This window comes from Oncorhynchus gorbuscha, linkage group LG01, assembly GCF_021184085.1.
Source record: "Oncorhynchus gorbuscha isolate QuinsamMale2020 ecotype Even-year linkage group LG01, OgorEven_v1.0, whole genome shotgun sequence".
Classification (NCBI taxonomy): Eukaryota; Metazoa; Chordata; class Actinopteri; order Salmoniformes; family Salmonidae; genus Oncorhynchus; species Oncorhynchus gorbuscha.
The window spans coordinates 78,085,799-78,197,047 of record NC_060173.1 but is presented as its reverse complement, the minus strand read 5'-3'; the positions used below and the strand labels follow the sequence as shown (position 1 = coordinate 78,197,047).

General features: G+C 44.1%; 4 protein-coding genes across 5 annotated transcripts; 1 reads left to right on the top strand and 3 right to left on the bottom strand.

The window, feature by feature from the left end:
- Positions 1-15,589: 15,589 nt before the first annotated feature.
- zgc:172182 (coiled-coil domain-containing protein 89) lies at positions 15,590-20,249 on the bottom strand. The gene is made up of 7 exons (XM_046333160.1): positions 19,939-20,249; positions 18,514-18,986; positions 18,259-18,389; positions 18,042-18,178; positions 17,871-17,947; positions 17,266-17,365; positions 15,590-16,695 (listed from the first exon to the last, which is right to left on the bottom strand). Exons 1-7 carry the CDS (start codon positions 19,996-19,998, stop codon positions 16,609-16,611), a joined length of 1,065 nt encoding a protein of 354 aa, XP_046189116.1. The 5' UTR covers positions 19,999-20,249; the 3' UTR covers positions 15,590-16,608.
- Positions 20,250-21,658: 1,409 nt separating this feature from the next.
- Positions 21,659-90,109, top strand: lrp2a (low density lipoprotein receptor-related protein 2a). The gene is given in 80 exon segments (XM_046361026.1): positions 21,659-21,801; positions 30,197-30,304; positions 30,546-30,668; positions 30,872-30,988; positions 31,756-31,866; positions 33,105-33,218; positions 33,513-33,629; positions 34,297-34,440; positions 34,542-34,661; positions 34,785-34,913; positions 35,437-35,606; positions 36,644-36,867; positions 39,433-39,639; positions 39,801-40,003; positions 40,094-40,234; positions 40,398-40,601; positions 41,263-41,455; positions 42,287-42,412; positions 42,876-43,006; positions 43,292-43,429; positions 43,531-43,815; positions 44,010-44,249; positions 44,389-44,508; positions 44,733-44,849; positions 45,397-45,777; positions 46,077-46,091; positions 46,387-46,635; positions 47,357-47,568; positions 47,681-47,865; positions 47,970-48,198; positions 52,430-52,607; positions 52,922-53,050; positions 53,787-53,953; positions 54,050-54,193; positions 54,364-54,473; positions 55,009-55,186; positions 55,452-55,665; positions 56,329-56,568; positions 56,783-56,971; positions 57,991-58,911; positions 59,051-59,216; positions 59,379-59,537; positions 59,631-59,920; positions 60,163-60,363; positions 60,886-61,128; positions 66,938-67,063; positions 67,226-67,345; positions 67,943-68,074; positions 68,637-68,838; positions 69,009-69,304; positions 69,464-70,130; positions 70,236-70,406; positions 70,496-70,719; positions 70,933-71,110; positions 71,222-71,418; positions 71,608-71,853; positions 72,064-72,192; positions 73,340-73,459; positions 75,667-75,783; positions 76,186-76,302; positions 76,575-76,712; positions 78,704-78,753; positions 78,756-78,828; positions 79,364-79,492; positions 79,651-79,782; positions 81,507-81,638; positions 81,847-81,990; positions 82,227-82,392; positions 82,484-82,612; positions 82,843-83,063; positions 83,288-83,467; positions 83,557-83,676; positions 83,833-83,923; positions 84,059-84,126; positions 84,928-85,045; positions 85,179-85,305; positions 88,207-88,320; positions 88,425-88,541; positions 88,628-88,699; positions 88,831-90,109. Coding segments are annotated over 80 exon segments (14,025 nt in total). The 5' UTR covers positions 21,659-21,692; the 3' UTR covers positions 89,002-90,109.
- Positions 90,110-101,731: 11,622 nt separating this feature from the next.
- On the bottom strand, positions 101,732-105,523 carry rdh1 (retinol dehydrogenase 1). Of its 2 annotated transcripts, none has more exons than XM_046360999.1 (6): positions 105,284-105,523; positions 104,079-104,126; positions 103,642-103,963; positions 102,622-102,880; positions 102,271-102,434; positions 101,732-102,161 (listed from the first exon to the last, which is right to left on the bottom strand). In XM_046360999.1, the coding sequence occupies exons 1-6, from the start codon at positions 105,311-105,313 to the stop codon at positions 101,905-101,907; spliced, it is 1,080 nt and encodes a 359-aa protein (XP_046216955.1). In that variant the 5' UTR covers positions 105,314-105,523; the 3' UTR covers positions 101,732-101,904. The 2 variants fall into 2 exon arrangements, with proteins under 2 accessions (XP_046216955.1, XP_046216961.1); XM_046361005.1 differs by lacking the exon at positions 105,284-105,523 and adding an exon at positions 104,206-104,470.
- A 409-nt stretch (positions 105,524-105,932) lies between these two features.
- dhrs9 (dehydrogenase/reductase (SDR family) member 9) lies at positions 105,933-110,930 on the bottom strand. Its single transcript, XM_046361017.1, has 5 exons — positions 110,782-110,930; positions 109,241-109,555; positions 106,962-107,220; positions 106,620-106,783; positions 105,933-106,385 (listed from the first exon to the last, which is right to left on the bottom strand). The coding sequence occupies exons 1-5, from the start codon at positions 110,864-110,866 to the stop codon at positions 106,162-106,164; spliced, it is 1,047 nt and encodes a 348-aa protein (XP_046216973.1). The 5' UTR covers positions 110,867-110,930; the 3' UTR covers positions 105,933-106,161.
- Positions 110,931-111,249: the final 319 nt, after the last annotated feature.

The window sequence follows — 111,249 nt, the reverse complement described above, 5'->3', positions numbered from 1 at the left end:
CGTTTGGCAGAACGGATGTACTCAAGGTTCTTTTGGTCAGTCCAAACGACAAAAGGAACGGTCGCCCCCTCCAACCACTGTCGCCATTTGCCTAGGGCTAAACGGATGGCGAGCAGTTCGCGGTTAGCCACATCATAGTTACGTTCCGACGGTGACAGGCGATGAGAAAAATACGCACAAGGGTGGACCCCATCGTCAGTATCGGAGCGCTGGGACAGAATGGCTCCCACGCCCACCCCGACGCGTCAACCTCAACAATAAACGGTTTAGTGACGTCAGGTGCAACAAGGATAGGAGCGGATGCAAAACGCTTCTTGAAGAGAACAGGACAACAATCATACGACCGGTGAGGAGGAAGGGAGTTGGTTCTGGACCGACTGAAGACCGTGCGCAGACCATGATACTCCTCCGGCACTCCTGTCAAATCACCAGGTTCCTCCTGAGAAGAGGGGACAGAACAAACAGGAGAAATAGCAGACATTAAACACTTCACATGACAAGAAACGTTCCAGGAAAGGATAGAATTACTAGACCAATCAAAAGAAGGATTATGACACACTAGCCAGGGATGACCCAAAACAACAGGTGTAAAAGGTGAACAAAAAATCAAAAAGAAATGGTCTCACTATGGTTACCAGATACAGTGAGGGTTAAAGGTAGTGTTTCATATAATATACTGGGGAGAGGACTACCATCCAAGGCAAACATGACCGTGGGCTCCCTAACTGTCTGAGAGGAATGTCATGTTCCCGCGCCCAGGCTTCGTCCATAAAACAGCCCTCTGCCCCAGAGTCTATTAATGCACTGCAGGAAGCTGCCGATCCGGTCCAGCGTAGATGGACCGGTAAGGTAGTACATGTACTTGACGGAGAGGACCGTCTAGTAGCGCTTATCAGTCGCCCTCCGCTTACTGATGAGCTCTGGCCTTTAACTGGACATGAAATGACAAAATGACCAGCGGAACCGCAATAGAGACAGAGGCGGTTGGTGATTCTCCGTTCCCTCTCCTTAGTCGAGATGCGAATACCCCCCAGCTGCATGGGTTCAACACCTGAGTCAGTGGGGAAAGACGGTAGTGTCGGAGAGAGGGGAGACACAGTTAACGCGAGCTCTCTTCTATGAGCTCGGTGACGAAGATCTACCCGTCGTTCAATGCGAATAGCGAGTTCAATCAAAGAATCCACGCTGGATGGAACCTCCCGAGAGAGAATCTCATCCTTAACCTTAGCGTGGAGTCCCTCCAGAAAACGAGCGAGCAACGCCTGCTCGTTCCAGTTACTGGAGGCAGCAAGAGTGCGAAACTCTATAGAATAATCCGTTATGGATCGATTACCTTGACATAGGGAAGACAGGGACCAGGAAGCTTCTTTCCCAAAAACTGAGCGATCAAAAACCCTTATCATCTCCTCTTTAAAGTTCAGATAATTGTTAGTACACTCAGCGCTTGCCTCCCAGATAGCTGTGCCCCACTGCCGAGCCCGACCAGTAAGGAGTGATATGACGTAGGCAATCCGAGCTCTCTCTCTTGAGTATGTGTTGGGTTGGAGAGAGAACACTATATCACACTGGGTGAGAAAGGAGCGGCACTCAGTGGGCTGCCCAGAATAACATGGTGGGTTATTAACCCTAGGTTCCGGAGGCTCGGAAGAACCGGAAGTAGCTGGTGACACGAGACGAAGACTCTGATACTGTCCTGAGAGGTCGGAGACCTGAGCGGCCAGGGTCTCAACGGCATGCCGAGCAGCAGACAATTCCTGCTCTTGTCTGTCGAGCATCGCTCCCTGGAACTCGAGAGTAGAGTAGAGAGAATCCATAGTCGCTGGGTCCATTCTTGGTCGGATCCTTCTGTTATGCAGGTGAATGAGGACCCAAAAGCGACTTGGCGAAAACAGAGTCTTTAATCCAATAAAGCAAATCTACAATCATAAGACATAATTCCACTCGTAATGACGAGAACAGACTGGAGACTCGATCAAGAACTGCAGGTTGCCTCGGGAAGGCACTTGAACGTAGCAGACTCAGACACCTGCTCACCACGCAGCATCTGAGGGAAACACGACACGACAGGGCGATACACAGACACAGCACGGTGAACAATAGACAAGGATCCGACCGGGCAGGAACGGAAAACAAGGAGAGAAATAGGGACTCTAATCAGGGAAAAGGATCGGGAACAGGTGTGGGAAGACTAAATGATTGATTAGGGGAATAGGAACAGCTGGGAGCAGGAACGGAACGATAGAGAGAAGAGAGAGAGGAAGGGAGAGAGAAAAAGGGGAACGAACCTAAAAAGACCAGCAGGGGGAAAATGAACAGAGGGAAAAGCAAAATGACAAGACAATCTAAGACAAAACATGACAATAAGCACCACTGAATAATGTTAAACTTTGAAACCACCCAAGTCCCGTCTTGGCCAGGCAGGCAGTGATTGGTCCCGCCGAACAATGACACGTATTGTCCCGCCACTGAGGGTATAATGTGCACTGCCCTGACCAAGAGTGTCACTCTTGCTTTATTCAGCCAACGCTGTTTATCGAAAGCCACCATTCTACTCATCATTAAATTAATCTTTACATATTTTTTGTCTAAATTGCTCAACTTCGGACAGTCTACGCCGTCGACCGAGCGGTGAACATTATATTTTAGATTTTATTTTAGATTTATTTGATGTCGGTCCGTTTAGTATCCTAAGTCAGCTAGCTTGCTAGCCACTCCTTGCTAACGGTTCTTCTAGCTAGCTAATAAACATGTCGCTCCTGCAGGAGACTCAGGATTCTGAAGTAATTATATTATAATTGCCTTCCCAATGACACTCAAACAGTTTTCTTAACCTTTGAGTGAGGGTACCAGAGGGATTCCTTCTGGGGTTTTTAGTTTTTAAAGATTTTTTTCTCCTCAGGTCGAGATTGACATCACCTGCCGGGATAAAACAGATGCGTCAAGTGTAAGGCGCACATGTCGGGGAGGGACGGACACAGAGAGTGCGTCCGATGCCTCGGGACCAGAGCACGCGGAGGTGGCTCTTACGGACTTCTTCTGAATGACCTGTCCTTTGCCTTTTCAGTTCCAAGACCCTCGATACAGCTGCATCATTTAACTGAGCCTGCATGAGACAGCTCCTCTTGCACTGATAGCCTTAGTGTGACCGTGGATATCCAAGTTACACAGTCATGCTGTTGTGCCTGAACATTACTGAGTGTTGCTTTTACTGTCTCGGGTGAGTGTTTCTCTGTGCGTTCATTCATGTAATGTTCAGCATGCAAAGGAGAACGTGACAGAAAGTCTGCATCAGTGTTTACCTTTCTAGGACGATAATTCCGTGTGAGATTGAAGTCAGACAGTCAGACAGCTCTGCCACTCACCGATAACATTCAGTCTTTCTGTAGATACTGTACATAAAGAGGCTTGCACAATTTTACCTATTTTGCTGCCTTACAACCTGGAATTAAAATGTTTTTTTTGGGGGGGTTGTATCATCTGATTTACACAACATGCCTACCACTTTGAAGATGCAAAACATTTTTTTTATTGTGAAACAAACAAGAAATAAGAAAAACTTGAGCGTGCATAACTATTCAAACCCCCCCCCCCCCCCCCAAGAGTCACCTTTTGCAGAAATTACAGATGCAAGTCTCTGGGGGTATGTCTCTATAAGCTTGGCAAATCTAGCCACTGGGATTTTTGCCCATTCTTCAAGGCAAAACTGCTCCAGCTCCAGCTCCTTCCGCCAAGAATTCCAGTTTCCCTGAGTGAAGGTGATAGTTTCTCTCTGCTTGTGTCAATTAATCATTGGAGCCATATCCAATGACTCTCGGACATGCAACAGGAAAGGAACAGCGTCAGAACCAGGTAACAAAATAACAAACAAACATTAATCCTGAAGCAGGGAATAAAGCTTGGGAACAGACAGATATAGGGAATGAAATGACACAGGTGATTGAGTCCAGGTGAGTCCAATAATTGCTGATATGCGTGACGGGGGGAAGGCAGAAGTGCGTAATGCTGGGGAGCCTGGCGGGAGGGGGAGTTGGGAGCAGGCCCCCCCCCCCCCCCAGGGGCGCCGGCATTCCATCTGGGTGAGCCTGACGTGCCAGCCGAGGCCTGGGGGGGGTGTAAGTGCCCGAAGAACCGGCAGAGGCATGGGAGCAAGGCCAACCGGCTGAGGCGTGGGAGCCTGCCGACCCGGTTGAGGCGTGACAGCCTGATGATCCCGCTGGAACATGGGAACCTGATGAGCTAGCTGAAGCTTAGACGCCTGGCGATCCGGCTGAGGCGCCTGCTGATGGGCGCCTGCCGAGCCAACCGGGAAAGGAAAACCGAACAGCATCAGAGCCAGGTAACAAAATGACAAACGAACATTAACCCTGAAGCAGGGAACAGAGCATGGGAACAGACAGATATAGGGGAGGAAATGACACAGGTGTGTAATACTGGCGAGCCTGGCGTCGTCGGGGGGAGCGGAAGCAGGAGTGACAGCCACTTTGTCAATTGGTATAATACACCTCCCAATTCCTCCTCGTAGGTGTCAACGTGTAAGATAAAAGAGTCCTGGAAATCTGGGTAAGCAAGCACAGATGGATTAGTCAATGAACTCACCAAGTGTTCTAATGCTCTCTGGTGAGCATCCTCACATCTCACTTTCAGGTGAGGTGTAGCTTGTCCCGACTGTATAGTAATCTTGGTCCTTCGCTTCTTGGATCCTGGCTTCTCCAACTTCACTGCTAGTAAGTCATAGAGACGTGTTGCATGTTGTGAAACGTTCTGTATATAACCACTGTAGTACCTTGTTGGTGGCCTGTTTACCAGTTCTTGCACTGCTGCAATTTCTTTAACATCCATTCAGTAACCCTCATCCCAAAACAAAATTCATAAATAACGGACCTCATTCTTGAAAAGGGTCACACTTATCAGACCTGAGTACCTGACGTACATCTTCCACATGTTGTTCAAATGACTGACTAAAAATAAGAACATCGTACAAATATGGGATACAGATTATCTTTCTTACGCCCTCTAAACTTTCCTCCATGCTTCATTGGAAGGCAGAGGGACTGTTTGATAGGCCAAAGGGAATTCTGTTCCATTCATATAAGGAGTGCTGAAGCCAATGCATTTCTGGAGTCCTCATGGCCATGGCGGTATGCCTTTCCTTGACCTAAAACTGAAAACCACGAGTTTCCTCCCAAACCATTGAGTATTTCCTGTATACAGGGTATGGGATGGATGTCCAGAACAGTCTTCTTGTTCAATCCCCTGTAATCAACACAAAGTCTTATACTCCCATCCTTTTCTGTACCTCATAGACCAGAGGTGATGCGTAAGCCCCTGGAGGTGACCTTTCTCTTCAGCATACAAGGGGCGTGGCACACCATTGTAATCTCTTTGCCACTGGTATGTTATCAGTCAATGTTATCTCCATTTGGAGATTTTCAATGTGCCCTATGTCCATGTTGTCTTTATAAAAAATGTCTGCTTCCTCTCTGAACATCGGTTTGACTAATGTGTGTTGTTCTTGGTTCAAGTGCTGTTCATCTACAGGTGGCTCCCACAACTCTGTGTAACCTGTTTCAGGGCCAGGCTCCGGTGGGGCTCTGTCATGAACCTGTGCTAAAATAACCTTTTCTCTACTGGGCACCGGAACAGAGTGACACTCTACCATTCTCTGTAATATCCTTAGCAGTGTTTGTCTTGGTAAGGCAATGTCATGTTTGGTAGTATTCACTACTGCAATGTCAACTTTTCAAGATGGGCATTTTCATGTTTCACTACCTGACTTTGTAGGTCCAGGCCCCAGAACTAGGACCATGAAATAATGTCCAGTCTGAGCGGTTGGCTTCTGAGCCCGCTATGTACTTAAGTGCTGATTCGTTTAGGTTCTGCCCACTATAGTGCTGTCCGGTTAGAACGTGATGTTGACGCCCATACTGAACACTTGGTCACCACCACATGCACACAGACACAGCACTTTGGTTAGCTAACAGCATGTGAAAGTCCGTCAGCATCAAAAAAACATATTTTCTCCAGAGGGCAAAGCACATCTAACATCAGGTGTGCATGTGGAGCCCTGGAGTGAGTCCAAGCACCCTGATTGGTTGGAATGAGTGTAAGCTTGAAGGGTGATTGACAGGGCTGCAGGCCAATCAGGTTGAAAGGGCCGGCCTTTATTTTTACAGCTCATCATTGAAGGGGGCCTCTCTTGGGAGACAGGGACGAATCCATTTTGTTTTCCTACCTGGAATTACAATGTCACATCTGCCTGCTGTAAGCAAGCATTCCTCAGTGTACTCTGAGTGCTGAAGCAGTTTGAGTAGTCTCTGCCTCATCCTGTCCTAGCTTAAGTGCATTTCTTAGCATCTTTTATGCCCAATCCATAAGATTGCTAAATACCTAACAAAATGGCTACACGGACTGAGTTGACCCTTGTATTTTGCTTTGATTCTTGCACTGTCTCTATGCACACTCACAAAGCCCTACACACTCGGGCACACTGACACTCCAACGCACACACAAACTATCACTCCATCATTTGCTCACACACGCATAATATTCACATACATTTATACTGACTCTACACACACACACACCCACTCACATACAATCATCATATACACGGCTCTGCTTTTCATATATCCCGATGCCTAGTCACCTTACCCTTATCTACCTCCATCACTCCAGTATCCCTGCACATTGTAAATATGCTACTGGAACTGACTGACCCTGTACAGTATATAGTATGCTTACTTACTTACTTTCTCATGCTCTTCTTATTTCTTATTTTTATTTCTTGTGTGTTTTTGTTCTACCTTATTCTATTTTTAGTATTACATTGTTATTGATTACCACATTGTTGGGTTTGGAGCTTGCAAGAAAGGCATTTCACTGTACTTGTGCATGTGCCATTAAAACGTGCTCTTTACTGTATACATCAGCTGTCAGGGCTCATTTTTACTTTTTGTTTGGACTATTTCTTCAATTACATTAAACCCAATGATTGGTTTATCCAGTCTTTCATGCGTGACTAATATAGAAACCCTCAATTATGTCCCTGTAATGAGATCAACTTGGGATCAAGCAAACTAAAACAAATGTCCACCCAACCCAGAAAAGGAATTTCAGTGCCATTGACTGCCCTCAGATCCAGTTTCTCCGTATTGCCCATGATTTCTGCCAGTGGTCTAATTTGTGAGCTGGCAAATGCAGTCTCCTCCATTCCTCACTTCTGATGGATGCCTGAGGCCCTGTATCATACAGTGCTTAAGTCTTTACACCCTCCATATAACACCACACTTGACATGTTGTCCCCCAATGAGCTGTGCTACATTACCATGTCCTGTTACCCATCAGGAAGCACTTGTGGCGAAATTTGAAGACTGTGACTTACAGAATGTGATGCAGCAAGTCGTGCGTGTGGTGAACATTAATCTTGCGAGGGCACTGAATCACTGGCAATTCCGCAAGTTGCTGGAGGAATACCAGACAGAATACTGCAACTTGATATTTCACAATGAGGTGCGATGGCTGACTCGTGGCAGAGTTTCAACACACTGTTCATACCCGTTTGTTCATTTCTCAAAACTCAAGAGCAGTCACCACATCCAACCCAGACATACTGCAACATTTTAGCTATAATGTATTTGTGCGTCTGTTGGAAGAGTTGAAGTTGGAGTTTGAGTCAAGATTCATGAAGTATCATGTACTTCATTGAGAACCCCTTTCATGTACCAGTATCATCTCTGACCCTTCATCATAGCCCTCTGTCCTGACCGTGCTGGAATAGAGAGTGAGATAGTGGAGCTGCAGGCAAATGACACATTGCAAGGTGAACTAAGATCAGGTGTTACCCATTTCTGGAGCCTTGTGTCAGACACAGAGTATCCACTTCTGAAACAGTGTATCTGTCAGCACTTATTTATTTGAAGCAACATTTTCAACAATGAAAATTGTGAAACAAAAACATAGAAACTGACTGATCACTGCACACCTGGATTTCCTTACAAGGATAGAAACAACAGACTATACATTTAGAATGAACTCAGTCAAGGAGCAGAAGGGACATTTTCGCTCATCCAACTACTGAGGTAACCCTTAATATGGGTCTTATACATGTGATGCAGCCTATTTGATGTGTGTATGTAAGTATTTGTGATGTGCTGTACATCAACTCAATTGCATTTGATAATATTGGAATAAAAAGTACAACAAATTAAGGATCTGTGCGGCCCTCTGAATGATTGTCTCAACCCAAAGTGGCCCCCTTACAACAAATAGTGAGTAACACTGCTTTAGGCCCTACATGCCCACACTATAATCCCTTCTACAAGTGCATAGCCGTAGGAGTAGGTTATTCTTTACAACGGCCTGTGTTACCTATTTATTATGAATTCTATCACATAGCCTGCAGGCTTTGTCTGTCTTATCCCGGTATCGATTATGTTATGTCAGGGGTATTCCAGTGGTGCCCGTCCTGGTGACAAGCAAGGTTGGTTATATACGATATAGCGTAGTGGGGTAGATCAAACTGTTGATGGTTTTTTAAGTTATACATTACCTTTCCCCCAGTTACCTGTCTGGTTATTTTCATTTCATTAGAAACTCTCGTAGCCATCACACCAGAGGCAGTCTTGCCAATATTAGACCGCTGCACTATAGAAGCATGGCTGGAAAAAGCTATTTCCTTAACACTGGTGCAGAGGAATAGAACGGTGTAACAAACCATTTAAGATCCATTCCTATGCTAGGGTATTTTAAGATAAACCTTAAGAAATGGTGTATGGGCAAAATACTTTAAAACTGCACAGACTTAAAGAAAGTATCATTGTTTTCAATGAGCATTACATGGTAATCTATTTCATTCCTTTTACGGTTTCCTCCTATTGATGAGATGTATTTGAGATGTTTTGTTTTCATGCTATAATTTTGTGTATATTTTGTTTTCATGCACTTTCATGAGGACCACAATGGAAATACGTTTTAAACTTTTTTGTGTCATCCTCAATGATTTGAATGGCATTGTATTGTTTCCATATGTGGTTGTACTATGTTTTAAAATGGTCAAATAAATCAAAACAACAAAAAACTTGAGTTCGATATGATGTAAAGAATGAGCTGTAGGGTACTAGGGGGTAACTGCCCCCCCCCATAATTCACATATAGACCACAAGAAATCACCAAATTATCAATTTCCCTGACTGCCACTGCTCTTGCTCAACAAAAAAATGTCCCCTGTGTCATCACAACTTTGAGATATGTCAACAAAACGATTTTGTGGTAAGTTGATCAAATTTTTTGAAATGTAGAAAAAGTTGTAGATATATTCCAATTACGTTAGATCTATAATCCTCTCGCTAAGAAAGAACAATGTAGATAATGTTTGAGTAAAGTAGTAATATGTTGGATGAGTGTGTTGGGTGCAACATTTCATGAAATAACAAACAAAAAAGTGTAAACCGTAGCCCTTTATTTCCCTTTACAGTTTATCCGGTTAAGCATGACCTTCATCCAAATAGCATTTTTTGCCGGCAGGGCAAAACGTATTATACTCTCGAGGGCAGTTTCAAAATTGAAAATGATTCAGTGGTGCTGTCTAGAGACAGTAAGTAAAACCTCATGACAAAACAAGCAAGTATAGTGTAGAACACGTGTCAAACTCATTCCACGGAGGGCCAAGTATCTGCGGGTTTTCTCTCCTACCTTGTACTTGATTGATGAATTAAGGTCACTAATTAGTGATGAACTCCCCTCACCTGGTTGTCTAGGTCTTAATTGAAAGGAAAAACCCAAAACCCGCAGACACCAGGCTCTCCAAGGAATGAGTTTGACACCCCTGGTGTAGATTAACATTGTATCATCTAAACTGCTCTGAAATATATTTTACATAACCAAAAATATTGTATTTTCAGCTGTTTGAAGCTGGTGTTCAAAACCGAAAGTAAAAGACAGAATGAAACTTCAAAACTGGAAGCATAGAAATAGTGCACATATAAACAGCTCTAAGACATGTTTTCAATGAGAATGACAGGTCAATAACTCACATTTCTGTGAATTTGGTCTGATCGCCCGAAAAGTTACATAATGCAGCTTTAAATTGTGTTTGCATAGCTGTGGGAAGTAGTTTGGGATGCTGTGATTTTTTTTGTGCCTGCACTGATGACATCTATATGGGGGCTCCTGATTGGTACAGTGGTCTAAGGCACTGTATCTCAATACTAGAGGCATCCCTACAGACCCTGGTTCGATTCCAGGCTGTATCACAACCAGCCATGATTGGGAGTCCCATAGGGCGGCGCACAATTGGCTCAGCGTCGTCCAGGTAAAGGTTTGGCCGGGGTAGGCCGTCACTGTAAATAAGAATGTTCTTAACTGACATGCCTAAAAATCTAACACAGTACTAGTAAAGGCCCAGTACACTACCTGTGTGATTTAAAAAAAATGTATGAGTGTTTACCAGCATTTGTAACTTGTATCTGATAAATATATATATACAAAACAGTTGATCTGATAATACTTGTGGAATATAAAAATACTTGTGGAATACAAAAATACTTGCTTGATTTAGTATCAGTCAAAAGTTTGGACACACCTACTTATTCAAGGGTTTTCCTTTATTTGGACTATTTTCTACATTGTAGCATAATAATGAAAACATCAGAACTATTAAATAACACATACGGAATAATGTAGAAACCAAAAAAGTGTTAAATCTAAATATATTTTATATTTGAGATTCTTCAAAGTAGCCACTCTTTGCCATTATGACAGCTTTGCACACGCTTGGCATTCTCTCAACCAGATTCATGAGGTAGTCACATGGAATGCATTTCAATGAACAGGTGTGCCTTGTTAAAAGTTAATTTGTTGAATTTCTTTCCTTCTTAATGCGTTTCAGACAAGTTGTATTGTGACAAGGTAGGGGTGCTATACAGAAGATAGCTCTATTTGGTAAAAGTCCATATTATGGCAAGAACAGCTCAGATCTTCATTGTAAAGGGGTTAAACACCGTTCCCATGCTTGTTCAATGAACCATAAACAATTAATGAACATACACCTGTGGAACCGTCATTAAGACACTAACAGCTTACAGATGGTAGGCAATTAAGGTCACAGTTATGAAAACTTAGGACAGTAAAGAGGCCTTTCTACTGACTCTGAAAAACACCAAAAGAAAGATGCCCAGGGTCCCTGCTCATCTGCGTGAAAGTGCCTTAGGCATGCTGCAAGGAGGCATGAGGACTGCAGATGTGGCCAGGGCAATAAATTGCAATGTCCGTACTGTGAGACACCCAAGACAGCGCTACAGGGAAACAGGATGGACAGCTGATTATCCTCGCAGTGGCAGATCACCTGTAACAATACCTGCACAGGATCGGTACATCCGAACATCACACCTGCAGGACAGGTACAGGATGGCAACAGCAACTGCCCGAGTTACACCAGGAACGCACAATCCCTCCATCAGTGCTCAGACTGTCCGCAATAGGCTGAGAGAGGCTGGGCGGAGGGCTTGTTGGCCTGTTGTAAGGTCCGTCATGGTCTGGGGCGTGTCACAGCATCATCGGACTGAGCTTGTTGTCATTGCAAGCAATCTCAATGCTGTGCGTTACAGGGAAGACATCCTGCTCCCTCATGTGGTACCCTTCTTGCAGGCTCATCCTGACATGACCCGCCAGCATGACAATACCACCAGCCATACTGCTCGTTCTGTGCTCGTTCTGTGCGTGATCTTCCTTGGTGGAAGAGTGGGGTAACATCTCACAGCAAGAACTGACAAATCTGGTGCAGTCCATGAGGATTTTTTTTGTGATTTTGACCCCCCCCCCTTTGTTCAGGGACATATTATTCCATTTCTGTTAGTCACATGTCTGCGGAACTTGTTCAGTTTATGTCTCAGTTGTTGAATCTTGTTATGTTCATTCAAATATTTACACTTGTTAAGTTTGCTGAAAATAAACACAGTTGACAGTGAGAGGACGTTTATTTTCTGGCTGAGTTTATATCCCGCTTAGGATGACCCTGGTATGAGTAAGTCAGATGGCTGTCATCTTGCATTTCACTTGTTAAAATGTCAAGAAAGGGGCCACTATCATTGATTGTTGACGATTGTAATGTCTTCATCTTCAATGTATGAAACAGATACAGCAGAACACAAGTGGTGTAAACAGATTTAACACTTGTTTTAGGTAACACAACATAAGATAATGCGGTGTTCTTTTTCGTCACGTTTCTTATGTCTGCACCTATTTTCACCTTTAACGAATCCTGCCCATAAAACAGCATAACCTGCAGGGATGTCTGCAAAGTTCCCTGAACCAAACACTCATAAATGAAGTTTAGGTAGAGTAAGGCTTAGTGGCACTGTTTTGCCAAGGGAACAGAGAAAGTTTACAGACACAGCTGCAGTAACTATTACTTGCAGTACAGGCCTAATTTATCAAAAGTAACGAGCACTGAGGTGTGATTTACAAATTATAAGTGTCAGGAACACAGTGTAATGTATGTCATATACTATCAGGCTTTTTAAACATTTATTTATTTATTAGGCATGTCAGTTAAGAACAAATTCTTATTTTCAATGACGGCCTAGGAACTGTGGGTTAACTGCCTTGTTCAGGGGGAGAAAGACAGATTTTTACCTTGTCAGCTCGGGGATTTGATCTTGCAACCTTTCGGTTACTAGTCCAACGCTCTAACCACTAGGCTACCTGCCGCCCTATAGAAAATATACTTAGAACTGCAAATCAGTTTAGCATATACTGAAAAGTAGGAGACGGCCAGAGGATATTCTTCTGGCGCAACATGACATTTGACATTCAGTTCTTACTGCTTATTGTAGGAGTTGTTTTGTCATCCCAACCTTTTTTAGGTTAATAGCTGTCAATAATTTATCATGCAAAGAATTAGGTACAGGTAACAACATAATCAAGCCTGATATAACAACGTTCCAATGGTCAAAAGCTCTCTCTCTCGTTCTGTGTGTGTTTTTCTAAGAAATGTGATGACAAAATAACTCCTATAATAAGCAGTTACTACAGTTGAAGTCAGAAGTTTATATACACTTTGGTTGGAGTCCTTAAAACTAGTTTTTCAACAACTCCAAAAATGTATTGTTAACAAACTATAGTTTTGGCAAGTCGGTTAGGATATCTACTTTGTGCATGACAAAAGTCATTTTTCCAACAATTGTTTACAGACAAATTGTTTCACTTACAATTCAATGCATCACAATTCCTGTGGTTCAGATGTTTACATAGTATACATGAAGTCGACTGTGCCTTTAAACAGCTTGGAAAATTCCAGAAAATGATGTCATGGCTTTAGGCTGACTGACATCATTTGAGTCAATTGGAGGTGTACCTGTGGATGTATTTTAAGGCCTACCTTCAAACTCAGTGCCAGTGTGCTTGACATCATGGGAAAATCAAAAGAAATCAGCAAAGACCACAGAAAAAAAATTATAGACCTCCACAAGTCTGGTTCATCCTTGAGAGCAATTTTCTAACTCCTGAAGGTACCACGTTCATCTGTACAAACAATAGTAGGCAAGTATAAACACCATGGGACCATGCAGCAGTAATACCGCTCAGGAAGGAGACGCGTTCTGTCTCCTAGAGATGAACGTACTTTGGTGCGAAAAGTGCAAATCAATCCCAGAACAACAGCAAAGGACCTTGTGAAGATGCTGGAGGAAACAGGTACAAAAGTATCTATATCCACAGTAAAACGAGTCCTACATTGACATAACCTGAAAGGCCACTCAGCAAGGAAGAAGCCAGGGTTACAAAACCGCCATAAAAAAGCCAGACTACGGTTTGCAACTGCACATGGGGAAAAATATCGTACTTTTTGGAGAAATGTCCTCTGGTCTGAGGAAACAAAATTATAACTGTTTGGCCATAATGACCATCGTTATGTTTGGAGGAAAAAGGGGGAGGCTTGCAAGCCGAAGAACACCATCCCAACTGTGAAGCACAGGGGTGGCAGCATCATGTTGTGGGGGTGCTTTGCTCCAGGAGGGATTGGTGCACTTCACAAAATAGATGGTATCATGAGGAAAGAAAATGTTGCTTCAATATGTCCACATAATCTCAAGACAACAGTCAGGAAGTTAAAGCTTGGTCGCAAATTGGTCTTCCAAATGGATAATGACCCCAAGCATGCTTACAAAGTTGTGGCAAAATGGCTTAAGAACAACAAAGTCAAGGTACTGGAGTGGCCATCACAAAGCCCTGACCTCAATCCCATAGATAATTTGTGGGCAGAACTGAAAAAGCGTGTGCGAACAAGGAGACCTACAAACCTGACTCCGTTACACCAGCTCTTTCAGGAGGAATGGGCCAAAATTCACCCAACTTATTGTAGGAAGCTTGTGGAAGGATACCCGAAACGTTTGACCCAAGCGAAACAATGTAAAGGCAACCAAATACTAATTGAGTGTACAGTCGTGGCCAAAAGTTTTGAGAATGACACAAATATACATTTTCACAAAGTCTGCTGCCTCAGTTTGTACGAAGGAAATTTGCATATACTCCAGAATGTTATGAAGGGTGATCAGATCATTACTTGGCACAAAAAGGGCTTCACAGGCAAGGATATTGCTGCCAGTAAGATTGCATCAAAATCAACCATTTATTGGATCATCAAGAACTTCAAGGAGAGTGGTTCAATTGTTGTGAAGAAGGCTTCAGGGACCCAAGAAAGTCCAGCAAGTCCCAGGACCGTCTCCTAAAGTTGATTTAATGGCGGGATCAGGGCACCACCAGTACAGAGCTTGCTCAGGAATGGCAGCAGGCAGGTGAGAGTGCATCTGCACGCGCAGTGAGGCGACGACTTTTGGAGGATGGCCTGATGTCAAGGGCAGCAAAGAAGCCACTTCTCTCCAGGAAAAACATCAGGGGCAGACTGATGTTACCAACACATCCTCAGAGAGCAATTCCTCTCAACCATCCAGGAACAGTTTGGTGACGAACAATGCCCTTATCAGCATTATGGAGCACCTTGCCATAAGGCAAAAGTGATAACTAAGTGGCTCGGGCAACAAAACATTGATATTTTGTGTCCATGGCCAGGAAATTCCCCAGACCTTAATCCCATTGAGAACGTGTGGTTAACCGTCAAGAGGCACTCGCCGGACAAACAAAAACCCACAAATTCTCACAAACTCCAAGCATTTGATTATTCAAGAATGGGCTGCCATCAGTCAGGATGTGGCCCAGAAGTTAATTGACAGCATGCCAGGGCGGATTGCAGAGGTCTTGAAAAAGAATGGTCAAAACTGCAAATATTGACTCTTTGCATCAACTTCATGTAATTGTCAATAAAAGCCTTTGACACTTAAGAAATGCTTGTAATTATATTTCAGTATTCCATAATAACATCTGACAAAAATATCTAAAGACACTGAAGCAGCAAACTTTGTGGAAATTAACATTTGGGTCATTCTCAAAACTTTTGGCCATGACTGTATATAAACTTCTGACCCACTGGGAATGTGATGAAAGAAATAACAGCTGAAATAAAATCTCTCTCTACTATTAATTCTGACATTTCACATTATTAAAATGAAGTGGTGATCCTAACTGACCTAAGACAGGGATTTTTTTTACTAGGATTAAATGTCAGGAATTGTGGGAAACTGAGTTTAAATACATTTGGCTAAGGTGTATGTAAACTTCAGACTTCAACTGCATATAGTTGTCAATAATTTATCATGAGAATAATTAGCCAGGTAACATCAACACGTTCAAGTCTGATAAATAACAACGTTCCAATGGTCAAAAGCACACACACACACACACACACACACACACACACACACACACACACACACACACACACACACACACACACACACACACACACACACACACACACACACACACACACACACACACACACACAGCCTGTACTGCCCTCTTGTGATAGAGATGTAAACTAAGCCAGAATTATCACATGGCTCCTCCTTATAAAAGTTACAGTGCACCATCTCTTTTAAACTTTCAGCCATATTCACCATGTTGGGTTCTGACGCTGCTGCACCGGGGCTCTGCAAGCTCTTAAGCCAGGGTTTAATACCCTAAAAGCATTCAGCAGAGCCCCAGACGCTCTCTCCACACTTGCCTGGGGACCAAACGGAAGAATTTCTAAATCCACCGTCTGGGACATTTCAGTGTTTGTGTTTGAAATGGTCCTCTCAGGACCGCTACAAGCCTGGATGTTGGATAAAATTAAATTTGAACTTTCTCTACCAGTTGTCTGCATGGTTAGTCATTATGTAGGAATGTATTCAAAACAATATATCTACTAGAAATTATAATTAATCAAAATTTTCAAAGCGCAGGTAGTATGTTCAGATTTCTATCACATGAAGCATGTGCACACAATGTAAATACACCGAACAAAAACATAAACTCAACATGCAACAATTTCAATGATTTTACTGGGTTACAGTTCATTTAAAGAAATCTGTCAATTGAAAGTAATTTATTAGGCCATAATCTATGGATTTCACATGACTGTGCATGGGCACAGCCATGGGTGGGCCTGGGAAAGAAGCAAATTCATACTCTTATCTTATTACATCAGTGAATGGGTGGATGGAATGGTAGGTAGTCTTAGCCAATCATATGGCGCAGGTTGGCATTTAACTCCTTTTCCTTTTCAAGTAGGTCGTTGCTGTGGTTTTTATAGGCTTCAAAATCCTATGAAATAATTGTATACAATTGAGCATGAAAGAACTTCTATAGCAGCTCTTTTGCAATATTGCAATGTCAGTTTATCCCAATGATTTATATATACACTAGATGACTAATTAGACGGTGGTGTGTTGAAGACACCGTGCCTCCATCTTGGCACTCCCCCAACATTGTACAAAAATATTTTGGAAGCTATAGAAATGCATTTATTAATGTCTACATTCGTTTTTATCACATGTATTTTATTACAAACACCTTCATGGATACTTTTAAATTATATTTTATGAGATAAACATAAAATAGAAACAAATTGAAAAACATTTTATTTAAAGTATACATTTAAGAGTTGACTAATTGTACTGTCCCCACTACAACAAAAAATACGTAAATATATTTAATTTTTGTCCTTCATACATTTAATTGAAATACTGTAGAATTCCATTGATTCCTTGCTATGGAGGACTGGGGAGTGCAATATGGCCGACCGGTGTCTTCAAAGCCTCTCAATCGCCAATACATAGCATTATCAATCCAGGTTTTATATACATCATTGTTTTTTCCCACATTTCAACTAACCTTCTTCAGCTTGTTGCAAGTGTTCACAGACTGATCAAGAGCATGCTGGAGTTCTCTGACTTTCAAATTAGTGTTCACCACAGCTGCCTCTCTTTCAAACCTAAAGCAGAGACATATTTAATATACAGACTGTACATTATATGTGCCACTATTGGACTGCATTTTAAAGGCCCAGTGCAGCCGTTTAAAAAAAATCTCAATATCAAATCATTTCTGGGTAAAAATTAAGTACCTTAATGTGATTGTTTTCAGTCAAAATCATCAAAAATAACCAGAAATAGCTTCTTAGCAAGAGCAATTTCACAAGCAAGAATTTGACTAGGACTGTCTGGGATTTTTATTTTTTATTTCACCTTTATTTAACCAGGTAGGCTAGTTGAGAACAAGTTCTCATTTGCAACTGCGACCTGGCCAAGATAAAGCATAGCAGTGTGAACAGACAACACATGGCATGAGAGAGGAGAGATTTGGAACACTCTTACTGTTCTATTCTTCTGAACTAATTTACCACAGTATTATAACTTCATAGTGTGGAAATATATATATATATCTATATATAAAAAATCACATTTTTGACTGCACTGGGCCTTTAAACCATTATATACCTTTCTTCTGCAGCAGCCCTGTTTTTTTCCACCTCTTGCCTTTTTGTCTCCAACTGCTGGATTTCCACCTGTTTATCCTTTCAAAAGGCAGAAATATTATGAATTAGATTAACTGCTTCCATTTGTAGTTAAAACTGCTATTCTGTTTTAAAAAACGATGTTATGCATTACCTGTATTAGTTTCCCCCTTTTCATCGAGAGATCCAAGAATTTGTCTTTTTCCTTGGCCAAGACCTCCATTTTTTTCTGCATCTCTGTCCCTTTCAATGAATCATTTTCTCTTGCTTTTTTAAGCTGTTGATCAAGTTCTGGTCAAGAGACATCAGAAAAGTGGTCAGAAAAGTGGTCATATTTGTTTTGGGAAACAGAATTATACAGCCAAACTCACCTGTGCACATCTCCACTGCATTGCTCAGCTGTCTTTGAGCATCATGCAATTCACCTTGTAAGGACGCCTCCTTAGTATGATGGAGATCCATGAGCCCTTTAAGTTTGGTCTTGAACCCAGTTGTTTTTCCCCTGTTGGGAAAAAATATATACCTATTGTTATAACACTCCTACATTGAACAATCGGATGAAGTCCGTCTACATTCACTAAATGCAGCCATCAATTTAAATAGAAAAACAAATGGTACATTCTTACTGATATTCATTATCAAGACTTCGATGTTGCTCAGCAAGGTCTCTCAGTTCTTGTGTTAGTTTCAAAACAACTGCTTCTTTGTCTTGTAAGTCTTTAGAGAAAAGTTTATCGTTCTCTTCCTGAAGTCGTTCGTTCTCCTGTTTTAGTTTGGCATTCTGTCTTTTGTACTCGTCCTTGAAATGTATCAGCTCCTGATGGTTGGCTGCCAGATCCATAAACCTTTGCTCTAACTGCATGGATCTCTTCTTTTCCTTGTCAAGTTCGGTCTGTACGTCTGCTCTCAGGTCTTCTAACTCAGAGTTGATCCTCTCCAGAGCCTGACAACGAAGAAGCATGTCGTCTGCTCTTTGTTTCAAAATGCAAATCAAACTCGATTGCTCGTCTATCCTTGACCGCAGCATCCCTGACTCCGTCCTCTCTTCCAGGGAAAGGCCACGCAGTTTCTCCAAAGACTTGTGGACATCGTCCATGTCCTGGAGGAGAAAAATAAGTCATGTGAAATGTACAGTGGGGCAAAAAAGTATTTAGTCAGCCACCAATTGTGCAAGTTCTCCCACTTAAAAAGATGAGAGAGGCCTGTAATTTTCATCATAGGTACACTTCAACTATGACAGACAAAATAAGAAAAAAAATCCAGAAAATCACATTGTAGGAATTTTAATTAATTTATTTGCAAATTATGGTGGAAAACGAAATGGTCTATATAGTAACAATCTGCGTTTTGATCTTCATTTAAGGTTAGGCATGAGGTTACCCGTGTGGTTCGGGTTAAGGCTACCTTTAAAATCCCATTTTAAGAAGAATATTGTTTTAATAGGCGTGGTAACTAGTGACGACCATGTCTACTCTACTCTCTGTGGCACATCCAGCCGATCATCCAAGAACCCCAACTAACATGTAGAGTTGCACAACATGCATTTTACACGAACCAAAATGTTATGTTATGTTATGTTGACCCCCCCCCTTCCAAACCAAAGTTTCCTTCCAACCTCGCGTCCCTGCTGTCACCAACATTGCAACATTTTACTTCCACTGAGACTCAAGTTCCACGAGAAAACAATTTGCTTCCAATCATTTGTAACATTGTAGCAAACATATACCGTCTGCAAGTGCAAGCAACCTGGAGCAAGTGAACAGCAGATAATCAGTCTCAGTCAATTAGCTAGCTATACATTATTCATTGCAATGCAATCTTGTTTTAATTCTAAGGAAATTAAACGTATATTCCCATAAGATTGGCCATGCGGACTTCAGATATCCACACACACAGGTGGCTAAATAATGCAAAACAAAGCGTGCTTTACTGCTAATGTTGACGAGTAAGTTAAATGGTTAACGTTAGCTAGCTAGCTACAGTAGCTTGTATCTGGCAGAGCCGGACGTCGACGTTTCTTGAAATGATAATAACCTGGTAACGTTTCTTACCTGTTTGGTCTCTCTTATCATCTTCCTTAAGTCTTTTGGACTTCTGTGGGGTGATGCCATGTCGACTGCCTTTAGAAAAAGGTATACGAGCTTCGAGATGCGTAAATCAGTATCGTTCACTTAACGCTACTACTTCAACGAGTCTTTTACAACCGGTCTTGTCCGAGAGCCGCAAAGTTTCAGCTGTTGCTACTGGCAACTGTCATTTCAGTTGCCTACCCGAAACCATTTTCTCCCCTCCCATCTTTACATTTCATCGCACCATTTCTTAGTGAGCGGTGGCACACACCAACATTAATCATGTTTGACCAGAATTGTTACATTTATAATAACGTAGTTGATTTTGTATGTATTTATTTGGCTAATTGGCTTGTGCCAAAAGACATGAGCCATGGAATTATACAGCTCGACACAAATGCACAAGGGAAATGGAAAAGGGAATCCATGTTGCATTGTTCGGAAGTGTTGCAGATGAAACATTAAACGGTGCGCCGCAGGTGGAATCTCCTCCTCTGCACCACATGATGGGGCTGCTGCGCCTCTCATAAGTGGGTTTGCATGCTACACATCGAAACGTGAGGCCCATCTAAAGTGGTTCGCAAACATGGTCCCAGACCCAATCCTTCGTTATTTCCGTAACACCAATATTTAAAAGCAATGTATACAAATAGATAGATATCGAGGAGTACAAAAACAATAGCATGTATTAGGCTATGCATGATACCCAGCACATCAAAACCTGATTGTTTTACGAAAAGGAGCGAAAGTGCAAGGCTTGAGGCACAGTTTATATTTCAAATCAAACCATTTTGGGACATTCAATTGACTTATTGGGTGAAACCTTTCTTGTAGACCTAAAGTATGTGCTTATTAGGCAGTCATTTACAGGATTAAATAGTGATCCACTTTGCAGGCCTATATTTATTGATTAGTCGATTTCATCTTTTTTTTGGCCATTTATCATGATCTGGGCCTTGAAATGATGATCCTGCCCCAGTGCCCCCTCATGTAATTGAGGCGAGCCTTGACCCCGGTGTATTCCCGTACCAACACACCAAGGTCACCCTGAAGCTGAATAACGTTGAGTCCTTTCAGTCAGAACAAAAAACAACATTCAACAATGCTCTGGCAACAACATAACCTATAATTGATTCGTTTATTTTTACTCTTATGACAAATAATTGTCTTATTCATTTTAGACATCATTCACTGGATGTGAAAGATCATGTGAGCATGGTAGAAGAAGAGCAACAGTTGTGTTTCTTATTTGCCTGCTGCTGAGTTAATCAAATAGGCTACTAAATAAATAGTAAATAGATAAACAGTAAATAAATACATGTTTAAGACCTAGGGCATAAATCTTTCAATTCAGCATTGTACAAAATAAAGGTTTGAGGGAATTATTTGCGAATGGGCTATTTTAGGCTAACCCATGTTGTTTTGATTTACATCGAGAGAAATTATTATAGATGTTTAGACAACAAAATGCTGCGTTATTATTTAACTAATGTTGCCACCATTAGGGCCTACCTAGCTGTCTGATGGACAAATCACGTGTAGATGAGACACCCCGGGCAATGGAATTATGCAGATTCCAGGGCGCGCGGTTTAAGGGTTTTATCAGCAGGGCCAGGGTTGGGGGAGCGACCGTCTCTGGCTTTGTGTACGCCCCTTTTCATCAACTAGCGGGACAAAAAAGAGAGAGGCAAGCAACAGCATCTCAGTCCCTAGAGCACCTCCATCTGCCCGGCTTCATGAGGAGCTGGACGGACCAGCCGGGACCCAGCATCAGAATGTGGAGAGCAGTACTTCCAAAACTTGTTGTTATATTGATTTTCTGTACTTTCCGCTGTCATTCACAAGGTAAGAGTATCCTAAACTCATCACCTCATTGTGAACCTGCTGATAGTTGTTTGTGTAGCCTATATCTGCCCTTGATTAGAAAATGTCAACCACTTGTACATAGACACCAATAACCCCTATCTGGTAGAGTGGCCTGATTTGTAGTTATTGGGGTTAGTAGTCATCTAATTTGGCTATCTATAAGTCAAAAACAAGCTATTTAGCCATGTTTGTACAATGCTTGGCCAATTTTAAGTGCTAGGCACTAGCGGTTAAAGCATTGGGCCAGTAAGTAACTGAAAGCTCTCTGGTTCGAATACCTAAGCCAACAAGGTGACAAATCTGTTGATGTGCTCTTAAGCAAGACATTTAACCCTATTTTGCTCCAGGGCCACAGTACTACTACGGCTGACCTGTAAAACAACACATTTCACTGCACCTGTTCAGTGTATGTGACAAAACATACATTTATATTTTTATAAAGTGATGTGCACTTTCTATATAAAAAAATCTGAATTTATTTTGTCAAATCTTACCAACTCCTTGGCCAGTTATTTCCCCAGCACTACACATATTTTTTTTGCAACCAATAAATACAGAATTAATTAAATTGAATTTACAATATTTGACTTATTTAACAAAACTATTCCACTCTGAACATTATTAAAGCTTGTATTGAGCACAAAGCCTGCCTCAGACCGATTTGAAGATCTCTCTTGGAGAACTTTTGCCTGAGCTTTGTCGTTGCTAGGTAACAGAAGTGAGCATGTGACTTGCAGACAATCTGTGTGGACTGCAAGCTACTGGTACAAATCTTATTCAGCGGAACTCAACGGCTTGCCTAGTGCAAACCTCTATAGATGATAACTAATTATATAGCCTTAATTCAAGGACCCATTTTCCTTAAAATGTTGTAGAAACTAGTCATACACCTTGTTTGATAGATCTGGAATGCTGTTATCTTTGTCTCTTGCATACTAGAGTAGCCTATACCCTACTGCTCAAATTGTAATCTGCTTTCTTTTTGCTCAACCCTTAGTATGTAATCTCCTTAGTGTGAATCAAGCAACTAATTACGCTGCAGCTGCTGCTGCTGCTGAAAGTGACTATTTCTACCTAAGCAACAACATGCAAAAGAGTGTATGTAAACTTCAAGGGGAAAGTTCTTACAACCTCACATGGAACCATCCCAGGCTAAATAGGCTGTATGTTTCTTCTTTATTTATTTTTTATAGCTGCATTGCACTATAAAGGCTACTGTACATTCCAAGGCAATACAAAATAAGAAAGTATGACAAAATAAAAAATCTATAAAAAACACATATCTCAATCAAATGTAATAATTGAAATTATCCAGTGGCATTTTTTTAGTCCATAATATAGAAGTGATCTCTACAAGCTGAGGCTATGAGCATGGTCTTCGCCAGAATTAATTATAATATTGAATCAAATCAGGGCTTTGCCAGCGTTTTCATGTTAGTAATTAGGAGGCTTGTCCCTTAGAAATGAACAATGATGTGCCAAAATATTTTGTGTCATCGTAGTTTTAAAAAGACATCGAAGTCAACAGGTAATCAAAGTCGTCTGTTTCAGTATATACCATGTTTTAACTGCATCGACTAGCAACAGGCCTCATGCACATCCTGCATCTTTTGCAGTTTTGCATCATGGCACTTGTTGATCTCCTCAGAAATTTGAGGCAGGAATGGTTGATTTAATCCAGATTTATCCAGCATGCGTTTGAGAGGAAATGACAAAAAGGGCCTTGGAGGACAGGTTACTTTCTCTAATCCATTGAGCCTAATTTCTGCTGGGTCCTCCAGGGATAGTGTTCACAATCATTTTTGCCCTGTCAAAGTTTCTCCAAAGCTGGGGCACCAGGTAGCCTAGTGGTTAGCGCGTTGGGACAGAAACCCGCAAGTTGTTGGATTGAATCCCCAAGCCGACAAGGTAAAAATCTGTCATTCTGCCCCTGAACAAGGCAGTTAACCCACTGTTCCCCGGTAGGCCGTCATTGTAAATAAGAATTTGTTCTTAACTGACTTGCCTAGTTAAATAAAGGTTAAATGTAATTTTAAAAAAGCTAATGTGGCTCAACTTGATGATCATTTAATGTGTGACAGACAGTCTTTTGTGGCTTATTATCAAGAGGCTTTAAAAGTGTTGTAAAACGCCTGTGTTGAAATAATGGTTAGTGTGACACACTTGTAGGGTGATTTAATGTTACAATAATAGGTAACAAAATGAACTGGACTTGGTGGCAAGCATTTCGCTACACCCGTAATAACATCTGCTAAATATGTGTATGTGACTGATACAATTTGATTTGATTGTGGCCGTTCAAAACATGTTTTTGCAGGTTAATTGCTTGAATATTGGGGCTAAATGCCTTTCAAACCTCAATCATTTGCCAAACAACCTTGGTCATTCAGGATCTTGTGAAAAACAAGCGTGATTTATTTCGAAAAAATACATACAATTAACTAGGATGAACAAGATGTTCAATGTGTCACACACGTGATCTAGTACAGGGGGATATGGGGTTGACTAATTAACATTTCCCCCTACTAACTCAAATAGGTGTTTTCAGTTGCTCACATTCATTGAGCCTAACCTATTATTAGTTAATTTTGTTTTATAGCACTACAAAAAAAACACTTGCGGGTTGCTGTTGAAGTTTTACAAGGCACAGAAAACCTTGGCCAGCATGTGTGTGCTAAATCTTAAAGATGCTGCGGCCTTTTCCGGTCTAAATCCATGAGCAACGTTAACGCTGTACTGGAAAGGGGAACAGAAGTTAGCACAGTTGACTCAAATGAAGGACTAATCCTTTCCCATTATACAGCAGTTTCAACCCAGGTCCCAGACTGTTATGTGATGCATAGGGTGCAAGGTTTAGGCTAACAATGCTCATGTTGTGTTGAGTGACAGTTTGTCAGAGGCAGTGCGAACAAAACCATTTGACCTCCTGCAGAAGTGCAGTGTAACATCTCCATCTCTGTTGCTTTTTTTTCTCCAAATCTAGCCTTACAAATTTGTTAAAACGTTATACAAGTTTTTTTCAGGTTAGAATTAGAAGTACAGCTTCATTCCTCACTCACTATTTCTTGCCTCCTTTTGTACCCATGCCAATACCAAACTCCATTGGGCTTTTCTCTGTTTTGTGTGTGGCAGCAAGAGCCAAAGTCAGTTGTTCAGCAATTGACTGCATTCTGTTGAATTGATTTCCATATGAAATGGAGCAGGAGCACTTCGCTCTAACAGCATGGAAGGATCCAGCGCTCTGCGCTGCCAGCCGTTTTCTAGACACACATTCAGAGAGTGCGAGGGGACGCATAAAAACAAGGCGGTTTTGATGAAAGACGCTACAACTCTCTCAGGGCCCCCACATGATTGGAAAGAGATGTTTTTGGGAAGGGGGGGGGGTTCAGTTAAACTTGTGTTTTTTTGTAGGAAGCTATACTGTATTCTGCATTCTGCTATCCCTCTCCATAGTCCATTTGGCGTGGTGACACTTCCAGTTATGAGGTTGAAGCCCTGCTGGCTCTTCCATTGTGCCATTGTGATTTCACAGTGGGGTCTGAGGCATTGGCAGGCTTCATTCTAATGAAAATTCCTCTGCTGCTCCTCTTTGTTTGGCAGTAGTAGGGCGCCCTTATCTTTCTCTGTGGATAGTGTGGGGTTCTCGCCTGCTGTGGGTTTAAGATGGCTAATTACAAAAGATGTGGTCAGAGGGAGGGACAAAAAGAAAACACCAAACTAAACAAAACAGGCTAAACAAAGACACTAACGAAAAAGTACCAATCCTTAGACACCACATTCTTAAGAGCTTATTTGCATCATTTTGGCCACTTTTCTCTTAACTTTATTTTAAAAGTAATTGACTGACATAGTCAAATTGCCCCTATTTTGATCATTGTTATTACATTTTGGCTTTAAAAAACAACAACTATTTACCAATTTATTCCTGAAGGAATAGTTAGTCAAATAACTTTAAAAAAAACTATGGCTGAATGTAAGAGCAGCTCACATTCATTTAAAAGTCCACTTTAGTCTGCCAGTCACCTTTCCCAGAACTGATACTGTCAGGAAACACTGGCTTCATTTGAATGTCTCAGAAGATTGGTTTCCCTTTGGCAAAGGTTGTTGAAAGCTGTTAACCTAATGCATAGCAGACAGGGATTATGAACAGGGATTATGAACATCGCCATTGTTGCTAGGAGGCCTCAGGAGTGTCCTTCCTCTGAACTTGAAGTCCATTGTTGCTAGGAGGCCTCAGGAGTGTCTTTCCTCTGAACTTGAAGTCCATTGTTGCTAGGAGGCCTCAGGAGTGTCCTTCCTCTGAACTTGAAGTCCATTGTTGCTAGGAGGCCTCGGGAGTGTCCTTCCTCTGAACTTGAAGTCCATTGTTGCTAGGAGGCCTCAGGAGTGTCCTTCCTCTGAACTTGAAGTCCATTGTTGCTAGGAGGCCTCAGGAGTCCTTCCTCTGAACTTGAAGTCCATTGATGCTTAAAGACACTTAATATTTTGCTCTTTTGAAAAATATGTTGGTTTGTTATGTTGATAAGCCGATGGACATTGATATGCAATCCTACTTGTGGGTCAAGCAAGGAGTGAACATGGTTTTATTTGTCTGATATCTACAATACATTGTCAAATATGACATATTCAGAGTTGATCTTATAATGATCATAATGGCATTGAGCATTAGACCACTGAATGTCTGTTCAGCGGTACAGAGATAAACCCAAATGTCTTTCAGTGGTGTCACTGTGCCGCTCCGATACTGTATGCACCGTTTGTCTTACCTGCATGTTACAGATGATGCTGAAACCTCCCGAATCATTTCCTCCCAACAAAGGCACTCTTTGAGCTAATGGGGAAGCAATTTTATCATTAGTAAACTGAGCAGGAAAAAAGCTTGCTTCTCCATTGGCTGCTGAATTAGTTAAATATGAAGCCCCTTTGGCTGGCGTAGTTTAAAAGCAGTTTGGTGGTGTCGGCTAATTAATCTGAGACCAGACCTCATGATATGAGATGCCCCTCACAATGCTTTTAGCACAGTCGTGACCCCACAACTGAAGTGGAAGTGAGTCATCTTTGAAGAGCACATTACATGAAAGAGATGATCAACTTCTGGCTCGCCTTTAATAAAGTGCCTGCTCGCACAACATTTGTCAACTGAATGGGCTGAGGTTTTCCAAGTCAATTTGTTACGTTGTATGTCTGTTTGACGAGGAAGGAACATTTCCCTTGGCTTTTGGCGTTTGGTCCAGTACTGGTCATATTGGAAGTGCTCTTTTTTCACCTGTCGGCGGTAAATGCTAGAGGTCGACTGATTATGATTTTTCGACGCCGATGCCAATTATTGGATAACCCAAAAAAGCCGATACCGATTAATCGGCCGATTTTAAAATTTATTATTACAACAATTCTGAATGAACACTTATTTTAACTTAACATAATACATCAATAAAATCAATTTAGACTCAAATAAATAATGAAACATGTTCAATTTGGTTTAAATAATGCAAAAACAAAGTGTTGGAGAATGATAGGAATTATAGGACTATTTCTCTCTATACCATTTGAATTTCATATACCTTTGACTATTGGATGTTCTTTTGGGCACTTTATTATTGCCAGTGTAACAGTATAGCTTCCGTCCCTCTCCTCGCTCCTCCCTGGGCTCGAACCAGGAACACATCGACAGCAGCCACCCTCGAAGCAGCGTTACCCATTGCTCCACAAAAGCCGTGGCTCTGCAAGGGGAACAACCACTCCAAGTCTCAGAGCGAGTGACGTTTGAAATGCTATTAGCACGCACCCCGCTAACTAGCTAGCCATTTCACATCGGTTATACCAGCCTAATCTCGGGAGTTGATAGGCTTGAAGTCATAAACAGTAGAACTATCATCTCGAAAACAAGATGTTTATTCTTTCAGTGAAATACGAAACCGTTCCGTATTTTATCTAAAGGGTGGCATCCATCAGTCTAAATATTCCTGTTACATTGCACAACCTTCAATGTTATGTCATAATGACATAAAATTCTGGCAAATTAGGCTGCCCAAACTGTTGCATATACACTGACTCTGCGTGCAATGAACACAAGAGAACTGTGACACAATTTCACCTGGTTAATATTGCCTGCTAACCTGGATTTATTTTAGCTAAATCTGCAGGTTTAAAAATATATACTTCTGTGTATTGATTTTAAGAAAGGCATTGATTTTTATGGTTTGGTACACATTGGAGCAACGATACGCACCGCATCGATTATATGCAACGCAGGACACGTTAGATAAACTAGTAATATCATCAACCATGTGTAGTTAACTAGTGATTATGATTGATTGATTGACTGTTTTTTATAAGATAAGTTTAATGCTAGCTTACAACTTACCTTGGCTTCTATTGCATTCGCGTAACAGGCAGGCTCCTCGTGGAGTGCAATATAATCAGGTGGTTAGAGCATTGGACTAGTTAACTGTAAGGTTGCAAGATTGAATCCTCCGAGCTGACAAGGTGAAAATCTGTCGTTCTGCCCCTGAACGAGGCAGTTAACCCAACGTTCCTAGGCCGTCATTGAAAATAAGAATGTTTTCTTAACTGACTTGCCTAGTTAAATAAAGATTAAATAAAGGTGTACAAAATAAATTGGCCAAATTGGTGCCCAAAAATACAGATTTCCGATTGTTATGAAAACTTGAAATCGTCCCTAATTATTTGGCCATTCCGATGAATCGGTCGACCTCTAGTAAATGCTTTGCCAGACTTGTTCTTTAATTAAGTAGGCAGACTCTTAATGTCAGTGTCCAACAATTCCATCTTGTCCTTGAATAGCTCCTGGAACCTAGAACCTGTGCAACCGTCGCCGTATCAGTTTATGTTTATTTTAAATGAGAAGAAGACGGAAAAGGCAGTAGTTTCCCAAGAGATTCAAATTTATCAGCACAAGATCAAAGGATGACATCATACCAATGCTTACTTCAGTGCCTTTTCTCATGAAAGCTCATGTTTAGCGTTAGGCCTAGATGGGTGTTGGCCCGGATTGAAAATCATTTTTCTCGTACAAAATTGTCCAGTAGCTATATTTTCAACAGGTCGGTTTCTTTTTGTTTGCAATGGACCACTGTCTTCTTGTTTTGAATGTCCTTATCATGGAACATGCTCCTATGCCATTGGAATTTGAAGTCGTCTGTTGATATCTGGAGTGGGAGAGAAGCACCACGTGAAAGGTTGTGCTAGTAGAAACCCAATGCACATGCTGACTGGTGATGGCACAGCTAGCTGATGCAATGGAAATAGCTGATTACTTGCATATTTGCTTCTAGGAGTCACAATACATGCATAACATATGATTGATGGATATCGCCCATTGACACGTTTATGTTATGTGAAAACCGATCATGAATCGGTATCCAAAAATCTTACCGCCAATGTTTGGAAATGTAATGTTGTTTAAAATATATATATGTTTGTGTTTTGTGTGTAATTTGATTGGTCGGATGGCAGTGTTTGATTTATAGATTGGAAATAAAACAGAGGGGTATTTGTATTACTGGTTATATTTCTCAGTGTTGTTTGTTTCTCGAACAATGTCTTCAGTTTGTTTTGCAACTGAGGTGTTGACGCAATGTCAAACCCTTCACTTCGGCACATATTTGACCAAGCAGGGACTGTGATTCAAGGTAGTCGATAAGACACTGTAGACCACCAACCACAGACATGCACCACCAACCACCACCTTGCATCTCCCCCAGCAAAGAATTTGGGCTTAAGGGTTGCGGTACCACCTGGTACCACTATTTATCCCAATTACATTTCCGACAAGGAACAGCATGCACCATAAATCAGGTTGTCAGAGAGAGACAATGAGAATTGTACATTCCAATTCGGACGGGTCTGACGGAGCGCTCTGCCTCTGAACTATGTTGCTTCAGTGGATATCTCCTGGAAAACGTCAGGGAAGGTAGAGTGGGGGTACCTTATCTCCTCAGATGCCACTCAGTGAGAACATCAAAAGGAAGCTTGGGATGAGTGTGCTGAGGGTTGTGTAACTGTTTTGAGGATGGCTGGCACGCTCATCTCCAGTCCCTGTCGATGCTGTTAACACCATGCTTCATCAATTAGAGACATTCCCAAACGCACCCAACACGGTTTAGATGTTTTGATAAGAGACACAAAGAGTTCCTACTATTTATTGGGCTAACTATAGAAGAGAGGAAAAATTTGACAGGAAATTATTTCTTATTTCTGACCTAGTTTAGAAATACACATGATCAAGATCATGAAGAATTATGCACCTGGGGACGGAAGGTATTACAAAATAGGATTTGAGAATTGGTCTAAAATATGGAATGAAGATAACTTTGAAAGTTAACTTTAGTAATATTGTGTCTCCTGTATGAAGGTTGTGAGACGGGGCAGTTCCGGTGTGGGACAGGCCGATGCATCCCACAGCACTGGCATTGTGATGGAACGTTAGACTGTGTAGACGATTCTGATGAAGCTGACTGCCGTGAGTAACTTATTCCCTTACAGTGGACTGGGCTGAACACTGACCCTCTCCCTTTACACTTTAACAGGATTTGTCCCATTTACTCACGTTTCCCTGTTAAAGAGCAGCAAAAGCGTTGCTTCGTATAAGCATCTCGTGTAAGAATCAACTGGCGTTGTCTTACTTAGACCTTCACCTACGTATTGAGTGTTGTTGCTGAGAGTGTGGAGACTAATATTGGATGTGCTGTGTGTGTCCACAGCCCTTGTAACATGCGATGAGAGTCATTTCCAGTGCTTGAGTGACGGGGAGTGTGTCCCAGATGTCTGGGTTTGTGACGACGAAGAGGACTGTGAGGACGGCTCAGATGAGAGACACCACTGTCGTAAGTTCTCACACTTTCTACAATAGAGGAGATCAATACACAAGTACTGTGTAGACCATACAGTGTACAACCTATTTTATTTAGAATTTTCACCAGTGTGACAGGTGCCACCAAATGTTAACCCAAAAATCAATGACAAAGGCAATTAAGGGGTTAGAGAAATGCTACACTTGTGGTTAAGTTGATCCTCAATCTCTCTGCAGCTGGTAGGATGTGCTCCAGTGGGCAGTTCAGCTGCACCAATGGGGCCTGCATCCCAGGGGAGTACAGGTGTGACCGGCTGCCCGACTGCTCCGACGGGGCTGACGAGAGAGACTGCCGTAAGTTCCCCAGTGTGGCTTTACTTACCTTCTTCCCTCAGGCTCCTGTGGCATTTTAATCAATTTGTAAGATTAAGAGGCTTGCTGACTGACAGAATGGCCACAATATGCTTTTTGTTGTCAGAGGTTGATTGCAGATTCCTTGGGGATTAGTCAAGCTGAAGTTCAGCTGCTATTCCATTATTGTGCCGAAATGTTAGACTCACAGCACTGCACACTTTGGTCATCTCACAATGGCAGAAAAAAAAGCCAAGGCTGTTTGTGGCGCTAATAGAAAACTTACTGTAAGTGTTTTATCCTCCCATTAGCTTTTAGCATTTTTTACAGGCCGAGCCTTTTTGCCATAATTACGTACAAAGCTTTATATTTCAGAGGTGAATTGTCAACGTGACTTCATGGGGGAGCATTTAAGGGTATATTTTCTACTGTTAATGAGATTAAAAGGGGGTTAGAGCTGCCAACGCAGCAGCTAAGTTAATGATCTGCTAGCAGCAGACTGTTACATTTGGCTAATTGCATAGTTGTGTTAGCACTTGAGTACTTGAGAACTGTATATAGGAATGCGTTAAGACTACTGACATTTGAGAAATTTCATGTTTGAGAAATGTTTAAGACTAGTAGAGACATTTCACATTTGAAAGGGAAAGCATTATGCACCTCTTTGAGGAAATGATTTGATGCTTATTCCTGATGTTCTTTGAATATTCCACATATGGGTTTGTTCTATGTCAGTCTGGTATGATTTGCCATGTTTATTTCCCTCGCAGACTACCCTGAGTGTACAGAGATGAGGTGTGCCAACAGTGCCTGTTATAACCGGACCCAGCACTGTGATCAGGTCATGGACTGCCGTGACGGGTCAGACGAGGCGAACTGCAGTAAGTGTTCACTTCTGGCCGTGACTAGGGCTGTTACGGGGACCGTATTACCGCCACATTGCTGGTCACGAGTCGTGACGGCAGTCAAATTCCACGTGACCGTTTAGTCACGGTAATTACGATTCTCCAAGCTCTGATGCTGCTGATGGTCATTAGTAGCCTACCAAGCTTGCTAACTGCCTGGTACTCCGCACACTATTGTCCCTCTAATCACATCAATGCAAATGTATTCGACAATCTAATCATACACTTCATTAGAGCCCTTGAGCTCATGTTGCGCTACATTTCTATAGGCTATGTATTTGCGTGAGAAAACAGAGTGATGGCCTCTACTAAAAAGAGGATCCCTTCATCTTTCTATAGGCTAGGCCTACTATATTTATTTCTCAGCTTTCCTAATGTTAAGCACATTGCTTCTCTTTAAAACAGGAGTATAGCCTACCTGGCTGGCATGAACATGAACCACGGGAAAAGGGTTCTTCATTCTCTATTTAAGTGCATAGATTACATGTATTTTGTTCTGCTGCCTCTATTTCGAGACAGGTGCATGATAATGGTGAATTATAACTAAAAACACATTTCACACATATATTATTTTGTATATGTAAAGACAAGATTAAATCAAGAATAGTGTGATGGGTGACAATATTAGCTTATCACTTGTGATTGATGCCCAGCTTAAGGCAAACAGCGCATCTTTTTTCCTTTCTATTTTCATTCAGCTTTGTTCATTTGTGTTCTTCATACGATAAAACAATATAAAATAATGCCACGGAATTCTAAGCAAATCTTGTCTGCTAAATTAACTAGTGTTGCCCACAGCCATATGGCATAGCCAGATCAGGACCTAACATGAGAACAACTCAGACAATGCTATTCTGATCTTTTGAAATAGACTACATAGACCTGTCTAAAATAAATAATGGATTTATTGTTATGGTGTAGGCTATATTACGTGGATTTATTCGACTTTAAAAAAAAAATGTAGATGTTCCAAAGGTCTGCATCAGTGTGTGAAAGCCAGGAGATGCTAAATGTGTTTATGTTAATTAACGGTCACTTACCGTGAGACCAGCAGTTATCTGCTTGACAATCGCCGGCTGACAAAATTGTATGACCGCTGTGACGCATGACCACATATTTAACCAGGCCCTCGTCCGGTCAGTGCAGCAGGAGTAAGATGAAAAACGGACACATACAGACAGTCACTGAAGGGGTTTTGTGTCTGTTTTATTCAGCACAGCACTGCAGCAGTGGCCTGTTCCAATGCGGAAACGGAGAGTGTGTCCCTCAACGCTATGTCTGTGACCATGACGACGACTGTGGAGACAGGAGTGATGAACAGAGCTGCAGTGCGTACCTCTACCCTCCTCGCACCACTACTGCTATCTGTCAACCCATAGTCTGCACCTCTAATCTTAACTCCTCACCCAGATAGTTTCTCCCCCTAATTTGGACTCAATCTGACCTTTTTGATGTGCTTCTCTCTCTCTCTCTCTCTCTCTCTCTCTCTCTCTCTCTCTCTCTCTCTCTCTCTCTCTCTCTCTCTCTCTCTCTCTCTCTCTCTCTCTCTCTCTCTCTCTCTCTCTCTCTCTCACTCGCTCTCACTCGCTCTCTCTCTTTTCTCTCGCCCTCCCTCCATGTAGCCTATCCGGCTTGCAGAGGGAGCTACTTCACGTGCCCCAGCGGTCGCTGTGTTCACCAGGTCTGGCTTTGTGATGGGGAAGACGACTGTGAAGACAATGCAGATGAGAAAGGCTGTGGTATGGATGCTACAGAGTGACAGCTCCCCTTCTTCTTGACACATTTCTAATATTGGACCCAAAACCCTGACAAAGAAACAGTAAGCGGGTTCAGTAGAAGCACACTTGAAGGAGTGAGAAACACTGCTTTGTCGAAACCCGATTCACCTCTGGTCTCCGTGGTTGGTATGGGCTAGGCTCTGTGCTCCTTAAAGTGTGGTAGTCAAATCCCTCTTTGATCGCTCACTCCTCCAAAAGAGCTTTAGAATTCTTCAAAAGATATTCAAGTTACGGGAGTTAGTGTCCTTGCCTGTTTTTAAGACTCTGATCGACAACACAGTTTGCGATCGCCGCAGTTGTTTCTAATCTTGAATCGTGTCTGTAACTTGTGACGCTTTTGTGTGTATTTTGTATTTTACTTTCTATTTTTACACGCTGCTATTTCCCTGTTTTGCCTTCTTGTCACTACGCCCTCGCAAAAGAGGTTTTTAACCTCAATGTGTCTTACCTGGTTAAATAAAGGTTAAATATATTTATATATATATATTTTTTTTCCTCCTCACACAAAGAGTGTTTTTGGAGAATGGGCTGCAGAATCCTCCAATAATGCTGTCTTCAATGCATACCTCACACATGGTTGCTGTTTTCTCAAAGCAAGCCAATGAAGATGACTTTGTTCTCTCTGCAGACTCTGTATCACGCGAGTGCTATCCTGGAGAATGGCCCTGTCCATCCTCAGGCCTGTGTATCCCAATGGACCAACTGTGTGATGGGACAGCCCAATGTCCAGATGGAGAGGATGAGGCCAACACCACTGCTGGACGCAATTGCAGTCAGTGACAATACAATCAGTTTAAAGTGCATGCGCTCACACACATACGTCATTTTGAGAAGTGACATTGGGAGTCATGTGTGTCTGTCTGTGATGGTCAGGTATCTGGAGGTGTGCTTCTCTGAGCTGTGAGCATCGCTGTCATGCGTCTCCTGAGGGAGGAACCTGCTCATGTCCTTCTGGGTATACTGTCAACAACAATAACAGCCGCTCTTGTATTGGTAAATACGGTTAAATTCACTCCGTTACAGTACATTGAAAGAACTGTAATCGCAGGCTACTAGAGGTAGAATATTGGATGTGTGCCTTGAATTATTCCGTTTTTTTCTTATTTCATTGTGAAGACTTTGACGACTGTCAGATGTGGGGCGTCTGCGACCAGCTCTGTGAAGACCGGATGGGAACCCACCGCTGCAGCTGTCGAGAGGGTTATTTCCTGGAGCAGCACCGATACTGCAGAGCTAACACCTCAAGTGAGTGGCCAGTGTTGAGCTTCAATATACTTCAACATATCAAAGTCATTCCTGCTGGCTAGAGGCCCTCAGCCCCTCCACCCAGCCTCCCGTCTGCCAGCCTCTGTCCGCCTGCTCTGCTTTCTGGTGCATTGTTGCACACTGAGTTATTTCTGCCAGTCGTTTGTGTCTGTGGACCCCCTGACTTTGAAGCCAGCAGCAAGGAGGGATTTGCTGTGTTAATAATACAGATCAAATTATTTTGACCATTTGGGTTTCTAAAAATGACATCAAATGAAAAATCTTACTAAAGGTATTCAAATTATAAGATTTGAATCAACCCAATAGTATGGCTTCAAAACTGACAGACTAAAATGTATTTTTATTTATTTTCTGTTTTCCACTGCTGTGTAAATGAATGAATGATTATACAGTATATACAGTTAAAAAACAACTGCTTAAACAGCATATGACAGGTGTTTATACGAGATGATGAAATGTTTGAGCATGTTGTCTTACGGATTGCCTTGCCTACTGTCTGTAGCTAGTGTAGCCTCGCTGGTGTTCTCCAATGGCCAAGACCTGCTGATTGGTGACATCCATGGACACAGCTCTCGCACCCTGGTCCATTCCCAGAACAGAGGAGTCCCTGTCGGGGTGGACTTCCACTACCTCCTCAATAGAGTCTTCTGGACGGATACTATTCAGAACAAGGTAATACTGGCATTAAAATACTTCACATGAGTGGTTCCTGTGCATCAGTGCATCGTTAGAATTACATGTACAGTGGACCGTAGTTACAGTCCACAGGATAGAAAGGCTTATTGTTTGAGGAAATGCTTGAGTTGTACAGGAACCTGTACCCCCCCCCCCTCAAAGGAGAGGGAATACTTTGTCAGATCTGTTAAGATACCGCCAATGTTAATACTGTACAAATGGTAGACCTGCCGGCTCTCAAATGGCTGGGTCATAATGAAGGGGAAGTAGGTTGGAAATGGAATCCAGAATGTCTAATCTGGAAAACTGTCTGATATGCTGGTACGATGTTCGCATAGCTCAGTGTAATTTTTGCAACCCGATCGTGTTCAAAGTAATCGTGCAGTATTTGTTTTCACCGAGTCCACCCTGTTATATGCATTCTTTGGCCAGCTCAAAGGGCTTTGTTCAGCATCTTGGCTTCTGTATGGTTTGAACCCCAGCCATGAGGCTGAAAAGCAGGGACATACCAGCAGTGGGGTATCTGTGTAGATCAGTCACCTCCATGGTGGAATGTCAGCATATTTAAATTGGGGGGAACCACAAACAGGCCATGTGAACGTACTAGGAAGGTTAAACTAGCAGACTACTTCCACATATTCAGTTTCTCTTTAAACAGGTCAGCTGAAAATCCTGCTTTTTAGACGTCTGGGTCTTGTTTCAAACGAGCCAGAGCTGTAAAGAGCACTATCCCTTCTGAGGTGCCAAGGCTTCAAGCCTGAGAAACTGGTGCCATCTTGGAATCAGTAGGGTAGAGGTTTCACAATACTATCCGACAACACCGCTCAAATGCTACTAGACAGACAAGATGGAAGTCAGACAAGCAACCAAAGCCCAGCCTTAATGACAGTAATTTCCTTCCCATATTGAGGTATTATGGTGACATATCCCTGTTTTTCGGACTGTCTCTTTTTATTTCATATCTCCGTGAATTTCCGGAGCCTTAACCACCAAAGAGCTAATCTCTTAGCAACAATGCTTTCTTTTGTGGCCAGGTGTTTTCGGTGGATATGGACGGTTCCAATATGCAGGTGATTTTAAATGTATCAGTTGACTACCCAGAGAACCTAGCCGTGGACTGGGTGAACAATAAGCTGTATGTGGTGGAGGCCAGCGTCAACCGGATTGACATGGTGGACTTTGACGGGAATAACCGGGTGACGCTGATCGCAGAGAATCTGGGAAACCCCAGAGGGCTGGCCGTGGACCCAACTGTGGGGTGAGTCGGGGGGACCTCCTCTATCCTCCATCCCTCTATCTATCTGTCTCTCTCTCATGCTGTACCGGTAGGGAGTAATGAGTGTGTTCGATTCGCAGATTTTCCTGGCGGATTAGTGAGCAGTATTAAAAGTGATGAGCCTCATTGTAATCCAATAGTGTGGTTCCAGAGTGGAGCCTGGGCCAGGTGGCTACAGGTGAATTGGGAAGTGAGGCTAAATGTACACACTTGTTCTACCTCGGTGGGATTTAGGGCTGGCCCTCCTGTAAGGCCGGGAACAAAGACAGTGGAGGATGTGTCTGTTTCAAATTCAATTAAAAAAGGAAATCCGCTTATGTATCACCTTTTGTTGAGTTGCAGTCCTGGTCGTTTTATAGCTAAAAGGATGGATAACTTTGCTGCTATGGAATCCAGTTCACCGATGTTCAGTATTGCATCCAGTGCATGAATCAAATCAAATTGTATTTGTCACATGCTTCGTAGACAAGCTTCGTAGTCTACACGTAGGTGCAGACGAACAGTGAAATGCTTGCTTACGGGTACTTTTTCAACAATGCAGGAGTTCAAAATAAGATTTTTTTAAATCAAATAAAAAATGTAAATGGTGAAATGAGGACACAGTGGAAAAAATAAAGACTAAAAATAACATGGCTATACACCGAGTGAACAAAACATTAAGAACACCTGCTCTTTCCATGACAGACTGACCAGGTGAATCCAAGTGAAAGCTATGATCCCTTATTGATGTCACTTGTTAAATCCACTTTAATCAGTGTAGATGAGGGGAGGAGACGGGTTAAAAGAAGGACTTTTAAGCTTTGAGACAATTCAGACATGGATTGCCTTGAAAGATTTAAGTGCCTTTGAACAGGGTATGGTAGTAGGTGCCAGGTGTGCCGGTTTGTGTCAAGAACTGCATCGCTGATGGGGTTTTTCACGCTCAACAGTTTCCCGTGTGTATCAAGAATGGGCCATCACCCAAAGGACATCCTGCCAACTTGACACAACTATGAGAAGCATTGGAGACAACATGGGCCAGCATCCCTGTGGACACCTTGTCCATGCCAAGACAAATTGAGTCTGTTCTGAGGGCAAAAGGGGGTGCAACTCAATATTAGGAAGGTGTTCCTAATGTTTTTTACACTCAGTGTATTTAGGGAGTAGAAAATATCATGGCTATATATACAGGGATTACCAGTACCAGTCGATATGCAGGGGTACGAGGTGTGTGAGTGTGTGAGATTGTGGCGTCAGTATGCATTTGTGTGCATGTTTTGTTTGTGTGGGTGTAGGTACAGTTGAAGTTGGAAGTTTACATACACCTCAGCCAAATACATTTAAACTCTGTTTTTCCACAATTTCTGACATTTAATCAGAGTAAAACTTCTCTGTATTATATCTTTGTTCCATGTGCAGTTGCAAACCGTAGTCTGGCTTTTTTTATGGCGGTTTTGGAGCAGTGGCTTCTTCCTTGCTGAGCTGCCTTTCAGGTTATGTCGATATAGGACTTGTTTTACTGTGGATATAGATACTTTTGTACCTGTTTCCTCCATCATCTTCACAAGGTCCTTTGCTGTTGTTCTGGGATTGATTTGCACTTTTCGCACCAAAGTATGTTCATCTCTAGGAGACAGAACGTGTCTCCTTCCTGAGCGGTATGATGGCTGCGTGGTCCCATGGAGTTTAAACTTGCGTACTATTGTTTGTACAGATGAACGTGGTACCTTCAGGCGTTTGGAAATTGCTCCCAAGGATGAACCAGACTTGTGAAGGTCTACAAAAACATTTCTGAGGTCTTGGCTGATTTCTTTTGATTTTCCCATGATGTCAAACGAAGAGGCACTGAGTTTGAAGATAAACCTTGAAATACATCCACAGGTACACCTCCAATTGACTCAAATGATGTCAATTAGCCTATCAGAAAAAGCCATGACATTCTAAAGCCATGACATAATTTTCTGGAATTTTCCAAGCTGTTTAAAGGCACAGTCAACTTAGTGTATGTAAACTTCTGACCCACTGGAATTGTGATACAGTGAATTATAAGTGAAATAATCTGTCTGTAAACAATTGTTGGAAAAATGACTTGTGTCATGCACGAAGTAGATGTCCTAACTGACTTGCCAAAACCATAGTTTGCTTACAAGACATTTGTGGAGTGGTTGAAAACGAGTTTTAATGACTCCAACCTAAGTGTATGTAAACTTCCGACTTCAACTGTATTGTGTGTGTATGTTAGGGTGTAAGTGTAATTAAGTATATTTCGGTAGAGTCCAGTGTGTGTGAGTATAGAGTCAGTGCAAGAGAGTTAGTGCAAGAAAGGGTCCATGCAGGTAGTCTGGGTATTCATTTCATTAGCTATTTATCATTCTTGTCTTGTGGCTTGGGGGTAGAAGCTGTTCAGGGTCCTGTTGGTTCTCGACTTGGTGCACTGGTACTACTTGCCATGCGGTAGCAGAGAGAACAGTCTGTGGCTTAGGTGTCTGGAGTCTTTGACCATTTTTGGGCAACCTACTGTACTGTTAACCCGTACCTAATCTGTGCCAAAACACATTTTCTTCACAGGTTCCTGTTCTTCTCAGACTGGGACTCTCTGAATGGAGAGCCAGGTTTGGAGCGGGCTTACATGGATGGCACCAATCGCTATGGGATCATCAGGACTAAATTGGGCTGGCCAGCAGGGATCACACTGGATATTGACGCTAAGCGAGTCTACTGGGTCGACAGCCGCTACGACTATATTGAAACCACCACATATGATGGGCTTCATAGGTAAGCATACCAGATATGTTCCTTATGAAAGGGTTCAAATGTGATGTTTTTTGGCCAAATGTCTGGAGAGACCAAATGTAAGAAGTCAAAACAATGCCGTTTCCCTGTCTATCACAATGGTAAATGTACAGTCTGCTCAGGGTATTCTCTCCACCTTTCAGGAAAACAGTGGTCCATGGAGGTGCTGTGATCCCCCATCCCTTTGGCATCAGTCTGTTTGAGCACACTGTGTATTTCACTGACTGGACCAAGATGGCCGTGATGAAAGCCAACAAGTTCAGTGACACAAACCCTCAGGTGGTCTACACCACATCTCAGACCCCACACGGAGTGCAAGTGGTACACCAACTGAGACAACCGTCTGGTAAGCACGTCACTTGGTACAACCATTCCGCTGATCTGCCCCACTTCTGTATGTTCTGTCAGTGGCTGAGCGTTTGTGTTGTGTTCACAGTGGCTAACCCTTGCGGGGTAGACGGGGACGGCTGTGAGCAGATCTGTATTCTAAGCCACAGGTCAGACAACCAAGGGCTGGGCTACCGCTGCAGGTGTCGCATGGGCTACGATCTGCATGCTGACGGCAAGAGATGTGTTGGTAAGGTCAACACACAAACCTTGTTTCGTTTTTTTCCCTATTAACATTGGACTTGGTACACTTCAATGTGCTGTGTCCTTTATACTGTGAGTGCCCATGTGGTGTGACATATGAGGTAGAAGATCTGGAGGTTCATGGTGGATGTCTTCTTCTCACTCGCTAGCGGTGAGGCAGTTCCTTCTCTTCTCCAGCCAGCTGGCTATCCGAGGCATCCCCTTCAACCTGTCCTCTCAGGAGGATGTCATCCTTCCTGTCACTGGAACGCCCTCCTACTTCGTTGGGGTGGACTTCAGCGCAGAGGACGATGCCATCTTCTTCTCAGACACGGCCAAAGACATCATCTACAAGCAGAAAGTAGATGGCACCGGTGAGAGCGGCCTACATTTATTTGATTGGATTGATGACTCGATACTGTATATTAAGAATCAAACATCATATTTCTGTTAAATATATTTTCATAACTGAATTTGTAGTTCATTATTACTGAATGTTTTTTTTTTCATTTTTAGAATGTGAGGAATACTTTTTTGTAACCATGGTTACATCCCCACATATATCCTTTCAAGCAGAGAGCTCAAGCATGTGATCCAGCCAAGCTTATACCGGCAGTTAGGGGAGTGCCTTATAGAGCCGGGTAGTGCAGTGGGGGAGGGAGGGGAGAGGGAGGGAGGGAACGGGCAGGAGCATGGACAGCAGTGAAACTATCACGTAACAGCTCAAAGTCAGGCTCCAGAATGTGATAAAACAAACACTGGGAACATAATTAATACAAGTTGTCGAAGATTCAATATTTATCTTCCAACTTCCATGTAAAATAAGTTACTAATGTGGTAAAGAAATTACAGTAGAAAATGAAACCACAATCTGTACTGATCAGTGGTGTTGTTTTTGCAACATAGGGTTGACCAGCCCTAGTTTTCTCTGTCAGGCCGACATAGCACAAATGCAAGCTGACAGTCTATTTACTTAAATGTGTTCCTCTTTCATCTCCGTATGAAATGGCGGTGTCACCGCTTTGATCTGCACAGGCAGGGAGGTGCTAGCTGCCAATAGAGTGGACGGCGTGGAGGACTTGGCTTACGACTGGATTTCAAAGAACCTATACTGGACGGACCCGCGCTTCAGGAGCATTTCAGTCATGAAGGTGGCCGATCAGTCCAGGAGAGCCATCATACGCAACCTGAACAACCCACGGTCCATCGTGGTACACCCTGTGATTGGGTAAATACAGCTGGGCTGGACCTCAAGGGGGGGGTCAGGGGGAGAGACCTGGCGCCACTTCCAGCCTTAATGTTGCAACAAAAACAAGAGAGAGGCAGGGAGAGCAGATATGATAGGGTTATATATCTTTGTTGATGCTTGAAGAATGCTGACTTTACCGATGAATACATGCTTTTTACAGCATAATATCCCAATGTTTGATTCTATTCAGTTCATTAATATAAATGCTGATCGGATTATATTTGTTTGAGATTCATTTAAAGGACCATAGGATGTCAAAGGGAGACAAAGACAGTGTGTGAAATCGGTCAAGTACTCCAATGTCCTGGGCATGCACAATTTAGTGAGGGCATTAGCCAGACCCAGCAGGGCTCGGAGGCCCATGTTTTCATTCTGGATCCCTGCCTCTTAAGAACATGAAAAAAAAGCATGCGCAAACTGAGCAGTTGTGTCTAGTCACACCTAGTATAATGCGAGAGGTACCGACCCATTCACAGATTGTTCACACTTTAAATCCTAAACCTGATAAAAGGACTCTTTATTTAGTGCTAGTGGGACATTTCCAATAGCTTCAAAGTCATAAGGCCTCTGAGTCCAACAGCCTAGATTAGTGCTGCATGAAGGCTGGTATTGTAGTGAACACTAAGAACTTGGCTTAAACGGAAAAAGCCCTGGGGAGCTCTGAAATAAACGGTCTATATTTCTCACTTCATAAAAGATTTTGAAGTGGACCTAAAGCCAGATTCTACTTCGGTTGAGATGAAAAAGACACTATGATCTTTTTCCATATAAGTGTGAGTGTTGGTTAATGTGTATGTTTTTATTTGGCAGGTATATTTTCTGGACCGACTGGTACCGTCCAGCGAAGATTATGAGGGCCTGGTGTGATGGGTCACATGCCCTGTCGATTGTGAACACTACTCTTGGCTGGCCCAACGGCCTGGCTATCGACTGGAGGTGAGCCAATGGTCCCAGAGTCTAGCAGGACCAAAGAAATGGCCTCACAATACGCCATTCTTCATCTTTCAGTTGCACTCCGTCAAAAAACAAACAAATAGCAGTTTCATTCATAACAAATCCGATGCATAGGTTTGACTTAGGTTTGAAATTGTGACACTATGTGCAGTGTAAGCTATTAGCTGGTCAAAGTGAGGCTGCATGAAAAGTGGAATACTGTTAATATAACTGTATGTTAGTGTGGTTTTTAGTGAATTTATGTTCATCACGGAGCTCATCTTCATTTCCTGCTGTCCAGCAAAATTCTCAGCGACAAAAAGGTGATCAAATTAAGATCCGACGTCTGTAAGATCTCATTAAGCCTCTTATCAGACTGATCTTCCCTAATCCTCCTCTTGACAATATGTTTGTGCAACAGTGTTTAAGAATGTCTGTCCTACTTCTCCTGTCTCCCCCCCCCCAGCTCCATGCGCCTGTACTGGGTGGATGCCTTCTTTGATAAGATCGAACACAGCACCTTTGATGGACAGAACAGGCTGTCTTTGGAGCGCATCACTCAGATCTCACATCCTTTTGGTCTCACCATTTTTGGAGGTGATTCAATTTTCTCTTTAAATTCACAAAGAATGGAATGCAACACGGTTCCATCAGTTGCATTAAAGCGACCTTGTTACTGTATAGAAGCCTTGATCGTTAGAATTTCATTACTACTCGTCCATCCAGCTTGATTGATGATCATTAGAGAGAGCAATTACCGTGTCATCTCAAACATTAGTTCAGTGATGATAAGAGATAAAACCGCTAATGTCATAGGTTGTGCCCTGGCATTCCCAACGCCGGGTCTCAAGTTTCATGAGCATTCCTGCTTGGCCCATCCAGGTTATGCATATTTCACTGACTGGCGCCTGGGTGGGATCGTGCGTGTGCGCAAGACTGACGGGGGAGAGATGGTCATCATCAGGCGGGGAATCAGCCACATCATGCACGTCAAATCTTTCAACTACAACTCCCAGACCGGTAAGAAACTCTGTCACCCCCCCCACCCCCCCTGCTGCAGTGTTTATGTGATGGAGGATAACTCTGTGGCCATCACTGGATTCATTTGCTACCCCTCTCAGGTTCCAACTCCTGCAATAGGAATACTAATCCTAATGGAGACTGCAGCCATTTCTGCTTCCCGGCGCCGGACTCGCAGAGGGTGTGTGGCTGTCCGTATGGCATGAAGCTGGCGCCCAGCCAGCAGACGTGTGTAGAGGACCCTTCCAACGAGCCCCCTACGCTGCAGTGCGGTTCCAACTCCTTCTCCTGCACCAACGGGAAATGTGTCCCTCAGAACTACAGATGCGACGGCGTTGACGATTGCCATGACAACAGTGATGAGGCCAACTGTGGCGGAGCTCATAGTAATGCATTGTATTACGTTTCAATGGAGCATACTAACTGTTTTGTCATTCAAGGCACTTTATTGGGGCATTAGTAATCATGTTTAATATACTTATACCTATATTTTGTATACTTTTAGTATAGAATGGCTTGTTACGGTGTTAAAAAGTAGCCAAAAAATGATGTTTCATCAATCCTTACTTTTCTTTCTCAGACACCACCTGCTCACCCAGGGCATTCACCTGTGCCAACCAGCACTGTGTGCCCAGTGGATGGCACTGTGACGGGCACAACGACTGCTTTGACAGCAGTGACGAGCGGGACTGCCCCACCCAGACCCCTGGCACCTGCGCGGCCAACCAGTTCACCTGTGCCAACAACCGCTGTATCCCACACATCTGGCTGTGTGACACGGACAACGACTGTGGAGACGGCTCGGACGAGGCCAACTGCAGTGAGTCTCCGAGTCAAGGACCACTTTTATTTACCATAGGAGTAATACCTCTGTTATTGAGTGTCTTTTTGAGAATAACTGTCAGTCAGTCATGTGTTGCATTTAACTGTTAGCTCCATTGGTCTCTCTGTGTTGGCAGACCTCAGTGGTACATGCCACCCGGAACAGTTCCAGTGCCCAGACCACCGCTGTATAGGCCCCAGCTATGTGTGTGACGGTGACAGAGACTGTATGGATGGGGCTGACGAACAGGGCTGCAGTGAGTCTCTCTGTGTTATTTCCGCACTGTACTGTATTTAGGAACTTGCATAGTTGGACAGCGCCAACAAACAAGTGTCACACAATTTCAAGTCAATTGAACACACCGTGAACACAAGCGTACGTTAGCCTCTTATCCCATTGATCTTATTCCATGTGTATTAAACAGTTACACGCAATGACTTTGCGTGTTCTAAACGGCATCCTTTGTTTTTTTTTTTTCAGTTTACAACTGCACTCTCTATGAGTTCAAGTGTTCTAATGGACATCAGTGTATCAACTCCTACTACCGCTGTGATGGGGTCTTTGACTGTAGCGATCACTCAGATGAGTCTGGCTGTCGTAAGTATTCAACCTCTTTTTTTTTCTTTTTTTTTAAGTTACAAGAAAATGTAATGATCAGTTTATATACTCTCCTTTCTTGCCTTACACACTGCTATCAGATGATCGTGATCCTTTACCAGGTAGGAACAGCCTCAATCATTGGTTAAACCTCACGTGTGTAGCTTTGATTCATCCCAATACCTGCCAACCACACTAACCCTCTGAAAACGGTTAGCATGTTGCAAAACACAATTGTATAAAAAAAAATGTTTTTGGTCTGTAGTCACGTGTGTTCTAGAATGTCCAAATAGTGGGTTTTGATACAGAGTAGAATGCGATGGCTGTTGCAAGTGTACCAACTCAATGTTTTGAGTCACAAGAAGAAAATACACAAGGATCAGTTCCTACATGCAGAGTTGATCAACCAACGGGTCTCAGAGCACAGCAATTTGAGCATTACTCTCAGTGAAGTGACATCATCGCCGAGGTTCTGTTGAGGCTTCCTCCTGAACTTCAGCCACACTTCACTACACTGTCTGACCTTGCCTTCTCCTGCTCTGCCCAGCCACCAGACCCCCAGGGATGTGTCACCATGAGAGTGAGTTCCAGTGCCAGTCCGACGGCAGCTGTATCCCCTCCACCTGGGAGTGTGACGGTCACCCGGACTGCGAGGACGGCTCAGACGAGCACCACGTCTGTCCCCCCCGCACCTGCCCCACCACCCTGTTCCGCTGTGACAACGGCAACTGTGTGTACCAACGGTGGCTCTGCGACGGCGACAACGACTGTAGGGACATGAGTGACGAGAGAGACTGCCCAACGCCACCTTTCCGCTGCCCCAGCTGGCAGTGGCAGTGCCCGGGCCACAGCGTGTGTGTCAACATCAGCAGGGTGTGTGACAACAATCCCGACTGCCCCAATGGTGCAGACGAGTCTCCGCTCTGCAGTAAGTCACCATCTCTCTCTGCCTTTTAGGCCAGCATGCTAATAGTGTCATGTTACGAAAATGAAGTGCACTCTCTGTAAATTTTCCATTGTAATTGTCTAGTTTCACTGGTCACTTGAAATCTTGACATATTTTGCACGGCATTTCTGGTCACAACCAATTGAGTGCGTTAATGTTTGTGAGGAATTTGTTTTATGTGTGGAATCTTGTGTTCAAATCATGCATGTGTTGATTTGTTCTGTATGAACTTAAAAGTGATCTATGATTTCCTTCCTTCTTGCCTTCCTCACTGCTTTCAGACGAGCCCTTGCCAGGTAGGAACAACCTCAATCATTGGTACAAATCTCACGCGTGTAGCTTTGATTCATCCCAAAACCTGCCATCCACACTAACCAACTCAATATGGATAGAATGGTGCAAAACACAATTGGAGGATAAAGGGAAATTCTTGTCTGTAGTTACACGTGTAGAAAATGTGTTTCAGAATGTACTAATGGTGTGTTTTGACAAAATTCACAAAAAATTCTCTAGGGTAGAACACGCTATTTGTAGCACTGTGATTAATTGAGCAGCTATCTCTTATTGACTCTCCTCTTTTTACCGTCCTAGACCAAGAGAGCTGCACTGACAACAACGCAGGTTGCACCCACGGCTGCATCCAGGGGCCGTTTGGGGCCCAGTGCACGTGTCCCATGGGCTACCAGCTGAGTAACGACTCGAAGACGTGCGATGACGTAGACGAGTGTAGCCCCCCTGGCCTGTGTAGCCAGCATTGCTTCAACGAGAGAGGCTCCTTTCGCTGTCACTGCTCCGACGGATACACTCTGGAGGCTGACCAACGCGCATGCAAGGTCTCAGGTCAGGAGGAGGATGTGTGTGTGTTTGGGGGGGTTGAATTGGCATCCGCCGCATTACCATTTTGTGCTCTTAGAAACGATTTACGTACATTGTCATACCAATCCATCATATAGATTTGACCGATCCATTTAGTCCACAACATACTCAGTTATGTTTCCTCTAAACATAATTGGCCTAATTTCAAAATAAGACACATCCTCCCACTGTGGATTAAATTCAGTCTCCTAGATGACAGGCAGAGATGGATATACAGTGCATCTGATTGGCCCACACAGACATGATAAACTGCCCAGTGGCTGGACAGGACAGGACATGAATGGTCTGAAGGGAGCCGGTGTTGGCACCAGACCACCGGGCGGATGCACTCTCTCTCTTCTTCATTCTCTCCCCACTCTACTCTGATTTCCCCAGATAAGACAAATAACATATGTCACTCACTGACTCTCTCTCCGGGCAATTAGGACATAATCAGCAACAAAGGGCTTGTTTATGAGCAGTGTGCCTGACATGAGCCCGTCTACCTCAAAGATAACCAGTTGAAAATCCCTGTAATTCAATCTGCCATTATTCCCAACAGGGCTGCATTGATTCCCTACTGTAGATATCTTAGGAGCTCAACTTATCTTGTTTCGTAGTTTTAAGGAAGAATTGTATACAGCTGATGTGAAGTCTTGTTTGAATTATAATGCACAGGTGAAAAGATAGTCATTTTTGTTTACAGGTTCACGCGAGGCTTTTCTTTTAGTTGCCAGCCGAAATCAGATTGTGTCTGATGACATAACCACTCAACCCAATGTGGTCCGCTCGCTGGTCCGGGATGGACGAAACATTGTGGCGCTGGACTTTGACTCAGTGACTGACCGTGTGTACTGGTCTGACACCAGCCAGGACAGAATATGGAGCGCTCACAAAAATGGCAGCGACAGGGCTGTGGTGAGTACCGAATGCCCTTCCATTTCCCACGAAAGAAATGCTGTGTTTTCTACATTCTCTATGGTAATGAATGAACTCCAATAACTTAAACATATGTGTGTTGATTTGACAGGTTTTTGACAGTGGAGTCACAGTAACAGAGAGCCTGGCAGTGGACTGGGTGGGCAGGAACCTATACTGGACTGACTATGTTCTGGAGACCATTGAGGTGTCCAAACTGGACGGCACTCACAGGACTGTCTTGGTCAGTGAGAATGTGACCAATCCCAGAGCCATTGTGCTGGACCCAAGGGACAGGTGAGGCTCGTCTTTAGAGAGTAGAGTACACAGTGGAAATTCAAAATGTAAGGAATGAAAACAGCGTAATTGACTGTAACTATAACAGTTAATCTACTGTGCAGTGCTCACCTCATGTTCTGGACAGACTGGGGGAGGAACCCTCGCATTGAGAAGGCCAGTATGGACGGGAAGATGAGGACAAGCATCATAAGCAGCAAACTGTACTGGCCCAACGGCCTAACCATTGACTATCCCAACAATCTGCTCTACTTCGCGGATGCCTACCTGGATTTTATTGACTACTGTGATTACAATGGCAAAAACAGGAAACAAGTTCTGGCCAGTGATCTGGTGAGCAAATTTTTTATGTCTTTACATATATATCAAATCATTGATACATAATGAACAAAAATATGACTGCAACATGTAAAGTGTTGGTCCCATATTTCATGAGCTGAAATAAAAGATCCCAGAAATGTTCCATGCACACGAAAAGTGTATTTCTCTCAAATGTCTGTTTACAGCCCTGTTATTTCTTTCAAATTGGTTTACAACCCTGTTCGTGAGCATTTCTCCTTTGCCAAGATAATCCATCCACCTGACAGGTGTGGCATATCAAGAAGCTTATTAAACAGCATGGTCATTACACAAGTGCTGTGGACAATAAAAGGCCACTCTAAAATGTACAGTTCTGTCACACAACACGGTGCCACAGATGTCTCAAATTTTGATGGAGCACGCAATTGGCATGGTGACTGCAGGAAAGTCCACCACTGCTGTTGCCAGAAAATGTAATGTTCATTTCTCTACCAAAAGCTGCCTACAAAATTGCTTTAGAGAATTTGGCAGTACGTCCAACCGGCCTCACAACCGCAGACCATGTGTAACAACACCAGCTCAGGACCTCCACATCCGGCTTCTTCACCTGTGTGATCGTCTGAGACCAGCCACCCAGACAGCTGACGAAACTGTGGGTTTGCACAACCTGAAGAATTTCTGTACAAACTACCAGAAACCGTCTCAGGGAAGTTCATCAACGTGCTCGTTGTCCTCACCAGGGTCTTGACCTGACTGCAGTTCGGCGGCGTAACACAACTTCAGTGGGCAAATGCACACCTTCGATGCCCCCTGGCACGCTGAAGAAGTATGCTCTTCACGGATGAATCCCGGTTTAAACTGTACCAGGCAGATGGCAGACAGTGTTTGTAGGTACTTTAGGTACTTTTAAGGTGAGGACCTTATTGGGTTATGGAAAAAGAATTCACTACAAAACAGTTATGGGATGTGAAAACTGATGCTCAATATCTCAGAACTATGCTTGGTGCTGATAGAACCTTATAGTCCCAAGGTCACAAAATCTTTGTCTATTTATTGAGGCTACCAGACAGCCCTATTCATTATTTTGTCTACAACACATTTTGATGATCTAATAATTAACAAATGCAAGGTTCATAACTCAATTATACATTTCAAGCAATTTTGACATACCAAATGACATACCAATTTTGACATACCCATGCTAGTAATTGTTGCTTGATGCCCCATTGCAGGTAACCATGAAAAGTAAACAGTTCATATTCTTGATCACCAAACAATTTGTTGTCACGTCTGCTCCCGCTCCCCCTCTCTGGTGCTCGAGGTCGCCAGGCTGCTTATCATTACGCACACCTGTCACCATTGTTACACGCATCAGCGCTTCATCGGACTCACCTGGCCTCCATCACGTTATTAATTACCTCCCCTATATCTGTCACTTCCTCAGTTTCTTTCCCTAGTCAGCATTAATGTCATTATGTGTCCCTTGTCCAGACGTTGTTCGTGTTTTGGTACCTTTCTGTTTTTTCATTAAATATTCACTCCCTGTACTTGCTTCTCGTGTCCCAGCGTCTGTCCTTACAGAATGCTGACTCCACAATTTGAAGCATCAGGGAGTTTTTGTTTTTTTGTTTTTGTTGGTGATGTCGGGTCCGTGTGCCGCTGCCGAAGCAACCAGGGATGCCTCAGCTGGCTCGCCAGGCTCCCATGCCTCAGCTGGCTTGAGAGGCTCACAAGCCTCGGTTGGCTCAGCAGGCTCCCACGACATGCCTCAGCCGGCTCAACCAGCTCCCATGCCTCAGCCGGCCCGTCAGGCTCGCCCAGGTGGTACGCCGGGTGGCGCCGCTAGGGGGGGCCTACCCCCTAGGTAGGCATATGTTAATGACCAAATTGAGTAAGCAAAGGTAGAAATATAAAATCTAAAAAATATTTTTAAAAGTACCCCATTTTCATTCTCCAGTAAAAGTAAAGATACCTTAATAGAAAATGACTCAAGTAAAAAGGTATTTGGTTTGAAATATACTTAAGTATCAAAAGTAATGTAATTGCTAAAATATACTAAAGTATCCAGAGTGGCACAGCGGTCTAAGGCACTGCATCTCAGTACTTGAGGCATCACTACAGACACCCTTGGTCAATTCCAGGCTGTATCACAACCGGCCGTGATTGGGAGTCCCATAGGGCGGCGCACAATTGGCCCAACGCCGTCTGGGTTTGGCCGGTGTAGGCCGTCATTGTAAATAAGAATTTGTTCTTAACTGACTTGCCTAGTTAACTAAAGGTAGAATAAGATTTTTTTTAAACATCAAAGTAACATCAGATCAGATACAGTAGAGATGACCAGGGATTTCTTCTTGATACAGGCATGGATTGGACAAGATTCCTGTCCTGCTTCAAAATGTAACGAATACTTTTGGGTGTCAGGGCAAATGTATGGAGTATAAAGTACATTATTTTCTTCAGGAATGTAGTGGAGTAAATGTGAAAGAAATAGTATAGTAAAGTACAGATACCCCCAAAACACTACTTAAGTAGTACTTTAAAGTATTTTTACTTAAGTACTTTACACCACAGATTTTGTAAATGTATTTTTCTCATTCAGTTTCACACTCTCGATCCGGCAAAACGTTCGCACTACGCTACTGTAGCTCACCTGACCTGTATTGATTGACAGTTTGCTGATCCAATCAGAGGGCCGAGTGTGTGTTTCACTAGCTAATATATATTTTTGGGGGGCAAGTGCGATACTGTCTCTGGCTGCGTGCGCCTAATCCACAGAGACTCTGTGCCACAAAACGAGTGACAAAACGTAACAAAATGTGGGCAGATGTCATCAGTCTCAAATATAAGTTGATTCCCAAGTCTTGAGACTCCAAATCGAAGTCAAGTCTGAAGTTGTTTTTATTTTCTATCAAGTTGAGTCTCAAGTCATCAAATTTGTGACTCAAGTCAGACTCGAGTCCAAGTCATGTGACTCGAGTCCACACCTCTGCAAAGAACCCTAGAACAACATCCGGGGATCTCCAGGCCTCTCTCGCCTCAGCTAAGGTCAATGTTCATGATTCCATCATCAGAAAGACACTGGGCAAAAATGGGATTCATGGTGAAGTAGCAAGGCGGAAACCATTGCTCACTAAGACGAACATGAATGTTCGTCTTAAGTTTGCCAAAAAGCACCTGGATGATCCTCAAGCGTTCTGAAACAATGTTCTATGGACCGATGAGTCAAAAGTAGAACTCTTTGGCTGACATGGGCCCCGTTATACCTGGCGAAAACCAAACACTGTATTCCACAGTAAGAACCTCATACCAGCGGTCAAACATGGTGGTGGTAGTGTCATGGTTTGGGGGACGCCATGCCATCATTGAAGGAACCATGCATTCTGCTCTGTATCAGAGAATCCCACAGGAGAATGTCAGGCCATCCGTCTGTGAGCTGAAGCTGAAACGCAGCTGGGTCATGCAGCAAGACAATGATCCAAAACACACAAGCAAGTCTACATCAGAATGGTTGAAGAACAAGAAATTGAACGTTTTGTAATGGCCTAGTCAAAGTCTAGACCTAAACCCCATTAGATGGCAGGACCTGAAATGAGCAGGTCATGCTGGAAAATCCACAATTGTCACTGAGTTGAAGCTGTCCTGCACGAAGGAGTGGGCCAAAATTCCTCCCCGGCGCAATGAGAAATGAATTGATAACTACAAGAAGTGTTCGATTGCAGTTATTGCAGCTAAAGATGGTGTAACCAGTTATTGCAGATAAAGATGGTGTAACGAGTTATTGCAGCTAAAGATGGTGTAACGAGTTATTGCAGCTAAAGATGGTGTAACCAGTAATTGAGTTTAAGGGTGCGATTTACTTTTTCACACGGGGGCATTGGTTTTGCATGACATTTTTAAAATAAATAAATGAAATATGTATACATTTTTAGTGTTATTTGTTCACTCGGGGTCCCTTTTATATAACATTAGGTTTTGGTTGGTGAGCTGATAACATTCAGAGTAAAAAAATATGCCGGAAAAGAAGACTGGGCAAATACTTTTTCACGGCAGTGAATGAATGAACTGTAACTCAGTAAAATCTTTGAAATTGTTGCATGTTGCGTTTATATTTTTGTTCAGTGTAGATGTCAATGATACCGTTTTTAAGCTAGGAGAACATTACATACATCATATCATTTTTATTCAAATGTGCTTATTTCCTCCTTTTTTGTGGGTTAATATCAATAAAATGCACTTCTTGTCTTTTGCTGCTCTCAATAAAAAGGTACTGCAACATCCCCACGCAATTACCATTTTTGAGGATTTTGTGTATTGGACCGACAGATACATCAACCGCGTTATCCGAGCCCATAAGTGGCACGGGGGGAACCAGACAGTGATGCTCTACAACCTTCCTCAGCCCATGGGCCTGGTGGCGGTACACCCGGCCAGGCAGCCCGCAGGTAGGACAAGGACATGCAGTAGTATATGGTAGGCCAACTGAAAATACATATTTGGCATGGTGATATCATAAGCTGGTATTGCCACAGTACAGTTTTGTCATTGTATTTGAAATGACATTTCAGAATGAAACCAGAGGTGACTGAACACTGTTGACTTTTTTTGTTGTTGTGTGTGTGTGTGTGTGTGTGTGTGTGTGTGTGTGTGTGTGTGTGTGTGTGTGTGTGTGTGTGTGTGTGTGTGTGTGTGTGTGTGTGTGTGTGTGTGTGTGTGTGTGTGTGTGTGTGTGTGTGTGTGTTATGGGACCTGTGTGCAGGTGAAAACCACTGCTTTAGCAGCCCCTGTTCTCATATCTGTCTGCTGTCGGCCGTGGGGCCCGGCTTCTACTCCTGTGCCTGCACCTCAGGCTGGACCCTGGCTGCAGACCAAATCACCTGTGCCAGAGGTAGGCTCCATGCCAACCTGAGGGAAACGCTCATCACTCACAGTTTGATTAAAAAGGAAGTCAGGTCAGATGGAACAGATAGATTGTAACATTCATAACTCATAAAGCTTTTATTAATGGAGTAGGAATTGCAGTAAATCCTTCTCGAGCCTACATACAGAGCTGCTCTTTGCAAATATATTTTAAGGGGGTCTATCCAGCTCCTAGAGCGCCAGACTCATATTTTAGAGGCTAGGGACTTGTCAACAGTATCCCATTTAAATTCTGTTGTAAAATCCCTTTCCAGAAGTAAATATTTAGGATCATAAAAGTGTGGCTAAGGTTTCAATAAGACAAGGGACCTTTAATGTGAAGTCCGGAGAGTCCTCTTTAGGTCAACAGCTTAACCCATATCAGGTTGCAGGGCTTCAGCTTTTTCTAGCCATGCAGAACGCATTCTCCCCTGAGAGGTGAATTACCCAAGAATGAAAATGCCCCCGAGCTATCCATTGATTCTAATCTCTGATGACAAAGCAAATCAGGGCTGTGGAACAAACTTTCACCAGCCCATCTTTCAACCATCTTTCAACATTAAGAGGTCTTAGGAAGAAAGTATGGTGATACCAAATTGTAGTATTTGTTTCTGTTTTAAAACATTCAATCAGCTATATAGGCTATAAATATATATATATATATATAGGCTATAGACATGTCCGTTTGGAGCCGTTTGGTGATGAATAGTTTTGTTTTCCTGCAGTTGAGGATCCTTTCTTGGTGGTGGTAAGAGATAGCGTCATATACGGCATTCCCTTGAACCCGGACGTCAAGAGCAACGATGCCATGGTGCCTGTTGCTGGACTTCAGAATGGATATGATGTGGACTTTGACAACACTGAGCAGACCATCTATTGGGTGGAGCACCCGGTAAGTATTCACACTTTCCACACCAACAGAGATCCGAAGTGAGACTACTCTACTGTCCCTAGGCTCTGACCAACCCCTGTCCCTTCTCCTCTGTAGGGTGAGATCCACAGGGTGAAGTCGGACGGTACCAACAGGACAGAGCTTGCCCCGGCAGCCATCCTGGGTTCCCCTGTGGGCCTGGCCCTGGACTGGATGACAGAGAACCTGTACTACACCAACCCAGCCAGCCAGTCGATTGAGGTGAGCTGAAACATCCATACTCTCTACGCTCCTGTAGAAAGAAATGCAGTTATTCTGGAAAATGAACGGTGCTGATCATGATCATCGTATTTAGACAAATAAAGTCGTTATCTCAGTTGGTTTCCCTCCGTCAGGGGTATATCTGATACAGTATGTGCGTGTTTTGTCAGGTTTTGAGGCTGAGAGGGGAGATGCAGTACAGAAAGACTCTCATCACCAATAATGGCTCCCCGACTGGCGCAGGCACTCCGGTTGGCATCGCTGTGGACCCAGCACGCGGGTAAGCCCATTTTTAATACTGCTCTGGCACGGCTGCTCATCTTCACAGTCACTGAGCCCTATCTGCCTGCCTGCCATTTGCTCCACCCCCAGAGAGAGACTTACCACTGTTACTGTATACCACACAACACAATCCACTCCAACAAGCCACCACCTGGGAATATGTACACCTATTACCTATTCATTGTTAGCATATCAAATGTGTAATGACATAATAAAAAAGGGGGGGGTGATATGCAAATCAACTTATCAGCTGCAGGACAGAAGAAGGTATCAAAGAAAAAGGAATGTCCGCAACTCTGGTAATCAGAAGCACAAAACAGTTGGATCAAAACGTTGTCTGTTTTGTGCGTCTCCTTAAATCCCCACCGAAGTTTACCAGAGTTGCGGACATTCCTTTTTTTCTTTAATGACATAATTGAGATACACATTTCTCGCTTCATCTCACACATGGATTGAATCTGTTGTAGAGGTTCTCATATGAGGGGATGGAGATGCCGAGGGGCTGTATTCATAGCCGTGTGTCTCTCTGTAAGGAAACTGTACTGGACAGACCAGGGCACAGAGAGCGGCATCCCTGCCAAGGTGGCGGCCGCAGACATGGACGGCTCCAATCCTGTCACCCTGTTCACCAACAACCTGGATCAGGTGGAGTTCATCACTGTGGACATCAGTGAGAACAAGCTGTACTGGGCTGTCACAGGCGCCGGAATGGTGGGCCGCCGTCACTACCTTAACCACTGACTGTGTCTCAAATGCCACCCTATTCCCTACATAGTACACTACTTTTGACAAGGGCCCGTAGGGCTCTGGTCGATTCAAGTGAACTATATGGGGAATAGAGTGCCCTATGATTCCTGTGTCTGACTCTTATCAATATACCACTTAATATACCACTTATGTAGTCCACCTCAATGCCTATTATCCATATATTTGACATGTTATTAATGGCAGTCTTGATATTAATAAAACCCCATAGATTGAGCGTGGCGACCCAGACGGGACCAATCGCATCACTATAGTGACAGGCTTGTCCCATCCCTGGGGTGTTGCTGTTCATGAGAGCTTCCTGTACTTCACCGACCGGGACTTTGAGGTGATAGAGCGCGTGGACAAGGCCACCGGTGCGAACAAGGTGGTGCTGCGGGACAACGTGTCTGGACTGAGAGTACTGAAGGTGCACTACAGGGAGAGTGAGTATCTGAGGGACCTGATGGTACACAGCCAAGCAAATATGAACTCCACTCGATCTGGATTGAGACCTAAGCGTTGGTTAATTATATAAGAACCATTAACTTGTTGGAAGCATCAGGATTACCAGTTTATTGGAGTTTTTTAAATTGTGTTGAGTGTTTAATCAGTATGCAAACATACTTATTCTGTCTGTTCTGTTTTTTTTGTGGTAAAGAAATAGCATTGCTGAATTATGGTATTGCTTCGGTGTTTTTGATAGTTGCTGGGTAATTACTAGGGAGTCGGAGTGGATTATTAGTTGACCAGTTCCTCGTCCTTTATTAGGAACACTGGGCATTGTGTACGGAACAAGCCGTGTTCCTTTATCCCCTAAAACAGAGCAGATACTGCGAGTGACATGTTCTCTAGGAGTTAAACCAGCCGTGAGCCTGATTTGACAACAATGTATCGAAGTGGTGTTGTCGTCAGTTTCTTCCAATGAGTTCCAGTAATGTCATTTGTAATAGTTTAGTCTCATTTTGAAACGTCACTGGCGTTGCGCTTGCGATCCAAGACCTAGAAGTTGTTTCGGGAATTCTTAATACATTTCTAGTTCTATTTGGCCAGACTCCTGTTGTATATGAATGATGTCCTAATCCACCATGTGGTCTTTGCCTCTGCAGCCTCGGCTGGTACATCCAACGGCTGCAGCAACAACATGGGGCTGTGTGAGCACCTGTGTCTACCGCGGCCCGGAGGCCTGTATACCTGTGCCTGTGCTACGGGCTTCAAGCTGAGCGCTGACAACAGAACCTGTGCTTCATACCAGTCCTACGTGGTCATCTCCATGCTATCTGCCCTCAAAGGCTTCAGTCTGGAGGGGGCTGACCACTCTGAGGCCATGGTGCCAGTGGCTGGGAGAGGTAGGTGTTGTTCAGATATAAAACTCCTGTTGCAGGGCATTCTAACTCTTTATGTCATGCATGTGGATGCTTTATGGAGGCTTTATGAATGCTACATGATACCAAGGAAACAATACTTTGTTTAGTTCTCAGACAATATACCCTGATGTGACAGTGTGACATTGAAGCAACCACTGAAGTGTTTGTGTCTTACATCTCTGGTTGTGTCATGCAGGCCGCAATGCTTTGCATGTGGACGTCCACATGCCCTCTGGGTTCCTCTACTGGTGTGACTTCAGCAGCACCGTGACATCTCAGAATGGAATCCGCCGGATCAAGTCTGACGGAGCAGGTTTCGACAGTGTGGTCACGTCTGGAATCGGACGCAATGGGATACGAGGTATCGCCGTGGACTGGGCTGCAGGTAGGCATGTTCAGAGAGCTCAAATGAAAAGTGTTTCAATTATGGCAGCAGTAGGGCTCTAATAAATCTGTTTTATTTTTTGCCTGATTCTGTTTTGTTTTTTCCCAAATTCCCATTTCTCCATTTTGTTTTTCCAGGTTTCCGTTTTTCCCAGTTTTTTTTTTTTTTTGGGGGGGGGTTATTCAAAATCACACTTTGTTAATAGAAAAACATCCTACATTTGATGATTTAAGTCCACAACAATCCTTTAACAACATCCGGAGACCACCTTTGAGTTCTGGGAAATATCTAAGATGTTTAGAATTTGCACCAGCCAGAGACCATTGTTTGCACCAGCCAGAGACTAGCTGTGTTTCTTTAGCACTTGTGTGATTGCAGAGTTTGCAAAACAAATGGCCACTGGATTGATACAAATAATCGTGACATTATTTTGCCCGGTAGGCACAACCCATTGGAACCCCTGCCCAGTTGACTACTTTGACTACTTTAACATGGCGGAAGCATTGTAGAAGCTCACAATGGCACTGCCTATGCTAAAACGGCCTTTTGGCCACTAGAGGCCTTTGTCATTCTCTATGGGCCCTACAGCAGGTAGAGGAAGTAAAGGTCAGCCAGTAGTAGGTATCCATGGATACAGCGTAAGAGGCTTCAACACAGGGCCTGACTCCAGAGAACAGGCTGGTTTATATAACAGTCAGTTGACTGGAAAGAAATGAGTATAATGGACAGGAGAATGCTACTTATCTTGGTACTGTGGCCAATAAGGATTTAAATGATGGTTATACTAAACAAATGCCGGTTTCCCGGACTCAGACTATATATAAGCCTATTTCTGCTTTTGCTGTCCAGAAATAGGCTTAATCTGGGTGTGGGAAACCAGCTCCTGGTGACTATGCAAATTAGCAGGCTTACCCTGTCCTTACGCAACCACTCAATAAGAACTACATGACCACAGGCCTTTCCTACATCATCTAATCCCCATTACCCTTTCACTTATATATGTCAATTTGGCTTTTCAGGAAACCTCTATTTCACGAATGCTTTCCTGACGGAGACCTATGTGGAGGTTCTGCGCTTGAACACCACTTTCCGACGTGTGCTGTTGAAGACTCAAGTGGACATGCCACGCCACATCGTGGTGGACCCTAAAAACAGATACCTGTTCTGGGCAGATTATGGACAGAACCCCAAGATTGAGCGAGCTCTGCTGGACGGGACCAACCGCACTGTGCTGGTGTCGTCTGGGATTATAACCCCGCGAGGTCTGGCTCTGGACTACCAGACTGGATATGTCTACTGGGTGGATGACTCTCTGGATATGATAGCCCGGGTCAACCCTCAGGGGGGCGAGACAGAGGTAGTCCGGTTTGGGAGTCGTTACCCGACTCCATATGGCATCACTGTGTTTGAGACTAGCATCATCTGGGTGGACAGGAACCTGAAGAAGGTGTTCCAGGCCAGTAAGGAGCCTGGCAGTACAGAGCAGCCTACAGTCATCAGAGACAACATCAACATGCTGAGAGACGTGACCATCTATGACCAGCGTATCCAGCCCAGCTCGGTCCAGCAGCTCAACAACAATCCCTGCCTGGAGACCAATGGAGGCTGTGCCCACTTCTGCTTCGCCCTCCCCGGGAACCAGACCAAGAAGTGTGGCTGTGCCTTTGGCAACCTGGGGACAGACAACGAGGGCTGTGTGGTGTCGCGGGATGATTACCTCATCTTTACAACGGAGAGTACGGTGCAGAGCCTGCACTTGGACACGGACGACCACGGACTGCCCTTCCCTGTGGTCAACGTGCCCGGCACCTCTGTGGCCCTGGACTTTGACCGCACAGACAATAGGATCTACTTCACCCAGAGCTCAGGGGCTGGGAGCAGCAAGATTAGCTTCATCAGTCTTTCATCTCCTCCCTCACCTCCAGTAGTGGTGGCTTCAGGTAAGACACTTAACAGCTAGATTTGTTTTGTTATGTTACAAAATCATACTGTAATTAATTATCTGGTTTCACCTTTTTTGTGCTATTTGCTTATTGCAGTACTTTTCTACATTATGTGTTGTTTTTTGTGTCCATGCAGATCTTGGAGCTCCTGATGGTATTGCCTATGACTGGATCAACAAAAGGATTTACTACAGTGACTACATCAACCAGACTATCAGCTCCATGGCAGTGGACGGGACACAGAGATCCATCATCGCTCATGTTCCTCGGCCTAGAGCCATAATGCTGGATCCCTGCAGGGGGTAAGACTGGCCAGAAATCCCAAGAATGCTCATACCCATTCACTCCTTCTGTTGTGATAACAAGAGCACTCACTCAGTATCACATATTCAGCATGTGTTGAATGTGCACTGTGCAATCATTGGTTAACAATGGGAAAACTCATCTTCTTCCATGCCACACAGATATATGTACTGGACAGACTGGGGGACGAATGCGAAGATTGAACGTTCTACATTGGGTGGGAACTTCAGGGCAGAGATTGTAAACAGTAGTCTGGTGTGGCCCAATGGGCTGACCCTGGACTATGAAGAGCAGAGACTGTACTGGGCAGACGCCAGCCTGTAAGACCCTCTTATAAAGCTACCTTCTTCTCACAAGTCATTCGTTGTCCTTTCATGTTGATGCTAAAGATATGTGCTGGTTTTGGTTATCAGACAGAAGATTGAGCGCTGCTCTCTCACCGGGGCCAATCGGGAGGTCATCGTCAGCACAGCCATTTACCCTTTCGCCATGACCATGTATGGCCAGTACATCTACTGGACTGACTGGAACACACGCAGTATCTACCGGGCTAACAAGCACGATGGGTCTGACCAGAGGTTGATGACCCAGAACCTTCCATCCAGGCCTATGGACGTCCATGTGCTGGCCAGCAACAAGCAGCAACAGTGCAACAGCCCTTGTCAACAGTTCAACGGAGGCTGCAGTCACATCTGTACCCCAGGTACTAGCAGTTAGGCCCTACTTTAACCCTCAAGTTTTCTGATCAAATAGAAGCAGGCTGTAGTTTCTGAGCTAAATGTCGGAGTTGGACCAAACTTCCATGTGAAAATGTGATCTTCTCTAGCATCTTATTGTTTTGGTGTTGTAATGTTGTTTTGGGATCATGTGAGTTGGGCTGTGGTACGCCTGTCTGTCATACCCCCCCCATCCGTCTGATGCCTGTCCCCCTGTCCCTCTCCGCAGGGCCCCAGGGTGCTGAGTGTCAGTGTCCCTCAGAGGGTCGCTGGTACCTGGCCGACAACAAGCACTGTATCCCTGACAACGGGACCCGCTGCCAGGAAGGCCAGTTCACCTGTATGAATGGACGCTGTATCCGTGCTCAGTGGAAGTGTGACAATGACAATGACTGTGGGGACGGAAGCGACGAACTGGAGAGAGTCTGTGGTATGGTGCTCAGTGGCCATAAGTAGTGCCTGTTTTCTCAAATCATATTTGTTTGTCTCGTCTATTTAGAAATATCTTGCAATGTGATGATTTTGCATGTCTTGAATGTGGTTGTGATTACAGCTAATTATGATTGATTTATCACTGCACCTGCTCTGTCCTTCACTCTCTGAACTATTCTTAACTGTTTTTAACATGCTGCCTCTAACCAGCCTTCTGTTTCTCACTGCAACAAACATTTTACAGGATCCAAGTATGATTTCCAAACTTCCGGTGTGTATGCTTGCAGTTCACTAATCTATTGTAGCTATTTAGTGCTGCTTGTTTTTTTCTACTGACCCCATCCTAAACTAATGAATACATGTACTTACATCTTACATGCAGTCCAAGTGCAAATGGCAGCCGCATTTATTGCCTTGTCAGGTAAAGCCCGCCTCTATATTGTACACCCGTCCATCTTTACTTGTTCTCACTGTCCATTGGCTAGAGCTCTGATAACGTTGCATCTGGTTTGATTGACAGCCTTCCACACCTGCGAGCCCACTGTGTTCACTTGTGGGAATGGTCGCTGTGTCCCCTACCACTACCGCTGTGACCACTACAACGACTGTGGGGATAACAGTGATGAGGTAGGCTGCCTGTTCAGTCCGTGCGACCCCAACACTGAGTTCCCATGCAACAACGGACGCTGCATCGCCAAGGACTACATCTGCAATGGCATCAACAACTGTTATGACAACGGCACCTCGGACGAACAAAACTGCCGTAAGTCCTCAAAACAAAACTTGGTTACAAATCAAAAGTAAAAAAGATTAGTTCATGAAGATTAGATATGTTTTTGTGTTGTAAAAGTCACTAAAATATACAGTATCAGTCAAAAGTTTGGACACACCTACTCATTCAAGTTTTTCTTTTGACTATTTTCTACATAATAATAGTATAATAGTGAAGAATAATAGTGAAGACATCAAAACTATGAAATAACACATGGAATAATGTAGTTACTAAAACAAGTGTTTTACAAATCTAAAAACAAATCATTCTTCAAAGTAGCCACCCTTTACCTTGATGACAGCTTTGCACACTCTTGGCATTCTCTCAACCAACTTCATGAGGTAGTCACCTGGAATACTTTCCCCACAGTCTTGAAGGAGTTTCCACACTTATTGGCTGCTTTTCCTTCGCTTCTGCGGTCCAACTCATCCCGAACCATCTCAGTTGGGTTAAGGTTGGGTGATTGTGGAGGCCAGGTCTTCTGATGCAGCGCTCCATCACTCTCCTTCTGGTCAAATAGCCCTTACACAGCCTGAATGTGTGTTTTGGGTCCTGTTGAAAAACAAATGATCCCACTAAGTGCAAACCAGATGCCGTATCGCTGCAGAATGCTGTGGTAGCCATGCTGGTTATGTGTGCCTTGAGTTCTAAATAAATCACTGACAGTGTCACCTGCAAAGCACCCCCACAACATCACACCCCCTCCTCCATGCTTTACAGTGTCAAGTGTCAGTTGTGCAGAGGTGAGGATGGAGTCAGGCGCAGGACACAGAACAGAGTAAAATAACGTACTTTACTCTGAAAAATAATCAGCCAATAAATCCCTGCAGGGATAACAAACCCTAACAATGACTAACACCAAACCAGGAACAATCACACACAAAACATAATGAGAACCAGAGGGTTAAATAGGGAAATAATAATAACCTAATGGGAACCAGGTGTGTACAATCAAGACATAACAAATGGAAAAAGAAACGTGGATCGGTGGCAGCTTCAAAGCCGGTGGCGACGACCGCCGAACGCCGCCCGAACAAGGAGAGGCACCAACTTCGAAGGAAGTCGTGACATATGGTGGGAACCACACATGCAGAGATCATCCGTTCACCTACTCTGAGTCTCACAAAGACACAGCGGTTGGAACCAATAATCTCAAATTTGGACTCATCAGACCAAAAGACAGATTTCCACCGGTCAACTGTCCTATGCTTGTATTTCTTGACCCAAGCAAGTCTCTTCTTCTAATTGGTGCCCTTTAGTAGTAGTTTCTTTGCAGCAATTTGACCATGAAGGCCTCATTCACGCAGTCTCCTCTGAACAGTTGATATTGAGATGTGTCTGTTACTTGAACTGTGTGAAGCATTTATTTGAGCTGAAATCAGAGGTGCAGTTATTTGCCGATTTCTGAGGCTGCTAACTCCAACAAACTTATTATCAGAACTCAGGACAAGACCCAGTTGCAGACAGTTCGAATCACAGACGTTTATTTACAAAACAGGGGGCAGGCAAAAAACAGGTCAATCGCAGGCAGAGGTTGGTAAATCAGGGCAGAGTCCATAAGGTACAGAACGGCAGGCAGGCTCAGGGTCAGGGCAGGCAGAAGTAAGTAATCCAGGGCAGTGTCAAAAAGGTACAGAACGGCAGGCAGACTCAGTGTCAGGGCAGGCAGAATGGTCAAAACCGGAGGAACTAGAAAACAGGGACTAAAGAGAACAGGAGTACGGGAAAGAGGAAAGAGGAGACAGAGGCCTGTGAGACAGACGTTTAATCCTTGATACATGAAAAGGGTGATGTATACGGAGGGTGCGGGCAACAGAAGACGAACAGCAGAGGGGCTAAGAATCTTAGAGATGGGGAAAGGTCTGATAAAACAGGGGGAAAGTATGCAGGAACCCAAGTGGACCTTCTGGTCAAGACGATAGCCGGGGACCGGTGGCGGTCTACTTGTCGTCGATACCTGAAGGTGGTCTTGAGGAAAGCAGACCAGGCTCTCTTCCAGATACGGCAACAGTGGCTGAGCAAGGGAGGGTGTTGCAGGCGTATTCCACACACATGAGTTGCTGCCTCCAGGTGGTGGGGTTGGCGCAGACGAGGCAGCGAAGACAGGCTGGCTGACGACCCAATGAGTATGCAGAATGGCTTCCAGAACCACGACAAGAACTGAGGACCATGGTCGGAGACCATGTCCAGCTTAAGTGCATGGATCCGGAGGACGTGCTGCACCATGTGCTGGACCGTCTCCTTGGCTGAGGGTAGCTTAGGGAGGGGAATGAAATAGCCGGCTTTGTAAAACATGTCCACCACCGCAAGGATAGGGGTGCTGTTATCAGAGGGAGACCAGTGATGAAGTCCAGAGATAGATGTGACCAGAGACGGTGAGGGACAGGAAGTGGTTGAAGGATGCCAACAGGAGCTTGCCGAGGAGTCTTATTACACAGTGCAGGCGGCGACGAACGCGGAGACGTCAGGGACCATGGTAGGCCACCAAAAGCGGTGTCGAACAAAGGTCAGGGTCCGACGGGAGCCAGGGTGACAGGCAAGCCTGGAGGAATGAGCCCATTCCAGGATCCAGGGAGCGGCAACGTGTGGGACAAACATCTGGTTAGCCAGCCCCCAGATGAGTGCAGCAGCCAGACACGAGGTAGGAAGGATTGTCTCAGGGTCTGAGAGTGTAGCAGCGAGGCTATAGCGGCGTGAAAGCGCATATAGCTTAACATTTTTGGACACCGGGCGGTAGGAGATGGTAAAATTAAAATGTGTGAAAAACTGGGCCCATCGAGCTTGCCTGAAGTTGAGACTCTTGGCGGTGCGGAGATATTCCAGGTTCTTGTGATCCGTCCACACAATGAATGGATGTTCCACCCCATCTAACCAGTGCCTCCACTCGTCCAACGCCATCTTCACTGTTCGTAGTTCTCGATTTCCCACATCGTAATTCCTCTCTGTGGTGTTAATACGATGGGAGAAGAAGGCACAGGGATGTAGATTAAGGTCCAGAGCAAAACACTGGGACAGAACAGCCCCGACTCTGACATCCGAAGCATCGACCTCCCCCACAAACTGAAGGGATGGGTCCGGATGGATTAATATAGGAGCTGTAGTGAAGCTGTGCTTAAGGTCCAGGAGCGCCCTGTCAGCAACTGGGGACCACGTGAAATGGACCTTGGGAGGGGTGAGTGCTGATTAGGGGAAAGCCAGGGTGCTGTAACCCCAGATAAAATGGCGATAGAAATTGTCAAATGCCAGGAAGCGTTGCAGCTGCACTCTGGATGTGGGTTGGGGCCAATCCACCATGGCTCTCACCTTTGCGGGATCCATCTGCACATTCCCAGCAGCAATGATGTATCCAAGGAAGGAGATGGTGGAGCGATGGAATTCGCATTTTTCTGTTTTCACAAAAAGCTTGTTTTCCAGGAGACGCTTGAGGATTTGTCGGCCTTAGAGAACGTGTTCTTGAGCTGAGCGGTAAAAGACGAGGATGCCGTCGAGGTAGATGAACACGAACCGGTTCAACATGTCGTAGAGAACGTCGTTAACCAGGGCTTGGAACACAGCAGGAGTGTTGGTCAGACCGAATGGCATCACCAGGTATTCGTAGAGTCCGCTAGCTGTGTTGAAGGCTGTCTTCCACTCGTCACTTTCCCGTATCCGCACCAGATTATAGAAAATGGTGCCCCCCTGGAGCGGCTCGAAAGCCGAAGTGAGTAGCGGGTAGCGTTTCTTAACAGTGATGTCATTGAGGCCCCAGTAGTCGATGCACGGGCGCAGTCTTCTTCCGACCCCACAGGAAGACGTCCCGGGCAGGCTGCGCCGACTTCAGGCAATGAGTGTGGCAGAACGGTCTCCAGCCCATGATAGCACCAGCAGTCCAGTCGATGAGAGGATTGTGACGCTGGGGCCATGAAAACCCCAAAACGGTATAGTCTGACACTCACAGGTTGATAGGAGTGGTAATTTTGGTGACTCTGCCTATAGAGCGCCCATCCACCGCTCTAACGTCCATGGGATTGGAGAGGAGCTGAGTGGGGATGCCCAGCTCTGACACCAGGGTAGTGTCCATGAAACTCTCATCGGCCTCAGATTACTCATACCTACTGATGAGCCTGGTATTTTAATGGACAGGTAGACACGTACAGACAATTCTTGGTGTTAAGTCGGCGTAAACGTTCGGCTGCAGACAACCTAGCTCTGCCGAGTTGCATAGGCTCCGGAAGAGGCGAGTCTGCAGACCTCGGAGACTCTTGGGGGAACTCAGGTAACCTTGGATTCTCTCTGAAACGTAGATGCCAGGGACTTCCAGGATTCCTCAGAGGCGAGGTGGGATCCTTGTGTAAATGAGTGGGACTGGAATCAGATCTCCTTTCCCTCCTACGTTCCCATAGCCGCCCATCGATCCAGATGGTCAAGGTGATGAGCGACTCAAGATCCATAGGCAGCTCCCAGGCTGCAAGCTTGTCTTTTACCTCCTCCGATAATCCGTGGAGGAACAAGTCGAACAGGGATTCCTGGGTTCCAGGCACTCTCAGCAGCCAACGTGCGGAAATCAACAGCATAGTCTGCCACACTGCAGGAGTCTTGACGAAGCTGGAGTAACTTCTGGGCAGCCTCTCTCCCGGATAACGGAGAATTGTTGTTCCCACACTGCCCTAGCCCAGGTGAGGGCCCTCCCGGACATCAGCGTTATGAGGTATGCTATCTTTGAGCGGTCCGAGGAAAAGGACGAGGGCTGCAGCTCGAAGATGAGGGAACACTGGGAGAGAAATGCCCGACAGGTTCCTGATTCTCCAGTGAAGCGTTCCGGAGGAGGTAAGCAGGGTTCTCGGGAAGCCGGGGAGGCCTGGAGAGATGCGCTGCTGACAGAGCGGTTACTGAGGTGCAGGAAGGTTACTGTCGTGGCTGGCTGCCTAACAGACAATCCACCAAATTGCTCCAGCAATGTATTCAACCCTTCTAAAAGACCTTGAAGTAACTCATTGTGTCTCCCAATGGTGGCTCCTTGGGAGGGAACGGCGTTGCGGAGCTGGTCTGTGTCTGCTGGGTCAGTCATGGCCAGTTCGTACTATCAGAAAACACAGGTATAAATGCACAGAGGATAATGGGGAAAATGGGCGATACCTGGAGGGGGGTGGAGACAAGCACAAGCCAGGTGAAACAGATCGGGGTGTGACACTTATCCTCTGCAGCAGAGGTAACTCCAGGTCTTCCTTTCCTGTGGCGGTCCTCATGAGAGCAAGTTTCATCATAGGGCTTGATGGTTTTTGTGACTGCACTTGAAGAAATTTTCCAGATTGCACTGACCTTCATGTCTTGAAGTAATGATGGACTGTCGTTTCCCTTTGCTTATTTGAGCTGTTCTTCTCATAATATGGACCAAATAGGGCTATCTTCTTTATACCAACCCTACCTTGTCACAACACAACTGATTGGCCTAAACGCATTAAGAAGGAAATACATTTTAAAAATGTACTTTTAACAAGGCACACCTGTTCATTGAAATGCATTCCTCATGAGGCTGGTTGAGAGAACGTCAAGAGTGTACAAAGCTATAATCAAGGCAAAGGGTGGCTACTTTGAAGAATCCAAATATAACATTTGTTTGACACTTTTTTGGTTACTACATGATTCCATATGTGTTATTTCATAGTATTGATATCTCCACAATTATTCTACAATGTAGAAAATAGTAAAAATGAAGAAAATCCCTTGAATGAGTAGCTGTGTCCAAATTTTGACTGGCAGTGTATACTAAAATATATATACTCAACAATAACACCAATCCTCTTCTTGTCATGTATCTCAGCGGAGCGAACATGTCAGCCAGAACACACTAAGTGTACATCCACCAACATCTGTATCCCCCGCTCCTACCTGTGTGACGGGGACAATGACTGTGGGGACATGAGTGACGAGAGCCCTACACACTGTGGTGAGTCCCCCAGGCCTGTTCTGTACATTAAGGGCACGTCCGAAATGGCCCCCTATGCCCTTATATAGAGCACTATATAGGGAATAGTGTGCCCTTTTCGAAGCACAATAACTGGGTTTTGAGAGGAGAGTGACCTTATCATGTCTATTTCTCCCCTTCCAGCCACCTCCACGTGTGCCCAGAACGAGTTCCGCTGCTCCAGTGGCCGCTGTATCCCAGCCCATTGGTACTGTGATGGGGGTACCGACTGTGCTGACGGCTCCGATGAGCCCTCCTCCTGTAGTACGTACCACAGCTCTCCTTCACTCACTACGCTAAGCAAGAGAGATTCAACTAGGTTCTCAGAATGGAGTCATTATTCATTTGTTCTCCTGAGTTGACAGTCGTGAATGATTGGTTTATTTTCTGTGTGTGTGTGTGTGTGTGCGTGCGTGCGTGTGTGCTGTTGGTGATGTGTCAGTAGTGTATGCCTTTGTTAGTGATGTGGTCAGTCAGTCAGTCCGGCCTCCCACTGTCTGCCACATTCCTCCATACTGACGCCCACTAGTCTCCTCTGACAAACACAGCCCATCCCCTTTCCTCCCTTCATTTCCTCTCTTCCTTTCCTCTTCCTTTTGTCCCAGGGTAATTACACAGCCTCACTTTATCTAGTGTTTCAATAGAACACCATAGATTGGAATGTGGAGGAGATGCTATTTTGATAGCTTCACTTGCTTAATTTTGGTTCCGATATGCATTGCCTGTTGTCTTTACTAGTTGAAGTCAATCAGAACAGAAGGGAAGTTTTAAGTGACTGACATATTTGTATTTAGAGGACAATAGTATTCTAATTGTAATCAGTTTTCGCTTTCGTTTGCTTTGACCTTTGATTTCCTGCAGCCACCCTGGTGAGAACCTGCAACACTGACCAGTTCCCCTGTGACGACGGCAGGTGCATCGCTTCCTCCTGGATCTGCGACGGGGACAATGATTGTGGAGACATGAGTGACGAGGACCAGAGACACAACTGTGGTGAGTGTGAATATCTCTCCTCTACCTCCTCCCTCTCTCTCTCTCTCTCTCTCTCTCTCTCTCTCTCTCTCTCTCTCTCTCTCTCTCTCTCTCTCTCTCTCTCTCTCTCTCTCTCTCTCTCTATCAGGAGTCAGACACTGAGGGATCAGGATACATGCTGGGTTTGTGGGGGGTGGATACTGGCTCTTGTTGAAGGTCTCCGGCCAGAGTCCAAGGAGCTCACATTCCTGATTTCCCCTGCCTCACTCATTACTTTGTGTCTGTCGCAGCTCCCAGGCTCAGGGTGGAACTAAACTATTATGTCATCCCTCACCAATGTGGGCTCTGACAATAAGGAGCCTGGAGCGCATGGCTTCAGCGCACCACGGGCCTCGGCAGGAGTCTCACTTCAAACAATAGGGCTCAATCACATTAGATGGATAGGAAACCGAAGTCACGGCTAGAGGTCCTGAAATACACTTAGGAATGTTTGGACCGCGAGAAATTTCAGGTCCAGTCTCGGGAGTCTTCATAATCTTGAAACGTCTCTAATTTGGCGTCCCCCCCCCCCCTGTTTTGTTAGACAACCGCACATGCTCAGCTTTGGAGTTTACCTGTGTGAACAACCAAGCGCCACAGCGGAAGTGCATCCCTCGTGATTGGGTGTGTGACGGCGATGCGGACTGTGCGGACGCGTTGGACGAGCATCAGAACTGCACGCGCAGATCGTGTGGCGTCAACGAGTTCACCTGCAGCAACGGCCTCTGCATACGCAGCTCCTACAGGTTTGGCAACTCGGACTTGACAGAGACATAACAATGACATTTGTCAGATGTCTTGAATGAGTCACACTGTTCAGTAGATGATGAGACTACAGTGTGAGTGTGTGGACTGGGCAGCAGCACCCCCTGGTGTACGGCGAAGTACACTGAGTGACTGATGTGTTTGATGGCAGGTGTGACCGGAGGAATGACTGTGGGGACAGCAGCGACGAGCAGGGCTGCACCTACCAGCCGTGTCAGCAGCACCAGTTCACCTGTCAAAACGGACGCTGTGTGTCCCGCGACTTCATATGTGACGGGGACAACGACTGCGGGGACGAGTCCGATGAGCTTGACCACCTGTGCCGCATGCCACCGCCTACGTGCCCCCCCGGGCAGTTCAGGTGTGACAACGGACACTGTGTCCCGATCGTCAACGTATGTGACCGTACCGACGACTGCTCAGACAACAGTGACGAGAAGGGCTGTGGTGAGTGCATGACATATAAGCAATAAAACATATTAAGTTATATAAAAACAGAAACTACAATGTCCATATAGCCATTTAGTATCACAGCAGAGCAGCAGTGTGGTGTTGGATTTATAGGCAATCTCCTCTAATGCGTGTTCTCTCTTGTCCTGGATGCAGGAATAAATGAATGCACCAACCCCTCTATGCACCACTGTGACCACAACTGCACTGACACACCCACCAGCTTCATCTGCACCTGTCGCCCCGGCTACCGCCTAATGTCCGACAACAAGACCTGCGACGACGTCAACGAGTGTGCGGAGACGCCCAGCGTGTGTAGTCAGGTGTGTGAGAACACGGTGGGCTCCTACATGTGTAAATGTGCCCCCGGGTTCCTGCGGGAACCGGATGGCCACAGCTGTCGTCAGAACAGCAACATTACGCCCTACCTCATCTTCAGTAACCGCTATTATCTTCGTAACCTGTCCACGGACGGAGAGGCCTACTCCCTCATCCTGCAGGGCCTGACCAGCGTGGTGGCCATGGACTTTGACCGCGTGGACAAGATGTTCTATTGGATTGATGTGAGTCGCAGGGTGATTGAGCGGATGTTCTATAACGGCAGTAACAGGGAAGTGGTGGTGAACGGGGTGCTCCATGGAGAGGGCCTGGCGGTCGACTGGGTGGCCAGGAAACTCTACTGGGCGGACAGTTTCCTGGACTGTCTCAAAGTGTCCGAACTGGACGGACGCTTTGTGAAGAAACTGGCTGAACACTGTGTGGACGCCAATAACACCTACTGCTTTGAAAACCCCAGGGCGCTTGTTCTCCATCCCAAATATGGGTGAGTAAATCTAATCACTAACCATTACAAAATGAGGAATGGCTCATTTATTCTTGATTCATTCGATAAGCCAATAATCCATTTGATCCATTTGATCCCTGTCAGATATGTCTACTGGACAGATTGGGGGGACAAAGCCTTCATAGGCCGTGTTGGAATGGACGGCACCAACAAGACCGCAATCATCACCACTAAGATCGAGTGGCCCAATGGGGTCACTATCGACTACAGCAATGACAAGCTCTACTGGTCGGATGCCCATCTCAACTACATTGAGTAAGACCCTGCTTCATATTGCCATGCAGTCTTGCTTTGTTCCCGAAATGCCTAAAGGCCTCCTGTAATCCTACTCCTCTTCTCCTCAGGTTCTCAGACCTGGAGGGACATCACAGACATACCGTGTATGACGGGATACTGCCCCATCCGTTTGCCCTGACTGTGTTTGAGGAGACTGTGTACTGGACTGACTGGAACACCCGTACAGTGGAGAAAGGCAACAAATACGATGGATCCGGCCGCCAGTCTCTGGTCAACACCACACACAGACCCTTCGACATCCACGTGTGCCATCCCTATAGGCAGCCCATAGGTCAGTCTCAGTCTAGGAGACAGTAATCTGAGTCTCCTCTTCTCTTGGATCAACATCCATTCCTTCACACTCAGATTGCTATCACTTCATTATCCTGACGTTTCCTGCCTGTTAGATCCATTCAAGTGTTTACATTGACACAATGCCGGGCCTGTGTTTGCCCAGCTGCATTGAATGCCTGACTGATTCCCTGACCCCCTCTCTCCCCCCCAGTGACCAACCCCTGTGCAGTGAACAATGGAGGCTGCTCCCACCTGTGTCTGCTCCGCGACGGGGGGCGGGGTCACACCTGTGAATGCCCCGACCACTTCCTGACTTTACAGCTTGGGGGGGTGGCTCGCTGCCTGCCCATGTGCACCAGCACCCAGTACAGATGTGCGGATAATGAGCGGTGAGTGGGAGTTCATCTCAGAGTTCTACTGCGATACACACATTCTCTTTGTTTTATACAATTGTGGCATTGGTGAGCCCTGAACAGTATTGCCCTTCCTCCCCTCCACAGCTGCATCCCCATCTGGTGGAAGTGTGACGGCCAGAGGGACTGCAGAGACGGCTCTGATGAGCCCTCCACCTGCCCCAGTCGCCACTGCCAACTAGGCCAGTTCCAGTGCAACGATGGAAACTGCACCAGCCCCCACTTCCTGTGCAACAGCAACCAGGACTGCCATGATGGCTCTGATGAAGATCCTGTGCTGTGTGGTGGGTGGCATTTAGCTCTGTAATTTCTGTTATCAGAGTACACATGAAACAGTCTTTGTAATTGTTTGATAACATTGTTATTCCAATTGTTGATTTCCCATGAGTTGTGATCTTTGTCGTTAAATACCAGGGATGGATTAATGTACTTCAGTAGAGTGTTTCAACTGAATTTACGGTTTGTCTGTTCAGCCAATCATCAGTGCGAGTCCCACCAGTGGCAGTGCACCAGTAAGAGGTGCATCCCAGAGGCGTGGCAGTGTGACGGGGAGGACGACTGTGGCGACGGCTCTGATGAGGAGCCCACTCACTGCTCCAGCAGGACCTGCCGGCCCGGACAGTCCAAGTGCCGTAACGGACGCTGCATCCCCCAGAACTGGATGTGTGACGTGGACGACGACTGTGGCGACAACTCCGACGAGCCTCTGGAAGAGTGCAGTGAGTGACGCGCCCAACACAGAGAATCACGTGGTGAAATCACGCCCTGTTAACTATAGAGATTGGGTGGGATTGCTACAGTGAGCCTATTGAGATCTGTTCATCCTAAACTGTGGAAAATCACAATTGATAGCCGTTTGCTGCCATGACAGATATGATTGAAAGACTTTTGTCTTTGTTATTGACTTCCCTGACGTGGTCTTTTCACAGTGGGGCCGTCTTATCGCTGTGACAACCACACCCAGTTTGACTGCAGGACCAACTACCGCTGTGTGCCACTGTGGTCTGTGTGCAACGGTCACAACGACTGCAGGGACAACAGTGATGAGCAGGGCTGCGGTGAGTCCACAGAAACACCAGCGTCCTGACATAAATCGACCAATGGTGCAAACCCACCGTGCTGAATAAAAGAGCCTTTGTGTGAGGTAACAATGTGTGTTGAGAGTGAATGAAGGGTTGTTAGCGGGAACATTACATAGTGTGACAGCAGGAGGTAGTGATGGAGAGGTACTCACCGCCTGCTCTATTCACCTCCCCGTGAGAGAACGCTCTGGATTTATGGCCTGTGTGTGTGTGAGAGAGTGTGCGTGTGTCTGCGTGCGCATGTGTAATGGGGCAAGGTTCACACTGCGCTCTTTGTGCTGCGCCCCGATCCACACAGCAGCAGCCCTGGCCCTCCCGTCTCTTATCAGAGGCCCTCACTCCATTAGTGCCATCCCCGCGCTAGAGGGGAGATCCGTGCTAATCTCTGTTAGAGAATGCAGCCAGCGGCCGGGCCAGGTGAAGAGCAAGGAGGGCCTGGATCCACTATCTTTCAAACCTCCGGCGCTGTGTGGTAGAGACAGCGCAGCTCTGCTCTCCTCCTCTCCTGTCCTCTCCTATAGACCTGGCATAGCTCAGAGCTCACCCACTTCAGACATGCTGCCCTCCCCTCTGCATGATGAGCTCTGCTTTAATTAAAAAACCAGAGGGCACCTCTCAGTTCAGCACTGTGGTCTAGTAGTTATCATCGACGCTATATTAACTAGTAGGAGGCACAGTGTTGAAGAATTTCTCATTAGTCTGACAGTGTCTTGTAGTACCAATGGTTGGTTGTAGCTGTAACATCATAACAGTCTTGTCATTTGGTCGAAAGAGGAGAAGTAACATCGCTGTAATGAACCATTGATTTTTCAGCAAGTAAAAAAATCAACCATATGTGTTTGCGCCAGTGCAATGTTTGGCCGAAAAACATTAAAGATAAAACTAAAGGATAAGAACAATAAGAAGGATAAGAATGATGAGAGGGATAATAAGGAGAAGAATGGTAAGAACAATAAGAATGATAAGAACGATAAGAATGATGAGAAGGATAATAAGGATAAGAATGGTAAGAACAATAAGAAGGATAAGAAGGATAAGAATGGTAAGAACAATAAGAAGGATTAGCTGAAGTGTAAATGTGTCGTCTTTTGTTTCTTATCTCATATCCATGTGTGTGTTTCAGAGGAGGTGACCTGTGACCCTCTGGGGGACTTCCGCTGTGACAACCACCAGTGTGTCCCTCTGCGCTGGAGGTGTGACGGGGACAACGACTGTGGGGACAGCTCGGATGAGCGTGCCTGCAGTGAGTTCTACAGTACATCTAACCACCATTAACTATCTAGTACTGTATCTACACTGAACAAAAAATATAAACGCAACATGTAAAGTGTTGGTCCCATGTTTCATGAGCTGAAAACAAAGATCCCAGAAATGTTCCATACTTACAAAAGGCTTATTGCTCTAAATTGTTGTGCACAAATTTGTTTACATCCCTGTTAGTGAACATTTATCCTTTGCCAAGATAATCCTTCCACCTGCATGTGTGGCATATCAAGTAGCTGGTTAGACAGCATGATTGTAATGGCTCTCGTCGAAAGGAGTGGACCAAAGTGCAGCGTGGAAAGTGTTCATGATATTTTATTTTCAAAAAACACACACACAAAAAATAAGAAGTTTTCACCGAAGTGAAAACGACAGTGCACAGTTCTGTCAAGTACAGACACTAAACAGAAAACAATCCCACAAAACCCAACAGGAAAATTACAACTTATATATGACCCCAATCAGAGACAACGATTTACAGCTGCCTCTGATTGGGAACCACCCATGGCCAAAAACGAAGAAATAGAAGACATAGACGTTCCCACCCGAGTCACACCCTGACCTAACCAAACAAAGAGAATGATAAGGATCTCTAAGGTCAGGGCGTGACAATGATCATTATACAGGTACACCTTGTGCAGGGGACAGTAAAAGGCCACTCTAAAATGAGCAGTTTTGTCACCAAGACAATGCCACAAATGTCTCAAGTTTTGAGGGAGCATGCAATTGGCATGCAGACTGCAGGAATGTCCACCAGAGAATTGAATGTTAATTTCTCTACCATAAGTCACCTCCAATGTCATTTTAGAGAATTTGGCAGTACTTTCCTACTGACCGCACAACGACACACCACGTGTATGGCGTCAAATGGGCGAGCGGTTTGCTGATGTCAACATTGTGAACAGAATGCCCCATGGTGGGGTTATGGTCTGGGCAGGCATAAGCTATGGACAACGAACACAATTGCATTTTATCGATGGCAATTTGAATGCACAGAAATACTGTGACAAGATCCTGAGGCCCATTGTAAAGTCCCATTTCTTTTCATGTACAGTAACTTTGACCAACAGATGTATATCTGAATTCCCAGTCATGGGAAATCCATAGGTTAGGGCCTAATGAATTTATTTCAATTAACTGATTTCCTCATATGAACTGTAACTCAGTCGAATCTTTGAAATGTGTATGTTGCGTTTATATTTTTTCTTCAGTATACTTCACACCTGAACCTTAGATTACCTGGCTGGCTCGCATTGGGACCTCTACACTGAGCCTTCATGGGCTGGTTGCACAAGTTGAGCATAACTAGGTCGTAACTCTATCTCGTCCTTTTAAGCCCAACCTTTTAAAGTCCAACTGGTGCAACCGGCCCTATGTGTCTGCTTAGCAGTTATGGGCTAACTCAGACAACTGGATACTTATATAGTCCTGGTTTTGGTGAGTCTCTGAGCAATTCTAATGGGTTATTCCATTGTAGCTCAGACACAGTGAGTCACCCAGATGAAATAGGGGTGTTGATGGCAAAGAATGGACCTGTTAAAGATAACAAAGTGCTCTTGCAAAAGACAACACTCCTGTCTTCGAAGCAGTGTTATGTGGGGCGGGCTTATCAGCTGCTAGCGAAACAGCTTGTCCTCAGCATGTCTGACGGAGGGGAGTGAGGGAGTCGGCCACCTCGTCTCTGGAGAATTTAAACAAGTCTGAGAACATGCCGGCTAATGAGGATAATATCTATGCTTCAATGAACAACTAATGTCTCGCGGAAAATCACTGTGTTGTGTGATGAAATTTGCTCTGGTGTTTTTTAGCTGCCACTCCCCTTGTAGCTGTAGGGGTTTATGCGTAGTGAGAGAACACCTCCAGTGAATTCCATCGTGAACTCACCACAGAAAAATGACTTACATGATTGGTCGGGGTCTTTGAGATCATTTGATAATGTACAAAACAAGTCACAGCTTTTGCAATAACCCAATTGAGGGAATAGAACTACAGTATTTATCAATATAGTGTCTGGTTTGTATGGAAAATAGCAAACAATCACAGAATAATGTAGTAATACTGGGACACCCTCTGTCAGCTGTGTCTACATCGTGTTTGTTTGGACTGTGGCAATGACGACTAATTTAGTATTCTCGTGTGCGGTGATAATTCTTTAGTTCCCCTCTCTGTGTCCCCCCCCCCCCCCAGGCCCGCGTGTGTGCTCCGAGAGCGAGTTTCGCTGCGATAATCTGCACTGCATTCCCGACCGCTGGGTCTGTGACCATGACAACGACTGTGAGGACAACTCGGATGAAAGGGACTGTGGTGAGTGGAGGCTCTTTGTTTTGCCGCTGGCTTGGCTTATTCATGTGTGAGGGAATACAGCGCTAAGCAAAGAGGCACTAAAACGTCACCTTTTTGAGGAACGGGATACACAGAAAGGACCACCCGGACGAATTGACTTTGCATAATGAAAGACATGACATTCCTTCTTCCGTTGCCAATTATACTGGTCAGATTGTGAATTCAAGTCCATTCTACATGTTTATTTATAGTAGTCATGAACACAAGGTCAGAATCTGAGATACATCAGTACTTGGCATGACTGTAAATGAGTGATATTAGTGCCAACTGAAATAGAATTTGTATTCCAAAAGAGAAATTGAATTCGAGTGGGTTCATTAATACCTATTAATTATGAGTTGTGCTGGCATGGCTGTGCTGCAGAGCTGCGGATCTGTCACATGGGCTACTTCCAGTGTGGCAGTGGCCACTGCATCGCCGACCGCTTCAAATGTGACGGCAACGCCGACTGCATGGACTACACTGATGAGATATCATGTCGTAAGTGTTAGATATTATCATAGATGTGTCTATGGGCTGATGTCAAATACAACGCTCCCAGTGAGCAAAACTGGATAAAAAAGACATCATTTCAACGGCAAAACTCGTCTTTTCAACCAGTTTTACTCATTGGGCTCCTAACTCTTCAGATGAACAAAACACATTGTGTCCAGAACAATCATTATGTTACTACAGCACCCTCTACAGTTATCTAAATTAAAGTTACAACTGTGAATTTGATTTGTAATGGTCCATTTATCTTTCATTTGCAGCAACCCGTTATCCCAATGGCACTTTTTGCCCACCGTTCCTATTTGAGTGTAGGAACCATGTGTGTGTGCAGCCCTACTGGAAATGTGATGGAGACAACGACTGTGGAGACAATTCAGATGAGGAGCTCCATCTCTGCTGTAAGGCCAATGCACCTTCAATGATTACACTGTCCTTTAAATGGTTACACTGTTCCTTTAAATGGTTACACTGTTCCTTTAAATGGTTACACTGGTCCTTTAAATGGTTACCCTGTCCTTTAAATGATTACACTGTTCCTTTAAATGGTTACCCTGTTACTTTAATTGTTACGCTGTTCCTTTAAATGGTTACACTGTTCCTTTAAATGGTTACACTGTTACTTTAATTGTTACGCTGTTCCTTTAAATGGTTACCCTGTTACTTTAATCGTTACGGTGTTCCTTTAAATGGTTACACTGTTCCTTTAAATGGTTACCCTGTCCTTTAAATGATTACACTGTTCCTTTAAATGGTTACCCTGTTACTTTAATTGTTACGCTGTTCCTTTAAATGGTTACCCTGTTACTTTAATTGTTACGCTGTTCCTTTAAATGGTTACACTGTTCCTTTAAATGGTTACCCTGTTACTTTAATTGTTACGCTGTTCCTTTAAATGGTTACACTGTTCCTTTAAATGGTTACCCTGTCCTTTAAATGATTACACTGTTCCTTTAAATGGTTACCCTGTTACTTTAATTGTTACGCTGTTCCTTTAAATGGTTACCCTGTTACTTTAATTGTTACGCTGTTCCTTTAAATGGTTACACTGTTCCTTTAAATGGTTACCCTGTTACTTTAATTGTTACGCTGTTCCTTAAATGGTTTGCAAGTGTTCCGTAAATGGTCGCAATGTTCCTTAACCCTATTACTGTCTCTTCTTGAAAAACTTTTTGAAACAATTATTTACCCTTAAATTCCTATTACTGACAACTCAAATGAGAAATTCAGAGAAAAAAAAAATCTTTATGTTTATTTTGGAAATTACAGAGCTCTACCATGCGGTTGAGAAGTCAAAATAAGGTCATACCCGCAATGCCATATTAGAATGTCAATTTGCATAGCATTTTTACTCATCTCAACAATATTACCAAATGCACTTTAGGTCTGGTTCAATGGCTTTTATAGGTTGGTAAATTGGTAATTGTGTATGTCCAAACATGAGCATCCAATTACATTGTAATGAATGCTTTTTCAGGTGGTGTGTATTGCAATTTCCGTCAAAATGTTTTTCTTAAAATTCTTCCACCATGTTTCCCACATGTTCGGACTACATTTTGAGTTAATATATGACAAAGTGCAGTTTTTATTACTATTATAGGTATTAATTTATAGGCGACCTTACGTCTGAGTATTGATTAATTGACCCCATGGGTCATGAAATGTAGTTAACCTATTTATATAGCCTAATATATAGTGTGTTGTCAACAATTAAATTATATTTTTCACCATAATAAGTATATATATATATATATATTTTATTTTTTATTTTTATTTTTATATACCCTATTCTGAGTCCACCATACTTTTTACTGACATATCAATCGCCTTGTTGAGCAAAATAATTGTTTACTAAATTCCTGCTAATCAGGCCTTTTTTACATTTTAACTATTTATTTTAATATTCCTGCTTAATTCTATAGCTAGAGGCCTCCTGATATCTCCAGGAGTGATAAGTATAATTGTTGTCTTAATCTGTTGTCGTCTAGTACTGTCTTTTTGCTAGCTAAGGCCATCTACTTTAAGTGCTGCCTGTCTTAACTAACACTCTCACTTGACTTTCCCCCCTTATTAGCTCTGACTTTGCTGATAGCTACTTTATAGAGGACAAATCTACTTACTATCACTTTGGTATGTGGTTGTCCCACCTAGCTATCTTAAGATGAATGCAGGAGGGCTGGGGGAGTTGACCAATCAAGTTCAAGTAAAGATTTGTTCTATTTCCAAATCCATTGTCAAAACATGCTCTACCAGCCGGTTGTGAATAGGGTTAAATAGTTACACTGTTCCTTAAAGAGTCACACTGTCCCTTAAATTGTTACATTGTTGAATGTGATGGTCTTTATTCTTTGACAGTGAGAAATGACATTGAGTTCTGGTCATGTCTCCCTAGTGGACATCCCGTGTGACGCGCCCTTCCGTTTCCGCTGTGACAACAACCGGTGTGCATCTACAGCCATGAGCTCTGCAACTCTGTGGACGACTGTGGGGACGGCACTGACGAGAAAGAGGAGCACTGTAAGTACACGCCAATCACAAGTTACAGTAGTGTTATGTAGGGCAGGTTTCCCAGACACGGATTATTAAGCCTAGTCCTGGACTAAAAAGCATACTCAATGAAGAATCTCCATTGCAAAAGCTTTTTAGTCCAAAATTAGGCTTAATCTGTGTCCAGGAAACCGGCCTATATTGTCCCGTCTCCGTGGGAGTTTGGAGTAAATGTAGCTCATCATTTAGGGCTCCCGAGTGGCGCAGCGGTCTACCGCACTGCATCTCAGTGCTAGAGGCATCACTACAGACCCTGGTTTGATCCCAGGCTGTATCACAACCAGCCGTGATCGGGAGTTCCAATGGGCAGCGCATAATTCAACCGGCGTCGTCCGGGTTAATGTAGAGTTTGGCCGGGGTAGGCCGTCATAGTAAAATAAGAATATGTTCTTAACTGACTTGCCTAGTTAAATAAAGGTTAATTTGTGTCAATGTCTTTTACTCTTTAAAATGATTGACATCTTAACATGAGGATTGACATCTTGACATGTTGTGTTTGTCACAGGCCAGACCCCCACACATGGGCCATGTTCAGCGGATGAGTACAAATGCAGTAATGGCCAGTGCATCCCACTGCAGTATGCCTGTGACGACTATGATGACTGTGGAGACCATTCTGACGAGCTGGGCTGCAGTGAGTAACCCACCCAACTCACTTACCACAGTCTTCACTCTACATCTCAATCATCACAAACCTTTATTTTATGCTAAGCCATATGGCTGTTTGTATAATACTTAAGTGAAAGTAAACGTCGACCCTCATAATGTGACACGTGTACGTGCTCTGCCCAGATGTTGGCAGTGGGCGCTCCTGCAGTGACAACATCTGTGAGCATAACTGCACAGATCTGACAGACGGAGGCTTCCTCTGCTCCTGCAAGCCTGGATACAAACCCAGACAGACAGATAGGAACACATGTGAAGGTACAGGAAGCAGCAGCACCACCTGAGTGTACAGTCGTGGCCAAATGTTTTGAGAATGACACAAATATTAATTTCCACAAAGTTTGCTGCTTCAGTGTCTTTAGATATTTTTTGTCAGATGTTACTATGGAATACTTGAGTATAATTACACGCATTTCATAAGTGTCAAAGGCTTTTATTGATTACATGAAGTTGATGCAAAGAGTCAATATTTGCAGTGTTGACCCTTCTTTTTCAAGACCTCTACAATCCGCCCTGGCATGCTGTCAATTAACTTCTGGGCCACATCCTGACTGATGGCAGCCCATTCTTGCATAATCAATGCTTGGAGTTTGTTAGAATTTGTGGGTTTGTGTTTGTCCACCCGCCTCTTGAGGGTTGACCACAAGTTCTCAACGGGATTAAAGTCTGAGGAGTTTCCTGGCCATGGACCTCAAAAATGTATGTTTTGTTCCCCGAGCCACTTAGTTATCACTTTTGCCTTATGTCAAGGTGCTCCATAATGCTGGAAAAGGCATTGTTCGTCACCAAACTGTTCCTGGATGGTTGGAAGAAGTTGCTCTCTGAGGAAGTGTTGGTACCATTCTTTATTCATGGCTGTGTTCTTAGTTAAAATTGTGAGTGAGCCCACTCCCTTGGCTGAGAAGCAAACCCACACATGAATGGTCTCAGGATGCTGTACTGTTGGCATGACACAGGACTGATGGTAGCGCTCACCTTGTCTTCTCTGGACAAGGTTTTTTACCGGATGCCCCAAACAATCGGAAAGGGGATTTATTAGGGAAAAGTACTTTACCCCAGTCCTCAGCAGTCCAATCCCTGTACCTTTTGCAGAATATCAGTCTGTCCCTGATGTTTTTCCTAGAGAGAAGTGGCTTCTTTGCTGCCCTTCTTGACACCAAGCCATCCTCCAAAAGTCTTCGCCTCACTGTGCGTGCAGATGCATCCACACCTGCCTGCTGCCATTCCTGAGCAAGCTCTGTACTGGTGGTACCCCGATCCCGCAGCTGAATCAACTTTAGGAGACGGTCCTGGCACTTGCTGGACTTTCTTGGGCGCCCTGAAGCCTTCTTCACAACAATTGAACCACTCTCCTTGAAGTTCTAGATGATCTGATAAATGGTTGATTTAGGTGCAATCTTACTGGCAGCAATATCCTTGCCTGTGAAGCCCTTTTTGTGCCAAGCAATGATGATGGCATGTGTTTCCTTGCAGGTAACCATGTTTGACAGAGGAAGAACAATGATTCCAAGCACCATCTTCCTTTTGAAGCTTCCAGGCTGTTATTCAAATTCAATCAGCATGACAGAGTGATCTCCACCCTTTTCCTCGTCAACACTCACACCTGTGTTCATGAGAGAATCACTGACATGATGTCAGCTGGTCCTTTTGTGGCAGGGATGAAATGCAGTGGACATGTTTTTGGGGGATTCAGTTAATTTGCATGGCAAAGAGGGACTTTGCAATTAATTGCAATTCATCTGATCACTCTTCATAACATTCTGGAGTATATGCAAATTGCCATCATACCACCTGAGACAGCAGACTTTGTGAAAATGAATATTTGTGTCATTCTTAAAACTTTTGGCCATGACTGTAGAAGAAAACACCACTCTATAACAACATCACAATCTTTGATGATCTGTTCCTTCCTCTTGTTACGCTATTAGTAATCTTTTGGTCTTTTCTCTGTGTTTTTCCTGTTTTTTTGTGTTTGTGATCAGACGTGAACGAGTGTGAGGTCTACGGGACATGTCCACAGGAGTGTCAGAACTCCAAGGGCAGTTACGAGTGCTTCTGTGCCCAGGGCTTCCGCTCAGTCAGCGAGCAGCATGGCATGGAGTGTGCTGCTGAGGGTAAGAGCTTAGCTGGACAAGACATTTTGTCTGCATCCTAAATGCACCCTATTCCCTTTTGTAGTGCACTCCTTTTGACCAGGGCCCATACAGATGTAGGATCTTCATTTGAGCCAGTTTGCTACAGCAGGGAAGATGGTGCTCAGATCTCCGATCTGTTCGTCCTGATTGTTCAGGAAGTTACCATATTCTCCATTCTCCATTTCAGGATACCCACCAGTGCTGCTTCTGCCCGACAATGTGCGGATTCGTTGCTTCAACCTGTCCTCAGAGCAGTATTCAGACTACGTGGACAACATGGAGCACATCCAGGCTCTGGATTACCAGTGGGATCCAGAGGGCATCGGACTCAGTAAGACCTTCAGCTCAACTAGTTAACTAGGCAGTTCTCTTGGGCTTATGTGAAGAGCACTATGGGAGTGATACAGTGACTGGGGAGGTTTTAATGTTTACTCCACTTCATTAGGAACCAAACAGAAGCAAATGGGTCAAAACAGGGAGGGACTATCTGAACTTGTTAAATGAGAAACACCTGTTTGCTTTTTGCTATGATGTGTGCTTATGAATATGACCCTGTTGTGCTTTTAGGTATTGTGTACTGGACAGTTCTGGGCCGAGGCTCTCAGTTTGGCTCTATCAAGCGGGCCTACATGACCACTTTCAATGACAACGGCAATAACCCAGTGAAGGAGTTGGATCTGAACCTGAGATACATTGCCAACCCTGATGGCATCGCTGTGGACTGGATCGGAGGGTACAAGACCTCACTCATTGCTTACTATTTTCGTTTTTTGAAAATACCTTTTGGGTTGAATACAATCTAACATCTTCCTTCTGTTTTTCAGCCACATTTACTGGACAGACGCAGGGACCAATCGAATTGAAGTGGCAAAGTTAGATGGTCGCTACAGGAAGTGGTTGATCCATACTGACCTGGACCAGCCAGCTGCTATTGTTGTCAACCCAGCACTCGGGTACGGAAGTGATCAACTACAGGCTTTCTGTTTGTTCCAAAGAAGAATGAGTGTGTGTGTGCGTGTGCGTGTGCGTGTGCGTGTGCGTGTGTGTGTGTGTCAGTGTTCACCATAATACACTGGATCCTCTCAGCTATAACAGCAATGTCGAGTGATCGACAGTATATAGATTTCAAAGTAGTCAAAAACATTAGTTAACAGGGACTGATTAATGTCTGTGCATTCCCTAGACTCATGTACTGGACAGACTGGGGAAGGAGACCCAGGATTGAGTCTGCTTGGATGGACGGACAGCATAGGCAGGTTCTGTTGGATGAGGACCTGGGCTGGCCCACTGGACTGGCTCTGGACTACCTGAATGGAGACAGGATCTACTGGTGTGACTCCAAAGAGAACATCATAGAGTCCATGAAGCCGGACGGCACCGAGAGGAAGATCATCATGTCTGGAGGTCCGAACCCACTGAGACCTTTCTTAGATGTTGCTAACATCGTGATGTTATAGTCTTTGTCAAATCTACATTTATTAACTCCCTTAAAAGTGACTGATTAAATCAGACCACATATCCAGGACAAAGTCTCTCTTGTAAAAGAGGTATTCTGACCTCAATGGGACTTCAATAGACTAGGTCTTATGGAACTATGGCTAATTGAGTATGGTCATTTTCTGCTTCAGATATTGGTAATCCCTACAGCCTGGATGTCTTTGAGGGCCATGTGTACTGGACAACCAAGGAGCGGGGTGAAGTCTGGAAGACGGATAAGTTTGGGAAGGGGGACAAAGTGAAGGTGCTGACCATCAACCCCTGGCTGACTCAAGTCCGTATCTACCAGGAGCACAGACACAACCGTTCAGGTTAGAGTTTTTCAAGTCTAAACATACACACTGTAGTTTTCTCCTGTCTGGTGAGTGTAAGGTAGTCACTGATCTCTTCCCCCTATCAGTACCCAACCCCTGTAAGAACATGTGCAGTCACCTGTGTCTGCTGCGCCCTGGAGGCTACACCTGCACCTGCCCTCAAGGCTCCTCCCTGGTTGGCTTCAACCCCAACGAATGTGACGCAGGTATGGTCATTAAATCACATCACCTCCCTGCCATGTTGGCTGCACCATCATTTATCGTTGGAATCATACTCCATGCAGGCATGGCTGCTTTGATATTGTTGTGGTGACATTGTGGTGACGTTGTGGTGACTTTGTGCGTGGCTTTCACTCCTGCAGCCATTGAGGCTCCAGTCTTAATGCCCCTTGCATGCAGATGCATGAACGGAGGGAGCTGCTACACTGACGAAGGGGGCCTGCCCAAGTGCAAGTGAGTTCAGCAGCTGTTGTCAGGAAGTAGATTCGTTGTCATATTATTATAACATGTAACACCACAGCCACAAGCCATAGGAGTGTTTCGTTCCAGCAGGAAGAAACATTGTTTTTTTTGCATTTTATATTCCAGGTGTCCATATGGCTATGCAGGGAGTTACTGTGAGATGGGAAAGTCCAGGGGTGCCCCTGCAGGAACAGGTATATTATAATATGAGATAAGAAGTAGAATATCTATATGATTTCTCCCCAAACAAGTCAGTCCAATATGCCAGTCTTCATAAAAAAGTTTCCACTGATCAATGGTTCACAGTAGAATACTTATACAACATTGGTCAGAGACAAATTACATCATTTTTCTGGAAACCGTTGCCTCACAACTGGGGCGGCAGGTAGCCTAGTGGTTAGAGCAGTTGGACTAATAACCGAAAGGTTGCAAGATCGAATCCCCGAGCTGACAAAGTAAAAATCTGTCGTTCTGCCCCTGAACAAGTCAGTTAACCCACTGTTCCTAGGCCATCATTGAAAATAAGAATATGTTCTTAACTCACTTGCCTAGTTAGATCAAGGTCAAATTAGATTGTGACCTTGAGATTGGTTAAACACTAAAGGTGTTTTTCTCTCCTGTAAAGTGACTCTATAACCTTTTAACTTCAATTGGGAGAATGTCAGCTAAGTAATAACTCTACTGTTCTACAGTAGAAAATGGCAAACATGCAGAACATATGTTTCTATTCCTTCTAACTTTTTGAGGTTTGCTTCTTATTGCTACGTGTAGGTTAAGAGGCCCTGGGGTTGTGTTGGCCTGCTTTCTGCTAGTCATCCCTTTGTTGTTTTTCAGATGCAGAATGAAATTAAATGTTCTGCATGTAATTTACCAGCAATAAGTGAGAAATTGTTTTAGTTTCGGACTACTGATATGTACATGTTTATCTGGACACTTACAAATGATGAATAGAAATGTTCTGGAATAAACATTGCTGCTGATATCTCTGTCTTCAGCAGTTGCCGTACTTTTAGCAGTGATTATCATCCTCATCACTGGAGCGTTGGCTGTTGGGGTTTTCCTCAACTACAAACGAACTGGCTCCTTAATCCCATCCATGCCCAAACTACCCAGGTAGGATCTCAGCTTTGACCTGATCTCACCCATCTGTGTGTGCCTCTGTTGTGTCGTTTTAAAACCAGAGCTTCATATGAGAATTGCTACCCTGGAAATTGTAAACTATTTTTCTACCGTCTCTCTTTTCCAGCCTAAGCAGTCTGGTGAAATCGGGTGACACTGGGAACGGGGTGACGTTTCGTTCGGGTGACAATGTCACCATGGATCTGGGACCTCCACCCATCGGGGTTTCATTCATTGACAGGGCCATGCAGTTGGTAAGCACTGGATTGTGTTGGATTAGCACTTAGTGGTGTCACTGTGCCTTCAGACTGTACTGTCAGCATTTTAATCCCGTGTTAGGCCTGGGAGACCCCGATTGACTTTGGCCTTTTGGACCTCTGTAAATCTTTCCCTTGTACATTATTTTAAGCTATGAAAATAAATTGAGAGTCAAACACTATATATATATATATATATATATATATATATATATATATATATATATATATATATATGTGTATGTGTGTGTGTGTGTGTGTGTGTGTGTGTGTGTGTGTGTGTGTGTGTGTGTGTGTGTGTGTATATATATATATATATATATATATATATGTATGTATGTGTATATATATATATATATATATATATATATATATATATATATATATATATATACAGTATGTATGTATGTGTATACTACCCTAAAGAAGGCACAGTGATGCCGAAACGTTGGTGTTTTACCCAAGAAATTACTGAGAGTTTATTTACATTTTTATTTTATTTCACCTTTATTTAACCATGTAGGCCAGTTGAGAACAAGTTCTCATTTACAACTGCGACCTGGCCAAGATAAAGCAAAGCAGTGCGACAAAAGCAACAACAGAGTTACACATAAACAAATGTACAGTCAATAACGCAATAAAAATCTATGTACAGTGAGTGCGTACGTAGAAGAGTAGGGAGATATACTGTATACATAGAGCGTGCGACTGTCACGGTCTTCCTCATCTTCATCTGAAGAGGAGAGGCGAGAAGGATCGGAGGACAAAAATGCAGCGTGGTTTGTGTTCATCTTGATATTTAATAAAGAAAACACTGAACACTGAAACACACTATACAAAAACAATAAACGAAATAACGACCGTGACGCTAATGAGAACTGTGCTGACACAAAACATCAACATAGACAATCACCCACAAAACCCAACACAAAACAGGCTACCTAAATATGGTTCCCAATCAGAGACAATGACTAACACCTGCCTCTGATTGAGAACCATATCAGGCCCAAACACAGAAACAGACAAACTAGACATCCAACATAGAATGCCCACTCAGATCACACCCTGACCAAACAAAACATAGAAACATACAAAGCAAACTCAGGGTGTGACAGCGACTCTCTTTATTTTTCGAGCTTCCAGTTTATTCTCCATTAGTCAGCACCTCCACACTAAATAATGTTCTCTGGGGGTGCTCCAGCTCCAGCTTTTTATTACTGTCCGTTATTAACAACATTAATAGACAGTCAACACATTCCCAGCCAGGGTTCAATTGCAGGGCATTGCGTTCATACTACAAACCTGAAATACATGTAGGTGATAGATAGCAATGTGTCATCTTTGAGGGACATGATGAATAGTCGACCAATTAGTCTACTCCCTACACTCAGTAAGATATTGGAGGGTATTGTGAGTAGACAAATGTGGGAGTATATGGAAAAGAATGATCTGATTACAGCCAATCAGCATGCTTATCGCAAAAAACATTCCACTACCACTGCATTGGTTGACATGACTGACCAGTGGCTCAATGCTATGGATAATGGCAGGTTTGTAGGTGTACTATTTTTAGATTTCAGTGCAGCATTTGATTTAGTGGATCATGAATTATTTTTGACAAAATTAATGCATTATGGTTTTAAGGAGGTAGCATTGAATTGGGTACAGTCATATCTAACTGACAGAAAACAGTCTACCTATATCAATGGTTCATTTTTCCCCCTAATGTGTTAAACTGGAATACCGCAGGGCAGCTGCCTTGGGCCACTTCTCTACTTAATATACACCAACGACCTTCCCTATGCCTTGGTTGAAACTCAAGCTACTATATTTGCAGATGATACTACAATTTATGCAGCAAGACAATTGGTTCAACAGGTACAGCAAGCTTTGCAAGGAGATTTGGAGATGATCAGGAAATGGGTTTGCCAAAACAAACTTGCTTTAAACACCAAGAAAACCAAAGTTATGTTGGTCTGTTCAACTAGGAAAAGGCCAAAACAGCATGGGATACAATTAAGTACGGTGGGAGTACAAATTGAAGAAGTGGCAGAAACCAAACTACTGGGAGTGCAGCTAGACAACTGCTTATCATGGTCGTCTCAAATAACTAATCTATGTAAAAAAAAATATTAAAACAGCATGCATAATCAGAATGATAGCTAAATATTTACCAGGGAAAAATCCTTCAGCAAATAACACAGGCATTGGTTGAGAGTCAAGTGAACTATTGTTCGGTGGTCTGGGGAAATGCACTATCTAGTGAAGTTAGGAGGCTGCAGAATGCACAGAATAAAGCAGCAAGGATTGTTTTAAGGTGGAGATATGGTTCTTCTGTTGCAGTCATGCGCAGTGTTCTTGGTTGGTCATCAATCGACAAGATAATTGAAAAAAACATCCTTATCTTATTTTATAATATACATAATTTAAAACGGCTAAGTTCTATTCACAATGGTATTCAGTTAGTAAGAGACAGACATTCTGTAAATACTAGGAATAGATTGTCCACCATCTATGTGTTATCCAGACAGAAAAAATAAATGGGAAAAATAACTTTTAGATTTAGAGCAATAAAGAAATTGAATAAATTAACTGAGCAAACTAGAAACCATTCAATATATATGTTTAAACATTATTTAAAAACAATTTAAATATAGTATATAGAAATGTTGTGGGACTATAGTAGATGAAGAATCAATATTTTTTTAGATTGAGTATTTCTTGGGTCATTATGCTAGTGTATTGTGTATGTGTGTAATAGTGTGTTATATGTGAAAGTGTGTTTGTATTATAAATTGTATTTTAATGTTAAGGACTCTTGGAAGATTAGTCCAAATGGGGACTAAAAGAGATCCCAATAAAATAAAATAAAATAAAATGACACTGTCTCTCTTTCAGGATGACAACTTTGCCGTGGAAGCGGGGAGGCAGCCAATCACATTTGAGAACCCTCTGTATGGCACTGCAGCGGCTGGATCGTCTAGTGAGCCTGCTGTCATCCACGCCACACAGGTGCGCAAAGGCAACACTGTTGCATGTACATTGCTAGGGCAGGTTGGGATTGACATCATTGTTAAAGCAGCACCAATTGCTCTGCGCTGTTTTACTCCTAACAGGTGACTGTTACTGTTAGCGGTGAGCAGATAGAGAAGAACCTCACAAACCCAGCGTACCATACAGATCAGATTGTGTGCACCGTGGACAGTTCCACAGCCAGAGCCAAGCCTGTTCAGGTGACTCTCCCGCCCTGTACTTGTATCATTAGTTAAATGTAAGGGATTATATTGTAATTTACTGCAATTGTGTCCTACATTGACAGGAGTCCAGGTGGAGCTTCTTCAAAAGAAAATTTAAGCCAAGCACAACTTTTGAAAACCCTACCTACTCAGAGGTAAGGCCAATACTGCCACCCAAGCAGCTCCTTTTCCTGTTCTACAGTAGAAAATGGCAAACTTGTAGGTTAAGAGGCCTTGGGGTTGTGTTGGCCTGTTTTCTGCTAGTCATCCCTTTGTTGTTTTTCAGATGCAGAATGAAAAAGCAGTAGGAAGCAATGAGGACAGTTCCTCCACTGACCCCTCTCCCTTTGCCCCAACCGCCAAACCCTTCAAGAGGGATCGTCCCAGCACCTACTCACCAACTGAGGACACTTTCCGAGACACAGCGAACCTTGTTAAAGAGGACAGCGATGTGTAGTCCCGTTTCCCACAGATGGGAATCAAAGACACACTCTCCTTTGCACAGAATCTATTTTTATATGCAGCCTGTGTAAAAAAAAAAAAAAAATAAAAAACGAAGATTGTTTTGAGAAAAGAAATTAGACAAACGTTTCTTTAGCATACAGAAAAGAGGTCTGTCGTGACTATGCCTTCGGATATTTCTGATGCCAATTCTTGTTTCCTGATTTTTTTTATTGTGATGTAATATATGTATATCTTTGCACTGAAGCTGCTGATAGAAATGTTATAAATATGTTGTACATTTGTAAATTTGAAGAGTAAGATTTTTGTCGATAATATTCTCTGGCTGTTGGAAGTAGATGAACTTATCGATAGTGCTTCATAAACAAAGTAACAGGTAACATAACAGGTGAAGTGCATTGTGAATGTACAGTAGATATATCGCATTAGGACAATGTTTTGAAAGGATAACTAACTATTTTTGCCACTGAACCAAACTGAAGATGTATGCATTTTATCTTGCATGTTTTTATATACCTCATTTCAGGGAGCAAAACAAACACAAACTGATCCAATTACCTTAGCTATTCTAAATCTATAGATGCTGTAAAAAGAAAACTATCAAAATTCTGAATATCTCGAAGAACTAGTATGCTAAGCATATTTACATGGTACTTACGTTCAAACTTGTAAAAACAATTCCCTGACTTTTTTTGGCATATATAAATCAAAACTATCATATTTAGGTAAGACTTTTTCATGAATAATGATGGCCTCTTTTTAAAATTAATTTGGAACAATACTTGAATATGCCAATGATTTTAATGTGTGAAGATGTAAAATTTTGGACATCTCTAGTGACTCTGGAGCTGGTAGAGTCCAAGAGCATTTGGAGATACATAATTTGAAGAAATTAGGAATCTGACTGTCATTTTCTAAACATGGGTTATACATCGTGTGCTCTTAGATTGATTGTTTTATATTGTGATGAAAATGACAAATAAAGACTGTATCAATGATCATTCTAAATATGCTCAAATGGTTTTCTAGCTAGCAAAGTGGGAGACGAAATTTATGCTGCTGAGACGTAAAATTAATAAATGTTTTTTTTTTTACAATCTCAATAGTCTGTTTTTCTTACCTTAAACTACATTGTGATTAACACAGTAGTATATATTTTATTGGCACCTCAGGAACATTTAATTTCAATATTCATGAATTATTCACTACATACACTACCGGTCAAAAGTTTTAAAACACTTACTCATTCAAGGGTTTCTCTTTATTTTTTTTTCCTATTTTCTACAATGTAGATTAATAGTTAAGACATCAACACTATCAAATAACACATATGGAATCATGTAGTAACCAAAAGTGTTAAACAAATCAACATATATTTTATATTTGAGATTCTTCAAATAGCTTGATGACAGCTTTGCACACTCTTGGCATTCTCTCAACCAGCTTCACCTGGAATGCTTTTCCAACAGTCTTGAAGGAGATCCCACATATGCTGAGCACTTGTTGGCTGCTTTTCCTTCACTCTGCGGTTCGACTCATCCCGAGCCATCTCAATTGGGTTGAGGTCGGGGGATTGTGGAGACCAGGTCATCTGATGCAGCACTCCATCACACCCCTTCTTGATAAAATACCCTTACACAGCCTGCAGGTGTGTTGGGTCATTGTTCTGTTGAAAAATAAATGATAGTCCCACTAAGCCCAACCAGATGGGATGGCGTATCACTGCAGAATGCTGTGGTAGCCTTGCTGGTTAAGTGTGCCTTGAATTCAAAATTAATCACAGACAGTGTCACCAGAAAAGCAACCCCACACCATAAAACCTCCTCCATGCTTTACGGTGGGGAATACACATGCAGAGAACATCCTTTCACCAACACCGCGTCTCACAAAGACACAGAGGTTGGATCCAAAAATCTCCAATTTCCATTGCCCGTGTTTCGTGGCCCAAGCAAGTCTCTTCTTCTTATTGCTGTCCTTTAGTAGTGTTTTTTTTGCAGCAATTCAACCATGACAGCCTGATTCACACAGTCTCCTCTGAACAGTTGATGTTGAGATGTGTCTGTTACTTGAACTCTGTGAAGCACTTATTTGGGCTGCAATTTATGAGGCTGGTAACTCTAATGAACTGATCCTCTGCAGCAGAGGTAACTCCAGGTCTTCCATTCCTATGGCCGTCCTCATGAGAGCAAGTTTCATCATAGCGCTTGGTGGTTCTTGAAACGTTCAAAGTTATTGAAACGTTCTGTATTGACTGACCTTCATGTCTCAAAGTAATGATGGACTGTCGTTTCTCTTTGCTTATTTGAGCTGTTCTTGCCATAATATGGACTTGGGTCTTTTACCAAATAGAGATATCTTCTGTATACCCCCCTACCTTGTCACAACACAACTGATTGGCTCAAACGCATTAAGAAGGAAAGAAATTCCACAAATTAACATTTAACAAGGCACACCTGCTAATTGAAATGCATTCCAGGTGACTACCTCATGAAGATGGTTGAGAGAATGCCAAGATTGTGCAAAGCTTCACTAAAAGCTCGCTATTTGAAGAATCTAAAATATATTTAGATTTTTTTAAACACTTTTTTGGTTACTACATGATTCCATATGTGTTATTTCATAGTTTTGATGTCTTCACTATTATTCTACAATGTAGAAAATAGTACAAAATAAAGGAAAAACTTGAATGAATAGGTGTTCTAAAATGTTTGACTGATAGTGTACATCATTGAGTATGTATTTTACTGAACAATGCAACATGCAACAATTTCAAAGATATTACTGATTTACAGTTCATACACTACATGACCAAAGGTATGTGGACACCTGCTCGTTGAACAGCTCATTCCAAAATCATGGGCATTAATATGGAGTAAGCCCCCCTTTGCTACAATAACAGCCTCCACTCTTCTGGGAAGGCTTTCCTTTAGATGTTGTAACATTTCTTAAGCCTGGTGTTCGATGGGGTTGAGGTCAGGACTCTGTGCAGGCCAGTCAAGTTATTCCAAATCAAATCAAATCAAATCAAATTTATTTATATAGCCCTTCGTACGTCAGCTGATATCTCAAAGTGCTGTACAGAAACCCAGCCTAAAACCCCAAACAGCAAACAATGCAGGTGTAAAAGCACGGTGGCTAGGAAAAACTCCCTAGAAAGGCCAAAACCTAGGAAGAAACCTAGAGAGGAACCGGGCTATGTGGGGTGGCCAGTCCTCTTCTGGCTGTGCCGGGTAGAGATTATAACAGAACATGACCAAGATGTTCAAATGTTCATAAATGACCAGCATGGTCAAATAATAATAAGGCAGAACAGTTGAAACTGGAGCAGCAGCACAGTCAGGTGGACTGGGGACAGCAAGGAGCCATCATGTCAGGTAGTCCTGGGGCACGGTCCTAGGGCTCAGGTCCTCTGAGAGAGAGAAAGAAAGAGAGAATTAGAGAGAGCATATGTGGGGTGGCCAGTCCTCTTCCGGCTGTGCCGGGTGGAGATTATAACAGAACGTGGCCAAGATGTTCAAATGTTCATAAATGACCAGCATGGTTGAATAATAGTAAGGCAGAACAGTTGAAACTGGAGCAGGAGCATGGCCAGGTGGACTGGGGACAGCAAGGAGTCCTCATGTCAGGTAGTCCTGGGACATGGTCCTAGGGCCCAGGCCAGTTGAAACTGGAGCAGCAGCATGGCCAGGTGGACTGGGGACAGCAAGGAGTCATCATGTCAGGTAGTCCTGGGGCATGGTTCTAGGGCTCAGGTCCTCCGAGAGAGAGAAAGAAAGAGAGAAGGAGAGAATTAGAGAACGCACACTTAGATTTACACAGGACACCGAATAGGACAGGAGAAGTACTCCAGATAAACAAACTGACCCTAGCCCCCCGACACATAAACTACTGCAGCATAAATACTGGAGGCTGAGACAGGAGGGGTCAGGAGACACTGTGGCCCCATCCGAGGACACCCCGGACAGGGCCAAACAGGAAGGATATAACCCCACCCACTTTGCCAAAGCACAGCCCCCACACCACTAGAGGGAAATCTTCAACCACCAACTTACCATCCTGAGACAAGGCCGAGTATAGCCCACAAAGATCTCCGACACGGTACAACCCAAGGGGGGAAACCCAGACAGGCCGACCACAACAGTGAATCAACCCACCCAGGTGACGCACCCCCCCAGGGACGGCACGAGAGAGCCCCAGCAAGCCAGTGACTCAGCCCCGTAACAGGGTTAGAGGCAGAGAATCCCAGTGGAAAAGGGGAACCGGCCAGGCAGAGACAGCAAGGGCGGTTCGTTGCTCCAGAGCCTTTCCGTTCACCTTCCCACTCCTGGGCCAGACTACACTCAATCATATGACCCACTGAAGAGATGAGTCTTCAGTAAAGACTTAAAGGTTGAGACCGAGTTTGCGTCTCTGACATGGGTAGGCAGACCGTTCCATAAAAATGGAGCTCTATAGGAGAAAGCCCTGCCTCCAGCTGTTTGCTTAGAAATTCTAGGGACAATTAGGAGGCCTGCGTCTTGTGACCGTAGCGTACGTATTCCACACCGATCTCGACAAACCATTTCTGTATGGACCTCGCTTTGTGCGCGGCGGCATTGTCATGCTGACTCAGGAAAGGACCTTCCCCAAATTGTTACCACTAAATTGGAAGCACATTGTATGTGCCACACCAACCTTCGCTTTGGCTCCCCCTCCTGTCCGGTGTCGCTGGCCTTCTAGCTGCTGCCAAACTCCCTTCACTCGTCAACCCCGGACTTGTCTCGTAATCATTACACACACCTGGTTCCAATCCCCACTCTATCACTGTAGGTATACTCCCTCTGTCATTTGTCTTTGTCGGTCATTGTAAATGTTGCTTGTTTTCCTGAGAGGAATCTCTCCTACTATTTCCTGAGTACTTTATTATTTTGCACTTTGGGTTTCGTTTCGCTTTTAAATATATAGTGCTTTAAAAAACTCAGTAGTTCTAAACCTGTGATTGCCTCCTGCCTACTCCTCTCTACACTTGTGACAGAATGACTGACCCACGAAAACTGGAAGCATCTGGACATCCCAACATCTCCGTTATAGGAGTGAAACTCCTATACCACGACTCATGTCTGGACTGCCATGGACGAGGTGCTCCGGACCGTACTCCAGGTGCATGCTACACCACCAACTTCCCAGCTCCCCATGGTCGTTCCAGCCACCCCAACACCATCTACATCACCTGGTCCAATCAGCAATGTCCACCTGCCCCTCCCGAAGTGGTTTGACGGCACCCCAGCTCATTGTAGGGGGTTTCTCCTGCAGTGTGACCTCCACCTTGCCCGTCATGCCGGGACGGCCTCCGAGAAGGACAAGGTGGCTTTGGTGAGCTCGGTGCTGACAGGCAGGGTTCTGGATTGGGCGCACGCCGTCTGGGAGAGGGACGGTCCAGAAATGCAGTCCTATGAGCGCTTCACCCAACTCTTCTGTGCTGTTTGCGACCATCCTACAGAGGACCTGTCTACGTCAGGGGTCCAGGACAGCGTCTGAGTACGCTCTGGATTTCTGGACAGTGTCTGCGTCCACTGGCTGGAGCGACCAGGCCTTGTTGACGGTTTTCCACAGCGGGCTACAGGCGGACATCCAGACTGAGCTGGCCTGTCTCGATGAGGACCTCACGTTGGACCAGCTCATCGCCATGGCCATCTGCCTGGATCATTTCCTGCGTGCCCATCGTCACCCATCCCGGGGGCTCGGGTCTCTCCCAGGAACCTCCAGCGAGGCTGAGCCCATGGGGATGGGAAAGACACACCTTCCCCCAGAGGGATGTCAATGCAGCCGTCCACAGGATCTCTACTCCTACTGCCGGGAGTCGGACCACCCCTGGAGGAGAACCAGGTTAGGAATTGATAGGCCGAGGAGCTCTCCTGCACCTTCCCAGGAAGGCGTGGACATGCCTTGCTTCTCTCTGTCCACCCAGCTCGTCCTCCTTCCTGTCACCTTCCTAGACTGTCCTGGCTCCCCACTGAGTCCTGCGCTACTGGCCTCAGCTTCTGCAGGAAATTTCCTAGACCGGTCAGTGGCCTTATCAATATGCATTCCTCTAGTTCCATCACACCCCCTATCCCAGTCCATGCCCTAGACAACCATCCCCATTAGGAACCGGACTGGTGTGCCAGACCACAATTCCCATTTTCCTCACAGTTTCTCAAAACCACCATGAACGCATCACTTTCATCATCTTAGAATCTCCTGCAAACCCTGCAGTTTTATTTTCCCCTGGTTACAGTTGCATAACCTCAGTATATCGTGGACAAAGAGGAGGTTGTTGGGTTGGTCGCAGGAGTGACAGGAAGTGTCTCTCTGTGCCACCTCCATGGAAAGTCTGGACCAGGCCACCCACGTCCCTTTTCCTGGAGGAATCCTGGGACCTACAGGTGGCTTCTTCGAAAACTCGTGCCACGTGCCTGCCCACTCCTCGCCCATGGGCCTGCACTTTCGACCTACTGTTTTACCCTCCTTGTGGGGGCCAATCTACCCTCTCTCGCATGCACAGACCGAAGCCATGGAGGTCTACGTCCAGGAGGCGCTGGCCCAAGGATTCCTCCATCCGTCCAACTCTCCGGCCTCCTCCAGCTTCTTTTTCATGAAGAAGGACAGATTGCTCCGCCCCAGTATTGATTACCAGACACTGAATAAGGCAACTGTTAAATCCAGTTATCCCCTGCCTCTCATACCCACTGTGATCGAACAGATGCACGGTGCTCAGTACTTTACCAAATTGGATTTACACAGTGCCTACAACCTGGAGCGCATCAGAGAGGTGGATGAATGGAAGACCGCCTTCAGAACCAGCACTACAAATACAGGGTAATGCCCTACGGCCTGACAAATGCACCCTCTGTGTTTCAATCCTTCATTAACGAGGTGTTTAGAGACATGTGGGTTGCTGTGTAGTGGCGTATATAGACAACATCTTGGTGTACTCCACTACACACGAGCAACATGTTTCTCATGTCAGGTCCATTTTGGAGAGGTTGATAGGGCACCACCTGTACGCCAAGGCAGAGAAGTGCCTTTTCTTCCAGCAGGTGGTCTCCTTACTGGGCTCTAGCATATCTACTGCGGGAGTGGAGATGGAAGAGCAAAGGGTCAGTGCCAGGACGTCCGGGTTTACGTCTCTTCCTGATCCACTTGCACACAGAGCAAAACACTGAGACACCTCCCCTTCCGGTTCTACAATGACCCTGGTCCCATCTCTGCGTGGACTTTGTCACAGACCTTCCCCCCCTCGAAGGGGCACACCACCACCCTGGTCGTTGTGGACTAGTTTTCCAAAGCCTGTTATTTGATTCCTCTGCCTGGTCTCACTGCAGCCATGCAGACCGCGGAGGCTCTCTTCTCTCACACCTTCTGGCACTTACAGGATCCCAGAGGACATGGGTAGGTACTTTCGTAGGTACTGTCAGGACCGGAGGGGGGAGTGGGCTGCGTTTCTGCCTTGGGAAGAATACACACAAAACTTCCTCCGTCACTCCTCACCTAACCTCACACTCTTTCAGTGTGTTCTAGGCTTTGAGCCGGCCCTGGCAACCTGGCACCGGAGTTAGATTGAGGCTCTTGTGGTCCACGATTGGTTCCGGCATGCTGAGGACATTTACATATACATTTAAGTCATTTAGCAGACGCTCTTATCCAGAGCGACTTACAAATTGGTGCATTCACCTTATGACATCCAGTGGGACAGTCACTTAACAATAGTGCATCTAAAACTTAGGGGGGGTGGGGTGAGAGGGATTACTTAACCTATCCTAGGTATTCCTTAAAGAGGTGGGGTTTCAGGTGTCTCCGGAAGGTGGTGATTGACTCCGCTGTCCTGGCGTCGTGAGGGAGTTTGTTCCACCATTGGGGGGCCAGGGCAGCGAACAGTTTTGACTGGGCTGAGCGGGAGCTGTACTTCCTCAGTGGTAGGGAGGCGAGCAGGCCAGAGGTGGATGAACGCAGTGCCCTTGTTTGGGTGTAGGGCCTGATCAGAGCCTGGAGGTACTGAGGTGCCGTTCCCCTCACAGCTCCGTAGGCAAGCACCATGGTCTTGTAGCGGATGCGAGCTTCAACTGGAAGCCAGTGGAGAGAACGGAGGAGCGGGGTGACGTGAGAGAACTTGGGAAGGTTGAACACCAGACGGGCTGCGGCGTTCTGGATGAGTTGAAGGGGTTTAATGGCACAGGCAGGGAGCCCAGCCAACAGCGAGTTGCAGTAATCCAGACGGGAGATGACAAGTGCCTGGATTAGGACCTGCGCCGCTTCCTGTGTGAGGCAGGGTCGTACTCTGCGGATGTTGTAGAGCATGAACCTACAGGAACGGGCCACCGCCTTGATGTTAGTTGAGAACGACAGGGTGTTGTCCAGGATCACGCCAAGGTTCTTGGCGCTCTGGGAGGAGGACACAATGGAGTTGTCGACCGTGATGGCGAGATCATGGAACGGGCAGTCCTTCCCCGGGAGGAAGAGCAGCTCCGTCTTGCCGAGGTTCAGCTTGAGGTGGTGATCCGTCATCCACACTGATATGTCTGCCAGACATGCAGAGATGCGATTCGCCACCTGGTCATCAGAAGGGGGAAAGGAGAAGATTAATTGTGTGTCGTCTGCATAGCAATGATAAGAGAGACCATGTGAGGTTATGACAGAGCCAAGTGACTTGGTGTATAGCGAGAATAGGAGAGGGCCAAGAACAGAGCCCTGGGGACACCAGTGGTGAGAGCGCGTGGTGAGGAGACAGATTCTCGCCACGCCACCTGGTAGGAGCGACCTGTCAGGTAGGACGCAATCCAAGCGTGGGCCGCGCCGGAGATGCCCAACTCGGAGAGGGTGGAGAGGAGGATCTGATGGTTCACAGTATCGAAGGCAGCCGATAGATCTAGAAGGATGAGAGCAGAGGAGAGAGAGTTAGCTTTAGCAGTGCGGAGCGCCTCCGTGATACAGAGGAGAGCAGTCTCAGTTGAATGACTAGTCTTGAAACCTGACTGATTTGGATCAAGAAGGTCATTCAGAGAGAGATAGCGGGAGAGCTGGCCAAGGACGGCACGTTCAAGAGTTTTGGAGAGAAAAGAAAGAAGGGATACTGGTCTGTAATTGTTGACATCGGAGGGATCGAGTGTAGGTTTTTTCAGAAGGGGTGCAACTCTCGCTCTCTTGAAGACGGAAGGGACGTAGCCAACGGTCAGGGATGAGTTGATGAGCGAGGTGAGGTAAGGGAGAAGGTCTCCGGAAATGGTCTGGAGAAGAGAGGAGGGGATAGGGTCAAGCGGGCAGGTTGTTGGGCGGCCGGCCGTCACAAGACGCGAGATTTCATCTGGAGAGAGAGGGGAGAAAGAGGTCAGAGCACAGGGTAGGGCAGTGTGAGCAGAACCAGCGGTGTCGTTTGACTTAGCAAACGAGGATCGGATGTCGTCGACCTTCTTTTCAAAATGGTTGACGAAGTCATCTGCAGAGAGGGAGGAGGGGGGAGGGGCGGAGGATTCAGGAGGGAGGAGAAGGTGGCAAAGAGCTTCCTAGGGTTAGAGGCAGATGCTTGGAATTTAGCGTGGTAGAAAGTGGCTTTAGCAGCAGAGACAGAGGAGGAAAATGTAGAGAGGAGGGAGTGAAAGGATGCCAGGTCCGCAGGGAGGCGAGTTTTCCTCCATTTCCGCTCGGCTGCCCGGAGCCCTGTTCTGTGAGCTCGCAATGAGTCATCGAGCCACGGAGCGGGAGGAGGACCGAGCCGGCCTGGAGGATAGGGGACATAGAGAGTCAAGGGATGCAGAGAGGGAGGAGAGGAGGGTTGAGGAGGCAGAATCAGGAGATAGGTGGGAGAAGGTTTGAGCGGAGGGAAGAGATGATAGGATGGAAGAGGAGAGAGTAGCGGGGGAGAGAGAGCGAAGGTTGGGACGGCGCGATACCATCCGAGTAGGGGCAGTGTGGGAGGTGTTGGATGAGAGCGAGAGGGAAAAGGATACAAGGCAGTGGTCGGAGACTTGGAGGGGAGTTGCAGTGAGGTTAGTGGAAGAACAGCATCTAGTAAAGATGAGGTCGAGCGTATTGCCTGCCTTGTGAGTAGGGGGGGAAGGTGAGAGGGTGAGGTCAAAAGAGGAGAGGAGTGGAAAGAAGGAGGCAGAGAGGAAAGAGTCAAAGGTAGACGTGGGGAGGTTAAAGTCGCCCAGAACTGTGAGAGGTGAGCCGTCCTCAGGAAAGGAGCTTATCAAGGCATCAAGCTCATTGATGAACTCTCCGAGGGAACCTGGAGGGCGATAAATGATAAGGATGTTAAGCTTGAAAGGGCTAGTAACTGTGACAGCATGGAATTCAAAGGAGGCGATAGACAGATGGGTAAGGGGAGAAAGAGAGAATGACCACTTGGGAGAGATGAGGATCCCGGTGCCACCACCCCGCTGACCAGATGCTCTCGGGGTGTGCGAGAACACGTGGGCGGACGAAGAGAGAGCAGTAGGAGTAGCAGTGTTGTCTGTGGTGATCCATGTTTCCGTCAGTGCCAAGAAGTCGAGGGACTGGAGGGAGGCATAGGCTGAGATGAACTCTGCCTTGTTGACCGCAGATTGGCAGTTCCAGAGGCTACCGGAGACCTGGAACTCCACGTGGGTCGTGCGCGCTGGGACCACCAGAGTAGGGTGGCCGCGGCCACGCGGTGAGGAGCGTTTGTATGGTCTGTGCAGAGAGGAGAGAACAGGGATAAACAGACACATAGTTGACAGGCTACAGAAGAGGCTACGCTAATGCAAAGGAGATTGGAATGACAAGTGGACTACACGTCTCGAATGTTCAGAAAGTTAAGCTACGTAGCAAGAATCTTATTGACTAAAATGATTAAAATGATACAGTACTGCTGAAGTAGGCTAGCTGGCAGTGGCTGCGTTGTTGACACTACACTAATCAAGTCGTTCCGTTGAGTGTACTAGTTTCTGCAGTGTTGCTATTCGGGGCTAGCAGGCTAGCTAGCAGTGTTGTTTACGTTACGTTGCGTTAAAAGAACGACAATAGATGGCTAGCGAACCTAGAAAATCGCTCTAGACTACACAATTATCTTTGATACAAAGACGGCTATGTAGCTAGCTAAGTAGCTAGCTACGATCAAACAAATCAAACCGTTGTACTGTAATGAAATGAAGTGAAAATGTGATACAACCTGTGAATGCGACCGGGTAGTTGAGTTCTATACAGAAGACGTTGGCTAGCGTTGGCTAGCTGTTGGCTAGCTAGCAGAGTCACCTACGTTAAGGACGACAAAAGGTATGAAACACAGCACACACCCGTCTCCAATGCGTCATCCTCCGGTAGAAGTCCATGGCTGATCGTTACCCAGTGCCCGCAAAACACCAGTCTCAATGTCAACAGTGAAGAGGCAACTCTGGGATGCTGGCCTTCTAGGCAGAGTTGCAAAGAAAAAGCCATATCTTCGACTGGCCAATAAAAATAAAAGATTAACATGGGCAAAAGAACACAGACAGTGGACAGAGGTACAGAAGGCCAGCAACCCGGAGTCGCCTCTTCACTGTTGACATTGAGACTGGTGTTTTGCAAGTATTATTTAATGAAGTTGCCAGTTGAGGACTTGTGAGGCATCTGTTTCTCAAAATAGACACTCTAATGTACTTTCTATTCTGGTTAGAGCCCGTTTGCGTTGTTCTGTGAAGGGAGTAGTACACAGTGTTGTACGAAATCTTCAGCTTATTGGCAATTTCTCGCCTTACTTTTTCAGAACACGAATAGAATGATGAGTTTCAGAAGGTTTTTGTTTCTGGCCATTTTAAGCCTGTAATCAAACCCAAAAATGCTGATGCTCCAGATACTCAACTAGTCTAAAGAAGGCCAGTTTTCTAACTTATTTAATCGGAACAACAGTTTTCAGCTGTACTAACATAATTGCAAAATGGTTTTCTAATGATCAATTACCCTTTTAAAATGATAAAAGTGTATAAGCTAACACAAAGTGCCATTGGAACACAGGAGTGATGGTTGCTAATAATGGGCCTCTGTATGCCTATGTAGATAATCCATAAAAAATCAGGCGCTTCCACCTACAATAGTCATTTACAGCATTAACAATGTCTGTCTGATCAATTTGATGTTATTTTAATGTACAAAAAAACAAGAATACCCTTCACTGGAACGAAGAGGCCTAGCCCGAACCATGGAAAACAGCCCCAAAACATTATTCCTCCTCTACCAAACTTTACAGTTGGCACTATGCATTGGGGCAGGTAGCGTTCTCCTGGCATCCGCCAAACCCAGATTCGTCTATCCAACTGCCAGATAGTGAAGCGTGATTCATCACCCCAGAGAACTCGTTTCCACTGGTCCAGAGTCCAATGGCGGCAAGCTTTACACCACTCCAGCCGATGCTTGTCATTGTGCATGGTGATCTTAGGCTTGTGTGCAGCTGCTCGGCCAAGGAAACACATTTCAAGAAGCTCCCGATGAACAGTGCTGAAGTTGCTTCCAGAGGCAATGTTCTGTTCTGTGAGCTTGTGTGGCCTACAACTTTGCAGCTGAGCCGATGTTGCTCCTAGACATTTCCACTTCACAATAACAGCACTTATTGTCCCCAGCACAAGGTGCCCCTGTGTAATGATCATGCTGTTTAATAAGCTTCTTGATATACCACACCTGTCAGGTGGATGGATTATCTTAGCAATGGAGAAATGCTGGGGATGTAAACAAATTTGCGGACAACAAATAGAGAGAAATACGCTTTTTTTGTGTGTATGGCAAATGTTGGGGATTTATTTCAACTCATGAAACATGGGACCAACACCTTACATGTTGCACTTATATTTTTATTCGGTGTAGTATCAACATCCTTGAAATGCAAATCATGAATATAAATCAATCTAAAACATATCATAGACGTGATTGATGAAGGAAAGAGTCCAGTGGCTCATGTGTTTGCCACACCCACTTGGTTTGCATGGCTCTTTCTGTCGTCTTTGGGGACAGGAAGTAGAACAGCGACTGTGAAGTCTGCTATGAACGCAGGGAGGTAGGACAGGGGGATCCAGATGAGCTTAGCATCCCAACCAGGTGAGTAGCGGGTCCGCGGGTAGCGGGCTGTAAGAGCATGCTGCATGCAACTGGTCACCTTGGAGATGTCTGAACTGCACAGGAGACCCATGGAGAAATCCTGAGCTTTTACATCTGTAATAGACCACAGGAAATGGATGAGAATCAGACATGAACATTTCAGCATTGTAATGACATGACTCAACCATTTTAAAAAAACATACAGTACACAGTATTTACTCACATTCGTCAAAGAATTTGGGTCCATATGAGTGCTTGACCTCCTCAGGGAGACGGTTCCACAGTCTCTGCAGGTCTGCTTCAATGAGGTCCAGCCTGGTCACACCCGTCTTGAAGAAACCAGGCTCAATGATACTCACTTTTACACCAAAATGCTGCATATCCCGTCTGAACATAAGAGCAAGCAGCTTAGTCGTTATCTAGCTAATACACTAAGATGCTTAAATCTATGAATAACTCTGTGGTGCGAATCTACCCTGCACAGCGTCGCACATTTCCAGTTCTGTAATAGAATGCTTGGAAATCAATCCCTAGTTTACTGAGTTCAGTATACTGTAAAACAATGCCACAGTACCTAAGGCTGTCAGAGAAGGCCTCCACACCATACTTAGATAGGCAGTAGCCTCCTCCGTTGAGGGCAAGCCTCCCCAGGATACTGGCAACATTGATCACCCTTCCTTGAGCCTTCTTTAAGAGTGGGAGGAACTTCAGGGTCACGTCAATCAGACCTATTAAATTCACATCTAGAACTTTCTTGAAGTCCTCCAACTGCATCCATTCAGTGGGGCCTATAGGTGTGGACCTCCCAGCGTTGTTGATCAGCCCCCAGAGACCTGTAATACAGAGAGGGAAGGAGATTTCCTACAATAACGACATGTGATACAGCATTATCAAGTATTAGAGTACTCTTATATGATGAGAAATGTAGGTAGAAAGAGATACTACAGTACTACTACAGAACAGTTGCAGTGTAACACACACTCTTTTCTACTACATGTAATCCTAGAGTGATGCCCCCTACTGCAATATGTGTCCTATCAATAGCTAGATGAATTCTGGGAATGTCAAAAGGCAATTAATTCATCTTTAACCAGGGCTGGATATGTGAAGCAAAGGTGTCTTAAATATTCCATTCACTAATCTGCTTGTGGAAAGAGGTAAAGGATGCATGACATGATTGTGGATCTTGCACCAAATATTTCATTCTAAATGGGTTGGGCTACAGTAAGTGCAGTAGTAATATTTCAAAGCTTGGAATAGCCATAAATCAATATGTTTTAGTGTTTAGTGTTTAAAGCAAGATTATTCCAATTTGGCATCTACTTCAAATCACATAGACCATTTATGTGATTCAGAGTAAACTTGTCTGGTGACGAACAAAATGTTGTCAATGTTCTCATCACTGTGTCTAGATAATGTTACGGTAGGCTTTCTAGATGTTTCCTCAGCAGCTCTCAAGGTGATGGTGGTTTGAAAATATGCAGATGTATGGGTCAGTTTCGGTTAGTCAAGCACCCCTATCTCATTTTTATCTCGCCCGGTGCTCGACTCTGACTGGCACCCTATCTACCCCCATGCTGCCTTCCTCACTTACCTCGCTCTCCAACCTCGGCGCGCACAAACTCCACCGCACTCTCGATGCTCGGACTGTCGGTAACATTGAACAGAACTGTCTTCAGTCTGGGAGAGGCCGCAGCCTTCAATTCCGATTCACCTTTCTCCGTGAGACATGCGGCTATTACATGAAACCCCTTTTGGTCAAGCTGCCTTGCCACCAAATTTCCAAATCCGCTATCACAGCCCGTGATAAAGACATGTTTCTGGTCAAAATCTTCAACTTTGAAAGAATCTCTAATAAACCAGGCGATGGTTATGGCTGTAACTGAAATGAGTATGCAGGATAGAGCCAAGTGTGCCTAAAACAGACACGCATAAAATGACAATATTATTTCTTGCATAATCAATCAAGCAATGTAATAAAGAAAGTAATGTTATAAAGTTATTAAAGATAAGGAACTGTATCAATCTCACCTGAAAAAAGTCTACTAGAATATTCTCTTCAGACACCACAGGAAAGACCTGTAGGGAGTCACATTTCCGTTATATAATGGTACCTTTTCAATAACATATCATCTAGTCTTTCCTTCAAAACACTTACACCAGAGAAAGCTGAGTCTTCATCCATTCGTATTCCAATTACTCATTCATTTGAAAAGTTGACATGTTTGCCAGTATAATACAAACAGCATAACTATATTGATAAAGAGTAATAGGCTCTAAAGAACCATATTAAATCATATGAGGTTTCAAATTAAGACAATAGCTTCGTGTTTAGAGTAGGCCTACAGTATAATTATTCCATTTATTTTCATATGCAGTTGTTTGTCTGTGTCCTCCATCGCCATACTCCTTGTCTATCTTGCTTACAGAACTGGTACACACCTGAAGGATTATATAATTAGTTTGCCATAATCACACATAAGCAAACTTGGCTGGAAGCAGCTCACAGCTTTTCATTTGACATAGTATACATGTCTGGCAGGTTGAAAGATAATACCCAAAAGCGTATTTCTGGTTTGAGAGAAGGTGGCTGAATAGAACATTCTACAATTCTTCTAAATTCTACAACCCTATTTTTTCAATAATTATTTCTGATTCCGCAGTTGAAATTAATGGTAGCAAGTCACAGGTATATCCAATGAGAGTAAACATTTGATTAGGAAGCTTTTGTTTTTTGACAGGAAGAATTTGCTATAAAATCATACAGTAGGGAAGTCTATTTGGTTCTCGTCATGACACTATTCTATCATAGCAGTATAATGGCAAACAACTGTAATAGCGCTTATCTAACCACCAGATGGCCGCCTGGTCTCTCCTAAATGTGTACATAAACACTGTTGTAAAGTAAATCATGTACAAGTCCACACACTGTTATCAACAAGGTTAAAGGTCATTTATTTCTGGCAGTGTTGTTTATGTAAATGTATAATATATACCCACACAATTATATATAAACCTATATTCACAAATGCAATAAGCATGTTGTGTTGAATTCAATTGGTTCACAATTGACCATTAAAAGGAACATTATTACTGCTTACACTTGCATGGGATTAGGGTTACAAAATTCTTGTTAGTTCCCACAAATTCTAGGATTTCTGAAAAATCCAGGAATTTAGGGACATTTTGCATCCTGTACAACATCTTCTGTAATGTAAATTATACATTGGACCTACCATGGCTACTTGCAAGTTTGGCGTGCTCATCCAGTATATATAAAAAAAAAACAGAATGGAGTTTGTTCCGCAGTCCAACCTACGTGCTTCCCAGTGGCTACAAGACTTTACGAGGGGCTACAGAATGGGAGCCGAGTCGAAGGTCTGTGCTGCTTGATTGTGTAATATGTCCCATTGACCTTCAATGGTTTACATGACCATAATAGTCCTGGTAAATGCATCCTCTTTCATCTGATTGCCTCTAGGGCTAGGTCACTCATGTTTTTCTTTTGAAGGTGCACTCCATTCTGCAAAGTCACACAGTATCATTGAGCAGAGCAGTGTAAGTGTGACGTTGTTCAAGACCAATGAATGAAAAGGGAGCCAGAGCAGGTAAAGTAGAATGCATATAATACTATAATCAGCAGCAGCCATCTCCCCTTAGTAACCTGGGAAACAACTATTGGTTGTATCCTTCAATGAGATTTGATTAGCTTATAGCTACCCAATGTATTTATACATATTTACATCAGCAGATGTCACAAAGTGCTTATACAGAAACACAGCCCAAGTAGAGCTAGACTAGAGTTTGGATTTATGGTCTAGAGACAGAATATAATTTACTGTATGTATCAAGTGGACACAATGAAAACATCCTCTAAACCACAAACTCTTTCCATTCAATTTTATTATCAGACCAGTGAAACACCATACAAATACAAAATGTGATGAGACAAAACGCAAATCTCAACTCTTGTTAAAGTTTGTTCATTTTTCATTCATTCATTGGTTGAATCAAATGCAATACTTTTTTCTCATTGGACAAAAATTGAATTTCTTGCTGTCCCATGGGTGTAAATAAAGACTTGTTCTTACTTTTGGTCAGACAACCATTAACATTAAAGAATAGATCCTGTTGGTTTGGCCATATCTTTTAAGAGCATTTTGTCAGCGATCCAAGTTGGCAGGTAGGACATTGGCAACCATAAGAACTTGGCATCCCAGCCAGGTGAGTAGCGAGTACGAGGGTGGACAGCAGAGATGGCGTGCTCCATGCAGCTCACAACCTTCATCAGGTCCCCATCCAGCAACGTCGCAACGTTCTTCTCCAATGTCACATTTGCTGGAAGAAAGGTATTACCTCCATTAACAAGCTGACGTCAAAGGCAGACTTAACTTGCCCAATTCATTTGCCCTGGGCAATCCCTGTCAGCCAGTTCTTGGAGTGCTTGTCATTCTGTCACACAGGTTTTGATGAACCTATTTGCGTCAATCACACTACAGCAGCATGCACAGGTTCATGTGTATATTTGTTTGTTTAAAGAGAAATATGTAAACAACATATTTTTTACAGTACCTCTCTCTGGGTAATCATGTCCATATTGATCTTTGATTTCTTCAGACAGATTATCCCACAATGTCTTTACATTCTTTCTCAGGAGATTTAGATCAGTCACACTTGTTTTGAAAAATCCTGGTTCAAGGCACAGGACTTTAACTCCAAACGCTGACATGTTCATCCTGGAATTCAAAAACAGAAAATGTGCGACAACAAACATTAAAACATGTCTGCAATACAGTATCCATATAAACTCAGAGCCATCGAGAATAATGCTCTGAGCATCACTATTCAGAATGCTACAATTCTCGAACTCATTCAAATACAGTATATTCTTAGACAAAAGGCCAGGCCTCGCACCGTAGACTGTCATTGAAAGCCTCCACTCCATATTTTGACACACAGTAGGGACCCCCAAAGGCACTTATCCTCCCAAACACGCTGGCCACATTCACCACCCTGCCCCTGGCCTTCTTGATGAGGGGCAGGACACTCAGAGTCACACCAATGACTCCAATAAGGTTAACATCCAACATGGACTTGTAGTCGTCGACGGTCATCCAGTCACAGGGACCTGATGGTACAGAGACTCCAGCATTGTTCACCACAGCCCACAGACCTGAAAAAAATATTAAGGCAGACCATATTGTACAAACAAAATCACACACACAGCAGGACACAGGCTGTAGTCACAATGAAGGAAAACATTCCATGCCTACAAATGTCAACAAGTGCTTACATGCCAGTTGTCACATATGGGAGTGAGGTATCTTACAGTGAGAAATGTTAACTTAAAAAGGCCCAGTGCAGTCAAACACATGATTTTCCTGTGTGTTATATGTACAGTTGAAGTCAGAAGTTTACATACACTTAGGTTGGAGTCATTAAAACTAGTTTTTCAACCACTCCACAAATTTCTTGGAAAAATCAAGACCTTTCCAAGTCTGGTTCATCCTTGGGAGCAATTGCCAAACGCATGAAGGTACCACGTTCATCTGTACAAACAATAGTATGCAAGTATAAACACCATGGGACCACGCAGCCATCATACCGCTCAGGAAGGAGACGCGTTGTCTCCTAGAGATGAACGTACTTTGGTGTGAAAAGTGCAAATCAATCCCAGAACAACAGCAAAGGACCTTGTGAAGATGCTGGAGGAAACAGGTAAAAAAATATCTATATTCACAGTAAAACGAGTCCTATATTGACATAACCTGAAAGGCCGCTCAGCAAGGAAGAAGCCACTGCTCCCAAACTACCATAAAAAGCCAGACTACGGTTTGCAACTGCACATGGGGACAAAGATCGTACTTTTTGGAGAAATGCCCTCTGGTCTGATGAAACAAAAATAGAACTGTTTGGCCATAATGACCATCATTATGTTTGGAGGAAAAAGGGGGAGGCTTGCAAGCCAAAAAACACCATTCCAACCGTGAAGCACAGGCGTGGCAGCATCACGTTGTGGGGGTGCTTTGCTGCAGGAGGGACAGGTGCACTTCACAAAATAGATGGCATCCTGAGGCATTCAAATTATGTGGACATATTGAAGCAACATCTCAAGACATCAGCCAGGAAGTTAAAGCTTGGTCGCAAATGAGTCTTCCAAATGGACAATGACCTCAAGCATACTTCCAAAGTTGTGGCAAAATGGCTTAAGGACAACAAAGTCAAGGTATTGGAGTGGCCATCACAAAGCCCTGACCTCAATCCTATAGAAGATTTGTGTGCAGAACAAAAAGCGTACGCGAGCAAAGAAGCCTACAAACCTGACTCGGTTACACCAGCTCTGTCTGGAGGAATGGGCTAATATTCACCCAACCTATTGTGGGAAGCTTGTGGAGGTCCACCTGAAACATTTGACCCGAGAAACAATTTCAAGACAATGCTACCAAATACTAATTGAGTGTATGTAAACTTCTGACCCACTTGGAATGTGATGAAAGACATAAAATCTGAAATATATAATGCTCTACTATTATTCTGACATTTCTCATCCGTAAAATAAAGTGGTGATCCTAACTGACCTAAGACAGGGATTTTTTACTAGGATTAAATGTCAGGAATTGTGAAAAACTGAGTTTAAATGTATTTGCCTAAGGTGCATGTAAACTTCTGACTTCAACTGTATATTTTTCCACACTGAGGTTGGAATAATACTGTGAAATTATAAACATTATGATAATGCCCTTTTAGTGTAGGAGCTGTTTGAAAAGATTGCAAGAAATGTCATACTGTTTTAGTGGGATTGCGTGTATGGCCTGTCCGGTGACATCCAAATCAGTCTACCAATAACAGCTAGTTTTCAGTTCTCCCCACTCAGGCCACTCCCAGACAGTCCTAGCAAAAATCTTCCTTGAGAAAGAAGCAAGTTGTTTCTTTTTGACTATTTGAATTACAAATCAGAGTAAGGTACTTAATTCTTACCCAGAAAGTATTTGATAGAGATAACAGCTGCATTGGACCTTTAGGATGTTTGTGGTTAGAAATTCCATAGCAACAGTTTAATCTGACGCATAGTAATTATAATTATTGAGTAGATCAACGGTCAGTCTAGATACTTGGATATTTTGAATACCAAAATATCCAAGTATTACAAAAAGTTGCAACATTTGGCTAAATTGGACTTCAAAGACACACACCCTTCTCCCCAACCAAGGTTTTGATGAATGCTGTTGCTTTGTTGACACTGTCAGTGCTGATGACATCCAGGTGGACTGTGTTCAATCGTTCAGAAGAGACCTTCTTCAGCTCATCCTCCCCCTTCTCAGTGTAGCAGGCTGCGATCACACAGAAGCCCAGCTTGTCCAGGTGTCTGGCCAGAAGGTTCCCGAACCCAGAGTCACAGCCAGTGATGTAGACATATTTCTCTCCTTTATTGGGTACTCTTGCGAGTTCCCTGTACCAGCGGAACACAAACCAAAAAGCCACCAGTCCAATAATGTACAGGAACATTTCTGAGAGGAAAGAGGTTCATTCAGGTAAACATAATATTTTATCATATTAAAAATAAACATTTTCTCTTTGCAAAGATATGTAATTGAAGGTTCATTGGGAGCATATCATATTATCTTCTATTTTACCAAGGAGCACAAACCAGTAGAAAAATCTATGCAATCAGTCCAATGTCAAAAACAGCAGAATCTTGTAGGATACTATTTTGCAAACCATATATTTCCATTCATTTTAATTAGATTTTAGAAGCAAATTCATAACATATCTGCTGTGTTGTTTGCACTACAACAAGTGTTCAAGGTCTGTTTACATTTCTCCGGTGAGCAACTGAAAGTTCTGCTTAGTGACTATCCTACAGCTAGAGCAGTGTTTCTTAATCCTGTTCCCTGGGACGCAAATGAGTGACAATTTTGTTTTTGACTTTGCACTACACACCTGATTCAAATCATTGAAGCTTGATGATAGTTTGATCATTTGAATCAGCTGTGTAGTGCTTGGAAAAAACAAGAATGTGCCCAGGACAAAGGACAACTTGCCTACAGTAATTACAGAATATTTCCAAGTGAAATATATAGTAGATGACATGGCCATTTGAACATGAAGTGAGGCATGGAATTAGAGGACACTTGATGGGTAAATCAACTTGGCTACAAAAGATGATGCATTATCAAAGTTTTATAGCTCCAAACTGATTAGCCTGCCCTATTCCCTGGTTCAACAAAACCATAAACTGTCTACATAACATCTAAACGAATGATAAGATCTCCTGCTTACCATTTTAACCATGAATGATCTTTGACCACTATGGGTTATCTGATTGAGCAAAAATTATTCGGATAAATGGCTGAAATCTTCATACCACATCTACATTACTACCCCCTGTTGCATACAACAACATATATATAACATATATATATATAAAACTTGACAGCAATGACCTCCAACACCTACGCATAAAATATGAACATTAATCAGATTCAGACTCATTTTTTTTTTTTAATCACCTCGTTATATTTCATCACATTTTTCAATAAACACGTCTAGGCAGTTAGCCCATTCTTAGAAAGATGATACACGAGTGACTCGAATCACTTGTTCAGCGAACTGCAACTTTATCAGCTCGACTAACAAACGTTAGTTTGTTTCCTAACATTTAATGTTCATCAAAAACTGGACTGCTTGATTAATATCCTTTCTCAGACATGGCAAAGAAACACTGGAAACTTACCCCAGGCGACAGAATTGCGCTCCCCTAAGTACGCTTGTTGAGTGGCTGGTAATAGTGTAACATCAGTGACTGTATGCCTTGTCATAAAATAATTGTCTCTGTGTTCTTCACCTTCCGGTGTATGAAGAAACTTTATTTAACCATTTTTTTATGGACGGTCGACGTACTCCATCTGCTGGACGTTATAAAAGCTGTAACTACTCTTCAACCACAGCTGAACACCAGTCGTTCATTTAAAATGTTCGATTTGCAACCTATTTATGTGGATGAGTGAAATATATATGTTAACACTAATGAAGTGTAAACATGACAGTGTTGAAATGTTCACCTACTGCACCAAGTCTACTGGCCTACCATTCAGGTGTGGTGGGTATGCTGGTATGGGATGTTTTCATGATGGTATCTGTCTATAATGATAGCCTATGATTATCATAGATCTATCTTGCAACACTACCCTTATTCATTCAG

Coding starts and splice junctions, on each gene's coding strand:
- zgc:172182 (XM_046333160.1), bottom strand. CDS start 19,998: ATGGCATCACCCCACAGAAGTCCAAAAGACTTAAGGAAGATGATAAGA. Junction 18,390..18,513: donor AGTCTTGATAATGAATATCA/GTAAGAATGTAC, acceptor TTTTCCCAACAG/GGGAAAAACAACTGGGTTCA. Junction 17,366..17,870: donor AGGGCTGCTGCAGAAGAAAG/GTATATAATGGT, acceptor TCTCTGCTTTAG/GTTTGAAAGAGAGGCAGCTG.
- rdh1 (XM_046360999.1), bottom strand. CDS start 105,313: ATGAGCACGCCAAACTTGCAAGTAGCCATG. Junction 104,127..105,283: donor CAAACTTGCAAGTAGCCATG/GTAGGTCCAATG, acceptor GACTCCCTACAG/GTCTTTCCTGTGGTGTCTGA. Junction 102,881..103,641: donor CGCCGAGGTTGGAGAGCGAG/GTAAGTGAGGAA, acceptor TCTGTATTACAG/GTCTCTGGGGGCTGATCAAC.
- dhrs9 (XM_046361017.1), bottom strand. CDS start 110,866: ATGACAAGGCATACAGTCACTGATGTTACACTATTACCAGCCACTCAA. Junction 106,784..106,961: donor GCTTTCAATGACAGTCTACG/GTGCGAGGCCTG, acceptor TTTGAATTCCAG/GATGAACATGTCAGCGTTTG. Junction 106,386..106,619: donor ACATGATTACCCAGAGAGAG/GTACTGTAAAAA, acceptor CCTTTCTTCCAG/CAAATGTGACATTGGAGAAG.